The 144,179-nt window shown below is 37.8% G+C and overlaps 4 protein-coding genes across 7 annotated transcripts in view; 2 read left to right on the top strand and 2 right to left on the bottom strand.

Annotated features, from left to right (window-relative positions):
* Nucleotides 1-47,528, bottom strand: part of rmdn3 (regulator of microtubule dynamics 3) — a 61,127-nt gene extending 13,599 nt beyond the window's left edge. The window contains exons 1-7 of the mRNA XM_041266646.1: nucleotides 47,331-47,528; nucleotides 46,918-47,179; nucleotides 45,031-45,211; nucleotides 43,772-43,918; nucleotides 39,942-40,224; nucleotides 38,086-38,188; nucleotides 27,375-27,435 (exon numbers count right to left, since the gene is read on the bottom strand). Coding sequence (XP_041122580.1) covers nucleotides 27,375-27,435; nucleotides 38,086-38,188; nucleotides 39,942-40,224; nucleotides 43,772-43,918; nucleotides 45,031-45,211; nucleotides 46,918-47,125 — 983 coding nt within the window. The 5' untranslated portion in view covers nucleotides 47,126-47,179; nucleotides 47,331-47,528. The remainder of the gene's footprint in view (nucleotides 1-27,374; nucleotides 27,436-38,085; nucleotides 38,189-39,941; nucleotides 40,225-43,771; nucleotides 43,919-45,030; nucleotides 45,212-46,917; nucleotides 47,180-47,330) is intronic.
* A 2,241-nt stretch (nucleotides 47,529-49,769) lies between these two features.
* Nucleotides 49,770-52,182, top strand: LOC121324329 (GTP cyclohydrolase 1 feedback regulatory protein). Of its 2 annotated transcripts, none has more exons than XM_041266055.1 (3): nucleotides 49,770-49,905; nucleotides 50,949-51,043; nucleotides 51,485-52,182. In XM_041266055.1, exons 1-3 carry the CDS (start codon nucleotides 49,840-49,842, stop codon nucleotides 51,612-51,614), a joined length of 291 nt encoding a protein of 96 aa, XP_041121989.1. In that variant the 5' UTR covers nucleotides 49,770-49,839; the 3' UTR covers nucleotides 51,615-52,182. The 2 variants fall into 2 exon arrangements, with proteins under 2 accessions (XP_041121989.1, XP_041121990.1); XM_041266056.1 differs by having other exon boundaries at nucleotides 49,781-49,961.
* An 8,665-nt stretch (nucleotides 52,183-60,847) lies between these two features.
* Nucleotides 60,848-139,906, bottom strand: LOC121324615 (dnaJ homolog subfamily C member 17-like). Its single transcript, XM_041266697.1, has 11 exons — nucleotides 139,714-139,906; nucleotides 125,055-125,124; nucleotides 120,998-121,056; nucleotides 120,000-120,087; nucleotides 119,549-119,631; nucleotides 118,259-118,373; nucleotides 116,437-116,486; nucleotides 107,735-107,809; nucleotides 102,349-102,429; nucleotides 101,976-102,095; nucleotides 60,848-61,261 (listed from the first exon to the last, which is right to left on the bottom strand). Exons 1-11 carry the CDS (start codon nucleotides 139,789-139,791, stop codon nucleotides 61,139-61,141), a joined length of 942 nt encoding a protein of 313 aa, XP_041122631.1. The 5' UTR covers nucleotides 139,792-139,906; the 3' UTR covers nucleotides 60,848-61,138.
* LOC121324616 (cdc42 effector protein 3-like) lies at nucleotides 81,793-84,670 on the top strand. 3 transcript variants are annotated; one of them, XM_041266699.1, is made up of 2 exons: nucleotides 81,793-82,010; nucleotides 83,587-84,670. In XM_041266699.1, the coding sequence occupies exon 2, from the start codon at nucleotides 83,693-83,695 to the stop codon at nucleotides 84,311-84,313; it is 621 nt and encodes a 206-aa protein (XP_041122633.1). In that variant the 5' UTR covers nucleotides 81,793-82,010; nucleotides 83,587-83,692; the 3' UTR covers nucleotides 84,314-84,670. The 3 variants fall into 3 exon arrangements, with proteins under 3 accessions (XP_041122633.1, XP_041122632.1, XP_041122635.1); XM_041266698.1 differs by having other exon boundaries at nucleotides 81,793-82,106; XM_041266701.1 differs by lacking the exon at nucleotides 81,793-82,010 and adding an exon at nucleotides 82,289-82,310.
* Nucleotides 139,907-144,179: the final 4,273 nt, after the last annotated feature.

The raw sequence follows: 144,179 nt of genomic DNA, 5'->3' as shown, positions 1-144,179 counted from the left end.
AGGGGGGGGGGGGGGGAGACACTGGTTTAATGGATCATTTCCTGATATGTTAACATAATGGGAGATACTGAGGTAAAAACTCATGTTTCCAAGCAGAAACCACGGTAAGCGAAGGACATAAAGCACAATATTGAAATAGATTTTTGTCAAGATGCTATCATCTCAAGCAAAGATGATGAAGCTGTTCTCTCACACACTGCTTCTGTTGTAAAACGCTCTGTCCCTGTGAGGGAAGGTGCAAGTAGATCCAATAGTATTGAGCATAATGTTCTCTTAAAGAGTTTATACCCAAATTGTCAAATACATTTTTGTTTTTTACATGATAAAAATACAGAAATACAGTGGTGTTTGAGAGGGAAATTAAGAGGTATTGGGTGGAGAATTAATGAAACTCCACCCAGTTGTTAGAAATGATTGAAAAAAAAAAAAAAAAAAAAAAAAAAAAACGACTATCCCAAACATAGCGAGTTGTGCTTTTGTAGATAATTTACACTTGGTTAATAGAACCCTGTATCGAAGAAAATTTGTTTTTTTTGTTTTGCTTTTTAAATAAAACAGGCATATTCATTTAGATCTAAGAACTCCCATCATTTCAAATAATTCAAATTTACCCCTGCTGCTAATCTGCCCTGCATGTTTTTTTTTTTTTTTTTTAATTTCCCAGCAGAATGTATTAATTCCCACAACCTTGTTTTTCTATTCAAAAGTAGACCACATGAATTACATCAGAACTTTACATCTTTAACTCTAATGTATGTGCACATAGCCTACCAACTGTACTGAGGGGTGGAGCTGTAGTTATACAAGTTAGATTCAATAAACAGTACTGTTTTTCCAGGGGTGACAGACTGTGGGCTCAGTTGTTTGTTAGTGCTCCTGTAATTGCAAAAGTTAAAGCAACAAACCGCAAGATGTGATATCTTTGATGAACAAATACAAAGCCTTTTTTTGAATGTGTTTTGAGCGAAGTCTCATTTCAACTCTGAAGCCCATTTAATTTGCACTACTCTACCATATCTTATCTCTACTGTCCACTTTATTCAAACAACCAGGAGTAGTGACAGGCTGTTATAAACAGTGTGCACTTAACTAAAGGCAAGATTAATTCCAAATCTGGGTTGACTTCTCAGGGAATCTGAGAACTGGCAAGCACACAAGGTCAAGACAATCCATGAAGCATCACAGTTAAGACCCATTGATCTGTCTCCTGGAGGGCCACTCCACTCTATGTTCAGCAGTTAAAATGACATAATTAAACTACTTCAGGGTCTTGATGGATGTTTAATTGGTTCAATTTTACGATTTAGAACAGACCAGGAGTGGAAAAAGGACCAACTTTGGCCACTCCTGCATTAAAGAAACAAGGTCATTTAAAGGGTCTCTAAACCTGAGCTTGACTCACAATCAATATTCAACTACTGCACAGTGTACGGCCTTATGAACAGAGAAGGATATTACAGAATTCTGTTAAAAATAAAATAAAGCGACGTGCTGAGAGGCACAGTGCTCGCTCAGTGTGTACCAGGAGGTTTATGACCCTGGTCAAACCACAAGATTCCAGATGGCCACAGTTTGGTAACAATAACTTCCCCACAGTGGTGAAGGAGTTGCTTTTCTCTATGTAATTACACAGTACAACAGAGTGTAGTGAAAGCAGGAGTCGGTGAGTCTGCCTTAATTCTCATTGCAGGGATCACATAGCACCACAGAACCCATTAGATTGAGGTCTGTACTTTGGCTGACTCTGCATCAGAGCAGCCCCCCCCCCCCGGGCTGCTAGGAGGTAAGACATATGGCTCGCAGTGGCCCAGCATCTCCAAGGTAGCAGTTGTCCATACTGCCAATGAAAACAACCCCCCCTTCTTTTCCTGGGCAAAGTCTTTCTGAATCACAGAAGTCAGAGATCTGCCACTGTGGAGTGCCAACAATTACAATGATTGGAAAAAAAAAAAAAAGAGAGATGACTTTTACATAAATAAACGTACGTGCGCAGCATGCCACCTGCAATGTTCCTTCAAGGACACGCACGCCGAAATGGAATACATGCATCAATTTACATTATTTATTACATAGTATGTACAATTCTACAAAGGGGATCAGAAGGCATAGCTAAATGCTAGCGTAATACAAAAGGTATTATGCCTACTAGTCTCTATTTACTGCATTTTGTCTTTTTTTTAAATTTAAGTCGCCGCCCATTTAAATTTTTTTTATTGCCCAATTTGAAATGCCCAATTATTAGTCAGGCTCGGCTCACCGCTACCACCCCTGCGCTGACTCTGGAGCGACAAAGATCAACACACGCAGTCCCCCGAATCGTGTGCCGTCAGCCGACCGCTTCTTTACACACTGCAGATTCACCATGCACCCACCCAGGAGCTACAGCATCAGAGGACAACGCAGCTCCCAGGCAGCTAACAAGCAAGCCCGCAGGCGCCCAGACAGACTACAGGGGTCGCTGGTGCGCGGTGAACTGAGGACACCCTGGCTGACCTAAGCCCTCCCTATTCTATTTAAAAGCACAAACTCAAGGGGCTCTTGAGTGGCACATCAAGCAAAGGCGTTCCACGTGGATGTGCCCTATAGCCTGGGGATCGCAGGTTCGAGTCCAGGCTATGTCACAGCCGACTGTGACCGGGAGTTCCTAGGGGACAGCGCACAATTGGCAGAGCGCTGCCTGTGTAGGGAGGGCTTAGGACCCCTGTAGTGTATAGGGCGCCCATGGTTCTGCAGTGGAGCCTCCAGATCTGTGTTGTCCTCTGGCACTATAGGTCTGACAGCCTCGCTGTGGATCCACAGCCCGAGTGGGCGGGAGGGTTTGCGAGTGGTGAGCCGAGGATACAGATAATAATTGGGCATACCAAACTGGGGAGAAAAACCAGGGTAAAAAATTGGTGAGGACTAAATTTAAAAAAAAAAAAAAAAAAAAAAAAAAAAAAAAAAGCATAAACTAATTTAAAGTTACACATTGTGCTTCCATATTTAAAAATGTACTTTGTTCCAGGTTATAACAGAACAGAAGCTCATACGTTGACCCTGTCCTGCAATACATTTTTATAAGAAGCTCCAAATCAGATATTCAACAGAAGCATAAAGGAAATGCTGTCAATTATGTTTAAGGAAACCTTTTGGCATGGTTTAATCTAATGCAGTTTCCTGTAACTCTTTTTCTTTTTTTTTAATTTTGTGTGTTTTAAAACTAAAAGTCAAAGGATAAAACATATGTCCAGCTCACAAATGCAATACAATTAATTACCTACAACAAATGAACCCTTTTTTATATTTAAAAAAAAAAAACAAATCAGGCCACTATGTTGCGGCAGTGGGCCTCAAAGCTAGATCATCTTTTATTTTCATTCACACATTTTATGTTGCTATTAAAATAAAGTTAATACATCCAATGACAAATGTTACAAATTACATTTTAAGTATGCCCACTGAAAAAACAAAAAAAGGTACAAGATGATATTTGGGTTTAAAACATAAAAAAGGCCTGAAACAGAACAATGGTTAACTGGTGTTGATGTATCAGTCAAATGCAATAGGCTACGTGATGCATTTTGAAATACATAATTAATCACAATCAAACGGCTGCGTTCCAAACCCCCAAATGCATGGGAAAGTTTGCCATATCTGTAACTGCAAAAACAAAACCGAACTGAAACAAGTTAACAAATCGCTTCAGAACCTATATCAGTACATATAACTTCATTGGATTTTAGTGCAGGGTAGAAGTACAGAAAACGCAATTTCACGGTGCAGAATGAATTTCATGGTCCAGAATGAATTTCATGGTCCGTGTCACGTTTTTCATGGTTGTAAAATGGGTAGGGCCCTACTTATAACTTTAAAGTCTGTTTCAAAGCTCTATTCATAATGTCCGCTCTAGTGTTCTGGGGTTTGAGATCAGTCCTCTAATTAGTGGTTCCCAACCCTGGTCCCGAGGACCCCCTGAGTCTGCTGGTTTTCAGCCGAGCTCTCAATTAACTTGACCCTTAACTGAATATGCTTAAATTAGACCTTTTTAAATAGTTTTCAGGTCTTAAACAGTTGCATAGTTCAAGTTACTTATAAAATATTATAGCTAACTTGAAATCTGCATTTGTTTAGGAACAGAAAACAATTACAAAAGTCTAATTAAACAAAACCAGTTCAATTAAGGGTCTAATTAAGTAATTGAGAGCACAGCTGGAATGAAAACTAGCAAACACAGGAGATCCCCAGGACCAGGGTTGGGAACCACTGCAGGAAGAGCAATTTAAAAACACAAACAGAAAAGATGACATGCTCTGTCTGGCTATTCTTTTCTGTATCACATCACGGACCGTTACTGCTTGTTACCTGTTGCTTAAACAGTTGTAGCAACACGTGGGAACATGTAATGCTACACTGTTCGGAACCCTGTTACTTACTCTAAGTGTTGGCAGCTGTTTAGTTTTGTGGTAAAAGCTCATTTTCTGTTATACATGTAAAATTCTACTTGGCAAATTCCATCTTCCCCTCACATTGATGAAGTGTTTAAACTAGGGTGCTAAACTGTCCACTGGTTTACATTGTAGTGGCCTTTGTTTAATTTTGTTGTTGCGTTCTTTACTTAATTCTGTACTGTACTGAATCATGTGAACAATCCCAAAACAAACCAACCGATACACATTTTCTGATAATTCTATTTGTAATTACCTGCAGTTTAATGTCTTTTTTTTTTATTGTTTTTAAAAATAATAAATTTGCTACTGACATTTTTATATGACTTTCCTAATCAAGAGACTATTACACACCCTTTCACTTTAATACATTTAAAAACATACAGTACTGTAAATTACTGGAGAGAGAGGCTGACTATAAACAGAAAACACCATAAATGTTCAGATTCCCGTAGTTGCTCCACAAATGACAGCTAAACTGTTTACAGCTATCCTGAAGAGTGAAATCAGCAAAATACGCAATGAACTTTCATGGAGTATTCAGTTTATATAACAAGTACAACATTTAGGAACAGTGTGTTTAAACCGATATTTAACGGGTGATATCAGGGAATTACTTCCCTTTAAATCAAGCTCTGCTAAAGAACTTGCCGTAATCTGGAGCTGTGACATTCTCCTAGTCCTTCTGTTGTTGGATTTGAATAAATGCAAGATACAGCTATGGCTAAACATTTTGCATCCCCCTACATAATTAAAGTCATAGGAAACCTGCTGCATAATGTTACATTAAGATAGTACCATAAAAATTATTTTATAGGCCACACTAGCGTACAAGTCGCTCCCCCCTTTTTGAGACTTCAATTTTAGGAAAACACCTTTTTTGTATTTAAAATACTTTTTTTACAATATTTTTTTTTTCCTACATGCTCAACACTGATAAAGAAATATACACAGGTTTAGTTTCAAAATAACCCTTGCCTGCAACATTTCATTCAATTATAATTTTAGTGTTGTTTTTTGCTTTTAGCTAAAGTGCTAGAAACTACTTGTTTTTCAAAATTTAAACAGTAATAATTAAGAGCGTAAAATCAAGTTATACATCGTACATCACATCTGTGTTAAACTACCTGTATTTTATTTGAGCTAATCAAGTACCCACAAGTTCAAGAACAAATCTTCTTTGTTTTAATGAACATTTCTTTCCAAAACCATACTTAGACAATAGTTCCTGGAGCATTGGCTTTTAAAAATGTGTTGTATTAATTCAAATTTAAAAAGTATTAAAACAGTGCTGCTTGCATCAATTAAAAAAATAAATAAGCATGCACCATCTAATAACCAAAAAACAAAACATTTTAGTGTTGCATACGGTGCAGTACAATTGCATTCAATTTCCAGCTGTACAATTTTGTTTTGTTAATCAGAACCATAACCATATACATACTTAACAAGTGCACCTCTGCATTGCACTGGCATTTAGAACATGACACAGTATGTATTAAAGCCATTCAAAGCACTCCACTGAAACAAAATCGGGCCACAAACACTCTCCTCGATCAGCTCGTTTTTCTTTGGCCATTTTAAGTTTGTCTTTGTTTTGTCTCCAGTCACGTACAGTTTCTCCAGCACTGCGATTAAGATATATTTTGGCAAATTTAACAACGCGCAACTCCAAACCTGTCGAGTAGCATTTTGAAAAGTTTACTACTCAGCTTTCTAACCAATAGCTGTTTGGTACAGATCCCAGGCGCGAGTTCAGTTTGAATGTTAACAAATCAATGGCTCGGGAGGGTGGGAATAAGGAAATTCATAAAGACTGACAGCTATTGTGTTAACACTAAAGGAAGCAGTATATTTGTGACATTTGGAGGAGGTCAGTCAAGAGTCTGAAAGCTTGCATTTAACATTCAAAACAAATAAGGGTATGAGAGTAAAAAATTAAAACCTTTTAATTAAAACAGTGGTTTTGTGTTTCTACATTGCAAAACGACCCGAATGCCGTAGATCTTGAACAAATAAATCGTGTTGTTGACAACTAAGTTTGTGCGAGACATAACCATGGCTTTGGTACTGGTATAGTAGTTTAATATTAGACACACAGGTGCATACGTCGCACCGCTGTACTAGCCGCTCCCCCCTTTTAAGGACCCCACAAAAATGCCTAGAAAATCGACTTATACAACGCTTTACGGTAAATCAACATAAAGCAAAACAACTTGCAGTGTCATATACTTAAAAAAACTGACAAATGGAAAAATGTGACATTTCGAAATCTAATATGAACTACTATACTACTATGGTTTCTTTTGCAAAATCATTTTGTTGTTTCTTTGATTACATAATGTTAAATAAAAGATCTAAATTATGTTCAAATAGTTTTTAGGTGTTTTATTATTGTCTCAATTCAAAAATTCTAGGTGATGCAAAAAACTTTTGGACATAGCTGAATATTCCAAAATGAGATCCAGTCAAGCAAAATTTAAATCATGACTACCACATAAATATATATAAGTTGCTAGATATCTTGACACTTGTTGTACAACACATACACTATGACAACAAGACTAGCGAGCACTGCAACAAGACAGGTTACCAAGGGGCTGTTTGGATAACCAAACTTTGACTGGACTTCATTGTTAGCTGTTTAATAAAACGTAGTAAGAAACGTCATGGGAATAGCTAAACAGAACACCTGTGGTGAAGGTCCTTGGGCAAAGGCTCCGAGCCTTACTACTACGTTTTTATGCAACCATGTCAACAAAAGAAATACCCTGCCACTCCTCATTGCTTTGATGTGGCACAGGTTCCCCCACATCTTCCTTTCCCCTCTTGTCAGACTAAAGCGCAAAATGAACTCAGAAAGCAACTTAGTGTTTCATTTCATGCTATTGAACAATCAAGAGTTACTTTCCACTAAACTATGCGTCAGCGCCATTAACATTCAAGCTGCCAGCCTACTTGCATTACAGTAGAATACTTACTATACAGTATTACTGTCTAATTAACAGAAGATGCATAAATAGAAAAAATTACCTTAACATTAGCAAAACTGCACAAGTAGGCCTACATGGACAGCATATAAGAATGTGGCAATAGACAAGTTAATTTCTGCAAGTATTCCATATGGTAGTTCCATCAAAAGTAAAAAGCACTTCCTAATAATTCATTTTTGGCAAAAATCCCAATGTATAGACTTGTCCTTTCCCAGACTCAGTCAAGCCCTAAAGGGACCCCATATCAAGAGGTGAGGAGGTTTTCCAGTCTCCACGCCAGCCTTTAGTCCTACTATATGCCTTTGATGCATCATTATATTCTGTCATGATTTGCACCTGTCCACTATGAATTACATCAACGAACAGGGTTGGGGTCAATTCCTACTTTTCAATTCCAATTCCATTACTAATTCCTTTGTCAAATCAATTCCTACACATCATTGATCAAAACTGCAATTTGCAGCATTCTGTTAAAATAAGTTTCTCAGAGTGGAAACAAATTACTTCATTTAAAGTCACCGTTAGTCAATTAAAATGGCTTCAAATTAAAGCAACTGAAAAATCACAACAATTGTCTCTAAAATATCCTTTGAATTGGAACTGGAATTGATTTTAAAAAAAGAATTGGAGTTGAAAAACAGGAATTGATCCCAACCAAGACCAGAACTGATTTCAAGCAGCCAGCCCATGGTCAGCAATAATATAGCTTCTGATCTATTTTGACCCAAACTACATTTAAACCCCACGGTACAGTTTAAAGCTTTTACCCCTCTGCCAATAAACTGAGCCAAAAAGTCAAACCTAGAGAAAAGTATCTGTGTCTCGGCTTCTGCTAATAAAAACCACATAAATACAGTAATCTTTTGCAGGGATTCAAAACGACTGCTTCATAAATGCAAATGAGCACATGCTCTTTTCACAATGGGAGCTGTGTGCGTATTTGCCCACTATAGTTCTTGTGGACAACCCTTCCCCCCATGCTGAGACCACAGCACTACAAAACAGACTGCCTTGCTGAAACCCAAACAAGGGATGCTAGTTCTCTCATAGCTCCTCCAGCTGAGAATACTTAGAAAATTGTGTAAGGAGACAAGCATTTGCAAACACTGATGTTTGAGATCCGATGACAGAAATTTACACTTGCTGCTTGCCACAATGGACATCAGAGCCTTGTTCTGCTATTTCTGAACAAACCAATTAAACAGGATCCAAAAAAAAAAAAAAACAGTTGAGAAAACAGGAGCGACTAATCTTTTCCCAGAGAAACTTGATCTGAACAGCATCTCCAAAGGAACAGGAACATTAGATATTGTTTTCTTTTTATCACCGATATTTTTTCAGTCATTTGTGTCTTCAACCAAAATTTCACTAATGCCATCACAAAAATACAACAGCCACAGTTATACAGATACGCAATCATTGGTTAAGATCACCAGCAAGGTGTGTTACTAGGCAGACAAATGGTTGTTTTGCAGTTACAAGTCACTTGTAATCTAACTTCAATGTACTCTACATTCTTAATCATTTAATAGGAAACATCATATAGACCTGTCGCTGGAGTAATGTATTTGCAGAAGTCAGCTTGGTGATGGTAAGTGGTTGACTTTAGTGGGAATTCACCAATATCTTCCAAAATAAACATTAAAAAACAAAAGTAGGGGGGCTCCCGAGTGGCGCATCCAGTAAAAACGCTCCATGTGGAGTGCAGGATGTGCCCTATAGTCTGGGGGTTCGAGTCCAGGCTATGACACAGCCGACCGTGACCGGGAGTTCCTAGGGGGTGGGGAGGGCTTAGGTCGGCAGGGGAATCCACAGCTCGCCACGCATCAACGACCTCTGTGGCCGACAGGGCGCCAGTGGAGCTGCCAGATATGTGTTGTCCTCTGGCGCTATAGTTCTAGTGGCTTCGCTGTGGATTCAGTGTGAAAAATGGTAGATTGACAGGAGCATGTTTTGGAGGACGCGTGCTCCAGCCTCCATTCCCCAAGTTGCCGGGGGGTTTGCGAACGGTGAGCTGAGGATACAGGTAATAATTGGGGACACTAAATTGGGTTTGAAAACCGGAGTAAAAAATTGGAGACTGCTAAATTTATAAAAAAAATAAAATTAAAAAAAACTAAAAGTAGATGGACTTTGAGATAGAATGTCTAGCTTAAAAAAAGCAGCAAAATAGAAGGAAAGCAAAACACTGAAAAGTTAAATAAAACAAACAAATTAGAGATTAAACAATTACAAGTTTATAATCAAAATAAAACCCAGATAAGATAGTTGACCTTGTCTGTACAGTAGCAACTGCTCTACCAACCTGACGCAGTCATCTTACTAACTTGGGTTTTATTGCTTAATAATCATTTATTTTCTTACTGCAACTATAAATTTAGCTTTGAGATTAACCACTGTATATACAGATGCCTGTTTTTTGTCTCATGTTTAAGTTCCCTTGTGTAAAAAAAACAACTTGCATAGTTAGTTGTTAATTTTGCTTATAACAATAGTGTAAACAGTATTTATATTTCTCAGACTAGTTCTGCATCTAAAAGGAAATGTTTATAAAGCAGCAAACTAAATAAAACATAGCAGCACATCTTTGTCAAGCAGATCCTCGAATGTCAGAACACACCCTCCTATATATAGCAGATCCTATTCAGAGTATCATTTTTAAAAAAAATAACAAAATACTGTAATACTTGTTAAATGAATAAATCTTGAAATAAGCAATCAAACAATGAAGAGCCTCCTTGCTGTGATGTATTCAAATTATATAGCGATGTTTATGAAAAAATCATAAGGAAAACATGTCACAAATGAAAACAGAATACCTAATGTTTTAACAGTAAATTGAGTAAATCCTCAAAGAAGTGTACTTGCTGCTTCAACTAATCCAACATGAATATGAAAGACAGCAACCTCTGGGGAAGCTGGGGGCTCTCAAAACAATCTTTACAAAAACAGATGAGCGGACACCTGCAACGCTGCACAGCTCCACAAGGATACGCAGAAAAACAATTACACTAACCTCAAGAATCAACAGCTAATTATCCAAATATTGGGGAATGCTGCCAAGTTAAACAGCTTAGGATGCTAAGGGGAACCCTGAATCGCTAACCATGCAACCATGCTGGTTCACTGAAGGGAGTACTTAAGTAGAAAAAAAAAAAAAGCGTGAGGATGACTCAAAAGGGATTACAAGGGAAGTAGGAAAACAAAAAAATGTCAGAGGTAATAATTCTACTCAAGTTACACACTCAAGACATAGAACCACCGGTGAAATCTCCTTGGCCAGCCAAAGCAGTCACCAAAGATGCTCCTTTGCTCCTTATGAAACTACCTCCCTGGTTTTGCAAATTAAAAACTGCTGCTGAGGCACAGCTTGTGTAAGCAGGAGGCCCGGGAGCTCTGCAGAGAGCCAGTTGTGTTCTGGAGCTACCAGTGGAAGTGGATACAAGTGGAGCCACAGGGGGAACGCAGACAGGGTTTACTGTTCTCTTACTGCATACGTCCTCCATTTTGCACATGTTGGGAGGGAGGTTTAGGCAAATAATAAAATAAAAAATGAAGCACTATGTTATGGGAATTCTGCTACCCCCAGATATATCTGTGATATGAAGTCCTTTTTATTTATTTATTTATTTTTTGAGCGGGGGGGAGAATTTTTTTTATTATTTTAGTGGACCTATAGGGAACTGGTATCTGAAAGAAACAAAGCTCTACCATAATGTCTCAATTCTGCCCTTCTAAGAAATGAGAGCTATATAGTCAATGGTAGGGCATGGCAAGTAAGATTCCTGAAGCCAGTCTTTTGTTAGCTACTATTTCTTAATAACAATTCTGTATTGGTTAATGAAGGAGTCAGATGAACGAGTTGCTTTCTCCAGTGTGAAGAGGAACAAATTGTATTCCTCCTGATCCATCCCCCCACTGTGTGGTTCTTTCAAAACCAAGACACTGTAAAAATCACTACATCCATGTAGCAGCCTTTACAGCAGGGGCCTCCAACCCTGGTCCAAGAGAGCTACTGTGGCTGCTGGTTTTCATTTCAACCAATCTCTCAGTTACTTAACTGAACCAATTATTGGCTTAATTAGTCGAGATGAACATGTGTTCCAGATTTAGCCACTGATGATGTAAAGACACATATAACACCTGATGGATAGGGGCTCTCCAGTACCAGGGTTGGAGACCCCTGCTTTACAGTATCTTTTAAAATCTTAACATCTTGTGAAAGACTTGTAATTAAATACAAATAAGTCCTGGGTACTTCCCCTCTTAATCCATTAAAGGAAAAGTTTCTCTTAACAAAATCCCCTTTTGATAGAGGAGCAGTACTCGTGTGTGTGGGGGGCTGCAGTGAATGCAGTTCCAGTAGTTGGGCACTCCCCAGCCAGAATGCTAACTGTAACTGTCCACCAGAGGGGATACAAGAGAAGCACCATGCACTCTGTATGCAGGCGACAGCACAGGAACCAGCCAGAGACAACTCTCATCGCTCCTCAGATCTAAATACCATGAAATTAGTCACTGACAAACATGTTTAAATAGTGCTAAACATGACACAGTGGGTGACAGAAAATGAATTACCAAGGCACAGTATACCCTGAATTACATCCCACATCACAGCAAAAGACAGAAATAAAGTATTATAAAATGAAGTCCCCCTAGCTTTTCATCAGTGCATGTTCAACAACTTAATCAAAATCCACATGTTAAATTTTTACAAAAACTCCCCCCCCTCCCCCCACAGCTAGCACATAGAGGAGTTTGTTTGATATGCTTAAGTAACTAGGCTTCACCAGCAACATTAACAGTATTCAAACAACAGTAAGGAATATAAAGCTATAAAGTTTCTTCCTGCACATATAGTAGGAATTTCTTCACCATTACAAATGTGAGTTCATTTTGTGCAAGAGGGCTAGCATGTGTGTGTCTTTGAACTGTGGGTTACAGGGGGGCAGAATCTGAAACTGCAGTGCATCCCTAAACACTCCTTTATTATTTTCAGTTATTGGTACTTGGGGCAGGACAATTAAATTTTCCACTTGAAAATAGCCAAATCTTTTCTCTACCAGCGCTGAAAATTATTTTCTCACCATATGTTCGAGGAAATGATTCATTAACTGCGGCCAAACAAGGGGGAAAGGGTGATCGGGTAGCCATTATCCAAAATTAAAACCAGCTTCTTAACCGAGACCAGAACAAGATAAACTGTGAAAGCTCCAACCAAAGCCGAAGGGGCTGCGGGTGCTGTGAGTCAATCCTAGGACAGATCTCTGAAGGCAGGCTTAAAATACTGGCTTCCTGTTGTAACCCTTGACGTAAAGGCTGTTAAAGGATCTTTCCTTTTGTGACTAGCTAGGTAAAAACCTGATAGAGTGACAATGTAGGCAATTGCAGTCATATGAAGGTCCCAGTTCAACCCATGTGAATTAGAATACTAGAAAAGTAAGACATCAAAAATACTTTTTTAGAGAGCTAATTTAATGCTCCACTGACACAGACACAACCATGTGGTGTGCAGGCCGATGTTCTCTAGGCATTACATAGACCTCTTCTTGCTGGGACTACTGCTCCCGCAGGTTACGATGGCAGCAATATCAGGGACCAAATTTGCAGAGTGAGTTTAAGTAGATATCTGAAGGGCTGGCCTTTGCCATCAAGGAGCCGGTAGCTCGCCGACATTTCTTGTCAACAGCATAACAGGCTTGGTGGTGGGATGCTTCCTGACCTTCAGTTGTGGGGAGTTACTTTTCTGATTTGGTAACTTTAATAGGTGCTTTTTTATTTTCTGTAAGAAAGTGTGCGAATGACGACAAGGTGTTTTAATGCGAGTGATACAGTATTTCCACTGGCCGTTCCAGTTTGCCAGCAGGACACTGCTTTAGAAAAACATTTTTAAGATGGGCGCAAAAGAAAAAAGACAGGGAGTAGGAGAATGTTTCAATTCTGTTTTTTGCTGGCAACTCACTGAAAATGGGCAGTAAAACAAGCAAAACTAACAAAAAACTAACAGAAATAAAACATCCCTTTAAAAAGGCTAAATACCTGACTAGAAAGGCACCTCAATCCAACATTTTTATGTCAACAGTGAAAGTCCAGTGGTTTTTAACTACCGATCTTTAGAAGAGGAATGCAATTACTACCTAAATCCCAATAGACAGGTCACAAGGATTCCACATCATTCACGGGCCTCTAGAGCAGTGTAGTGTTCAGGGGCATGTGTGGGAGCAAGAGGTTATGAGAACCTAGGGAGGATGGGAACAGGAGATTCATTGTGTTTATTTCTATTTCCTTCATTTGCACTCAAGAACACATGTTCAGATTAATGACTTGTTTGAGTGCAGCTCGTAATCTACATCTTATTAACATGCATGTCAGCAACATTCATCTTGTGCTGCGGATGTAAATTCATAGAGAAATCAGTAACATGAAGTTGTTCATCGTGACCTATATATACCATTACAAAAAAAAAAAAAAAAAAAAAAAAACATTTGCCTCGATACACTCAGAGATACTCAATAAATTGTGCTTAAAAAGTGCTTATTTAAATGTTTTATAAAGCTTGGTAGCGAAAGCTCCTTATTTAGGGTTGCATTCTCTGCACAGTATCATCGACTTTCTGCTTCATCTCCTTACAATAACACTAATTCGAGCATGCAAAATAACTACAACCATATGAACTATTAAAAGCACCACTCAATTACAATTATGTTTCATGTCCATCAGCATCTCAATAAGAAGCAATTCCCTACAGCTTAAAATGTACCAATATGGGTGCCAAGTGCACCGATAACTCAGCTAGAGGCTTCTTGGTATTTCTAGTGCAGTGAGAGTGAATGGCTGATGATTACAATCATGCAGTCATTCTTACCAGTCATGTGATCGAGTACAACAATCCAAGAGGTTAGTTTGTCCAAACCATTACATAACAACTTGCTTTCATGTGTTTAGTCAAATGAATAAACCATTTCAACATTTTTTAAAATGTTTCTATATTTCGAGATCTTCACTGTATATATTGAATATTCAGATGCATTTTTTGCTGATGTCGTAGAACGAGGTAACTTGATAGCCTTTGTATGAGGATTACCTAGTTGCATACAACTGGCCACATGTTATCAATCATAAAGAACAAGTCTGCGAGAACTGTTTAAGAGAACAATGGAGCTTGTTGGTGGATCAAGGGTAAATTCAATCCAAACTAAAGACAAATAGTAGCCAGCAAGAACAAAGCTCCCAAAAACATGGAAATGGGTCACATAGCATTTACCAGTGGGGACCCTCCTCGAAGGTGCAGCTCATTATTTTTGAGCAAACTGGAATTTTTAATAAGTAAAAGCAAAGAAACCATTTGCAATACATTAGGCGAATATGCACCTTAACATAATAGCATGATCTCATGGGTGCGTAACATGGTGGAGGCTGGGTACGAACTCACAACCTTGCATACCTTAAGCGTTTTCACCACTGGTACAGTTCATATTCATGCACAAGTATTTCTACCAAACATATGCATCTTTAATCGCTTTAAAAGAGCAATAAATTGATCGTTCACACATTGTGTCCGCTCTCACCAACCCCATGGTGGGAAAATAAGCACTCTCACATCTGCTTTCAGTGAAAGAGGATAGTGCCTGTCTGTTTACTTCCTTCCAAACAAAATAAAGCAAAACAAAAACCTAACTCCTCTCCGGACCTCTAACTAAACTTATGACCGACCTAACAGTTAGTCCATTTGCAGGTCTCCAGACCAAACAACTCTCTCTGGTTTTACCTCAGTTTTCTTTTGTTCACACTCCACACAAACTCAACCCAACCAACAGAACACACAAACTTTGGCCTTTTTCTTCATCAAACTAACCAGTCTCATTATCCTCAATAACACAACACATTATCCAATTTAGGAGGCCTTTACTAAGATGTCGTCCTGGTAACTTCAGCTTTACTAAGATGGAGTGTCCTCTCCCAACCCCCCAGGCTCCTAAAGCCACCATATTCTTGATATGAGAGTCCACTCCGTCACAGCATATAAAATGAGTCTATGTAACAAGTGTATGTCTATTAAAAGGAATGGCTGCATGCATTGTCACGCAAGTCATGCAAATCTGGTTTACTTACAGTGAGAATGTACTGTAGGGCCCAAATACAGGATACTACAATTTATAGACACTTAAGGTTTCTTGGCTTATTTTATTGTGTGACATAGGCAACATAAAAACACCCAGTGGGCATAGCAAACCTGTTCCACGTAAAGTACGTTGCCTACTCATTAAAACATAGTGAGCTTTTTCTTTTTATCATCTGCCAATTTAGAATGTCAAATTATGATCACTCACTGCAGCAACTCCCCACAACAGTTTAGCAGAATGGAAAGTCAGTGGGTGTCCCGTGATCCCACGACCAAGCCAATTGCCTCTTTACATCGAGGAGGGCAATGGCAAGCCCTACAGGTGTCTGCTAAACCTCGCCAGGTTCCAGGTCAGTAGGAGTCACTGTAGTGCGGCAAGGTGATGGCAATTTCACTTCTGTAACCCATGGGAGTTAGGGGCAAGGCAATGTACTCTCAACTGAGTCTTAACTACATCGTTTGGTACAATTGTACAGAGGCAACCTCTGTATTCTCTCCTGGTGAAGGCCAGAAAAGAGAAAATACTATAGTGCTTAATATCTTTAACAACTTTTTTTTTCATTACTTCACAGGATACAAAAATGAGAATACATTTTTTTTTTTACATTTAATGAGTAATAAAAGGCTGAACTTGTAAAACTGTTTGTAGAACATCTTTGAGCAGCTGGGTGTACTGTTGGGCTGCTCCCAGACAGGCAGAATCATTAACAGCATCATCACAGGGGCTACGGCTCTCCTCTCCCAGCTCTCTATAGCTAGCCTCCGCAATTAGCGAGGGGGCTCAGCAGCCCCCAGCGCCTGAACGTTTGCTCTGAAAAATGAATGTCTGCAAGTTTAAAGATTAACTTTAACACAGATTGCAAAAAGGTAATTAATATAAAAGGGTTTGTCCATTTATTTATTTTTTACTTGCGTTGAGCGATGTCTGGACAACTAATAAGCGAGTTGTGCAAAGTCATCCAGAAAGTCAAGCAAATATGCAATTAGTTTTTCCAATTAGAAACCAAATAACCTGAGGGCTATTTTGTTAGTGATGGAAAAGTTAAGCTGGTTTGAATCCAGAGAGATTGGCAGCACACACCTCATGAGAGCCAATCACATGTTCCTGTACTTACAGCACAGACAAGGGACAAATCACTGCCAGTATATACAGGGCAAGTATTCCCAGCATATACAGGGTTTTTCAAATTCACTTGACCAAAGGTATACTACTGGAAAAACATATGCTGTAGAGCAATGGAACTTGCAACTGTATACAACAATGGTACTGTACATCTAGCATAATAGGACACGTTCTTTCCAGTATGTATAATTATTACTAGCATGCTCAGAGGTTAAGGATGGCAAAAACGTATACTCAAATCCAGTTACTGAACATGCCATATTTATTTTTTTTATATATATATATATATATATATATATATATATATATACACACACACACACACACACACACACACAGTACTGTCCAAAAGTTTTCAATTCAATATGTAGGTTGAAACACAATCATTAATTGAAACAGAAACAGCTGTGTAGGAGGAATAAAACTGGGTGAGGAACAGCCAAACTCATCTAACAAGGTGAGGTTGCTGAAGACAGTTTACTGTCAAAAGTCATACACCATGGCAAGACTGAACACAGCAACAAGACACAAGGTAGTTATACTGCATCAGCAAGGTCTCTCCCAGGCAGAAATTTCAAGGCAGATGGGGGTTTCCAGATGTGCTGTCCAAGCTCTTTTGAAGCAGCACAAAGAAACGGGCAACAGAGGTGGTCGGCCAAGGAAACTTACTGCAGCAGATGAAAGACACATCATGCTTACTACCCTTCGCAATTGAAAGATGTCAGCTCAGAATTGGAAAAAAACAGTGGGACCCTGGTACACCCATCTACTGTCCGGAGAAGTCTGGTCAGAAGTGGCCTTCATGGAAGACTTGCGGCCAAAAAGCCATACCTCCGACGTGGAAACAAGGCCAAGCGACTCAACTATGCACGAAAACACAGGAACTGGGGTGCAGAAAAATGGCAGCAGGTGCTCTGAACTGATGAGTCAAAATTTGAAATATTTGGCTGTAGCAGAAGGCAGTTTGTTCACCGAAGGGCTGGAGAGCGGTACACGAAGGAGTGTCTGCAGGCAACAGTGAAGCACGGTGGAGGTTCCTTGCAAGTTTGGGGCTGCATTTCTGCAAATGGAGTTGGGGATTTGGTCAGAATTAATGGTCTCCTCAATGCTGAGAAGTACAGGCAGATACTTATCCATCATGCAGTACCATCAGGGAGGCATCTGCATGGCCCCAAATTTATTCTGCAGCATGACAACGACCCCAAACATACAGCGAAGTCATTAAGAACTATCTTCAGCGTAAAGAACAACAAGGAGTCCTGGCAGTGATGGTATGGCCCCCACAGAGTCTGTCTGGGATTACATGACGAGAGAGAGAAGCAACTGATGCTGCCTAAATCCACAGAAGAACTGTGGTTAGTTCTCCAAGATGTTTGGTCCAACCTACCTGCCGAGTTACTTCAAAAACTGTGTGCAAGTGTACCTAGAAGAATTTATGCCGTTTTGAAGGCAAAGGGTGGTCACACCAAATATTGATTTGATGTAGATTTTTCTTCTGTTCACTCACTTTACATTTTGTTAATTGATAAATATAAACTATTAACACTTCTATTTTTGAAAGCATTCTTACTTATTTTTTCATACCTGCCTAAAACTTCTGCATAGTGCTGTGTATATGTGTGTGTGTGTATATATATATATATATATATATATATATATATATATATATATATATATATATATATATATATATATATATATATTTCTTTCTTTTCTGTCAACTAACTAGTTCTATGGTTTATACCTTTTTTTCCCCCATAAGCAATTCTTACTTTTCACTATTTATTGTGTAAAGGCAAAATATCTTTAATGGTAAAACAATGAATGAGAAAATATAAGATGCCAATATTATTAGAATCAATTTAAAAGTTCTTAATCATGTCAAGACATACACCTATGAAATAAATATTCCAGGGCTTGCCTCGCAATGTAAGGAAAAGGTTTGGGTCCAGATTACTCTATTGTAAATAAATGCAAACATGGAAGGTCTCCTAATAAGTAACAAAATACTGTACTAAAGCACGGTGTTTCTAAAAGCCTACATTTTTACACTACTGTATACCCATATGAATAAAACCCAGAAAAGTATAATAGGCTGGCGTTGCACTTATACTTTCACATTCAACTATAAAACTCTTTTCAAAGTTTCTAAATTACTGTACTGTGTTACATATTTAATACCAAGCAACAGAAATTATAACTGCACGCACATGCTTACTTTTCCAAGCAGCGTCATTCTGCTCTTCCGAATCAAACTAATCTTGACTAACAAACTTTCAGCCACCTCAGCTTGAGCCGTGCCAAACCACTAGAACACATCAAGAACGCTGTAGATTAGACGCCTAAACACAGCGAGTTGCCAGATTAACCACAGGAGCATTTAATGCATGTTATCAGCTGATATTACAACTAAACAGTGCAGTAGCTGGCATAACTAGTGTAGCTTGAGGTTGTAAGTTGAACTTCCAGCCAAAGTTGATTCAGTCTGGAATCTAATGTTATAACGGCACTGAAGCAGGCTTTTTTTTTTTTTCACCCTCTCTGGGTTGTATTTTCAAACAAGCACAAAAAGCTCATTTTCAGAAGAAGTTTTAAATGTATGTAAATAACAAATACAACAGTAGTGCAGTTAAATTGTTATTGTTGCTCCCTGGAAATACACAACTGAATCGATTAATAAGACAAAAACTATTGAACAGATACATTTTTTTCACAGGTTTATATGTGTAACTTGTCTGTGAAGTTACTGGCCTAAGTGATTGATTTGCTGTTTCTGAGTACAGCAACCAACAAGGGAATCTAAGTCAAGAGAACATTTTATATATGAAAGCCTTTACATGATGAAGCACAGAAAACAATATTACTGCTTTGGCAATTACGGTGTCTGACGACTGATTGGGTATCTTTCTTAATTGGTGACAAATTTTGTCAGAAACAGTTTCGTGGATAACTGAATGTTGCAACACAGTTGCTACAACATAAAAACAAATATTAATCAAAACGCCACTCATAAAAGCTTCCATGAATAATTTGGTCCACTTCAAAACCAGCTCAATTTTAAGGCTCGAGAGAGTCTCTTAAACACTCTGGTGTAGTACAGGATGCTTCTTCAACAACGATATGCTGTACAGCCGTGCTTGTCTCCACAGGTAAGAGTTAACACAGAATGGCTTTGCGTTCAATAAGACTGGATACTTCGACCTTTGTTTAGTTTGAATTACTTAACATTTTTGTGTCTAGTTATTTTTTCGGCATTGAAATCATCATTGTTAAGGATCTGGTTAGACAAGAACATAAAGTGTACACAAATTTGGATTTATGAAAATGTAAGCATACAAGTGTCTCATCATTTTTGTAAAATGACTAGCCTTTCTTGAGCCAAGTGTGCCAGTGATGGTTCAATTTTTCGTAGGAACTTTGGAAGCCTGTTGCTTACAACACATTTTTAGACAGAACTAACATAACTTAAGTAATTTTTTCTTAAATAATCTAAGTAATTCTTTTTTTTTTCCTACTGCAATATAAACCCACTACTACAATAGCTTTCAGTAGTTTAAAAATAAACTTAGACCTTTACTTGGTTTCACAGATCCCAATTAGCACTGATTAGTGTTAATCAGAATCTAAGAAACCAGACTTATTTATTTTCTGTTAGATGATTACATCACTTGCTTTATAAAGTATTTGAATCAAATTGTTATTGCATTTTAAAAAGAACTATTGTGGTGTAGGAGGAAAAAGGAATGTTTTCAATTAACAGGTTCAGAAAGAACATTTGTCAGCAACCAAAATGAAGCATGCAACACATGGAGTTGATCAAAACACAGTAGTGCAATGACGTCCCGTCACATAATTTTCTTTTTTGGAACGCATTAGGGACCAGACTTGTCTGAAGTGGTATTGAGTGTCATTTATTTTTTTGGTTTTTTTTTCCCCCCAGTTTCAGAGGACTAGCACGCCATTCATCACATCCTACAGCTCGAGGAGTGACTTTTCCCCAAACGTTTCACGTTTCAATGACTGTATACTACTTTTTATATATGTATATATATATATGTATATATATATATATATATATATATATATATATATATATAATATAGAATATATATAATAATATATATATATATATATATATATATTATATATATAACACATTGTTTCCTAAGCAGGACTGTATGGATTCATAATAGAACACATCATTAGAACTTGAAGACCCAGTAAAGTGAGAAAGCTCTGGGGGAAAGTCTGTAATGGTGTTGATAAATGTACAGTGTTCTGCATTGTGTGCCTGTATTAGCAGAATACTGATGTGAGTAGACATTAATCATTTATTACATATACTGTAGTGTCATTTTCTGAATTCTTCTGAGTAGATTATATTGCAATTACTCCAATATTGTGTGTGAATGTGCTTTGACTGCAAGTTCAAGAGGTGATCTTCAGTTATAGTTTTTGCCATAGACATGTGCAATGTTGTGCACACCAGCCAAAGTGTCTTTATATTAGCAGGCACCATCACTATTTAGAGCATCGGTCTATTGAGCCAACAAAACTGAAGGTAAAGTGTTCCAAAGTTACATCACTAGAGGCATTGGCTCTTATGTAAGACTAATCTAGCCTTACGTTATCTATGAAGAGCAGATCCTGCGCTCAGGGTTAATACCCTTAACATAGACTTAAACATTTACAACACAGCAATGGAAATAACTGTGGTTGCTGGCTGGTAAACAAAACTACTCTAAATTAGAATCTTTAAGCAACTTCTTCCACAGCAGTGACTTCTTATCTAAGCAAAACACCCAATACATGAAAGTGGATTTTAATAAATAGATCATTTTGACTGAAACTGCAGGGGCGATCGGTACATGCTCTCAGATGCATTCTGAGCCATTTTAGACCACTTTCAGAAACAAACTTGAACTTAGCTTTACAGAAAAAGAAATTCAGGAATGACTTCCTACAGGTTCTCATTTTTTTACCAGATGGATCAACCTGATAAATTACACAGGCTAGTTTTTGAAATGTTACTCAAACCGTTTACATGTATGCCTATTTCACATTATTGATAAACTCTGGAGCAGTAACCTTTCTTATTCAGTAACACAGATTCAAGTTTTGGTATCTACAGGAGAGCATTTTATTCTAAAAGCAGTACAACAATTCAGTGTGTTAATGTCAGAACCAATTGTCCAAGAATTGTGTGTCTCAATCATAGCTGCCTAACTTTGTGCATAAAAAGTGGGGGGCAAACTGAAGAATTAAGTGGATTTTACAATTAAGAAGCTCTATGAAACCAAGCAAACCTTGCTGTTGTGAAGTTATGGCTTTATGGTTATTTTTCTTCAGATAAACTAATAGCTGTGATAAACTAAAATACCTTATATAGCTATCACACATACGCAACAGATAACATTAAATCTTAAATATGAATACTCCAATGTCTATTTTTTTTCTTAAACTGCAGGATAAAATACACTTCTTCTATAATACATTTAACACAGAAATAAAAAGGGGTCAGCAAATTAGAGATTTATTCTGCCTCTAAGGCAGCTTATTTAGAAGAATGGAAGGTAAAATGAAATGAGGATGCGATTATTTTTTTGTAATTGTAAGAAATTAAATTGGCACCTGGAGACCTGAAACTACTGTATATAATTATTGTTAAAAACAACATAAAATGTATACTTAAGAAATTTAAAAATTAAATTATGAAACTTGTCATATTTTTACAACAATTTCACAAATGTTGAAAACTATTTCATAAATTATTTTTTATTATTCAACATACATTTCTTAGAGGGTACCTATGGTGAACTGAAGTGAATGGACTTATTTCAACAGAAAATGTGTTTCCAAATACTTTATATTTTACATCCCTTCCTATTGTTGTAATGCTAATGGTCTATTTTGATCCACAGTGTTCAAACCGCAAGCTTTAGTGTACTGCGTTATAATCATCGCACTGTGACGTGACATGTCAGTGTTAATTTCCGCAGTTCTTGCCTATAACTACGCACAAAGCAAAACTGTTTTCAGATATACAAATATCATGGATGAAGTGAATAATTCCAACACAATACAATAGTACCTGTATGAACAGTTATTGTTAGACTACAGTAGTCTACCCTCTTCAGGTAGGGAGAGTGATGATTCAGATGAGGATAGCAGTCAGTTCGTTTTAGTAACCTGGATAAACCCATCTGCAATTCTCTGTGATTGGTTGCAAATATGAACATTAACCGTTCAGTAGTTTTTAGTCCAGATTTGCACGACACTGTACAGCCGGTCGTTCAACCTTCCCTTTAGTCACATCAAGTGTTACTGTACTATAATAAGTAAAACAGCAACCTGCACAAAAATACAATATTCTGTTACCAAAGTGACGATGCTCCAGGGCGAAAAAAAATGGGATGAAATGAGTCCCAGCAAAGGTTCTGGGGTACACTGGCACCAGTATTCCAAAAGTGGGACTGTCCTGTCAAAAACGGGACACTATTTATAAATGAAATTTGAAGCCAGTTTAGCCCTAATAGCATTTCATTTAATCTTGAACTTGGAACTTTTTTTATACCTTTTTTTTCACAGCATTTCTTTTTTCGTAGCTTACTCAACAAGGATGTTTTTTGTTGTCAGATATTTCATATCATGAGAACGGTATCCATAGCAACAGGTTGCAGGATGAGGTCAAATAGCTCATTTGCACTGGCCCAGCTGAGGTTGAGTGTCTGTCTCCATCTGCCAACTACCTCTCTCAGCTAGGACTTCCGCAAACGCCAGAGCTTAATTCCAAATAGTAGCCAGCAGCGCAAAATAAATCACAGCTGGCATGCAAACCAAAGATAACCTAAAGTTTGGATATAGAGCAGGTCATGCTCTGAATATACATAAACAGGAGAGTTAACCCTTTGCGGTCCCATGTGGGGCCAGGTCCGACATTACAATTTTTCCTTTCCAGTCCGATGTCGGACCCTGTCCGACGTCATCAAAATGACGTAAAGCACAGGTCCCTTGTCATCTTTTTTCTCCGGAAAAAGTAGAGAAAACCTTTCAATGGCAGAGTGAGACCGATAAGAGCCGAATGAAGCTGAAAAAATAAAAAGTGGGCGTATCTGATAGCCCCATGCACCACATAGATAACACGGACATAAACAAAAGAGGGTAGCTGTTTCTGCATCTGCGCTCAAAGAATTACATTTGCAGAGCTATTTGGAGATGTTATAGTAATAAAATAATGACTTGGATTGCATTATGGAGGAGTTTGGTGATAAAACTAATGATCAGGAGAGGATTTACCAGTATGCACTTCCATAAAGAGGTATGTGAAAAATACAGCGAACAAGGGGTGGGGCTTGGCTGGAGATGCAGTACTGAGTGTCCTTTTGCGATCCAATGCCTTCTAAACCTGTTTTACTCTGAAAAAAAAATAAAAAATTTTAAACAGCGCGTGTAAAATAAAATGGCGCACGTGAAAATAAATTGGACCTGTCACGCCTGACAAAAGCTGAATAAATGAACTGCAAAAGGGTTAACTTGCATCCTGTTTTATCAGAAATGTGTTGTGCTGCTAGACACAAGTTTAGTTCCTGTAACAAATTACATTTTGTTATGTATTTAGACTATTTTTCACCTGGGAGTGTAGTTTTTTTAATGACTACTATTGCAGGTCTGAAGCTGACTTAGGGAAACCTATTTAATAATCAAGTTTCATATTAAAAACTGGGTGGTACACACTGCAGTCAATTAAAAATGTGATGCTGTTGGAAAGGTATTTTGGAAGGTAAAACAAAAAAAAAAAACTGGAAGCATCAAAAGTATCTGTTCCACAAAAGCAGAACCTTAAATGATATCCTAAAACAAATCTGAAGCCAAAGTAAAGAATCAGTGTAATACGTTCATACTTTATGGTTCTGGTTAGGATTCTAGCTGCATCATTTTGACTTGAATTGTAACCACAAGGCAAAGTAAGCAGATTAAGCATGGGGAGTTCCAGGGCATCCAAATACCAACAAATGGATTGCAAGATCCTGTACCGAGATAACCAAGACACGGTCTAGCAAAACAAACATGGAAACACAAGAGGGATGCATCTCGTTTCCTGAATGTTTCTGTGATGAGCTCACTGCTCCAAGCTGCTGCAGCTGTGGCCTGCTTTAAACCCATGATAGGACTGGAAAGTGGGAAGAGAAAGCAGGTGATGATTTCCTCTTCAGCCTGACAAACTGGAGTTGACTAAAGTAAACAGTATGGGAAGCAACAAACACAATCCCAGGGATTAGTTACAAGCGTTGTAACATTCGCCCTCCATGGTATGTGCTTCATATAAAATTCTTAGCCGCTTAAGGATCAACGGCAAATATACTCTGCAAACCTTGAATTTTATTAGCGCTAGGCTTTCTGTACAATGGGGAAAAAAATTTAATACATAATTACCGCTATTAGTTTTTTAAAACATGTACATTATTAGTATCGTTCATAATGCAGGAAACCACTGCTAATAGAGCTTCCCCATTTGTAGATGATTTGTACCGCCTCATGTAGATACACGCGAGGCCCACAATGCAAATTGTATTGGACCATGTGACACGATGGCTTGTGTGGTGACGTCAGACCTGGAAGAAACTCAGACAGCACTGGGGTATGAATGCGCTGTTGCGTGGTTTATTATTAATAAAAGGTTTAAACAAAACACTTCAAAAACAAAAGAAAATGACATGCTGGTCAATACAGACAGACAAACAGATCCACCAACATGGGTAGCAATTATTTTTAGATATTAGCTTCATTTTCCCGCTACTCACATCTCTCGTACCGCCACTGAACACACTAACCTCGACCAGCCAAAGTGGTTTATTATTAATAAAAGGTTTAAACAAAACACTTCAAAAACAAAAGAAAATGACATGCTGGTCAATACAGACAGACAAACAGATCCACCAACATGGGTAGCAATTATTTTTAGATATTAGCTTCATTTTCCCGCTACTCACATCTCTCGTACCGCCACTGAACACACTAACCTCGACCAGCCAAAGTTGCAGGTTTATATGCATGTGACCATCTCTAAATTAGTAATCAATCAACCAATCAATCAATCTGGAGAAGGTCACATTCTGCACCAGTTTAGCATGGATGGGGAAGTTTAATCCCATCCATACTGTAAAATAATCAACAATAAAACAATGTGTTTTTACACACATAAACAATACATTTTAAATAATAATACAACAAATAATATGTAATACACAGGGCAGGGGTACACCCTGTCACAGACCAGAACAACGTGGACACAATTTCAAGGTATGAAGTTTATTTTATAGACCAAAAGTAAAATTAAATAACTTAAAAACATTACGATTTTTTATAACATAACAGGCAATGACCTAACATATTAAGTTTATTCAGTCTATATAATGTTCATTTAATCTGTCTTTTTGTTATAATGTTAACCCTGGCTTCACCCATGCTAAAAATGAACACATACTAGGTAGATAATTATTATTGTATCAAAATTCTGACTACGAAAAAAATACACAGGCGCAAATAGCTATAACTTTACCATGATCAGGTAACGGCTTACTTGTTTTATCAGTAAGAACAGACTAAATACAATCTTGAGGTGCATTAAGGAATCTTTTTTATACAACAGATTAAGATTATCACTACCTTGCGTACTTCTGTTTAACTACATGTGCTTTAACAAAAAATAAACATACTCTGTGTGTGTGTGTGTGTATATATATATATATATATTATACTGTCAAACTATAACTTACACACACAGCTAACGGTTACTGTTTAATAGAACTAATCCAGAATTTTTTTTTTTTTTTTTTTTTTTTTTTTTTTAATAATTTGGGTTGACATCCCTTATTCTGTTATTACTTCTTAGTTAATGTATTAAAAATGGTGCGAGCAAGCATATTTATGAACAAACCATTAGTAGAACAAGCTGCATGAAACTTTTAAATGCAGTGGTACTGTGCTGGAATTAGCTTTTATTTTCACAACAGCTCAGTTGTTATAACTTATATTTTATACAATGCAAGATTCAACGATAATGTGGCACACATTACTTTATGTATCTTTTTTTTTTTTTTTTTTTTTTTTTTTTTTTTTAAACAACTGAAGACAGATAACAGGATAATTTCGTACCATTTAATTTACACCGATGAAACTTGGTTAACCGCACTGGTGTTATATCAAATGCTTAGATGGCAGATGTGGTTGTGTTCTTGTAGAACTTAAGCATAAAACAAAATACATTTCGGCAAAGAATTACATTAGTTCCATTACTTAGTTGAACACAAGGTGGTTTCAATAAATACTTTCTGATTTAAATGTGATAGTTTGATATATTCCGTCTATTTAAAACAGTAGGTAGGTGTTTCTTTTTAAAATTATTTTGATATATAATTATTAGTGGAATAAACCGCTACCGAATAAGACCATTTTGCTACCTACTTTCCAGGCAAGTAGCAAATCCTCACTACTGCCTTAAAGTTAACTTCTAGCCCTGTATATTTTATATTATATATAAAAAACTAGCATCTTCTCAATATTTAGAACTAAGAATTGTGGTCCGATAACTACTTATTTTGTATGCCGTAAATCCGTTTATCCTTGCCACGAGCCAAAAGGGTGGAGATTAAATTAAATTCTGTAAATGCTAAACTGTGAAGAAAACAGAGGCATGAAAAAGGACTACCTACCACTTGTGGCACTCGGCACACTGGTCATCTCTCTGGAGAGCTGCTTCTGCCTCTTCTCTCCCTGCAGAAACAAGTCGAAAGTCAGAGACACATTGTTCAGTTGAGCCATTGCATTGTGGGCTGGATCAATCCACTATCAGGTCCCTTTGTGAAGTCAGACATATTCCTGCTTTCCCACATTGTTGCCGAATAGTTGCACACATCTCCGTTTATTTCGGTCTAATGGATTACAACATATTTTCTATTTTTACTTCCCTTCTCCAGACACTTGGTATATGCTCAGAAGCAATCAAACTTAAGCACAGAATGGGTTTTTTATGAACAAGGAAAGTTGACGAATATGGCGGTTAGCTCACAGCTTTAAGAAGTTAATGATACAGGTTTTTTCACTTATGAATAGTTTGATAGGCTTACGCACCAAGACCGAGTGGTGTGGAGATGCTGGTATGCAGAGTCAACAGGACAGTGTCAGATATGATTGACACCTTTTCATTTGTGAGATAGCTAACCTGGAAATCATGTCTTGAAAGGTGCATGTTAATGTAAAAATACAGACCTGTATTCAATGCCGTTACTTTTTGAATACTGAAAGGTGACATACTTATGTACATTTATTCTGGCGAGTGCATCCACAATGCTTTGGTTCATCAATGACTAGGTTGACCGCAGCCACGGCAATTTCAAAACAGAATGAATAAGGCCTCTTTATTGTTCAAATATAAGTGAACCAATTGTTAAGTTAGGTCAGCCCCTAAATTAAATGAAATCACCATGGCTCTTGCATACACACCAAAAGTAAACAGAATATAAACAGAACATTAAATTACATCCTAAAACAAATCTGAAGCCAATGTAAAGAATCAGTGTAATATGTTCATAGGTTATGGTCAGGATTTTAGCTGCATTATTTTAACTTAATTGTAACCATAAGGCAAAGTAAGTAAATTAATTAAGCATGGGGAGCATTGGGAATGCATCATACACAATCCCAACGATCAGTAGCGAGCGTTGTAACACTGGCAACCCATGGCATGTGCGTCACACAAACAACATACATACAGGTTCACTATTTTAAAATAATTGTAACCTAACCGTACCCCTTTAAGGATCCATGATAAACATATACCACAAATCTTGAATTTTGTTAGCTGTTGGCTGCTATAAAACTTGCTAAAGAAATAAAATAAAAGTGATGTCAGAATGAAGGCTACAAAGCCTCATCCCTAAATGTCTAACATTCTGTAAAAGTGTTTCTGTCCCAAAGTCATATGTTACCATATCACCAGTAAAAACTTTTTTTTTTTTTTTTCAATATTTAAAAAACATATGGTTTGCAGAGCTGGAAAATACTTATTTTATATGCTGCGAGTTTGTTGCTCTCCCCACCAGCCAAAAGCATGGATAACAAATTGAGTGTGTAATGCTAAATTGTGAAAAAAAAAAAAATGAATGTGGCCTTGTTACTTCACCTTCTGCTTGAATTTAAGTGATCCAATTGTTAAGATAGATCAACCCCTACATTTAATTAATAACCATGGCTCTTGCATAAAAAGAATGTTTAGAATGATAACCAGAATAAAGCAGGATACACTTTTTCAAGCAGCAACAAGGCACAGAGCACTTGTGGTTAGAAACAAGACATGTGGACCTTTTCAAACAAGAGGCAGGCGGTTGTAAGGGTGAAAAAGGTAAAGTGACAGAGAAGATATGTAAACATGCACACACACACACACAGTAGCTTATAAAAACAATCCAAATGGTGCGTGACATAGCACCGAAACAAAGGAGAGACTGTAATGAAAGGAGATGTAAACTTCTAGAGGAGTTAATGAAGAGCAGCTGGACCAAGCGGCAGTCTGAAATCAATAACACAACTACAAACGAAGCAAACTCACCAGCTGACTTAACCATCTCAATCCCAAAAGCTGTACACACAAATACAATAATATTGGAGTACAAATGTACTTAACCTATGCTGCACAACACAACACATTATCTTAACTGGCTGCTGAGTGGGAAATGCAGGCCAAATTTAGTCATTATGGTTAAATTGCCAATAATGACAACATTGAGTTTTAATTAAAAGAACACCCCAGGATCTTAATGATTTTGTTTTGTTGCATTTTTCAACCATGATAACAGCACATGATGCAAATATTTTGTAGGTAACTCAATTTTACTAGTTTCTAAAATTCCACCAGTTGACTTGCCATATTTTGCTTCTCCTTATACAAACGTGAGAGAGAATTGTCTGTATTTTTACAAGGGTCCTGAAAACGCAATCTGATTTTAGAACAAGGCTTGCTCCTTTGAAATGTTTACCTTTCAGAGGCTCACAAAATACCATAATAAAATCGCTTTTTGGAGTACATATTTGACTGGGGTTCTTCATTGGAACACCATAAAACCTGTTAAATAGAACAGGTTTCGACATTTTCACTTTGAGTTGTTTCTGAGCTGGCAACATGCTGTGATTGAGTGGGGAGGAGAAACTGCTATCCAAAGTCATCAATAGGAAAGTATCAGATATGATTTGACACCCGTTTTGTTTGCTGCAATTTCCTTAGCTTGGCTATCTCCACAATAGCTACTGGTCAGAAGCAGAGAAAAATTGAAAATTAAAGTAGCCACTGCAACCCAGTGCTATCAGCAGGTTTCACAATGTCGGCTCAAAATGAAATGCTTAGTTATAAAAGGTGAGTGATTTATGACAGTATTTTGTGAGCCTCTGAAAAAATTGATCTAAAAAAGGAACAGGCCTCTTGTTAGTAACAGCTTGGTATAACTAGTTTTACTGAAAGATCCGTGGTCAAGTGGCGATTACAGTCAAAGCCAAAAAAATACTTTGCCGAAACATCTGTCTGCTTCATTTTCTTATAGTGTTATGAGTGTTTCAGGTTATGGATGAACCACCTAGAACATACTTCCATTTGTTCCCAAGACCAGATCCTGCTCCCCCAGAACTTTTAGCACAAAAAGTGAGGGGTGAAGAAAAGACACATTAGTGGTGCCAGTGCCACACATCCTAACTGAAGCAAAGGATCTGCTGGGACCTGCTATCAAGCGACTTCTGTTCAGGAACAACAGTTTTAAAAAGGAAACAAAAAGGGTTATCAAGCAATGTTGCTGGTGCTGAAACAATGGGATCAATCTCCTACCAGGAGAACACAGACAGGCCGAAAGGCCTCTACTCGTTCATAAATTGTCTTATATCGGAATGAATGTTAGAGACATTGTAGAAAAGTGTTCACTCCTTAAAGGCATTACAGAACCCACTGCAGTGTTTACAAGAAACTTACTTTACCTTTGCTGTATCCCGTGTCCTTATTTCTATTATTTATTTAGTTTTTGCATATTCCGATAGTTTTTAAATATTTATTCACATATCACAGATAATAAACCTGGGAGATAGATTGTGGTTTGGAAGAAAACAGTCTACCCATTTCATGCTCGCTCCTGCAACAATGCCATTGCTTTGTTTGAAATGAGTGGCGTATTGTGGGAACAAAACATATACTGTTGCAGAAGGGAGTGTGATCGGACACCCTGCGAACCTTTGAAAATATTTTTTTCTCCTGGAGAACATTCTTGAGTAAATGTTGAGAAATGTTTTGCCTGGCTGATTTATGATGCGTGATTAAAATTTTCAAGTCAGCAAAAAAAAAAACAGCACTGCAGTACAGAAAACACCTGACACAGCAAGGAAACAATACATTTCTTGCAAACACTGCAGGGTGTTCTGTTACACTTTAATTGATCTATTAAATGCCATGAGTTTATTGAGTTTATTGTATTGTCAACATGATCACATTAATTGGTGCCAACATATTCCTAATAAAAAGAAGTAAATACATTTACAAAAACACTTTTCTGAAGTTAACTTATTTCAAGGTACCAAATTCAATGTAATTTATTATTATCAAGACTACAAATAAAAATAAAAAGGAAATGTTTACATCTCAGAGCTGACCTATAGGCTAGCATGCAAGAGTCTGGTTTGTTTTATGAATTTCCAAGTTATTCCCTTTTCTCTTGAGGGAAATAAAAAATAATTAATTGCTGGTGTGGTGGAAGAGGCCTGCAGACTCCGGATCACATCATAAGCCCTTCAGGGTCAAAAAGCTCCATTCTGGTCTCCATAGCAATCACAAACCAGAACAACATCAAGTCTTGAAATGCTTGTTAGAGAGGCATGTTCCCTTTCTTACCCAATGAGAGCATTTCTGGGTTTCACAAAAAACAAGGTCATGATCAAAAGTATTAAAGTGTTACAGAACATCCTGCAGTGTTTACAATTTGCGATGAACCATGTTGTCCATAACGCAGAATTTTATTAACATATTAGCAATTTAACTTTTTTTTTTTTTTATCACACATCATGGTGAATACATTTCTCAACATTTACTTGGGAGCGTTCGCCAGGAGACAGAAAATATATCGTGCAAGCACCTCGGTGTATCCAGATCACACCCCCTTATGCAACAATTCTGTTCTCACAACACACCTCTTATTTCAACCACACTACCAGCATTGTTGCAGAAGGAGCATGATCTGGATACACGGCAATGTTCAGAAGAAAAATTATTGTTCTCCTAGAAAACATTTTAGAGTAAATGTAAAAAAAAAGTAATACCCTACAGGGGTGTGCAATTCGTATCACCCGACGCTCAGTACAACATTTGTGTTTTGCCGTTATACTTTGCCCGTCGAACAAATAGTTTATTTTTCCTATGTTCATTCTGTTGCTATGCGTTTCTTATGCAGGCGGTTATTTCTCCTGTGCACACGTGTCACATGTTTCCCTTTAACTAGTGAGCGAGGCTCATGCCTTGGTAATGGCTAAATAAGTTAAAAGAAGAAATACATTGCCTCATAGCTGTCAGTTTCACGCTCACCTGCAAATCATTATTCTTCATCTGCTTGTTAGTGTTCTGGAAGAGACCTGATAAATTGCATAAACCTTTGAACTCTGTTTCATAGACACTACGGAAAGTAGGCAAGTCAACAAACCACAAACTGCTGTCAACTAAAGTGTGGCTTTAACATTTTCATTTAACCCGTTTTTTGGCATGTCTTAAAAACTATAGTTAGTAGTGATTTAATGGAATGTCCAGAAACATGACTTTCGACATCAACTCATTGTTATGCAACAGGAAAGAGCTGTGACTGATTTTCTACAGCATTTTTAAAAGATGGTGAAGGTAAGGGCTAAAGAGAAAACAACCTATTAACCCATTAAGTGCCACTGTCTTCATTTGAGGACAGGCTACTTTTCAAAGCACTTTTAACTGGCCCTTGGGTTAAAAGACTAAATTGAATGGAATAGGGAGAGTAGCTCTTTATGCATACCAACTATAAAACATACTTCATTCAAGAACTATCAGGTGAACTATGAGATGTATTGTGCTTTTGGTATTGCACCGTAATACTAGCCATACTTAATTCTACTACAATACAATATTATTATTATTATTATTATTATTATTAATCTTTATTTTTATAAAGCGCCTTTTATAGTGGACCACTATCACAAAGCACTTTACACAATGCAAGATTAGGGTGTGTGAACTAACTATGCATCAGTTGCAGAGTCACTTACAACAACGTCTCACCCGAGACGATACATATCATGTAAAGAAAGTATCATGATTCATCAACACAACGAATCAGTACACCCCTATCAGTATTATTAAAAAGCTGGCCACATCCACAGTAAAGTGAGACACGTGGAGGTATGTATTTTCGTAGATTTTCTTTAAATACATGTAAAAATGTACTGTGTTTGTGTAACATACAGATAGATCCTGTGGTGGGGTCATTATTAAATGATGTCATCCAAAAAAGGAAGCGAATATAGTGCCAATGACCAATATGAAAATGTTAACAGTTAACTTGCTGAATGCTGTTAATGACATTACAGCATTAGGACCACTAAGAGTTGCCAAAGGTTGGCAGGTCTGACATTAATAAAAAAAAAATCTGGTACAGCACAGCAGAGGATTGCAACCTACAGCAACGGGCATGCAATGGCTTCCAAATGTTATTTACAGCAAAATGCATTTAATTCAGTAAAAAAAAAAACGAAAGGATCCAAATGATATCTCAGAATTATTATTTCAGACATTTGTTTATGTGCAGGTTTTGGCTTAAAGAAGACAATCTCTGTTTGATCGCAGCTATGAAGACAGGGATGATGATTTGTATTGTACTTTATTTAATGTCAGGGAAGCTGTTTCTGCCCAAGGCAGCATTTCTCATTTCCACTTCCTAAGTTACTGCCAAAAGAATACTGATAAGATTGTGTTCCTAAACCAAGTCAAAAGTGTCTTTCTTGCAATGCTTTGAACTTGAAAATGTGCACTTATTAAATCCAGCATTCGACAACCCCAACCATTTTTATGCTACCAGTTTTATGTTCACATTTTTAACCTTGAAATGATACTTAAAGACTCCTGTTGGCTGGGAAGCATTCATTCATTGCCAGAACTGGACTGATTTACAGCTCTATGCTATAATCGTAAAACCTACTAGCAGTTTTTTTTTTTCTACAGTTAAAGCCACTCAACTTTGCCTTCTAGTGTTAATCACATGTACGGTGGCTTGCGAAAGTATTGACCCCTTGGCATTTTTCCTATTTTGTTGCCTTACAACCTGGAATTAAAATGGATTTTTATTTGGATTTCATGTAATGGACATACACAAAATAGTCCAAATTGGTGAAGTGAAATGAAAAAAATAACTTGTTTAAAAAAATTCTAAAAAATAAATAACGGAAAAGTGATGCATGCATATGTATTCACCCCCTTTGCTATAAGTTCTGGTGCAACCAATTACCTTCAGAAGTCACATAATTAGTTAAAGTCCACCTGTGTGCAATCTAAGTGTCACATGATCTGTCACATGATTTCAGTATATATACACCTGTTCTGAAAGGCCCCAAAGTCTGCAACACCACTAAGCAAGGGGCACCACCAAGCAAGCGGCACCATGAAAACCAAGGAGCTCTCCAAACAGGTTAGGGACAAAATTGCAGAGAAGTACAGATCAGGGTTGGGTTATAAAAAAATATCCGAAACTTTGAACATCCCACGGAGCACCATTAAAGCCATTATTAAAAAATGGAAAGAATATGGCACCACAACAAACCTGGCAAAAGAGGGCCGCCCACCAAAACTCAAGGACCAGGCAAGGAGGGCATTAATCAGAGAGGCAACAAAGAGACCAAAGATAACCCTGAAGGAGCTGCAAAGCTCCACAGCGGAGATTGGAGTAAGCAAACATGTTTGGTGTTCGCCAAAAGGCATGTGGGAGACTCCCCAAACATATGGAAGAAGGTACTCTGCTCAGATGAGACTAAAATTGAGCTTTTTGGCCAAAGGAAAATGCTATGTCTGGCGCAAACCCAACATCTCTCATCACCCCGAGAACACCATCCCCACAGTGAAGCATGGTGGTGGCAGCATCATGCTGTGGGGATGTTTTTCATCGGCAGGGCCTGGGAAACTGGTCAGAATTGAAGGAATGACGGATGGTGCCAAATACAGGGAAATTCTTGAGGGAAACCTGTTTCAGTCTTCCAGAGATTTGAGACTGGGACGGAGGTTCACTTTCCAGCAGGACAATGATCCTAAGCATACTGATAAAGCAACACTTGAGTGGTTTAAGGGGAAACATTTAAATGTCTTGGAATGGCCTAGTCAAAGCCCAGACCTCAATCCAATTGAGAATCTGTGGTATGACTTAAAGATTACTATACACCAGCGGAACCCATCTAACTTGAAGGAGCTGGAGCAGTTTTGCCTTGAAGAAAGGGCAAAAATCCCAGTGGCTAGATGTGCCAAGCTTATAGATACATACCCCAAAAGACTTGCAGCTGTAATTGCTGCAAAAGGTGGCTTTCGCAAGCCACTGTATCTTCTTATTAATCTTTTTATGGTTGACCAAATGTTGGTCAAAACTAATCTGTTCTGTCTTTCTTTTATTGCAGTGTAAAAGGAATAAACAGAAATATAAAAACTACTGTCAAAATTTGAAATCACATTCCACACTAAATGCAAATCCCTGACTCACTGCTCTTACCCCCTTCATGAAGAGCTCTCAAACACTACCCAATGTTATATTGTAAATTAAAATAAATTGTTTACATAAAGCCTTTGCCCTGGCCGAAGGTGTATTAATTTCTTATGAACAAACTAGGCAAGTTTGCAGAATACCACACTGAAAATGTTCCCCTAAATCTATTACAGATGACTACAGCTGTTGGAAGAGTGCAGGAATTTTAATGAATAAACTTTCTTTTAGTTATTTTGATGATTAATTGAAAAATAAAATTACAAATAAAAATAAAATAAAAATTTAAAATTAACGTATTAATGTAAATCACATTTCTAGCACAGAGTATCTGTATGCATCTCTGGAGTTCTCTGCTTTCATTACACAACCAACCCAGGTTAGACACTAACTGCTGAAAAAGCCAATACATACTGGATAGCAGTTTGGTGATTTCCCAATTACATGCAAGAAATCTCCATCACCACTATGCAGTCCGCAGTTCCCAATATTTAACAGAGTTTTTAATTGATTCTGAAGTAAATAAAAAATATCCCGTTTACATTTGGACCATCCATAGACAGCTGAAGATTGACTTTCTCAACACAAGTGCAGTAATCCCATCTTGCTCGTTTGGTTGTTCCCATTATCCAAAATCTTACCCTTGAAGGATCCCATGATCAACCTCTTCAGCAACTGTGTAGTCTCCTATTTTCTGTTCTGAATGCCCCTTTATCTAAACTCCATTGTGACCCCTGGTCCTTGTTTCTTTTCAGATATTGTAGAGTCCCTTGGGTCGAACTGTCAATACCTTTTAGAATTTTGAATGCTTTTTAGGTCGTACACGTAGTGTTCAAGTATGTGCTCTTTTAGCCTGTCTGCATATGACATGCCTGCCAAGCCCGGAATAATTCTGGTCGTCTTCTTTGCACTCTTTCTAGAGCAGCAATATCTTTTTTATAGCGATGTGACCAGAACTACACAATCCTGTTACAAGTGCATTGTACCTACTTCCCTTGATTTAAATTACACTTTTCACAATGTATCCGAGTATCTTGTTAGCCTTTTTTAACCTCCATCTCGAGCTGTTCAGCGTGTTGACATGTAAATAAATCCTGTTCGCCTACAGAGCGTATCAACTTCAACCTCCATCTCGATCGCCTGCCTGTCACTCAGCAGCGAATGCACGCACCCACATGGCAGGTGGCTACTCTGTCACAAGCCTTAAAACCCTGTATCTTTCTAAATAAGGGATTTAGGACAGCTCCCTAATAAAAGCTGAATATTAAAACAATAATTGTGTGAATATAGTAATTGGTACAGCTGTGAATGGTATTTAAAACAGGATTCATTCATGAGATTTTTTATATAGCCACCCTTACTATGGTCCCACCGCAGTCGGATACGCAATGGATTACTGTATTACACTTAACACATGGTGTTGGTGTCAGCGCGGCCTACAAATATCTTGCAGCTACTTTGCCATTTTCCCACAGGCGCACATGGATCTCCACCTGACTGGATTTTTGACTTATGGTTCAGACTCTCACCATATAACACAAACTGATCTGCTTTGCCAATATGCTCCAATAACATGGACTTGAAATAGAGAGCAATATCATAACAAAGGTAAGCACGTTTTCGTTCTCCACAAGAAAACGATGTAGCTATTTCACTGCCTGGGAACATCGGCTGAAACAGCTTGTTAACTACTTTACATGATTTGTACGAGTAGTGGTTTTTAATTACGTTTAATGCCCACGTTATTTCCAACTTTAAGCAAGCGGTTTTGGTTACACAAGATGGCACTGTCCCAGAGGCACTTGAACTTGAATTTTTGAAGACTTGAACACAGCAATTTAACTAACTAGTAATCTTTAATGTTCATTGCACTAGCTGACTTAAATCACAATGACTATTTATTCACAATGCATGTGACTTTTGCTGATGTCGAAGCTTTTCGTACAATACTGACATTCTGCTTCATATCGATTGCTTTGGTCTTCCTGCAGCCAGTCACTCAAGAACTAAACACACAGCTAACTGAACAGTTATTAAGCAGCAACCACAATCTCACCCAGCTCTGGCAAGCACAGAACTCACACGACAATACACTTGACTGACAAGGCGGTGAGCCAATCCAAAAGCACAGAACGGTGCACCAAATCACATTAGGTCATATCTGAATGGTTGTTTGAAATATATTTGTGGGGCTTAAATGTGGAATTTAACAAGTATATTAAAAAAAAAAAAATAAGTACCCAAAAAAAAAATATCCATGACTTTTCCATGACCCTATAATAACACCAATTTTCCAGGGTATTCCAGGACTGGATTTTGTTAAGGCAGTTTTCCAGGATTTTCCAGGTTTTCAAGCATCGGTATGAACCCTGCCAGCACTGGAGGTACTGTGTCCTCGTGAGCGCAACAGGGGCCAGACCAGCAGAGTCCGCTGTAACACAACCTGCAATAACTGTTCCTGCCCATTTTGCCTCCCCAATACACGGCAGCGCCGGTACCAGGTACAGCCAGGACGCAAACCTGCATTTCCCTGACAGTATGACTCACCCTGAACGTCATGCAGAAGTGCCTTGACCAGTTGAGGCTGCTGGAGATCACACTATAATGTGACTCTTAATATTCTGAAGCAGGCGAATCTCACCTTGTTCCGCGTAGGACTGCTTCTCATCTTTGTCTTCAGTGATCTCATACATGTCTTTGTAGGAACGGGCCAGCCGCCAGAGAAATTCTTTCTTCTCCTTGTACTATTATTGAGAAACACAGAAAGACAACTGCATGAAACTCCTGTATATTTATTTAACCAGCTAGTGGCTAGTGAGGCATTCTGTGGTTTTACAGTGGTGTCAATATAATTGTTTTTACTGACAAACTCCTCTTACATTATGTATAATCATTTAGTTTCAGGTGCCCCTTAAGGGAGATTTTAAACATGTTTTTGTGTTAACTAGAACATGGAATATCACAGGGCATGATTACAAAATGTAATCTGCTATGATTTCTTGGCCTTCTGTTTTTAAAAACAACTCAATTTTACAATAGTAGAGTATTAAATTGATGGTGACATACAAATGTTGTGATGCTTATTAGTAAAACTCTAGCCCGACGACTGTCTCCATTTCTTCTGTACATTGTTACACGTCTGAAATATCACAGATCGCAATTAATATATTCTTTTGGTTTAGAATCGCTCTGTGTAACATGTTAGGTTTCAGTCACCACACCCTGATGACTTTAAAAAAAAAAAAAAAAAAAAAAAAAAATTAAAATCAGAGAACTCTCACTCATGTCTTCTTGAGATGTAAGGCTGGTACACCCGAGTGTAACCATTGACCAGCCCCCCTGCAATGCTGCCTGCCCCAGTGGTGCTTAAAAATATCACACTTGTCTATGTGGTAATTCTTCCTGATGTACTATATCTACTAGTGGCCGGTGTTGCAGAGGTACAGGTCAATGGTTACACTGGGGTGTACCAGCTATACTTGAGAGAAGACAGGTTTGACAGCTCAGTTAGCCACGGATGCTTTAACAGTCTGTCTAAACAGTCATCAGGATGTGATGACTGTCTGAAACAGAAAATGATACTCAAAAGGGAATTGAAACAAGAAGAATACTTTAGTCAAGACAACTGTGATATTTCATACAAGTACCAAGTTATTCTTTAAGGAGATTGAGGTCACACTACATGGATTTGCAAATCCACAGTTAATGGATGCATTAGATAAAAAATTAAAGTCTAGTGACTTTAAAAATCCAAATAAAATTAGCCCCTTGCTAATATGAGGCGACCGGCCAGGTCAACTCCGCTTTACAGGATGCGGTCAGCTGTCAGATCTAATTACAGCAGCATGTCCTTTTTCAGCATCAACATTCTGGCATTTCCTTCCTCTTCAAGTGTGAAATATTGTTTCCTTTAAAGCCTTTTAAACTGCTTAATGTACTTGTTTTTAAAATGTTGAAGTTATTCATTGTTGTATGACTGTTCCGTTTTACTGTAACCTCGCTGTTGTAGCCAAATTGGCACCAATAAGGATGGAAAAAACATACTGAAAAAAGCAGTTCTGCATTTTTAGCTTTTTAAATTAATAACCCTTGATCAACACAACAGTTTCTACCAGATTACTCTTCCACATGGTCACAGTGGCCAGGAACTAATTTGTCGCAGCACAAACAATTTCCCCTTTAATATTTAATTAACGTTTACTTGCAATGGGAATAAAATAAAAAGGCAAAAACTGTAATGTGCTTTCTTTTAATAGGATTTTCACTTGCAATAAAATGCCATCCAGGGGACAACTTCTGTAAGGCTCTCTCAATATAACTACTGCACAGTATCCTTGACAAATATTAAAACAATCTGGATTATGTTTAAATATATTGTATATATCGCTGAGATATGGACAACTCAGGAAACAGGAAAGGTGAAGAACCACAATTCTGGAAAACAATGGCGGGTGTTCTTAAGTACAACATATCAAAGAGTGCCATGGGCACACTGACCATGGGCTTGTTGCTTAGCAACAGCTGGAACCCCTCAACATGGTCCTGGTTGGTCCCCGAGTGGAGTCTGTCACTTGTCTCCAGTAGGAGGTTGAACTCATCATCAGGCAGCTCCATGGTCAGCTGGGCATTGGGGTCCTCATCATCCAGGCTGAGGGAATCCCGTCGGAGCGCCTTCACCGTGGCGCAACTCACTTCCTCATCATCATCATCCTCAGTATCCCTGTCAGTCTCTTTGTCCGTGTCTCCATTGTAATCAGACTCTGCATTTGCAGTCGTGTATCTGAAACACAGCAAGAAAACAGACTGTGTTACTGACGCACGCAGCTTTCCTCAAAATCAATTATTTAAAATAGGCCATTACACAATAGGAAGCCTTCATTTTCCACATGGAAGGGTGCAGCATAGGGGAATGCTGGAATTAATTGAACATACAAATGATAATACTGCTCTATGCCTGGCAGTAATCAACGCTGAGTACAAACGGACAGTCGAAGCAATAACTTTCCCTTACCTTGGGCCCAGACTATCTTTGATTTCCACATTTAAGAAAAGCATGTGATCTTTTAACTTTATTAGCGTCATCTGCCGAGGAGTAGGTCACGAAGCTTCTGTCTACGGTGACAGACAGAAAACATCTCTATTATCCACATTGCCAGTGAGATGCTACTCACTGGAAATATTTGTGTTTTGCTTTTACTGCTGTTCCCTGTAATGCTGCCTGAAACCTTTTTTTTTTTTTTTTCTTTTTTTTAAATTAATTTGTTGATCATTGCTTATTCAAATTATTCTGAAAACAAATAAATGCCAATTTTTCAAAATAATTTTAGAGCACCCAATAATGTCCCCTCACCATGGTAGTAACCATCTTAAAAAAATAATTTAAAAAAGCACTAAATAATAGTGCTGGGACAAACATCCAAAGATTTGAATATCTTTTTTATCTATTTCGATACAAAACTCGGATGTTTTGTATTCGCTAGAAATGATAAATATACCTTGCACTTATTTACGCATTTATTGGATATTACTCTACTTTAACGTATTATATATTGTAACATACTATGAAATAGACACATACACACAGGCCCCTCCCCCTGCTGCTATGCTGTCTCTGCCTGCATGCTGAGCAATATAATGGCTTTTATTACTTTTTAAAAACAAACAATTATGAGCAAATATCTGAACATGAAAATCCTGTGTTCGACCCAGCACTACTGAATAATGCATCAAGGAACCAAAAACACGTGTCAGAAGCGGGAGAGTTTAGAAAAAAAATGCAAAGGGTACAAGAGAACACATGAAAAATACCAATTAAACACACAAACACACAAAGCTGACAATAATGTTTAACGTCATGTGTGTTTTGCTCCTCAGTAAGACTGCTGGAGAGGTTTTTGGAAGGAAAGACACACATGGACAATTTTGTTTTCTGGTCACGCTGCACTAAGAGGATCTGGAAAAACTATTTTTCAGAACAAAAAACAGCAAAAAATCTACTGGTTCCAGCTAATGATAAAAAGCTAGTGCACAACGGAGATTGCCCATTTATCTGAGTGACCTGTTAAGAACACCACTCCAGCTGTTCACCCCGTCACTAGGCACTGACACAACACCTGGTTTAAGCAGTGCCAACAACACGTCCAAACCAATTCTTGACAATTTCACTCTACAGTACTATAAATCTGAAACAGGTTCTTAATTTACTGAACTCTTGGGACACAGAAGATATTTGATTAAAACCAGGAAACAAAAAAAAAAAGGTTTACATTTGCCAGGCTGCTGAGGCAATACAAGGCTGCTATAAGAATACTTTCACAAAATACAAATTAGATAATATGTAACATTAAATGTCCAATGCAGTGGTCATTTCAGCTAGATAATTCAATGTGCAGAATGTTAGATGTCCCGAGACAGCACTTAACAAAAGATAATGTTAATTATCTAGAAGACCGCTGCCTAGGACATCAATGCCTAATGACTATGAAATCCCTATCTCAAACGGTTTCTGAGATACGAGGGCTGGATACTGGCAGCAGCTTTGTACAATAACTGGCACAAAATGGTAAGATTGTGTCCGAAGAGTTCCTATAACCCTAATAACATGAGGATGCAAGCTAAAATGGTTTATCACGGATTTGCTAATTCATACACGCTCATGGGAATGCTTAATGACTGTTGTTGCTGCAGGATAATGAATGTTCATGCTGCCAAGAAAATTATTCCACTACATCTAACCTAATATATACTGAGATCATTTTGTAGGTCTCAAATTTTCCTACACACATTATAGTATAGGTGAATTGGATTTTTTTTTATTTTTTAAGTCAATTTATTTGAAGGGGTTAGTGAAGAAAAATTATTCAATGCTCCTTGCAGATACTTCAATGCTACACTTTCGGTCAACTTTATAAGACGGCATCAAGGAATTAAGTTGACTCTGAAAACATGTCAGTCATAGGAAAAGCAGTGATTGGTACTCAAATGTCTGGCTTCTGAATTCTTAAAGATAAATTTGGTTTGTTTTTAATTCTTGTGAGATAGATATTTTTACAAGATGCACTCAGGAAGAGTGTCAAAAAAAAAAAAGAACCTTTTTGAATTGTTTTTAATACAAAGACTCAAACTTCCAGATGCGTACCTTAATGGAAAATACAGCATGGAAAAAAAAAAACAAAATGATGATCATACATATTAAATAAGACTTACTGGAATTATTTTGTTAGGTATACATACTTTAACAATAATTCTGGTAAAGTATACTTGAAACCTGAAAACACAATCTTGGGTCTCAACAGTTTATTTTCAAGTTGGCTCTTCGAGTACAACAGTTGCAATATTTATGGTCACAAATGGACTTTAATAGGTTAATATTCAGAAAATGCAACCTGGTATAAAAGATTCACCCCAACGACTCTGTTGGGAATCAGCTTTTTTCCATCATTGTTTTTCCTCAAAGTCAGGAAGAAGGGAAGTTTTTAACACCTTAATTACCCTCTGGGGGCAAAAAACAAGTGCTAGGACAAGAAAGCAAAGGTGGCTATGTTGAAAAACAAAGGTTTACCCATGCCAAGGGTGGGCTTCCTCTCCCTGGTACATCAGAACAAACTGGGTCACTCTGAATCAACACATAACGAACTATAAATGTCTGGCTGGATATTAATAAAAGGCGATTCAGGAGGTAAAACAGGAATTCCCACCGTGGCCAGCGGAAGACAAATGGTGCTCAAAAAATGGGGTTCTAACAGTATGTTTTGCCAGAGCAATTCTTTACATATTTTCCCTAATTCACACACAGCTCTTTGGTTTCCTGTTTTCTTTCCTGAACAGGGTCTATTCAATTCATTTGAAAATATTGTAGTTAAAAAGGTGCATCATGAGAATTATTCTTTGAATCAACAATAACTTTAAGCATTTCTCTTACAAGCAACAACCTCATAATGTACTGCAATCGTACTGCGAGGGAAGGAAGCCACAAGGATGCTGGTTCATCTGTGACTAACCTGTCATAGGATGATTTGTGTACACAGAGGACATAATTACATAATACTTAGAGCCTTGCTTTAAAGATCAGGTGGAAGCGTAAATACTTTAAATACCAGGCAATTGAATAGGATTCTATGCAATCTATAGATGGCAGAATAGAAAGATGGCACGTTTCAAACATATGAGATTAAAGGTCAGTTTTACAAACACTGATTAGCAATGATCTTGTACTACCTTTTAAACTGACATAAGGTAGTCCAAGATTAATGATAAGCAGGGTCTGTGAAAGTCTGTGGACTCTGATTAAATATAGTAATTTAAAGAGAAAGCACGTGGTAACCTACCCTCCCTCACTCTCCCCATCGTACACACTGGCTGCGCCTGCGCTTGCACTGAAGTAAATGGAGCTTGAGCTCATGGAGTCCGAGCGCTCCCTCATGAAGAAATGTCTCCGTTTCCGCCCTGCCTTCTGACTCTCCTCCACACTGGATCTGTGAAAAGGTAATCAAATTAATTCAGATGAGAATGGCAATGTACACAGAGAGACGCATTTCATGCATAGTTTCACACCCGCCGTAACGCGTCAATAGGGTGCACAGCCAACTTGGACAACCAGGAAAGTACCAATTTGAAGCCAGGTCCAATGTGTTTCAATTGCTTCCGCCACCAATTCCTTAATGAAGAATTGGGGTAGATAAGTGCAGCAAGTTCTTCAAAATATCCCTTCAAGTTATCCTTGCAAACCATTTTCCGTCATGGACACAGAAAAGTCTGACCGATCTGCTGTTTTGCTAATCGTGAATGAAACTGGCTTGCAGCAGGGAGACGCACCTTTATGGATATTAAATGAATCAGTCACATGAGAGAAATGCAATTTACACAACTTGTTAATTGTGTGCAATTTACCATATGTGTTTCCAATTTTGTATCCAACCCCTGTAAATACAGTATTCCAAATAAAAGCTGAACAAGGTAAATGACATACATTTATGGATGTAGATTTATCTTATGCAAGAAATGTCCAAACCAGGTTTCATCTTATCTGGAGTTCTAAAGATGGCCTTTATAAACCTGACAAAGAAACTCTTCGCCATAACTCATGCAAACTTAGATCACCATGATCTAGATCTGACACTGTCATGCACCTTGTATTAAGGAATGCAATAACAAGTTTCATCACAAAGAGCAAGAGTTAAAAAGCTAAGTATGACAAACTCACATATGGACATATGTACAATAGTGGTAAAACAACACAATAATGTAATGGTATAATACGTACTGCAATATGTATCACGATACATTGGATGGTCTTGATGATGCATAAAACCATCAAATGCTCATTTAATGATGTACCATTTTGTTAAAAGAAATGTTAAATGAAACAGCAAGAGTATGCATTCATACCAACTACAAAATACATTTCTTCATTCAAAGAACAATAAGCTTTTGGTCTTGTATCTATTACGATATGATAGATCATGTTAAGAAAGTATCACGATTCATGATGAATTGCTGCACCTCCAATGTACAAGCACTATTATTTAATAATCTCAGTGAACATACATCCTCCATCAGGCTTAGCCTAAATAAATTATGTTCTTACTTTACTTCTTTGACTATCTGCACAACGATACCCTCAAGCCCCTTCCTCAGGTCAGCCACCTCACTCTTGAGCTCCGTCACACACTGCAGCATTGTGTCCAGCTGGTTCCACAACTCCACCTGCTGCTCCGGCATCAAGCCACGGCCATCCGTCTCCCTCAGGACAGCGCAGACTCGAGAAGCTGAACACAGGCACAAAAATGGAACTATCAATTACTTCTTGATTACAATACAATGACAAAATCAGACAGTTAGCTGATCACTACAGAAAAGCAAAGTACGGTGCAAGGAAGATGTAATGTAAAGGTGGCTAAGTTAACCATGACAACTGGGGCAAACTTAGATCCCACTTTTTCCACACATTACTACTTTGTAGCTAGTTTGTACTGCAATAAAATGCAGGGCAAAGTTTGCCCATTTTGTAGATATCACAGCTTAGTATTTTATTATTGTCATAATAAAAGTAGACCACCATGTGATCTCCACAAATGTAAGTGTTGCTGCACATATGGACCACAGGGGATAATAGTCTCTGCTCAATTTAAGTAAAAGAAAATCCCAAAAGTGTAATTGTTTATAAGCATTAGGCCTATCTACAAACTAATTATATTTTACAATTGTTCTTGTATTTAGTTTGTAAGATGAACATGTAAGGGGCTTAATGTACAGTAGCACAGCCATACTGTCTTCTTCACTGAGAATATTATATACATGTAGCCACCAGACTGATAAAATTAAGACTGCCTTGTTTAATTTGGAGCTAGGCAAGGATAACAGTATACATTTATTATATATATATATATATATCACACACATACACTGTATACAGGCAGAGAATGCCATATTGCTGACTAGGGTGGATTTCATAATAATGATGGTTCAATTTTGTTTGTTGTAGTACACACTATAAAAGTTGATAATGAATAAATGATCAGTAGCGATGGGTGTATTTGTTCTTGCCCAAGAATCGACTAGGCTCGTTTTGCAGCGTTTGCTACTGAGGTACTATTGGGCACACCCTAAATCGAACTTAACTGAGAGAAACATACAATTAAGCTGTAGCCAAAATCTCAATGTGCTTGTTCAATATTATATGGAAACCAAAAAAGTGACATGAATGCAATATGGAAGTCATAAAACACAAGAGCTCTAAGAGAAAGTTACCCCCACATTTACTGTGAGGAGTTTCCTTGTAATTTTATCTGATTTGAAATTGCAGTGTCATCTTTACGCAAACTTAAGCACCCCCTCAAAGTGATGTTTTACTACAATGTCCCTTCTGAGCTCCCAGGTTAAGACTAAACCCAAATATTAACTCATCCTGCAATTTCTCAGCCATTGTTTTGCCCTGAAGATATTCTGGTTGATAAACAAACAGTTGATGTACTCTATTCAATACATTTGCCATTTTTACTGACACTAAGGCAGTTGATTCCACAGCTGCCAGTAGTAGCACAAAACAAATTACTAATATAACCACATTTCGCTCTCTCACGTCACTAAGAAAAAAATCTTTAGCCTCGATTAGCTACTAGCAACAATCTTAGGGGCTTCCACAGGCAGTAGAATTTGTATTTGTAATATAAGCCCAGAATTAGACTTTCTATTGGTTCTAATCACTTAGATAACATGTATGCACCACAGTACATTCAAACTGCTAGCACATGTTGCGAAAATTGACAGTGCCAGAATGCTCCATTATCCAAACAGCCCAATACTGTGCCAATTAACATACCTTATTATATGAACAGAAATAGTTATGGGAACATTTGATGTGAGGTCCAGTAACTTACTAGTTGGAACTTGTAAGAAGCCAAAACGTTTAAAGAGAATCGACCAACACCCGCCGCATGGACTACAAGTGTTTGGAAATGAAAACAACACGTACCTTGGCTCTCCACGTCTCTCGCACTGCTAGTGATGTTTCCATGTGGTCCAACAGTACTGTATAACACAGACGGGGAGCTATTTTCATTCTCAAGTCGTCGGCCTTTTCTTTTTTTTCTGTCTTTGTAAATCAAATAAATTACCCAACCGACTCCTGCCGTGGCTCCTAATGTGAGCCCCACCACGGCGTTCGATCCCAGTTTAACCATGGAGTACCGTAGTTCGTAAATATGACCTCAGTGCCGATCCCTTTTCACAAATAGCTTAATATAAATATAAAAAAAAAAAAACACTATAAGAAAATAAACACGTTGTTATCAAATATACAATTAAAAATATATATATATATATATTCCTTCAGATAAATGTAGCCTATCGTAAACAATTTAAACACAATTTGAAAGCAGTACCAACGTTTTATCACCGGCACATGTGTTTTATTTTGTAGGTACCCAGGCAGCACCGTGTCGCATTTGTCTGTCTAGTTTACCAGTTGTATGTTTTAATTCTTAATATTCTTTTTTTTTTTTCTTAATGAATTCTATCAGTACACACCGCTACAATTTCACTTTCTACAATGCAACGCGGGAATGTAAAAGCAGACGAACTCAACTTGTGCAACACAAAAAAGGTTCGTCGGGAAACTGCGCTGCATTTTTGCTAAGTGGTTTTAAGTTAAAAGAGGTCATGTATGCAAATAGGAGTATATTGGTGTCAAATCTGAATTAAATTACAGTAATGGTGTATGTAACTACCGATATACTTTCATATATATACTGCCGACTATTCAATTCATATTATTTTATTTTATGCAAGATAGGATTGATTACAGATGACTTCATTATCAACATTTTAATACATTTACACCCAATTATCACATTATCCGTGTTACCAAAACGTAAGCCTATACAACAATATTACAAAAACCCTCCCACTTATTGTCCAATTTACATTTTAAATTCAAAATATCAATTTCCACAAATCAAAATGACTCGAGAATCTCGTGTAACATGTTCTCACCTTTTAGGGTTTAGCATGAGCACTCCCTGTTATTGTGTTGAAGATCAGTAAAGGTACTAGGATTCAGCTTTATATTTGATTTGTTTAATATCCTGACGAAAAAGTGGCCCAGTAATAATATTTTTGTTTTTGTTTGTTTGTTTGTTTGTTTTTTCACAAAGCAATTTATTGCCAGTATGATGCTTTACAATGTATAACAGATAAGGAACAGTTGACTCATATGTAGGTCATACAATTCAGGATTATTTGGAAAGACAAATATGGTAAGGATTACTGGAGCACGGTGATACATTAATCATGACCGCTTAGGAAATTGAACACAGAATAGTTTTGTCCAGCTGCTTTTCATAAATTATTCTAATGAAACCGCAGAAAAGCCTTAATACGTAAATTACATAATGCCATAAACCTCACGTAGCGTGCACTGCGATTCATTGGGTTATTTGTCACATGTAAAGTTTTTAAAGGGGCATAGGATATAGAAAACATAAATAATATCTGGTACCATACTAAAGTAAGCTTAACATTTGGATACCTTATTTCTAAGCATAATGTTGAAATAGGTTATTCCTAGTAAAATTAATTAAGAAAGGATTACATTCGGTTTTTTTTGTGTTTTTATTTTATTTATTTTATTTTTTTTATCCAGCCTCCTAATGCAGTAGGTTAATAATTAATAATGAATGACTTGTAGACTGTTGCACCATAACCTCTCTGGTAAGCTCTCATGTGCATCAATCTCTTTATTAATCTTTTACTAAAATTAGATTAAAATGAAAGCTTTAAAATTCTTTAAACTACATGTCAATAATAATAATAATAATAATAATAATAATAATAATAATAATAATACCATATTTCTTACCACACATGTACAGCACACATGTGGTGCTTTTGGTATAAATTTCCAATCGGAATCTTTAAAAAATACATATTTTTCTAACAAGATAATTCGACAGACATTTCACAGAAGTTGGGTACATGTGTTTGCAGACCAACCACCTCTTACAAATGATAGAAATTTGTGATCATGTGAAATGAAAAGCACCCTGTGGATATTAAAGATGTTATCTCCCAGCACTTTGTCACTTGAAACGGATATGAAGATGATCTCTATCTGCAGGTTTCCATTTTCAGATGCTCCCCTATGTATCGAATCTATTCAAGAGGCATTTCAGAGCCTATCCGCTGTGCCATCGCCTTCTGTGCCTTTATTTCTTTGTTGTTGTACTTAAGGAAATTATATTTTCTTTGTCTTCTCTGTGCTGATTATATAATATAAACCAGTGCATTTCACTCTGTTTGATGTCAGTGCTCCTGTTATGCAAAGGATCTGTTTTTTTATTTTGTTTTCAGTAGTCCCATATAAAAAGGAAAAATGTATCAAAATGATACATTTCATTATCTGAACAACCACAGATTACAAATTAATTTACACAAACTTTCCTGTTGTGGGGAGTGGCACTTGAATGTAGCAATAAAACAAAACACCTTACGCCTTGATAAGATATGCAAGTATAAGTTAATAATAAGCATGCAAACCATGACCTAAGATGAGGCAGCAATTCAGAAATCATAGAGAATACACATACAGTAATAGAAAAAAATGTGATTCGAATACACTATACTATCCGTTTAATTTAATAAATTCCCATTATGACAAATGCTATAGTATTGCCAAATTAGCAAATAAAGTACTGTCGTGTGTAACTGTCGTATATTTCCACTTTTATCAGTATCACGCCGGTCATGTGCGTTTGTCTTTAATAATTGTGAATGGGAGAGGCCGGTTTTTAATTTGGGCTCTCCGATTGGCTCCTCGGAGTGGGTGTTTCCGCATGCCACTGTCAGAGTGGCAGTGAGGAACAATCTCAGGTTCAGGACGGGAACCTGTATTTTGTATATGGCTGTGGATCGGAACTATTTCCAAACGAAAACCTCTGGGGACAAGAAGAACCAACACAAAGGGGTACAAAGTGAAGTTCAGGAATGCCTTACGTACTCATCAGCACACAAATCCGACTGGTTTGTAACATACATTGCTTTGATTAATATACAATTATTTTTCTGTTCAAAGGCAGCCATTACAGATTGCCAGCCATCCTAATCCATGCTAATACGATTTATTAAACAGGATATAATTTCTTTGCCATAACATAACGCGCTTTGATTTGTGAATACACGAGTGTTTATCGTTCTATTTCTTTCCATTTTAAAGAAATGCGATGTCTTCCGTAATAAAAACACACACAGTGACAGTTGAAATAGAGTTTGTTCTGTACTTTTTTTTTTTTTTTTTTTTTACATGAAATAGTCGTCTTTAAAAACTGATATTCGCCATTTAAGGTTTCGCGAGTGTTTGTTTTGGTGTGTTGTTTGGATTTAGACCTTTTAGGGGAGGGATTGGGTTTTGTTAAAACCTGGAAGCGATTATAGTAAATTACTACACTAAGCAGCACGGTCAGTTTGAAGCGAACTACTTGCATTGTTATTTGCACAACCAAACTGGTTATCTTGCAATTACCGGTGTTACGAAGACTTATGTAGGATGAAATCAGTTTCAGTTGCCAGCAATTTACCGCGTTTTGTCTAGATTTTTTTTTTTTTTTTTTTTTTTCGCATAATCCGGCGAATATAGACTAACCGTCACCTTAACCTAACAACTTTAGAAAAAAAATGTGACTTCGGGATTCGGACAAAACAAACCGTGGCTAAAGTGCGGACCTGATAAGCAGGGGAAACTGGTAAACATGGGGCAATGAATTCTACGTGCACACGTGTACTTGCTATATCCCTGTCTGTCGTAGCCTTTCACGTACGCAGAACAGTGCCTTATCACAAGTGTCAGTACCAAAGATATCAAGCTAATTAGTGGCGGTGCTTGTGGAGATCTCAAAACTAAGGATCATGCCATTCTGAACACATAATTATTCTTTTCAAAATGACGGAGCTTTTGATTTTACTGCATGTTGTTTAAACACAGTAACACTTGCATTTCCTTCTCTTTTGTAGGAGACAGGTCCCACAATGGTTGGGGATGAATATTCAGATTCAGCACTAATGAACTATTTAGGAGCCAGAAAGACCACAATGCTAGGGAACAACTTGTGAGTACAAACCTGTGCCATTGTTTCTTACGACACAAAAGTAATAGACATGACAATGTTTTTAAAAGGGTTTCTCGACTCCCTTACTGTAGACATGTCAGACCGACTCTGCATGAGACTCACTCATTGCCTATTATATAGGCATTAATGGAGACATTGGCCAGGTTTCTATGGAAAAAGAAAGTCTCACCTTTTTCTCACCAGTTACTGAATCTAAACGGTCATGTACTTTTTCACGCATGGATTTTGAATGTTGAATCGTGTGGATAAATAAATGTTGAAAAAGCATCATGTTTTTTTATTTGTGTCATTTGTTTAATCAGGTTATCTTTATCTGTTATTATGACTTAGATTAAGATCGAATAACATTTTAGGTTTGAAATATGTGAAAATCCTAAGGGGTTCACTTGTCTAACTGAGGGTGTTTTGTTTGTATTGCAGTTCTGAATACCATGTGGACGAGCCACCTCGAGTGATTCTAGACAAGCTAGAGCAGGCTGGCTATCGGGTGGTGAGCATGACAGGGGTGGGCCAGACACTGGTGTGGTGTCTACACAAGGACACACTATGAACAACATGGGGCACCCTCCCAGCCAACAAACGCAAGGAACACGGATTCTAACTAGGATGTCCTTTTACGTACCTTCATCTCAATGTCCCATAATAGTGAAGTGCCAAAAGCATGTCTTCAAATATAAATGCTTTTTAAAAGGTAGTACAGTCATGCTTTCGAACACTTCCCATGCAGCAAATAGGTCCAAAGAGTTTGAGATGTTGTAAAATCAGTACCATTTTAATCTGCTCCCTTTGACTATGTTCATCCCTTTGAACTATTAAGCGCTATATATATCTATCTATATCTATCTATCTATCTATCTATCTATCTATCTATCTATCTATCTATCTATCTATCTATCTATATATATATATATCTCCATATTCCTTTGAACTTAAGATGCACTTTTTAACTTAAATTCTTAAATTCAAGTACTCGAACAGCAACATGACTTGCTGCCGAAAAAAAGATGACCCAAAATGTTACTGCCTGATCTTGAATCATCTATGACATACAGGCAGCCATTTTCAAGAAGCTTTTACAATTTCAGTGTTTCTAGCAAACAGTACTAGCTTGGACAGATCAGAAATGTTGATCAGACCCCTGTATTCTTCGACATGCCAAGCAATACCAGGTCCCAAATTGGGAGAAAAACAGATGAGAAGCAGCACATAACTACAGTACTCTGTGTGAGAGCAGACGGGCACAAACTGCCTCCATGTGCGTAATTGGGGTTGTATCTTTCTAGATGGGTATTTATTTTATGTTTAATTTTTTCTTCAAATTGAGGGTGGGAAATTCGGTCTGTCTTAAATTCAAAGGAATATGATCTGTCTATATCTATATCTACAGTGTATATATATATATATATATATATATTAGTTATACATACACACACATACAGTATGTCCCGGAATGAATACTCAAAGCTGCAGGCCACATCAGTCATGTATGAAAGATCACTTTACTCAAAACAGCAGCCCAGTAAACTAATGAAATATATTAGAATGCCTTAGGCCATTCTTATTTGTTTCATTGCTTATCTTTGCTATTCTGTATAAAGAGCTAGACTTTGTAGAAGCCAACTCCTTTGTGCTGCGCATGTGTAATATGTGAGTTGTTATACGGGCAGGTTTCTGAGTGTAACACTGCCATGTAGTATTGTAATAGCTATTTATTTGCTACTTTTCTGGGACCCAATACTGATTTTTATAGTAAGGAAACATGGGAATACTGTTATGTAGACTTTATATTCAGTATGTTTATTTTGAAAAGTAATTTAAAAAAAAAAAAAAGAAAAAAAAAATGTGCAAAAATGGTGCTTTGATTTAAGATTAGAGAGAGAGAGAGAGAGAGATTATAACAGTACTAATATTGAAATATCTGTGCTCTACACTTCAAATGAGATGGCAGGTTACAATATACTGGGCAGAGATTTCTGCTACCTCTTTTTTTCCACCCAAGAAGATTTTTAGTTTATCTTCAATGCCAGTATCCTTTAAAAACAATCTAAGTAAAATAGTTATATAGATTCAAACAGGAAACCAAAAATGTGTAGCATCTGTAGTTTCAGAAATAACACTGTCAAATCCTGAACATGTACACTTGTACATAACAAATTACATTATAAGAAAGATTATTTCCAATAAGTGTTTTATACATTTAAAGTGTTATACTAACTGTTTAAGGTATTTATTAAGTAAATCACATTTCAAAAATCCTCAGATAGGTGACTAAAATCATGGTTCCATCAAACTCAGCTGGCTATGGCATCTCACAAAATTTAAACTTCTCAACAAAATCAAAACAGGACTCCATCTGGCCAAGTAGAGGCAATGTATATTTTTAAAGAGACCACACTTATTTTTTTATAAGCTTTATGTGAAACAATGTATTTATGACCAGCGCTGGTCTTTGGCACATTTGAAGAGACAATCTACTGTCTATTTTACACCTGGGGACATCATTACCGATGCACAAGGCAATGACATCATGCAGAATATTCTGTAAAAAGCAATCGACCAGATTACTAAGAGTGGGTTCCATTGGATTCCATGTTTGCTTATTTGCCGTGGCAGCTGCCCCAGTGGTTGGAGGACGAAAAGCAGATCAAAAGATGTACTGTGCTGGTGAAGCCAATGCCAACCATCTGCTTTGGTTGGTACAATTGGAAACCGATCTTCAGCTGGTTAATTGCCAGTGTGCAATTCAAACGGGATCTGACATGAACGGCTTTGGCCAGGCACTGTGTTTCATGAGGTACCGTGACTTGGCTAAATTGTGGCTCTAATTGCACCTATTACAGCATTAAGAAAACATTTAAAAAAAAATTAAAAAAGCTTATGAGACACAAATTGCAAGAATAAACAGGCATTACAATGCATTACCTATTTATGCACCTGACAAAACATGACAATAGAAAAAGATGTGCATTTGTGATAAACAGAAACTACTGTAATTGTTACTGAGAATCTGTCTAGTTGTGTACCAACTAAGAAAACACTATAGCGTGTCAAAGCACGTGGTCAGTATCATAATACCAAGGTCGGGCCAAAAAAACGTGGCACAGAAACTGACCTAATTGTGGCAGGTAACGGACAGCAACACATTTAAGGTTTATATGCCCTGAAGGCAGTACCTCAAATGTTGAAAAGGTTTGATATAGAGAGAACATAAGAAAATTTACGAACAAAACGAGGACATTCGGCCCACCTATGTTCGTCTGGTTTCGACCAGCTGATTAATCTCAGAACTTTATTCAGTTGGGTCTTAAAAGATCCAAGTGATTCACCACCAACAATATGATAAGGTAACCTATTCCATACCATAACCCCCGTTTGAAGCAGTGTCCACTACCCACTATCTAATCTTCGACTCATTTTCAACTGTCTTCTGGTCCTGGTTTCTGTGCTTAAAGTATTGGTAAGGGTTAAGTTTGTCATTTTAAGATTCTAAAGGCTTCAATCAAGTTCACCCTAATTATTTCATTGGGGCCAAATAGATTTAATTCAGATTCAGATGGATGATGCAAAGCCTGGTGTCCAGCCTATTCTGAACAGTTTCCTGAGCTCTGTGTGTATTATATTAATTGACATGTCTCAACACTGCCAAAGTCAATAACACCTGTCTGCTTACCAATTTTAAACAAGATTGAGATGCTTCCTTTGTTCATATACTCCTAGAGTCAGATCAGACCTGCACATTCTACTGCCATCTGTTGAAAATTTCAGAAAGCATTTACACATAGGGATGACCTTTAGTTCCCTGGTACAATCTGAAATTTCAAATTTTATTTTAACACATAACAAAAACGCAACTTTATGGCAGGCTTGACTTGTTTGGACAATCCTTTGAGTATTTAGAATCCATCTGTTTTCCATTAGATATATTGTATTTCTTAATATAAATCCCAAAACAATTAATGGTGTATGCCTGGACTTAACTGACTAGTTATCCCCCAGAAAGTGTTATCACAATATCTACAGCACACTAGAAACAAGACTACTGTTTAAAGTAATGATTTATATGCAAATGTTGATCTTTTTGTTGGTCAAATATCTCTAAGAATAAAGAATAAAAATGTTGAAACAGTTTTGTGATGCTTGCTATTTTCTCCTTAAAATGTTTGTGATGGACATTTTTTTTGCACAAGAAACACATTACGTTACCTTTGCTGTCCCTTCTTGTCCGTTATATTTTTAAACATATTGCTGACTCTTCATTTTTATTACACATTGTGCATTATAAATCAACTGGGGCCCACATTTCTCAACATTTACTCTCCACAGGGAGAAAAAAAAAGCAAAGGCTCTCAGTGTATCCAGATCACACTCCCTGCTGCAACAATGCTGGTGAAGCAACTACTTTTAATTGCTAACAGGATTGTTGCAGGAGGGAGCATGACCTGGATACACTGCAATGTTTAGAAAAAATATTCTGGCGAACGTTTAATTTTTTAATTTTTTAAAATTATTTATTATTTATTTGGTTGGGACCAAGTACAATTAAAAACATTCATAACTGAACATGCGATGCATTGTATGTTCAATTTAGCCAAAGCTAATTTACATCGATAGTCTCAGTGATGAGTGAATAAAAAAATACATAAAATATATATAGAAGATAAAAAGTGACAGCAATATGGACAACACAGAATGCAGTAAAGACATGTGTTTCTTGTAAACACTGGGTCTATGTAACACTTAACACACACCCCGGCAGTCAGCCAATGAACTTGCATATAACAGTGCTGTTATCCAACGACACTACTGCAGTGACACTGGAACAATTTAAGTGGGGCTGAAAGCCATTGAACAAAACTAATCCCTGCATATGATGGAAGCCATGCAAAGCCAGGGGGTGCAGCCGCACCCACAGCACCCCTAGTTCGAGCGCCCTTGCATTACTGTAACATTTAACATTACAAAATGGTTCATAATATGCATCGTTTCTGCAGTGTTGCTCTTCTGTTTTAAAAACACCCATAATGGACCTCCTTAGTTAAATTATCCAAAATAAATATTAAAAAAAAATAATACAACTTTACCAACTGATCATTGTACAATTAAGAGTATTTGGCAGTTTCTATTTATTTCTTGGCAATGAGATTCTCAATTGCTTCTTGTTCTGATTAAATAATGAAGAACATAATTTCATTTACAGCAGAGGTTTCAATTCCCTGTTACCATGCTGAAAAAAAAGAAACAAGAAATGAGTCCAGTTCACAGCTGTCAAGAACACAAAACTGCTGCCCAGGAATGCAAGCACAACTCATTCCGTGCCTAGCTTTCACTCAGTGCCATTAGTCCCTGAAATCACACGTATCAACTGATTTTGTTTGGTTGAACTGAGCAGATTGCATGCCTTTTTTCTTTTTTTTTTTTTTTAATTAAGTGCGCCCAATTATTTTACCCTTATCTTCCAGAATGTCCAATTACATTCTATCACTGCAGCAATTCACCACAACAGCTCAGGAGGTCAGTGGCCGTCCTCCAATACCACGACTAACCCAATTGCCTCTTTACACCCAGGAACTAGCAGATGTCAGCTGCTGGCCTCCAGAAAACAAAGGCCAACTTTGCAGGTGCCTGGCCAGTAGGATCCACTGTAGCGTGACGAGGAGAAACATGCCTGCTGGTTTTGTCTCCTTAATCCACAGTTGCACCAGAGCCAATGCAATGCTATCCTGGAATCCCCAGCAAAGACCGTCAATGTCGCACAGCAAGAATGCGAACATGCCCTCCCCTGACTGTATGACTCACCCTGCACACCACGCAGATGTGCACTTCATCACACAGGTAGTGGCGAGGGTATGGAATGGGCTACCTTGTCATGTTGCTGAGGCAGAATCATTTGGATCCAACTTGGCAAAGTTCTTAGACCAATCACTAGGAATCTGGCGAGCTTAGATGAGCTGAATGGCCTCCTCTCGCTCGTGAATGTCCTTAAGTCCCTCTAACACAGCTCTCTTTAAAAAAATTTGACCTTTTTTTTAAACAGGCAGCTCTGTATACTGAATCCACCTCTAAAAGCTTAATAGCTAAATATGTTCACAATTGGATAAATAGTTCAAATTATAAGTGTGAAATAGATCCAGTAGGTATTGTAAATGGGCTACAGTCACGGACAACACAAAGGCAGTTAAATCCATATATTGTTTACACAGTTTGAATAAAAATCATGGTTTTGGATCCAAGTATAACATAATTTGAAAGCCGTACCATGTGTTTCAAAATAATGGGAACTAAATGCTGAACTTGTTTGCATAGCTCATTAAATACCTATATTTTGCTTCTTAACTTTAAATGTTTGACTGTATTTTGCTACAGTAGGTGCTTAAAAGTTAGATAAGGTGTGATTGATGTTTATTTAAAAAATGGCTTAAAATGGACAAAAAGGCGTAAAAAAACACCACAATCAATGACAAATGAACACCCCAGCTGTGCCACTTACTCACTTATTAGAGTAGCAGCCTATTATTCGTACTCTTTGCTCTTTTCCTTTTTAAATGAACAAAATAGTTTTTCCATCCATCCACCTATACACTTCAGAATGCTGAATTCTGAATATGTTATCCTGAACGCCTGTGTTCCAAACTAAATCTTTAAAAAGGGCTTTCATATAAAATTGGTCTCCCTTGTACTTATTTTCATATTGATATCTAGTTATAATACCTGGGCCTGCTCTTCATGTAAGAACATAAGAACATAAGAAAGTTTACAAACGAGAGGAGGCCATTCGGCCCATCTTGCTCGTTTGGTTGTTAGTAGCTTATTGATCCCAAAATCTCATCAAGCAGCTTCTTGAAGGATCCCAGGGTGTTAGCTTCAACAACATTACTGGGGAGTTGATTCCAGACCTTCACAATTCTCTGTGTAAAAAAGTGTCTCCTATTTTCTGTTCTGAATGCCCCTTTTTCTAAACTCCATTTGTGACCCCTGGTCCTTGTTTCTTTTTTCAGGCTGAAAAAGTCCCTTGCGTCCACACTGTCAATACCTTTTAGAATTTTGAATGCTTGAATTAGGTCGCCACGTAGTCTTCTTTGTTCAAGACTGAACAGATTCAATTCTTTTAGCCTGTCTGCATATGACATGCCTTTTAAGCCCGGAATAATTCTGGTCGCTCTTCTTTGCACTCTTTCTAGAGCAGCAATATCTTTTTTTATAGCGAGGTGACCAGAACTGCACACAATATTCAAGATGAGGTCTTACAAGTGCATTGTACAGTTTTAACATTACTTCCCTTGATTTAAATTCAACACTTTTCACAATGTATCCGAGTATCTTGTTAGCCTTTTTTATAGCTTCCCCACATTGCCTAGATGAAGACATTTCTGAGTCAACAAAAACTCCTAGGTCTTTTTCATAGATTCCTTCTCCAATTTCAATATCTCCCATATGATATTTATAATGTACATTTTTATTTCCTGCGTGCAGTACCTTACACTTTTCTCTATTAAATGTCATTTGCCATGTATCTGCCCAGTTCTGAATCTTGTCTAGATCATTTTGAATGACCTTTGCTGCTGCAACAGTGTTTGCCACTCCTCCTACTTTTGTGTGTCTGCAAATTTAACAAGTTTGCTTACTATACCAGAATCTAAATCATTAATGTAGATTAGGAATAGCAGAGGACCTAATACTGATCCCTGTGGTACACCGCTGGTTACCACACTCCATTCTGAGGTTTTTCCTCTAATCAGTACTTTCTGTTTTCTACATGTTAACCACTCCCTAATCCATGTACATGTGTTTCCTTGAATCCCAACTGCGTTCAGTTTGAGAATTAATCTTTTGTGCGGGACTTTGTCAAAAGCTTTCTGGAAATCTAAATAAACCATATCATATGCTTTGCAATTATCCATTATCGATGTTGCATCCTCAAAAAAATCAAGCAAGTTAGTTAGGCACGATCTCCCTTTCCTAAAACCATGTTGACTGTCTCCCAGTACTCTGTTACCATATAGGTAATTTTCCATTTTGGCTCTTATTATAGTTTCCATAAGTTTGCATATAATAGAAGTCAGGCTTACTGGTCTGTAGTTACCTGGTTCAGTTTTGTTTCCCTTTTTGTGTTTCACTATGAAGCTTGTGCCACTACTAACTGGGGCGGTCAACGTCGTCTTTTCAGTACGCGCACAGAAGGCTGGTCTACAAAAGAACGTAGTTAACAGATGGACGTGATTTCTAACTTATAATAGAACAATGTTTACGATTGTAGGGCACTGCAGTTTTAACTGCACTGGTTTACATGAACGGAAGAAAGCCGTTTTTAAAAAACACAAGAAATGCAATAAATAATTTCTTCTTGGCTCTAAGATGAAAAATGGAATACACATTAATAAAACTGAACTTCTTGACTAGGATTCAAGGACTCTCTACTGGAGTAAATCCAAACAACAATTTCACTTATTTCAAAAACCCAAGAATTCTTCTGACAGATTCTAATTGAGTGATAGCAGTAAAGTGGGACTGTGTAAAACAATACCACTGTTCCAGTGCTGATACAGATTCTAATTGAGTGATAGCAGTACAGTGGGACTGTGTAAAGCAATATCACTCCAGAGCTGATACAGACAGGGCTGTAATGGATTCTGTAGTAGCTGCAACAAAGAAATGAACAATTTCCCCAAGTCATAAGAAAGCACTTGTCCAGGTGTTCAGTGGAGGTATAGAGTATATTGAACTGATCTAGCCAGTAGCACTGAGTATGGCCACTGAAAGAGTGCATGGGAGTCCTGTTCAATGGATTTAAACAGCTGCAGTATTTAGATCAATACCTAATCTAGCTACCCAAAAATGGTTAATTGAATTGGAAACAATGTTTTGTTTACCAGATTAGCCACCAGTTTTGTAGAGAACTGGGCAGCTGCTCTGGAGATGTGACTGTGGTGGGGAACACCGGCATCTTCAATGCAATCAGACCAGACAATACAACAAACAAGCAATTACTGGACACTTAAGTAAATTCACATAATTTTAAAACTAAGTAAGAGTAAGTAGCTTTGAATTAAAAAAAAAAAAACACCATCCCCTTAACCTTTTTAAGATTTGTTTCAGTCATTCTTATTACATTTATTGAAATACTGTTTTTTTTTATTTCCTTTTTTTGTATTCACTGTGTTAAGGTGGTTTAAGGCAACTTCAGGAGTTGCCTGCCATAGTTATAAGCAGCCCAGGCTAGATCAGCCAAATTGTCTCTATAGAAATAAAAAAAACATTGCCATCTAGTGAACAGTTGTGTATTGCCAGTTTAAAAAAAAAAAGAAAAAAAAGAAACTGGATTCTTCAGACCTGTCCACTAGGTGGCACTGTTTTTTTTTTTGTTGTTTAATATAAAGGCACTTCAGTTAATCTAGCCTGGGTTATATATGCCTATTGCCTGTAAGTAGAACACAGCAGCAGCTCCTGAAACAAGCTAAATTGCCTTAACATAGAATATATCACACATTAAAAAACGGCATGTGATACATTGTAATGAGAATCACTCAAAGTTATAAGGGGGCAGTAACAAAAACTCTGAAAGATTTGAGTTTCCTGTTCTTTAAGGTGTTTAAGGGTTTAATGGTGCTAACATGTCTGGATTTAAATTTACCTCAAGCAGGTTTATATCATCAATTCAATAACATTTTTCAATTTACCTAAATATAAATTATATATATATATATATATATATAATATATATAATATATATATATATATATAAATCCTGAAAATCAATGCAAAAAAATAGCTACATTTAGATTCTAAAATGAATCCAGAAGTGATAAAAAAAAAAAATAATAATCACAAATAATGCATTATGAAAAGTAAATTCATAATTCACACCACTAACTAAAACAGGTTTCACAATGATACTGACAGTAAAAACTTTGTTAGCATTCCCTGAGCATTTGAGCAGGTTTTTAACCCTAGACCTACATTTCACTTTCGTTGGGTTTTTAATAATTTCTACAAAAAGAAAATATAACATTTTTGTAAAATATAAAAAAAGGGTTTTATTAAAATTAAAGTAGTGTGAATGCCCGGGTTCTCTCTGTGCTATGTCCGTGCGTCCTCTTCATCCTCTTTCTGCATCTCCTCAATGAGTCGCTGTCTCTCCGCCGCCTGTCTCATCCTCATCATCACCACACTCTCGTAGTCCCTGGCCATGGACACAGAACCCTGCAGGGGGCAGCAAGGAGCACACGTGAGCGAAAAGCACACATTTCAACATGGTCAAGCTTTATCCACTCACTTCTACGAATTAACTGACCGTGTGGAAATTAGAATCAGGGATTCAGAACAGGGGGTCTGGTATTCTTTTTAGAAGCTCACAATGGTAACTAGCAGTACTAGGGGGAGGGGGAATTTGAGAATATGATCTCTCACAGGATGTCTGTTCAAGTGGTTGTAGTTAACAAAATAATTTGCATATTTTTTTTTTTTATTATGTTACACACTTACATTCAGCCTTACACAAGGGTCTGCAGTATGAAGTCAGCAGTTACTAGTACATTTATATGTAATGAAACATGAATTAAGCAGCCATTATGGACTGAACCTTTTCCAATAGCAGGCAAACAACAACATGCTTCCCTGACCGGCCTTTTCACCCACTTTAAACCACTCTGAACTTGACTGGGATGAGTTAAGACAGAGACGTCATCAAACCATAGACCTCAACACAATATTCAACAAACATTTGAACAAATATCGTTTGTTGTCAAGGACATGTGTGCTGCTGTATGTGAAAGGCAAGACATACACAATAGGGATGGGATGGTATAAAATTTGAACGTTATGATAACCGTTAAAGAAAATACCATGGTAACCTTAATATCACAGTATACGGTACGTCATGGAAGTTATCAAATAAAGGCTCAAAAGAAGAAAGACTAATGTAAATCACTTAAATTACCGTAATTCATAAAAATAAAACCAACAAAGCACACTTCCATTCATGGAATTATTTAAACATTTTGTATTTCGTATTTAACTTGGTATATTTCTTTTTTATAAATACAATCAGAATAATAATTCCAAAAAAACCCCCCAAAAAACCTCAAGTTGTACACTAAAGTTATACTACAACAGTATAAAAAAATATATATTTAAATACTAAAACGTGTTATTGGATTTACAATTATGACATTGCAAAGGGTAAGCTTCCAATGATTATTAAACATGTGGAGTTTGTTTAAAATAAAAATAAAAAACCACTTACCTAAGAAAATTGGAATACTGTTACAACTAGTTTAAACAAAACTATGTTGATAATAAGTAGGCTATCCTTTTGCAGTCGCAGGTCTGTGCTAGTTTTATTTGAGACATTGGTCATGTTCTTATAGCGCAGATTTCTGCAGTTCTGCACAGTGCTGGAGATGCGCTGTAGACGTCACTCAACAGTCAGAAATATGTACAGATTCTGCATAGCCCACCGCAGCTTTGAAAGGTTATTGCTGGAGGCTGGCTGCGGCTGTGAACCAAAGGGATGATGCAAAGATCACGAGTGACCCGTAAAGCAAATAACCACTAAAACTACTGCTGCCACCTTGTTAGCGGAGGCGAGCGGCATTGTATCATTATACAATATACAAGCCGTGAACAGCCTTGTCAACGGTATATTAAATAAATAAATCGATTATTAAAAAAAAAAAAAAACACCATAATGTAGTAAATCTGTGATAAGTGATGTATAATTTTACAATAAAGTTAATGTTTATCTATTACATTAAACTGACTGTTGATAATCCAGACAAATGTAAATATAGCACGTTGAAAATGTGTGCTACGCTGCAAGGTTTGGAGAAGGCTTTTCTCTAAAAGCTGCGTGTAACGTCAGAAAGACAGCAGCCAACAGCAGCCGGTGCAGCAAGCTCTGGGTAACAGAACGCAGCAATTGAAACATGTATTCTGTGTCGTTGACCGTTTCCTTCAAAATCATTATCAAAACACAGTATCAGTTCACAAAAGTATCTTCCTCAGACACTTTGCTAAGTCTGCAAGTGCCATCGCTTGATTTAGAAGAAGCGTGTTTGCAGCTGAAAAAATGAGTTAACCGGTGTATAAAGGAATGACAATAATTGCGGTTTAGAAATAAAGCAACAGTATTAATACCGTAATGTACCTAAACCGCGGTAAACCGAAAAACCGGTATACCGACCCATCCCTAATACACAATGCGTACACACCAGCTTTAGCGTGGCCGTTCTGTTGACACAGATACAATACAAATACATTTATAAGAGGAAGCTTCAAACTATGTTTTTTATAGGTTTTTATTTTAATGGTTTTCTTACTGAAATTTCTCAACTTTTTTGGTCTCTGCTTTGGTCTGTAAGCTTTTCAGCTCTCGTTTCCAGTCACAATCATACTTAACACAGGCCAGACCAACCAAACTATGTTAGTAAACGTAAACAAAGACACTTCGACTTACCTAGCCTGTGTTTCTGTCTATGTATGGCAATACGAACCACTAGTTAAGAAACGCTAAAGCGACTTGCTCTTTCAGAGAAAGTATAATTTCCTCTTGTGTATTAAAGATATAATCAGAATCCGTGTGTTACTTCTCCTTCTTTTAACATACACTATGGAAAAATATATACGAAAGAATATTCTATTTTCAGATTTATTTGGTCCTACTGGCTTACTGCTCAAGCTAAACTATTTCTTGTCTGCATATCCTCTATTGCTTTATAACTAATTTGACTATTTTTAAGCTTAACTTCTTTATCAGTATTTATTATAAAGTTCACATTTGATGATCTTGACTCACAGCCACTTCCGAGGGAGCCTGAGAAGTATAAGCTTACAAATGGATAAATATGCAGTTTTAAAACTGTATCAAACTCAATTAGGAATGAATAATAATAATAATAATAATAATAATAATAATAATAATAATAATAATAATAATAATAATATATTTTTAATTGTCAAATGAAATAGAATGAACTGTTTCATTTCAGTTATAGATGAGAACATATTTCTGGGCTTTTTTGTGAATAGGTTTTACTAGAAGGAAGTTAATTCAAATAGATCAAAACTGTCTAAATACACTCCCTGCTTAAACCATTAAATAGCTCAGATATCTCGGCCACAGCTAGATATTCTACATACTGTAGGTGTTAAAATGGCTCTACAGGTGGATTTAAAGTAGAAAGATTAGCTGTATGCTTTGTAGATCATCAGATAGCAGCTTAATCCCTATTCTAACTAATTTGACATGAGTACAAATCCCTCCACTTCTTTCCCAATGAAAAGCATGTGTATGGTGTCTGATCTCCCAAGGAGGAGACGGCAAGTCAGAAGTTGGGAACTATTCCCATGTGCAGGAATGGACACAAGTAAAACACATCCTTAAAAAAAAAAAAAAAAAAAAGCAAAGTAACCGATCACAGTTCTGCTTAACTTCCCATTTTAGCTGTCAAACATTAAAAAAAAAAAAAAAAAAAAAAAAGCCGCTATTGCTCTTTGTGTTCCAGCTGGCGCTGGTGGAAGGGTCTGTGTTGCCTCATGTTAATCTCCCTGGTAAAGAGCTGGAGATTTAGGAATCAGCAGAACACGACCGAGCTGGGGCTCAGAGTTCAAGTTCAATCCTCAACAAGCCCGCCGCTGCTTCTGGTACAGGCTGACTTACTCCGATACTTAAGTTTAATGGAGTATTGGAGTATTTTCTTTTACTTTTTCATCCTCCATTTCGGTTTGGTAATTTCCAAATTCATTGTCACTATTTTTGCTTAGAAAATAATCATTATTTTTTTAGCTGTCATTTTAAAGTTTCAGCCTCAAGAAGTGCTTAAAACGGCAAACCCACCCCTTCACCTCTCTGATTGGTTAAATGTAGTGTTAAGACATAACACAGCTGTCGTGTGTTTCCAAGTTTTTTTGTTTTTGTTTTTGTTTTAATCGCGCATGCAAGTGGTCTAGTCTGCTAGCAGCGCAATCAATCCTTAGCGTTAAAAGGCATAGTAGCATCTGCAAGCTCGGCGGATCAAGGTTGTTCAGCTGGGCGGCGACAGCCACTTCGCCGGGCGACCCACCCAGCTGAAACGACCTGGGAAGAAGCTGACACCCTAGTATCCTTCAAGAAGCTGCTTGATGAGATTCTGGAATCAATAAGCTACTAACAACCAAACGAGCAAGATGGGCCGCAGGTCCTCCTCTCGTTTGGAAACTTTCTTATGTTCTTAAGTTCTAACCCTGGTGGTAATGGCTATAGAGGGATCCCTGCCCTGTCTATGCTGATCTGGAGGCCACAGGGGTGGTCTCGACTGTCTTAGAATACTTAAATAAGGACTGGAGAATGGAAGCACAAATTGGCTTTGTTGAACAGGAGCCGCACAGGGAGTCACATGCCAGAGGAAAGTGTGTGCGTGCGTGTGTGTGTGTGTGTGTGTGTGCATTTGCATGTGTGCGGGAGGGTCAGCATCTGGAAGAGATAGAAGATTCAAAGCAAGAATGGAGTTGAAGCCACAAGAGTGTTGGAACAGGATTGGAAGAGCCTGGAAAAATAAGACTTCAAAAAGGACATTCTCATTCTCAGAACTGAAACAGACTTGAGTTGAGACTGGTGACAGGCTGAAGTATGGTCCTGTAGGTGCTACAGTTGCAACATAGAACTTCCAGATTTACCACGATTGTTTGTTTTATAGTTATAGACAGAGTTGGGGTCAATTTCAGTTTTTCAACTGTTTCATATTCCAATTTCATTTCTAATCCCAATTCCTATTCCAATCATTTTACAACAAAGGCTTTGTTGATCAAACAAATACTATATACAACTTAATGAACTTGTCAGGCAACCTGATAAAGCTTATGGCATAACCCCCAGTAAAGACTGTGCTGTAAAGCAGACTAGGAATTGGAATTCTATAAAAGGGAACTGGGACTGGAAATAGAATTGGAATTGAAAAAATGGAACTGACCCCAACTCTGATGAAACACATGTGAAACCCATTGTAATATACTAGAACCAATTGTCTATTACCTAAAGATCGTTACAGCACTCGCCACAGATTAAAGCAATCGCTGTGAAATTATTATTTTTACTGGACAACCCGCATAAGCAATCATGGAATGTGCACTGAAAGTGAAGCCAATATCTTCATCTTCCAAAAGACCACATCATCAAAGCCACATTACATCAGGTCAAAGGGTTAGATGAGAAAACTGAAAGAACATTCAGAAAAGTACATTTAAATAAAATAAATAATGAGAGCCAGAAAATGACAGAAGCTAAGCCTGTTCAGTTTTTACTTGTTTTTTTTTTAAGAATATAATTATTAAACACAATTTTGCCCAGTCAATATCAAGACTTCTGAAAATGACCACAAACCAATGTAATTTTCATTATTATGGCTTTACTTTAGTACTGGACAGCAGCACATACCGTATAGGCTGTGCTAAAGTAAGAAAATAAAGACAGTCCAGTGGACAATCTTATGCATAAACAGAAGCTTCTCTCTATCCTCGTCACATCTTTGCTCTACCCTGACCTCTGCTGGAGACAATTTGAACTGAACATAGCACTAACAACAAACAAACCTTAAACTTGTCTCACCAGTTTTCAAATACATTTTAGGCTATGTTGTACAACTCATTGCTTTTAATGTCTGATGCCTGACTTAGAATATATGTTATTATCACTAAGCTGTGGACATCGTCGAAGCGCTAAAAAATATTTTACAGTAAAGCAACAGCAGCTGCTGAAGTCCACACAATGCATTACACTAATACACACCATTACTCTATCAGGTTATTGCTAATAACCAATTACCAAAGCAAAGACTGCAGTGTTCTGATACAGGTGCCCAATAAATTCACATAACCCTAGACTGCCAACTATCCGTTCATCAAAGAGCTTGGCCCTGTGTCTGGAAGCTGTCCGCTCTGGGACATCTGATCATGTCTCAATGATCCTGCTGACCTTTCCATTGGGGTGAGGGGATGCATATCCCTGCTCAGAAATATTCCTCAGCCTGTCTGACATTATCAAGATCGGATCTTGGTTTGCCCTTCACCAAAGATGACATCTTATTTTCTTAATTTGAGCGGTCAGACAGGAGTGTAACTACAACACTCCCCAAATTAATTTATCCTATCATCACGCTTTTCCTTCCTTGGGCACATGACCGCCACGTCTACTGAGAGAGCCTATACACCACTGTTACTATTTTTAAGGTCTATAGCACATTAGACCTGCAAACTGCCTCCGACCAGCATGGTCCACTGGTATGATCAATCCTACTGCCACTTTAACAGTTTATATACAGAGAAAGAATAATGTTAATCTGTAACAGGAAATTATATTGTCACCTGGTCAAATTGGGTAGGCTGAGGAGAACAACTCTTAAAACCTATAAATATTATTAGACACCTCCAGGCTTCAAGTCCAACTACCTCTGCAGGTCAGTGAGTAAATGCCACCCATCTCAGTCTTCAACACACCGTATATTTGAGGTTCACTTGGTATATTTGAGGTTATTTCCCTAGTGTGGTTCATTTTCAATAGGATCAAAGTCTGATTGGCATCACAGATTTCAAAAGGACAAATATTTGCCATTCGACCAAGATCTCCCATAGGGTGCAAGTTCCAACCACTTTACCTAGCTACTTTATTACTCAAGTCAATGAATAAAGACTGTTGTTAGCCTACTTACAAAAGTCTGAAACAACTCAATCCCAGAAATAAATGCTGGTACAGTCACCACCTATTTAATTTAAATCAAGGGAATGGCAAACGCTATTTGCCCAATATAAACGTCTGCCCGCATTAAGCCTAGACGGTATAAGTGGTGCAGGGCTTTACGTTTAGATTTTTAACTACTGGCCCCTCGGGCCACTGAGATATTGTTTTTACTAGCCCAGATACAATTTTATCTGGCCTAATATATTTATATATTTTTTCACGATGGTTTTTATTTTCAGTATGTTTCTAACTGTGTATGGTAACCAAAGAGAGCCCACGTCTCAAAATAAATTAAACAAAGCCTTTCAATATATGTTGCTTCAGTCATTAAACATGTATATGGCAAGTGCTAAAAGAGGTACGGTAATCCAAACTTGGGTAACATTGAAATTAGAAAGGTAATTTAACGTTATGATGAAACTAAAGACTAAATGTTAAGCACAACAACGCAGTGACTATAAGAAAAGGCTTTGAGTTGGAAAGGAGTTGTTTTTTTTAACTCTGGACTGCAATTCAATGTAAAACATCTACTGTTGACTTTCTGTGAATGGATGGAGCAACGGCAACATTTGCACTGACCATTAAAAGTACAACCTGGGATCCTTGTTTTGAATTATTTACAGGTTTTTGAATAAACAAAGTAACTTGACTTAGATTCATGCTGAGTGATACCAGCGAGTCCTGGAAAGTTTGTGAATAGCATTTATGACCTGAACACATCGGATCCCAAATAAAAGTTCTACAATTCGTATCTGGGTATCCATCAGGACATCTTACTGTGAGACTGGATGTGATGTAAACAAAATGTTGAATTCACAACAAATAAAGCTACTGTTTGATCTGCAAGTCTGGGAAACTGACACCAAACAAGGCTAAACGTTTGGCGTCAGTTCTCTCTGTCACAATGAAGCCCCCACTCTAAATGTTTGTCTTCATTTTTTTTCAAAATTACATTCTTTATGATTTATTGATTTCAGCTCTTTCCTTTTGGCTTATTGGTTGCTTAGTTGTAGAAAACCCGATTTGTAAAAGATTTGCCGTGGGAACAAGAACCAACACAGCACTTCGGTACGCAGTCTCAGATTCTGACTGTACAACAAATATGACGCGCGGCGGTAAAGTTAGGATTAGTTCGTAGTTATGTTTAAAAAAAATGGTTTGTAAATTAATTTTATATATATATAAATATTATACTAGTTAAATGTAACCGACCCAGTCGGGCCTGTGGTTCTTCATAACCACCGGCCAAACTGCGTTCTCTACCGGCCCCGGGCCACCGGGCCATGGTTAATGTCGAACCCAGTGGTGGATATTGTAAATGTTTTGTGGAATTATTTTGTTAGCTATAATTACTTCAAGACCATGTTATTTATCCCTTTTTTGCAAATCGTTTTTTATTTGAGTAATTATACATACTCACATTACTCCACCAATAAGAAGCATCTAATGTGTTTCAGATGCAGTGAATATTATCCATATTGCAGAATCGTGCCTCTTCAAATTTTGTGTTGTGGTTTTGGGAATGTAATGGCAACACCCTAACATGGATTTTTCTTTTATTCTATTGCACGCAAGTACTTATACCTTGTAAAAAAAAAAAAAATAGGGCGCAAACTTCACAGTGGGTCCAATGAGACTAAATTCCATAGTCCATGGCATAGATACCATCATGGCAAAACAATTCTCAGAAAATAAAATTAACAAGTCGCCCAATTTGGAGATTAAGTAGTTATGCTCCTTAAGCTTTTCCCTTTCTTGTGGAACAAAACAGAAGAAAATGCTTTGTACACTCTCAATAAAGCACCCTGGCTTGTTGATTTACAGAAAGGTCTGATCACTGGACACAAGTTCATGCAAGTTACCACAGGCTGTTCTGGACCAAGAGAAAGCGTGTGATTGGGTCAAGTAGCAGCATCTCTTTAAAGAAACACAGGAAGCCACCACTTTCTAAGACATGCTTTTAAAATAAAATATAGAAAATTATGTCATTTAAGAAGTAAGGGAGTAGCCCTTCATACAATTCTATTTGGAAATTGTGGATAAACCTTATTTTCACAAGGGTCCAGAATGACAGCAAATATAGCTACAAGAAAGTAATGTTTTTTAATATGTAAAAAACAACATTGTACCAGGAGTGTGAAGAATAAACTGGGATCGCCTTTTGAAAATAATTTTAGAAATCACTTTGCGTTTCAACAAAAAGCAATTCAGAATCCACAGACTGCTCTCTGCATGATCCGCTCGTTTCAATTCACGGATATTGTCCACATTACCTAAAAGAAACCACGTTTTCCAGGACTGCCTACATTTTAAGCTGAAAGGCGCTCGAAACATGGAGCAAAAAGGTAAAACCAGGTTTTACATATAAAAAAAAGGAAAAAGCTTTTTCTAATACTGACAGACAAAGCCTCTTGCCAGGTAGATGACTTTAACTTCCATTAGCACTCACATCCTTGGCTTGGGACGCATTATTGACGTTACAGCCTCCATTATTGAATAAGTATACACTTAAATAACAGAACAAATCAATTGGGTTTCTACTAAACTGAAAGAAATATCGGTTTGGAAGTCATGCTTTCAGTTAGTGAAGCACTTCCTTGGTCAGTTCACCTGGAAGTGCAAGTGTAACATGACCTGAATAAAAAGGAATAGAAAATGAGTACTTTAACCTAAAGTAGAACCACGTATCATTTTTTTAACAGAAAATACACATTTGCTATAACTGAACATGTTAGATTAATGAAGCTAACAGAAGTGCAAAACAGGTCAGATTTATGGAATTACTTTGTTAGTTGGCTGCAACTCATCTGACCTATTAATCTGTTAAACTCATACAAGTCAGTAGTTACAGTGAAGGACGGTGCACACAAATAACAAACTGTGCTCCGTACCCTGTAAACAGAAGTACATTCCAGACTGTGTGGAGAATGACAGGAAGTGACTCTTCATCACAGGGTTATTACTAAAGAGGATTACTGGAGGCTATTCTGTGGTAGCTTCGTCTGGTAAAACCTGTAAACGTGTCATGTGCCTGACAGCAACCAGACTACAGGAGGTAGTTATTTAGATAGAAGACTACTGTCTTCTGCCATAGCATTGTCAACACGATTACATCACTCATCATGATAACTACGTTTTTAAAGTATAAGTCTTAAAACTATAGCTTTGGTGTTGCAAAGCAACTACATCAGTATGCAATTATGGCTTCTGCTGGGGCTAAGAAGCCCATATTATCTCTGCAGTCAAAACAAAAACATTTCAGTGCATTGCCTCATTCTTTCAGGATTGAATTCCTCACTTAAATACATGATCTCTGATAAAAACAACAACGAAGCGTATGTATTTTACACTTCACAGATAGACAACCACGTATCCAATGGCAATGAACCTTGTATTAACATTAGTTAGCATAAGTTATTGATATCAGAGTCTGGGGATGTAGGGGGCATCTATCTGTCCGCACATCTTTACATCACACTTACATTTTTGCCCATATCTGGAGAACTGCTTATCCATTGTCATGAAACTTAGTATTAACATTATTTAGTTTAAATTAGTGTCATGAAACTTGGTCATTCTTATTTTATTCTGTACATACTGTTGGTAAAAGTCATGGTCGCTTTTTCGTCATAACGATAGCTAGTGGGGGATGTGTGTTACCGTCATACCTGTTTTCAACAGGATAGCCTGGGTTAAGTTGTTGCGTATACCAGAAACGGTTATGATGAACATGTATGTTTATGCAAACCTAAAGCTAATGTGCTGGAGTTGATCATTATACTGATTCTGTTACCAAGAAAAATCCCAACATTTTTGGGTATTTTCCCCACCGAGAGCAAAAATAATAATACAAAAACATTATAATAATAATCCCTGACAAGATAAAAATATATGATCTGTTTTTCTTTATTAATCAGCAAGCATCAACAGAATTCCTTAATGATCAGTCATTCACACAAAGGCTCAGTTTTCCAGAAAAGACCCCAGTCATCACAATTGACTGTTCCGTGTGAAACACTTTAGACGTTTAAGCAAATCATTTTTCTAATAAAAAGTATCAGATTATGTTTAGCTTCTTGTGCTTGGTTCAAATTCCTCCCAGTCAGATGCAGATAATTGCACTCTGTTCTAGAATTCGTGTGTGTGCTGGAGGTAGAGGAATGACCCCTGTGTGCCAAACAGTCATTTCAACAGTAATATGTGCACACTGTGTAAGTATTTTGGGAAGTAAAATAAACATATTCAAGCAAAAAGCACATGCCAGAACACAACACTAATGTCAAGAGCAAATGATGAAAACTGAACATGCAAGTGTTCAAGGGTTATGGACTGATGCTGGGGACTGAGGTTTCTTTGTTATGGCAACCTGACATCACATCATAACATACAAAGAGCGAAAAAAATGACCATCAGATTGGTAGCATTAAAAGAATACCAGTCAACTTTTTACAAATATACAGGGTTGTTCCACATGCAAAACTGAAGCTTTCTTAGCAATTAAAAAATACAAGGAACTCTAAGGTAATAAACTCTATTTTAAAAATCTAAATGTAACAGACAGTCTGCCGTTACAGATTGTGACCCCTGTTAGCGAGGTACTAGTTACAGAACCGCTAATGCAGCTCACTGCTTTCTGTCACAATAAGAAGCTCATTACTTTGTTATAAACCTTACAGTTCGTCTTAGTCCACCTGGTTCCAAGTAGGGTGATCAAATAACAAAAAATTTGTTCGGTTTGTACTATTATTAATATCTTCTTCAGCGGTCACTACCTGTAGACCAGGTATTTTGCTTGCCTTCGGTTCGGGACACCTAACTTGTACTGTGGTCAATTATCTAGCTGGAAATGATTACTGTGTTGGACCTCAATGCTGAATAAAATTTCACCTAATTCTGCTGTAGTTCCATTACAAAGAATGACATTGCATGTGAATGAAAGCCCCAATCCATTAACTTAGGAACAGGAGATTACTTTTGAAAGTGTCACCCCCACACCACACTCAACAGCTCTCTGATTTATATGGAGGGGGGAAACTGGACAGAACCTCTTGAAATCAGGGTTTTGGAAATCCAGATGTTGGCTCGCAGCTGGCCTCCTAAAAAACCTGGAGCAGGCAGTTGAACTTTGGCCACTGCACCTTCCACTCTAATGTAGCCAGGGCTTTCGGATAATGGAAGTGCTGCAATTTCACTGGTGAGCGTGGGCTTCCTCCTTCCTTACAGAGATACACATCTCATGAGTTTTAATATCCTCTTCTATAGCGCAGCTCTAGTTTTATTGCTAGCTTGAGTTTCTCTACCTCCTCCGAGGAGCCTGCTGAGATTATAAATATTTTGCAATGAGAATGCAAATACCACACAAATGGATCAACTACTGCATTTATCATTTATATGTAGAAAGACTAAAAACTTAAAGTTCCTTGAAAACTTTTGTCAAATAATTTGACCAGTTTATTTGAGTTTTTCAAGTCCTATTTGCACTCTTCAAGGATGGAACTTGTGAGAAATCCTGGGAAAGCGATCACTTATAAAATGTGCAGTTTGGTTGTAGGGACCATCCGTCATGATAACTGGGTGTGGCAGTGGCTTGGGCACAGTAATATAAATGTGTGTTGCATAGATGAAGCACCCACTTTAGCAGCCATTGTTTGACAGCTGGGATGTGGTGGAATGTGGCTGCTGGTCAATTGAACGCAATACTGTCTGGAGTATGAGCTTTATTTCTCCATCCCGGCACGCACACAGGCACACACACCACTATACATTCACACACCACACTTTCAAATGAGTGCCTCTCATGATGAATTAACATGCCGTGTGGATTAAATATGAATTAGTGTGGAAAATTCAATATACTAAGGAACTCCATGTACCACGCTTGTATTGTGAGATCATGACAAAACCCTATATAACATATACTGTTAACTTTTTTTTGCGCACCTGTAAAAAGCAAATACATAGGTTTACAAATAGATTAAAAAATAACCAAAAGCCAGCATTCCCTTTCTGGAATTCATAACCAGAACAAAAAAATAACTGTACTGTTTAATATTCTACAACTATAAAAACTGTAGTATTGCATGGGAGGATTGAAAATAAATACATTTTATGTTTCATAAAAACTGCCATGCACAACTTAATTGAAAGGGACAATGACATTTTAACAGCTAAAAAGCTCCCCATGTTGTAGCTTTGAGCAGCCCCTGCAAGCACGTACCAGTAAACTGAAGGTAAGTCACTTTGAAAATTTGTTTAGGAACATCAAATGTCCTTACATTTATGTGAGTAATTTCCAAAAAAAGATCCTTTCATCAGGCTAACCAAATACCAGCAACACCAGAACAAGAGCCAAGAAATGTCAATTCTAATTTTCATCACATCTGGTTCTGTCCGCATTCCTTGCAGTCCCTAAAGCCACAAATATGGCTGTGTAACTTTTTTCTACATAAGGAGAAAAAAAATATATATATATATAGATAATGTATATACAGTTGGGATGAACAACATTTTCAGTAGATTACTGGCTAATGATGATTACCTTAAATCTTCAACCCCCCCACTGCCTCTCACTTTCTCCAAGTGTCTCTTTCATTCACACACCTGGAAATGCTCTCTTGCGCATTACAGCAGAGAATGAACGCATGCAAATAATACAATTGCAGGAATCAACTACTACTGCCAAGACTCATACACTTAATGTAAGCATGTCCATGACAAGGCAGGCCTGTCTTTTGAGGTTGTTCATCTATTGTCTGGGCAGATTTGGCAGGATAATTGATCCCATTCATTCCATGTGAACATTGGTAAATGTTCCCTAAAGAACAGGGTTAAAAAATGAAAGCAATGGATACATTGTGAATTTGCACGAATACAGCATGAAACAAACCAATGACATCTAAAACTGCGGTTTACAACTTTGAAAGGCTGACTTCAAAGGAAAATAGACTTGCATGGCAGGATCAATTCACCTCCAAGTCTACAATAAAGAATCACAACAGTGGCTTCAAATAAAAAGCATCAGGAAGAGGAATGAGCTTTGTTGCATTTTTAAAAAAAGAGCAAAACTGAAAGTATAGGACAGGGGTACTCAATAGGCGGACCGCGGTCCGAATCCGGATCGCAAGTATATTCTGACCGGACTGCCAAGTCATATGCCAATCTATGTTTTGCTTGCATTCACACTGGAAATGTTGTGAATTTTTCAGACAACACAGTTCTTATGAGAGTGTGGTGCGTGAGGGTACAGTAGGTGTCGCTGTGATAGTAAGTGTCAGATACTCAGTGCAAGATATGAATGAAACAAAATGTACAAGTCAACAGTATTAGCCCATCAAATGAAGTGAAACTCAGTACATTGGCTACTGTGCCGTCAACATATCCCTTTTCTATGACAAATAAACCTATCGTCATTTGTAATTTTTTTGAAAGTACACAAGATACATACAATTTTCATACCTTAGGATACGAGTTCAGAAAATCGCACTTCACAAAAGCCCAAGAAAACAATAACAAGTACCGGTACTACAAAGCCCATTTTTTTAAAATGGCTTTTCCAAGCTGATAATAAAATATTACCAGTAAAACATACAAAATAATGCTCTTTTGAAAAACACATACAAGTCAATGCGTACTTGTGTTACTGTTGGTACCCCTGACTCAGGGAAAGCACACAATATAGTACCGTACTTTACTACTCAAGTGTACAAAACTTCACTTTCCAAGCAATGGTAGCACAACGGACAGAACCCGGCCACGACTGATATTGCATCATTCCACCATCCATCAAAATGTGCTGTATGTGCAAAACTTAGCAACGAGTATGCTGATTGGATTGGCGATTAAAATTGTCAAATTCTGCAATCCAGGTCAGGCTTGCAACTCATGCACAAATGTTCCCTGTCTTAAGTATCTGCAGATCACACAATGTGTGCAGATATTTGTTCTCCAAGACAAACATTATTAATATTAATATCAATATCAACCTGTAACTCAAGGCCCATGAGGACCTGCCACTTCTCCCACTCACAGCGAGTATTAGCTGATTTATAAATTTATTTGTAAAATTACTGTATTTTCTCATTATTTGTAAGGTGTTTTTATTTTTAAATTTACTTGAAAGAGAAAGCACAGTGATTTTTCAGTTCAGTTTTGTCTTGTGCTTCAGTTTTGTTTGCTACAATTTGTTTTTGCAATGTTGAAACACAATATTTGGCTCTGCTAACACAGACAGATAAGAATACAATAGTTATACAATTCTATGGTTATGGCAGGGAAAGAACTCCTGCAGTAACAAATCAGTTAAGGCGGCTGACTGGTAAAAACGAGATTCCCCCCAAAAACTTTTGTTGACTTAACCCTAGTGAAGAACTCTCAAACCAACAACATGCGTAAAACTACATTTGTTTGTCAGTATGCTCAGGACCTTGACCTTGCTGTAGCCAGGAATTTTGACTGTCACTAAAATAACTGAGTACCCCTGGTATAGGAAAACTCTTGCCCAACTTCTAGATATGATATGAAAAATGCAAAAAGAGATACAGAATCAGAGTGACACAGACATCAAACAAAACCGGAAAACATTGTTTCCAATACCACAACTGTAAAATAATATTAAAGATTTGAAATGTCCAAGGGGCAGAAGCAGTAGAGGCAGACACAGTAATAATGAATGAATGCTATATACAGGTTTTCACTTGTAATGATGCCACTAACAAGCCCCTAGTTACAGACAGTCCACAGGAAAAAGCCCCAAAATGTTACCAAAGCATCTGGGTACAGTTCAATTTCTAATTTAACTTAGGGGCATTGAATTCGTGGTGAAATCTGTGGGTTTTTCTTCTCCCCAGAGTGCGTCAGTAGTTCAGCTGATGCTATTTGGAAAAACTTCCATTTCATGACAACAAAAGAAAATGTGCAGTTTTCAGAACAATAATATCAAAACATACCGCAAACCAGGGACTGCTTGAAGCTGGTAGAGATCAGAAGAAAAAATGCACCCTTTTATGAGAACCAAAGCCAAGTCATAAATCTACCTCCAACTGGACGACATATTGAAAAAATTAGAGAGTAACCAATTTTTTTTGCATCCTGGGTAAAGAGAATGTCTTTAGTGGTATCCCTTGTATCCCAAAAGAAAATATTCTATTGTTTTAGGTTCTATCGAATAGCGTAACAAAACCACGGTCTTTAATTGCTCACTCACTGAAAAAAATATACATTTAAAAAACTCGCTGAGTTGTTCATACGGTGTTAAGAAAATGTTATCATTAGGAAGCTATTTAATTTGCTTGAATAATTACATCTTTCAGAAACAAGTCTCTCATTCATTTAATTTTTAAAAATATCTTTACCAGAATAGCCATGACATTAATTACCTTTTGATTACTCACGCAAAGGCCAGCCCTGCAGCTTGCGAACACCAGATGCCTGGCCAGTAGGGTAGCACAATGAAGAGAAACAGTCCCCCGACGGTTTTGCCTAACCTGCAGAAACATCACCATCAACTTACCACAGCCAGATCACAATCCTGCTCTCCCCTGACTGGAGACTCACTCTCACACCAGTAGCAGATGAGCCACTCACAGACCTAGACTGGATTATTAATTCTGTTCAACCTTCAGCAAGTTGACTAGCTTAGTCAAGATACCTGTCCAGGCCCAGGCACTGCACTTGTACATTCTACACACAGTTCAACCAAGATAGTATGAAATGTCATTTTAACAGTAAGTGCACTGTGCCAGGCTAATCCTGTATTACGGACAGATAACAGATCAAAAAGACTAGTCATTACAAGGTTACAAAACCTCAGGATTGTCTACGTTGCTACAGCACTGCTTCACTGCAGCATCAGCAAAATTATCAGCTCTGCTACAGACTTGACCACCTGCCATCCCTCGCATGATTATTATTTGAATTTGTAAATAACGGAAGTGTACAGTAAGCAGAGGCTCTTAGAAGGTACACTGACAAACACTAAGGGTTGTAAAGTATTCTGAAACCGAAAGTCTTCTATATTAATCAGGAGCTCATGGAAGATGTGTTTGGGTTTATACACTGACAGGTAGGCTTGACAACCCCAAACTTTGCTAAATTATTTCAAAGCTACTAAGAATGGTTATTATTGAGTTTTTTTTTTTTTACATTATGTTTCTTTCTGTATCTATTCTGTCTTACTTTGTCTTCTTTACAGATAACAATCTTTGAAATTGGCAAACAGGATAAACGTTTTCAACTTTTGAAACTTTTGTTTAACGTGGTTTACACAAGTCACAGCACAATCACGTACTCACTGCTCTGTGCTACGCAAACCTGTCTTGCTCTGAAAAGGGATCTCTGTTCATCACTGAAAATACTGTATCCCAATTACGTGACGTCCCAATTAAATGAGATAAATAGCACTGAGAAAAACCGTCTCCCAGAGTTGCATCCCATTTAAACAGAAAACCTGATTATTAGGACCCAGATTGGGCGGCACCGACTGCACTAAACAAAAATGAATAAATTCAATGACAAACTTGTCAGTTAGAAGTCTTTTTCAAGGTCTTCAAAACATCCGCCTCCATTAAATTGGCGAGAAAGACCTATTTATAGAACATGACAAACTTCTGTAGAGTCTGCAGGGCAATGCCTATTTGTAAAGCATTATCAAAAGGTAGACTGTGACTGTTTCTTTGCTGTAGTCTTATTCAACTTCCTTACATATGCCATACTGAGCCATCTCATAACACAGCACAAGGACAAAAAGTACAAGAACACTGCTCAGGGCTAACAAAGGGTCCACAACATAAACTCTAAAGGTGGAATTTTGCAACAACTCTGAGATGTATTACTGCACACGATCATGAGTTAATATATATTTTTAAAGTCAAGCACCATTAAATGATATAGCACTATTACCTAGAAATGACCCATTCATCTTTAGATGCTGTAATCAGTCTCTGCCTGACAGTGTTAAATGAATAGAGAAACATTTACTGGGTTACAGGTCAACTACACACTAACTAAATCTAAATCCATCACCACCAGCCATCAGCGCCTCCTATAACTCTCCGTGGGAATGTTATTATGCAATACAAAAAGATGTTTAACATGTGTCTAGCACATACTTTTACCATATACTATAAACCCTGCACGTACAGTAGTGGCAGGAAGCTATTTGTACACACTGTGACATAGAAGCAGGAATGTAAATTAAATAACTTTAGCATAACAGAGGCAGAAGTGTTAAAGGGACTAAGAGCTCTTAAAATAAACAAATCCCCTGGGCCAGATGAGATCCTCCCAACAGTACTGAAAGAATTGAAAGAAGTTACTTACAAACCGCTAACCAAGATCATGCAGCAGTTTCTTGACACAGGGGTGGTACCGACAGACTGGAAAATTGCAAACGTAATACCGATCCACAAAAAGGGAAACAAAACTGAACCAGGTAACTACAGACCAGTAAGCCTGACTTCTATGATATGCAAACTTATAGAAACTATAATATGATCCGAAATGGAAAATTACCTATATGGTAACAGGGTCCTGGGAGACAGTCAACATGGTTTTAAGAAAGGGAGATCGTGTCTAACTAACTTGCCTGATTTTTTTGAGGATGCAACATCGATAATGGATAATTGCAAAGCATATGACATGGTTTATTTAGATTTTCAGAAAGCTTTTGACAAAGTCCCGCACAAAAGATTAATTCTCAAACTGAACGCAGTAGGGATTCAAGGAAACATGTATATGGATTAGGGAGTGGTTAACATATAGAAAACAGAAAGTACTGATTAGAGGAAAAACCTCAGAATGGAGTGTGGTAACCAGCGGTGTACCACAGGGATCAGTATTAGGTCCTCTACTATTCCTAATCTGCATTAATGATTTAGATTCTGATATAGTAAGCAAACTTGTTAAATTTGCAGACGACACAAAAATAGGAGGAGTGGCAAACACTGTTGCAGCAGCAAAGGTCATTCAAAATGATCTAGACAAGATTCAGAACTGGGCAGACACATGGCAAATGACATTTAATAGAGAAAAGTGTAAGGTACTGCACGCAGGAAATAAAAATGTACATTATAAATATCATATGGGAGATATTGAAATTGGAGAAGGAATCTGAAAAAGACCTAGGAGTTTTTGTTGACTCAGAAATGTCTTCATCTAGACAATGTGGGGAAGCTATAAAAAAGGCTAACAAGATGCTCGGATACATTGTGAAAAGTGTTGAATTTAAATCAAGGGAAGTAACGTTAAAACTGTACAATTCACTAGTAAGACCTCATCTTGAATACTGTGTTCAGTTCTGGTCACATCGCTATAAAAAAGATATTGCTGCTCTCGAAAGAGTGCAAAGAAGGGCGACCAGAATTATTCGAGGCTTAAAAGGCATGTCATATGCAGACAGGCTAAAATAATTGAATCTGTTCAGTCTTGAACAAAGAAGACTACGCGGCGACCTAATTCAAGCATTCAAAATTCTAAAAGGTATTGACAATGTCGGCCCAAGGGACTTTTTCGACCTGAAAAAAGAAACTAGGACCAGGGGTCACACATGCAGATTAGACAAAGGGGCATTCAGAACAGAAAATAGGAGGCACTTTTTTACACAGAGAATCGTGAGGGTCTGGAATCAACTCCCCAGTAATGTTGTTGAAGCTGACACCCTAGGATCCTTCAAGAAGCTGCTTGATGAGATTATGGGATCAATAAGCTACTAACAACCAAACGAGCAAGATGGGCCGAATGGCCTCCTCTCGTTTATAAACTTTCTTATGTTCTTATGTTTCAAAACTGCTTTTTGGGAGAAATGTACAAAATCTGTCATCAGGTATACAAAACCAGACTGTCAAGTGGACAACCTGCATTATGATATTGCTTGACCACAACATTATACTTCAGCAGTCCTGGGGGCACTAACTGGGTTGGGTAGTTTTTCTGTGCTAGTCCCTACACTTTGGTTCGTAATTAGTCAAATTTAGTACTAAACCAAAACTGAATACCTAGGTTTTGAGATTTCCTTGGGCGACATCACTAGGGTAAAAGCTTCTATAGGCCTGACCCAAGAAAAGCCAGGGCCTGAATCTAATGGACTGGAGTCATTCATTCTTCCCATTTGCTCGGGCTCAGAAACACTGGTGCTGATGTTTAATCTTTTGAAAACTTATCCTCAGCCCTCCTCGGCACAATCTATCAAGATAGCAAGCAAATACCAGAGGAGAGCAGAGCAGAGCAGAGCGCAGGGAGATTGATGGCTGGGTTTGGGGGGATTGCTGTGCTTGTGGGACTGAACATCTGCAGAGTCCGTGCCCAGGGAAAGTGTAGAGAAGTAGGCCTGTCGCTCCGGTTTCCTGTATGAGGCTCGATAATGTGGCCCACAGCAGGAAGCTTGGGACTGGGTTTTTCAGTAACATATTGTATACGGCCTTTTTTATATATTATTTTGGAAGATTACATTTTTGCTAGCAGTAAGTACTTGCATAGCATCCGTAAGTATTAAAAACTCAAAGGTGATGAATTTAGAAATAGTAAAAGAAACGTCAATGACAGACATTTCGAATAGGAATCTTAGTAATCCTAAAAATTTACTTAACATACTTCGCCCTCATCCTGGAAGAAAAAAAAACATGACAAATGCAGGGGGTGTGTACAAAAAAATAAGGAAAATTAGGAGTGCCTTTAATTTGAGGATTATTTTAATCTAGTTGTGTTTACTACCTTTGTAAGAATGCACAGCAGTGTGTGTGGTTGTGTGTGTGTGTGCAAATAAGCAAGAACTGTGCCTGGGGGCTTGTCAATGTTACCTTGGAATAGATAAACAATCATAATCACGACTCTATATGATCATCCCACAGTTTCAGTTGAAGCCACTCACACAAAATGCACCATTCCTGGTAGATGAAAAAAGTACAAAAGAATGAAGTGGGCATGCAAAGCAGCTGCCCTTGTGATGCATTAATCTCTGAGCCGTATAGTCCTTCCTTGTAAAAACTCACAAAAGAATGCCTCCACTCCTTGTTAGCTGGCTCTAGGGCATGTGACTTGTCCACAATCCCCTTCCGCCTACGACAAGCAATCAGAAAAACAAACCTGCTTTTCACTTTTGTACTCCTGTACACCTTTGCGATACGTTTGTCACAGGAGGTAGAAGAGGTTTTCACAGAAAACAATACAGATGGCTGGCTAAATAGAAGTTAAATGGAACAATAACTGCTATTGAGCAAAACAAACTTAAAACACAGCGATGAGAAAAAGGTGAGGGGAGAGGGAGGTTAAGGAACCATAAATGTCACATAGGAATGCTCTGGGTTTTCAGTTTGGACGGTCTTTTTTTTTGTTTTATCCTCTCAGGTAAGTTAAACTATTTTTATACCTTGTTTAGAATTAATACCACTTTGGACACAGACGTATAAACCTGAGAGTTGCTTTCCCTGACTTTCTGGCTTCTTGTGCGGTTAAAACATGCCCGGTCACATCTCTCCATGTTTAAATGGATGTGTAATGTAATTACTTCTGAGGGAGAGACAGGCAAGCAATCCAGATAGCTTTTGTCAGGTAAGTTTTATAGGAATTGCTTGAATTTAATTATTAAAAAAATGTACATTATATAATAATATTGTTGTATGCACTATATAGCACATTCTTGAAATTACAGTTACCCATGTTGTGGGTTACTATTGTAGTTTGAGTAACCATGTAATAAAGTAATGGGCCTTTCCAGACCATGGTACAGTTTTTGTTCCAACCACGTTTTTCATTGTTTAATTGCACCATATAAACCAGCAGGTAAATCTTTCATTATACCTAAACCTGGAGTTGAATATCACTTTCACCTCGATCGGACAGGCCACCCCTAAACTAATAATTCACTTTTTTATTATTATTAGTTTTTTTTTACTTTCCAAAACAATATGTATACTAAATGTATACAATATACAGAAAACTTCTTTATTGAATACGTAAAGGGAATTTTGGAAAAATCAATGTGTTCTGCATTTAGTTGTTTTCCCATGATGTACTCTAGTAATACATTACACGTTTGTAAGGTTAAATGCAGTCTATTCATAAAAAAAAAAAGTTTGTCTGTTGTAGGGTTGGTTATTTGGTTAAGACAAGATGTCTCAATAAGATTTTAATTGTGTAAATTGTTTAGAACCAGCTACTAGGACACAATAGTTTTTAGACTTTGTTAGTTCTATTCAATAGCCTAGTATGTTAAAATAACTTATTTCATAGCGTGTGCTGGTATTTGAAAAATTAAGGAAGTTTTACTCATTGAAAAGTAAATAAAGCAGGATTACCAATTTGCAGAAGTGACCAGCTGTTAATGCATGGGCTCACAGTTGACTCATGGGACATTATATGCACCAAAGTTACAGGTTTTTTTTACGTTGTTAGTCATGGTTTGTTTGTTTTGCATTCTGCATCTTCTCTAAAGCCTTCTTAACTGAAATTCATAACATTAAACGTAATCAACAATAAAATTCCTTTACATGTTGGCTCCCACAGCATTCAACTAGGCACATAACCAAAAGCCTAAAAAACCCTGTACCATGTGTTGTCATTTCTCTATTGATCAAGAAGGAAAATGTGGCTACACCAGTCAGTAAAATAAAGTAAGGCGTTCAGAACGCTCTTTAATTTAAATTATAAGGTTGCAACTTGTTGCGCAGTGGTATAATTTTGAAATGATCTGGATTATGTTTAACCAATTGGTTCATGCAGCATTAACAACAACATAATCATCATAGATAGACTTAGATCTTCCGCCAACCATTTTCAGAATAGAAGTTGTAAAATGAATAACGGGTTACTTCTGTTTTAAATACAGGTCTGCCTCCAGAAGAGAATCTCCAGGTCTAGCAGCTTTAACCAAATATTTTACTGATCAAGCTGCAAAAAAAATCACACAAAAGCTGTAAGATACAAAGCAAAAGATGCCGAGAAAGTCCTCCTTGTTCATGAAATCCTCGGTTGTCAAAAGGAGCAGAAAGCAGAAAATAAAGGAGGTGCTACATGCAGACATGATCAGCATGCCACTGGGGGATTTCAGGCACCTGTCCCACATCGGGAAGGACGAAGACCCGTTTGGGGACCTCTCCTTCCTGCAGGGGGATCACGGACTCCTGAAGAGCTCCCAGAGTGAGCACAACCTCCTCATGGCCTGCAACCCCCCTCCTAAACCACCCCGGATCCACACAGACGGGCCGGAGTCCCCTCACAGCGGCCAGCAGGCAGAGCTGTCATTCCGCACAAAGAAATACTCCGTCTCCATGCCAACGCTGGACAATCCAGACTCGGAGGAGTCCTGGCAGGAGGTTGCAGAGGACCAGGAAGAGAGCAGGGGACCGGCGCTGACTGACAGGGCAATAAAGCAAGAATCCAGCTTGGAGAAAGACACTAAGAGCAAGAGTCCTCACACCTCTGAGCCGGATCTCTATCCCCATCCAGCATTCCTGGATCTAGGACCTTCCATCTTGGATGATGTTCTTCAAGTCATGAACAAACATGAATGTAAATATTTGCTTCCCTCTGATTGTGGGGGAAATCTGAAATAAAGTCCTCCTGTTTCTGCTATCTGGGGTCAGCCTACTGAAGATTTTTACAGTAAGGTTAAGTGAAGCTGTATTGGTATTGATCGCGGACACAGTGGAGGATGATGTTATCTAAGTGGTGCAGCTAAAGTTGTGGTGGTCTCAATTATTGTACCCCTTTATAAATTTAGCACAATGTATGCTGAAAACACTGAACCATTCTCTTATGCGCTTGACTCTGATATAAAATATAAAGGCTATCATTGTATAAAGAAAACTTTTGCAATACATGTGCAAGCCTTCTTTAAATTTAGACACATAACGGGATGTCTTGCTGTGTTCTTTCTGTCTATATTCTTTCCAATAAATCAATTTTAGGAATGTTTGTTTTACTGTTGAGTGGAAGTTTTAGAGTGGAGGGTTGAGTAGCACATACACCGCCTCACTGGGTATTCAATAGAGAATATCAGCACTGTTTTTAGTTCTGAATGAAGTGCTTAGTAACTTCAGAACGTAGAAGTATGTGTCAAACTAGGTGTGGTACTAAAGAAAATAAATAACAATAATACGATACGTGCCAAGTGTGTACTACCCACACAGACACAGAAAGGGGCAGTACAAATACACACATAAAAACCTGTTTTATCTAAAAATGTCATCAAAATGATTATATGTGCCTATCAGCTGCCCGCCCCCGCCCCCCCAAACACTACTTCTACACAAATATTTGTACAAAAAATTTTAAAAAGAAAGAAAAAAGGATCAAATATTTAGATCCTTTAGTGATACTTTTCTATTTCTAGAAATCTAAACCACTTCTATGGCACAGAAGCACACGCTGATATAACATTGTGTTATATTAGTTCAGTCAACCTGTTTTCTAGGAATGTAGCACACATTACAGTACACTTAATGCACAGTGTTAAGTGTTACATTTTTATCAAGCCGGTAAAACCGGTTTTGGTACGAGGCGTTGTTTGCTAGGCATATCTGTGAAAAAGTTCACTCACTCCAAATTCGCTTTACAAGAACCAGTTCTCCTAATAAAGGCTACCTGCATAAAACAACCATGGTGACCACGGTGAATGAATCACGGTAAAACCAGCTGTCTTTTGTTAAGAACAAATCTGCCTGAATTGTCTTCACCGCATTACAACACTACCACACATTTGGATTTGTGTGTGTCTGTTAAAACGACAGTAAGACTCCTGTGTTGAGAAGTTGTACTCAAACCTTGGAAATGAGTAATAAATTAAAAAAACATTATGCCTGGTCAAATCTGGTAAATATTTAACTCATTTCAGTACCCTCGAGGTAAAATACAGTTTGCAAATTACACTCTGAAGATAGATTTTTATAAGTGCTGTGGTATCTGAAGTTTCTACACAATGGCGTCTGTGGTCCTGACTATCCAGTGGTGAAAGAAGCAATTCTTTCAACCAGAACACCACGCAGACCCCTCTACCACGCAACACTCTCCTGACGTCCTTATGCCAGCGTGCAGGATAAATAAACAGAGCGCTCTGCTTTCCAAAACCCAAAGGAGAAAAGGGGGCAACTTGATCCAGCTTGTTTGTTTAAAATAAAACACTGTTGTTTTAGCTGTAAGTTTTAGCTCTTACTACGGTTTCTGATCCAAAATAAGAACAAAACAAAAGAAATGTGATACTTCTACATGTGCTCTCGCCGTTTTGTTTTGCAGTAGCTATTCGTTATTAACACTGATGAGCGTTTAAATGCTACCTGCTGAACAAATACTTATAGCACCCAGACAGACCAGCAAAACATACTGGCATTAACCGATTGGATTTGTATTATTTTTAGTCTTCTTTCAAAACGTGGACAGAAATGCAAGGATTGTGTTTATCTGTTAAACTACATGGGGAACACGGTAAGAATCACATCACTGGCAGCAATCAGGCAATCAAAAAGGCAAACCAGAATGCTTGGGTATATAACCAAAAGTGCAGAGTACAAATGATGAGGTTGTATAATGCACTGGTGAGACCGCACGTAAGAGTACTGTGTCCAATTTGGCTCACCAAAGTTAGAAAAGAACCCATTGTTACAGCTGGGACTCAAGGATACGAGACATTTTCTACAGCGTTTAAAAAAGAAAATTGGAATCTCGACCGCCAGAAATCAATGGAAAGGGGTTGAAATGAGCTGCAAACCATAGAGTTCAAAGATGAACGTCTTACTATTCAGCTAAAGAGCAAGCTCTCTGTGTCATGCTGCTGACGTCAGAACTATTACTTCATCAGCCGCTAGGAGGAGAGCCATTACAGCCTGTATAGAGAAACTACCTGTTTGTACTAAAACTCTGCTTACTTTATTGAAAAAAACACCCATAATAGTGGTCAGCTGGTCAGTGTCTGTAACAACAAATGCAACAAGATAACCTCAGGAAACGTCTTAAAAAAAGGCAAGTTCAATGCTGCACACTGCAGTATTTACTTCTATATAGAGAAGTAATTCACAAATCCACAATGACAGTTGTTCCTGTTTCAGCTTAATTGAATATATTTAATTGTAGTAAAATTAAACAAAATGCCACACTAGATACTTCACTGAACACTGATGTATGTTACACTTTTGATTCATTACGCAGTATTGACATATGATCATTACCTCATTTGTGGTTTATTTAAAGAATTGTTCATTCTTTGTAAAAAGCAGGATGTTTCAGACATTGCCAATCATCATATCCACTCTCCCATTTTAGCCATGTCTACTAATTGATGAGTTGTGGCTTCCTAACAAAATTACATTATTTGCCTGTAAATTCCTCCCCCCCCCCCCCAAGGACCTAATTAAAGCCTTGGCTACTTAGAATGACCTAGGGTGTTCCAGCTGCCAAAATGGAACTGAAAAAATGTCATGTTTACTCAAGATGCCTGCAAAAAAATAAAATAATAAAATTGCCATACAGACGGACATACTTAAATTTACAGACTTCTTCCCCTGAAAAGCTTTTGACAGAAACAGGACCTAAACTGCCATCTCCTCCCTCCGGGTTCCTCCCTCAACACCTTAAACTTCAAACAAATCTCATAAATGCCCAGGGTCCTCACCCTGTCAGTCACAAGTGCATTTCAGTGTCAATGTAAAGGACTGTCGGTGAGGTCAATGCACCTAGTAATAGTCACAGCTCAGGGATTCTATGGGACAGTAACTTCTCATAAATACATTATTGGCTCACTGCTTTCTCACACAACATAACTATGAACCTGATGGCTTTTTACTGTGTTGCTTGGATAAACATACCATGGCAGTTTACAGAATGATGCAATTGGTCTGTACTGCGTGACTCCAACTACACATCTGCTGATCTTCTGCTAATTATTTTTAAACTTTGCTTTTATTGCACTTTGAGGATAAACACTTAAGGTGCTACTTGATATAACACAAACCAACAGACAAGAAATTATAAATATCACACAGCTGATAATAAAAAGAGAGAGAAATCAGTTTAACTCTCAATATCATTTAAAAGAAAAATTAATGACATTTATATTACAATTGGGCATGGGCTTAGATCCCAGGGGGAATGGGGGGGTTATATATCCCCCACTTTTTGGTCAGGGGGATGACATATGCAATCACACACCCCAGTTTTCAAGCTTAATTTTACTGTAATCATATGCAATATTTCGTTTTGTGTCTCATCTTGTACAAGTAAAAAAGAGTGATCTGCTAATTTTGTAGAGTGGGAAAAAACCACAACATACAAAAAAAAGTTACACACGATCTGTACTCGCAAAGCTCAGCACGCCGTTTAGCAAACAAAATTCTGCATTGCACTGCATGATCTAATAATCTCGCGCTCCCGCGGCAACAATGTACACGAACTGAGTTTGCGAAACGTGTTTCAACAGCTTTAAGCTTGAACAGCTGACGAAGCCAGCAGGCGTTCGTCATGTCTCATCTGAAGGAAAAAAAGAATGAAACATAAGACGACCGCGTCATTCTTTTCAACCGCCACACCCACGGTAACTGATGAGTCAGGTCAAATTTTGTTTACTTTATTTGTTTATTTATGTATGTATTCCTTTTTTTCCTCTGTTCATTATTTATTTGTTGTAGCCGGTTACTTCGTTTGGATTTTATAGTTTTCATTTCTGCATGCTTTCACTTCATATGTAGCGTAAATAGTAGTGTTTGTACAGTGCTTGAATTTAAATTAATAAAATTCAAGTATTGGAGAATCATTTATTTATTTATTTATTTATTTTAAAGAAAAGTCCTTAAAACTGCTTGATTCCCCCAGATAGTGGTTAAAGTGGGGCGTTACAATACGTCAGTGTGCACACCGGTAAGAAAAAAAACTGACAATATGGCATATCTGCAAAATAAAATAAAAAAAATCTAGGGGAAAAAAAAAAAAAAAAAAAGATATATGTTTGACTTTACTGTCTCTGCATAGCGCCAGTATGTTTCACCTCAGGTCATGCCCTTGTTCTCCAGAAGCTGTAGGTCAATGTAGAACCCTGTAGAACCCTGTAGGTCAATGAACCCACACATTTTGTGAAGCACTTGTGTGTTGGAAATCGTCCCAGTCAAAATCATACTGATAAGTTATGTGTTGAATTCCGTCTGTTTTATTTTTGTGTACATATTTCAAAATGGAAAATATATGGGAATATATTATGAATATTTAGTGTACATACATTTGGTTAGCCTGCCCTTTCGAGTGTGTAAAACAGTCTTTCTTTACTGCATGTCTTCACTGTTGAAAGTAAGTGCCTTCCCATTGGACACACAGACACATGCACAACAATGACTTGATTTTAAAACAAATTATGAAACTGTTTTAACACTTGTTTTCTACCTGCTAATCGGCAAAATGAAAAGAGCCATCTAGACCAGCCAAAGCAATCTAAGATTGAGCAATCAGAGTGATGATTCAGACAGTTTGGACAAAAACACCAGACCTACAAAAAGAAGATACCAAGCCTGAACTGGACAAGACCAAAGAAAATCCCTCTGCAAATAGTAATTCTATTGATTGCAATAATAGCTGGAATACAAAGAGAAATATAAATCAGCTGTTTGAGAGGGTCCCTCTGATGCAAATAAATAAAATACAGTCTATTCAAGATGTTACATGAGCCCCTCAGTGGGTAGCATAGTATATTCCCATTTGGAAGCACCCCAAAACTTCAACAGCAGTCACACACACACAAAAAAAGATTTTTAAATATTTAATTTATATAGACCCTTTATAATGTGCAATCTAAAAATAATTGACAGTAAAACAATGTTATTATTTCATTGTATAACATTAAAAGACAAACAAGTACTTCAAAAAAGCTTAATATATTGTAGATGGCATTTAAAAACAGTAAATGTGGAAAATTATCCAACCAAATGTATTGCAATTTATATATATATATTATATATATATATATATATATATATATATAAAGGAAAAATCACCAATTGTTTTTTTACCCCATTTTCTCCCCAATTTGAAATGCCCAATTTTAAGCCTGGCTCACTGTTGTAACCCCAGCACTGACTCACTCTGCAGGCCTGCCAGGCAGCTACCTCAAAACTACAGCATCAGAGGACTACGCAGCTCTGGGCCACTTGCAGGCAGACCCACAGGTGCCCGGCCAGTCTACAGGAGTCCCTGGTGTGCGGTGACCCGAGGACACTCTGGCCGACCTAAGGCCTCCCCACCATGAGCAGCCCTTGGACAATTGCGTGCCGCTCCCTGGGAACCCCAGTCCACGGCCAGCAGTGGAATAGCCTGGACCAAAACCAGCGACCTCCAGGCTATAGAGTGCATCCTGCACTCCCCGTGGACTGCCTTTACTGGATGCGCCACTTGGGAGCCCCATGTATTGCAATTTATTGACATGATAATACCAATACCAGTCCCTTCCACCCCCAGTTTGATTCTTGTGATCATAACTAGCTTAAATCGGGACCACAACCACAAACAAATCAAGCGGAAAAAATGTAGGTTAAATACACCCCCCCCCCCAGGTTTTCAGACAGATCTGGTCCACTGCAAGTCTGACATAAGTATGTAAAACTAAAATAATGGCATTCTCTGCTTAGAGGTACCAAAAGACAGACCAAATGAAAATATTTAGCCTATTTTTGTTTGTTACATTGGGCAGATCAATAACATCGAATGACCCATGTCCTCCTAAACTAGTTTCTACACTATATCTGTGTAGCCAGACAGGGATAAAGTCTCATCCAAGCATGTAGTTCATTGACATGCGAGGTACAATTTATTACCCAGTTAAATGTTAAAGAACAGCGACCTAATTGGTCTTTAAAACACACTTAAACCATTTGCCCAACTGGCTTCCCTTGGTAACGTATTCCATATGTGTATTACCCCATGTGTGACAAGCTTTGTGTGCAGATTAAAAAAAAAAAAGGCAGTTGGATATCAGTCCAAAACAAATGGAGTGTACCAGGGGGTCCCGAGTGGCGGATCCAGTAAAAGCACTCACGTAGAGTGCAGGATGTCACTGGCTAGAGTCCAGGCTATTCCTTTGCCGACCGAGGGCGGCAGCTCCCAGGGGGTGGCGCACAACTGGCCGAGCGCCACCCGGGGGGAGGGAGGGGTTAGGTCGGCCAGGATGTCCTCAGCTCACTGCGCACCAGCGACCCCTGTGGTCTGGCCAAAGCCAAAGCTCTCACTCAGCTTGCCTGCCAGGAAATGTGTCCCAGTTGCACTCACTGCAGCAAGACATTTTAAGATGGTCAATTGCAAGATGTAATTCAAGAGATTTGGTGTTTACGCTTTGGAATTTGCATTGCAATTGTTTTCCATTTATCACATTTTGGCTCCTTAAAGATAAGGCAGCTGGATAGCAGACCGAAAGAAATGGAGTGTACCAAAACAGACTGTAAATAAACTGTAGTAGTCAGACATTAAGAGTCTGTATAGACATTAAGAGTCTGGATGTATTGTAAATTGAAGCACTCTGAATAGATATTTCAAACACGAGCCAGGACAGCTTTTTAAAACAGTTTCAGTGCCTTCAGTAAAGGTATTGAACTGTAGCGCTTATTACAGAACAGTACAGTACAGGTCAAATATTCCATCTCTGTAATGTTATGGGTATCCGCTGGTAGATGTTATGAGAGAGATAGTGTTATCTTGCTATTCCTTACTGTTTCTAATGTAACTTTCAGTCCACGAATGTGACAATCCAGACCAGTCTCCGTGGTACGAGAACAAAACTATGTTTTACTCAATTTTTTCATTTAACCCAGCTTTAAAAACCAGGCGCCACTGAATGGTGCTGAGAATTTCCCAATCAGAGGACACCATTCCCCCAACACGACATATATGACTGTGAGCGCTGTGACTCCAGACCTACACCTGTCTCAATACACGTTAAATCAACATGATCAAAGTCAAGCACCCAAAACGCTGCAAAAAAGACAGCAATAATGTATAGCACTTACTAATTAAGGACAACCCATTTGGTATAAAGGAAACACCATTGTAACATACATCATTTCCCAAGTATCTCTCCAGCAGTACATTGCTCTTCTTTCTTTTCATTTTCCAACTCGTAATCTCTCTTACCTCCCAAATTTACTAGATTCTACTATTCTCGGACTGTATAACTTCCAAGTTTAACTTTATGTCACTTGTGCTTCAAAGTGATTTCCCTTGGATAACTTGGCCTTGACTCTCTTCTTGTGCATATTTTCATGTCCCATGTTAAAAGTCAACCGGGACCAAAGGACCCCAACCAGTGTTAATGACATTAAACTGCGGGTGCACCCAACCATCTTGGGTCAGAATCCAGCTTTAAACAACCAAGAGAACCTTCCTCAATCCAGAGCCATTTAAAAAAAAAAAAAAAAACACTCACGAAACAACTGACTGTTACTGTAAGTGTAACAAAAGAAAGCTGGATGAAAGCCTCTCCAAAACACTGCTAACGAACATCTATCACCATCACAGGCACCCTCCAACATAATTTGAATGGAGAACATCTTCTTGCCTGTCTTCGGTTGGGATTCATTGGGTTTAGTCTGGAGTTGAACTGATTAAAAGTTTTCCGTAATGAGTTGGCAGAATGCAGAGAAAATCAGGTTTCTCCAACACAGGACTACTACACTGCAGCTTTCAAGCCAGGGCAGAACACAAACCACCAGGGAAGGGTGTCCCAACAGATTTACAACAGGATATAAAGCCTTCTATCTTTAGGTAGCTACTATCTGACTCACAAAGTTTGGAGAGACTGAAGCTTGATTCTGTCCTGTGGCTGCTTTGTAGCAGACAAAACAGTTTCATAAATCTTACCTCTTGTGCACTTCCAATAGTTACTATACACAGTAGGTCTCAAATATGAAAACGGTTTCATAAAGTTTATGAAGCCACACCCAATTACACACCATACAGTTTCCATCAAATTGTCCGCCCCCATGGTAAGTTATTCACAATCAGAAAAATAATGAATGCATGTGTAATTTATGTTTTTCATTATAAACTCACAGAAAATACAAGCCTAGCCACAACTGTGTTATTAACAGGGAAGTTAGTTTCTACCGATTTACCAGCCCTTTATGCCTCCCAGATTTCATTCAGGGGCTAGCACAAACCTTTAAAAATCACAGCACTGGAAAGATTGCAATACATAATTCAAGAGATTTGGCATTTATGCTTTGGAATTTGCATTGCAATTGTTTTGTGTTTATCACAGTTTGGCTCCTTATTGCCAGTCATAACCTGGAATGGTTGATATTTATTTTTCATTTTTATTTTTATATAGCGCCTTTCATAGTGGAACACCTTCACAAAGCGCTTTACAAGATACGAGACTAGGGTGTGTGAACAATGCATCAGCTGCAGAGTCATTTACAACACTAGGCCAACAACAACATCTCACCCAAAAGACGGAGCACAAGGAGGTTAAGTGACACAGTGAGTCAGTGGCTGAGGACCTCCTGGTTATAATCCTGTTTCTTTAATCACTGGACCACACAGCCTCCTATGTGTTTAAGTGACTTTTTTCATGCACAGTATGTAAATATAAATTGTCACAGTAGTTTATTTGTAATTATTTAGTTTTAATGTCTGTGGTCTTGTCCCACAATGGTTTCTGCAATCATCACATTGTACCTTCTGTGTTGCTTAGTTATTTAGTTTTAATGTCTTCTTCAGTAAATCAATGTAATTCTTTAAAACAAACATCATTTTAACAGAATCACACTTTATCTAAATTGCCCCCTCTACTTTCAGCCCATCCTCAAAATATAAAGTTGGCCTAAAAATGTTTTGTTTTTTTTACATTTCTTTTGGTGAGAAATTCAGCCCCAGACAGTGATGAAGATTCCAAATCAACTAAAGCTAAAGAAGCTGTTTGGCACAGACCATGACATACAGTGACTCCTAATTCTCAGTGCAGGAGTCCTAATCACACACTGGTTATTCACTGTTAAGCATACTAGTAAAGTTATTCTTAACAAGCGCAGAACAAAGGGTCTTGCCAGACATTTTAAATTACAATGTGTCTGCATATCTGCCCCCACTCTCTGAATGAACCTAGTAATAAAACGCTAGGGCATGTGGAATGGCCTTTTTTTTTTTTGTTTATTTGTTTGTTTTGTAGAATTTTTGACATCTCAAATATTTCAATTCCACTTCTGAAAGTATGGAACCAAAACAGGTTCTCTTCAGAGGATGGGTTGGGGGGGGAGGTGAGGTGGGGTTAAAAGGTTTTCAGGAATACTTTAAAAGGAATTTTTCAGGCTGTATGTTCCAGTGGTTAAAGAAACAGGTTTAAAGCCAGGAGATCCCTGGTTCAAATCCCAGCTCAGCCATTGACTCACTGTGTGACCCTGAGCAAGTCACTTAACCTCCCTGTGTTCCTTTTTTCGGGCGAGACGTTGCTGTAAGTGACTCTGCAGCTAGTCTAGAGACCCTAGTCTCGTATCTTGTAAAGCACCTTGTGATTGTGGTCCACTATGAAAGGCGCTATATAAAAAAAAAAAATTAAACATATAAAAGGAGAAGTCTAATTGGGGCTTTGTAACATGAAGTATAGTAGAAACGTACAATTCATGTGCGCTTGCCTTGACTTGTTACAGTTATAGTATCCATGTGTGCTGTCTGCTGTGCTGCAGGTCCCCATCATGCTGGGCTGCTGGGCTCTCACATCACATGCAAAATTATATTGCAGTGCAACAGAAACACGGAAGGCTTAATTGAAAAGCTCCTGCATGCGTAAACTATGATCAAAATACCTTTGTTACATCTAAACTGAGGCCCCGTCTCGTGAAACCAGTCAAGACCCAATTTTTACATTATTATTCTGAATGTTTTCACTGTAACTATGGAGAGAGGTGAGACCACACTTCGAGTACTGAATCCAAAGGGACATTGTGGTCCTGGAGAGAGTCCAACGAAAAACAACTAGACTAATCACAGGTCTTAAAAGAATGGACTACGAAGATAGGTTGAAAGGACTCTATTTAGCCTAGAACAGAAGTAGAATTAAAGGGACTTGGTCTTTAAAATCTTAATAGGAGTTGGCAAAGTTAAGCCTAAATCAACACACAAAGTGCCGCACAGAACCAGAGGGCACAGTTGGAAATTAAGTGGAAATTAAGTGGAAATAGACCTTATGACAACGGAAAGGAGACACAGAGAGTGGTGAGGGTACGGAATAACCCTTGTCACACTGATGATGCTGAATCACTGGGTTACTTTAATAATCAAAATTAAGATTGAGATCAATCAGTTACTAGGAACCAGACAAGCACAGCTGGGCCAAATGGTGTCCCCTTGTACGTAATTGTCCTTATGTTACAATTTTACAAGTAAAAGGAAACTGACATCTCAGGTGTCTTTGAAGAAAAGAACAATGTATTGCAGCTCTTACTCAATCATCCACTTTAGTGTACTGTAATTCACCTTCTCCTCCAAAAACCAAAAGTACTATATCTATACATCTGGGGCGGTAATAAGAAGCTTCACTGTTCCGCTTCAATTCACCCTATAGCAGAGGTACTTCAATATGGTACATTTTAAAGAACTTTTTAAAAATTTTAAATCGAAATCCAAGTATAATAGAGACACTCTGGCGTCAAAGAAATACCAGAAGGACATGTCTTACTGCAAAACCAGTCACGTGGCGGGTCAGTAATCTCTCATGCAAGTGTCTCTGAACTTGCTCCAATTCCTCTCTCACCCTGCTGAGAGCATTCCTGATTCCCACAGTTCAAACTCCTGAAACAATATTTGCTCTCCGTGTGGATTCATTTTGAAACCATTTTGTCTTTTGCCAAGGAATCCGTGTTGAATGAACAGATAAATCAACACCCCAAAACAGATGTCTTCCCCCAGTTCTAGAGAGTGTGTTTCATCGCCGCAGTTTGCCATTACTCTTTCAAATTGTTAATTTGAATCTCATTTATTCTTTATCTCCGTCTGAAGATGTGATATGTAACAGTACAAAAATAGGACTGCGCTCTGAAGTAGTATGTTAGTAACAGCCATCTCCCACCACAGCTATGAATTCAATACTAGAGCCATCAGTATGATTACAATGTTGCTAGATGAACAGACACCCACTATATGCACAGATTCTGATATTTTCAGTGACTCAAGTTAAATAAAGGTAATATCAAGTTTCATGATAATTGGATACATGATTCTCTAGATATATGGAAAAATGTGATGCGTATATTTATAACCGCCTCCACTACACTCCAGTCACAGGGCATTTCATCCCCAGTAGCAGATTAAAAATCTCCCTCATCTCCACGGGCCAGTCTGATGTTTATTTTATTTTTTTTGTTAAATTGTTTAAACTCTATTCATAATTAAATAATTTTTTCCAGGGTTTATTTTTTTTTTTTTTGGTGTTTTTCTTCAGCTGAAATGGACAGGAATTCCTGGGATGGCGAGGTCTGTATTTGGTGTGTCTGATGAATATTTTTTTTTTTTTTTTTTTAATAACTTGTATTAGATAAATATTTTACTCAAAGTAGGCACCAAATACTGTTTTTTGTTAATACAGCAAAGTTTGAGAGTTGACATGGAGGTCACCAAAAGTTAACACTGCTAATTGAAGACCTTTACATAGGCATATTGGTTCATAAATAAGTTACCTATTCCAGAGCTGTTCTCTGGTTTATCATGGAAGCATGTATCCTGCTATTGCAATATGCAAGCAGTCTTAATAACAGTGTGTGCAAACAGTAGATAATGAGGCATACTGTTTTTTGTTCTTAATAGACTTAATTGCTAATTTCAGTACATGCAAGTACTCTAAAGACTTTCGGGAGTCCTGGTGGACCATTCCCCTTTCACTCTCTCTCTCTCTCTCTCACTGTTAGTCCATGTGTTGAGTTTTCATGTAGCTCAGCTCCCAACAACAGAATCAGTGAATTTGGGACAGCTCAATTGACTTCAGCCAAGTGAGAATGGATGATGACAATGTTATAATTGAATAAGGACACGTGGGTTAATAAGATCTGTGGTACAAATGGATATGGATATTTTTTGAGAACAAGTAAGTTGGACGAATATATTTACAATGCAAGTACAATATTGCAGTAAAATCACATGTTGAGTGGTTAAAGTAAATCCACGGTGAAAGAAAGAAAGAGTAACATTTTAGCATGTTCCATTGAAACTTACAATTTGAAAAAAAAGAACAATATTAAACTAAGTGGTAAAGTATCTGGATATTTTAAGCAGCAAAAAAATAAATAACAAAAAACCCTTAATCAAATGGGCACGTTACCATTGTGAAAATGAGCCATTGTACTCCTTATGAAGCCAAAACTAAGCCACAGCAATGAGTTGCTGAGGATTTAAAACCTCAGGAACAGAAGCCATGTGTCTTTAGTCTGGTTGTACACAGTACAGGGGTTTGGTGATGAAGTCACTGCAGGGCTGCACACTTTTTCAAAGGTGTTCCAGGCATCATTTTATGGTCAATTTGCTTAAATTAAATTAAGTACTTTTCTATTAAACAAATATTTCTATGTATTCACTTTAACACTTTGGCCTTTAAATCCATTTAATTTAAATCCATTTCAGCTGTGAAGACTTCTTGCATAAAACCACAGAGCAGAACTCAAATATTTTACAGGTAAATGGGTTGCAGGTGATCAAGCCAAACCCACAAGTTAAATTAGGCCCAGATCATATCCTGAGATGAGGGCAGTCATGCAACAGCCAGGTTAAATAGTTTTTATATCACTGTACATTCTGTGTCTGACAAAATATTTATACAGGCAGTCCTTGCACTTGACACAATTAGTTCCTGAAAGTTGCGTTGTAAGTTGAAGCACATTTTTCCATAGGAACAGTTTTATAAATTGGGGTTACGTTCCTGACTCTGGCCAGATAACATATTTTTACAAAAATTACCAGTTATATTGTACTCATGCAAATATTTATTTAACTCTTTACACTCAGCCCGGTGGGTACGCGCATATTACTCAGGCATTGTATGGCTTGTTTAAAAGTACAGACTCAGGGCTTTCCAATGACGGATTCAGTGTGTGTAAGCGGTACTCTTATAATCGGAAATACAATCGCCTGAAGTTAAGCCCCTCATCATGCGACAGAGTTCACAGCTTAGGCTTCGTTTTGAGTCCATTGCTCTTATCAGACATTGTTAAGGGCAAATAAATTCTAAAAAACAAACAGTTACACGCATTAAAAAAAACCCCACAGGTACTGTGGTTCGGACACCGAGCATGCGCACATGACACATGGCTCATGTCTCTCCGTGTCGTAAATGCCGTATCGATGTGGTAAAGTCGAAGCAGGGTAATAATGTACCATATGTCGTAAGTCGAGGATCGCCTGTACAGTAAAATGACATGATAAATGAGAGCAACAGCCTACGATCAGAGTACATTCTGTCTAGGAAAACCACCGGCATAATCATGACTGAACAGCATTCCGATTTTTAAACTTTTTTTTTCTCCTCCAGCAGTTTACCTTTAAAAGTTACTGGAAAAATAACAAATATGCTATGCTAGGGCTCATTGGTGAGGTTATGCATTTGTTGCTGTGGGACACTGTCCACAGATACACCCAAAAGCCATTCCTTGTCTAAAGGCAGCTCTTGTATTTCAGATTTTGGATACTTTTCATTGTTTCTTAAATGAAGGCTATTGCAGGATACATGCATGCATTACACAGCAAAACCTCAGTAAAAAGGCCAACTAAAGTCACAATTAAAGCTCTTATTTTTTTACACTGCTGATTTGCTTTTATTGATGGCATTTAAAATAAACACCTTCAAAATAAAGGCCACCCCAGCACTCAGTACTAAGAGCAATATAAAACAGTCCCAGATGTATCAAATCACTGTTAAATGACCTCTCTAAAAAGACCAAATGAATCCAAGTTTTTGGTTTGGTAGTTTACAACATGACATGCTGTAACTCATCTGCACATTTGATTTAGATTGAAATAAAGAACTATAATAACTGTAAATTAGAACAGATTGCATTGAAGAAACAATGTACCTTCAGTAGTAAGGCCACCTCCTATGGAGGTCATTTTGTTGGCCCCTCAACGGGCCTGAATAGCAAAGTTTCACTGTCTATTTATACCATTTATTTTTTGTTTATTTAACCTGAATATTTACTCTTTGAGACCGAGGCCACACTTACAAGGGAGTCCTGGAAAACAATACAAAATACAAACACCATAAAAATATGTGTGGTTCAAAACTTCAAATCAGCAGCATACAGAAATCAAAGAACATAATAAATAGAACATATCTGTTTGTTAAAGTGGACTGAAGCAGAAGCATTGGCAGGAGGTCTGAAGCAATTCCCAAATACAATCTTTATAACCAGACAGAGAAACAGGACACATTTTCAAATTCCATCTTCATGCCGTGATGGAAACAATTTGATGTTTTCGGGAGTTGATATGTAACAGATCATTCTCCCAACCGTGTTCAAACTGTTTAAGAAAACCGACGTGAACAATAGGAAGGACCTAAACAGCCAGTTCATCTGGAAGAGCACCTGGCCGCTAACTGGGATATACTTTAAATCCCACGCTAGACCACAGCTCTATCCATAGAGGGACTAGAATGATCAGGGGCTATCCTGTAACATGTACTCCACACAGAATTCGAACTTGAGATCCGTAAATCAAATACCTGTCAAACTGTAGCCTTAACTGCAGCTGTTTATCCCCAGGTCCCATCATTTGTGATACATTCTGGCAGGGAGCTAAATCCATATTAAAATCTGAGCTCTTTAAGCTCCCTCTGTTCCAATTTTTGATTTAATATCGCAATTGCTCTCTTGGATTAATGATCTTAGATACATGTATTTATTTAATCTGCAGCTGTTGTATACTGTTCAAGGTGTTTCAGAAAAGTAATTTTAATATTCCACAGGGTTCCTCCAAGTTTAAAAGATCAGTTGTCAAGATCCGCTCCATCAGCAATATAGTAATGAACAGGATTTAACGCTAAGAAATACATCAACTAGCAGAAAAACAAGCAAGTCAGTGACATTTCTGGCTGTAAATTCAAAATACAAACCATTAGCAGCATAAACTACACATACACTATGACCTGCATCCACTCCACACCCATTTTAGAAATGTAAGTTTGACATGAATAGACCTCATTATACCCCTATATGCTCTCAAATTAATGAATGAGTGCTTCTCTAGATGTACATAAAAACAGACTGACAGAAATCTCTTGGCTTCTGACATGATACAGGATTGATTTGAAAGTTACATTACTGACCTACAAGGATTCGCATGGTCTTGTTCCTGCTGTACTTTTCCGTATGTCCCTAATCGTGCCCCAGATTCTCTACCCAGAGAGCACATGTGTTTTCAAACTATGCAGCTAAACTGTGGAACTCAAATTCCAAAACGTATCAGGGAGTTTAAAGTTAGGGTCAATCCTGCAAAATTAACTTGAAGACTTATTCTTAAAGTTTGGCCTTTGCAAATGTTAAAACCTGTATATTTTAATTCTATAAGTGGAGCTTTGTTTTTATTTTATTGTAGATTGCTATGTTTACCATTACTTGGTCTGTGCAACTATTTATTTTTGTGCAGAATAGTATTTTATCTGTCTGTCTCACACTTATTCTGCATATATCGAAATAACCACTTAACCAATTGTGATTAAACTTGAAAAGGACAGGTCAGAATCTTGGAGTTATTGGTGCAGTTTACCTTTTTGCCTCTTCTTCGATATGTTTTTACTTGTATCAAGAGAAGTGCCTATTCAATTGTAAAGAAACTTGATCTGGGCACACTAAAACATGCTATTGAGAGTATTGGAATATGGACATATATAAAAGTATGCCAAATTTACATTTTAAACATGTGAATATAGTGAATCCTCAATGGCACTGGATGAATGTTATGGGCATGTTTTTTTCCTATCTGCAATACATAGTGCAGCAATAGAAAGAGAAACATAAGGAATGAAAGTGTCAAACCCTGCCTGATTAAATTGCAAACATGGTTGAAATGCATTATAAATCTTAAAATAACCAATTAAATTAGCTTGTTCAGTAGTCTATGGTTTTAATTGTTTTGGAATTAAATACCAATCCTGTGTCACAAAACAGAACAGGCAGAGTGGAAAGCTTCAGGATATAAATTGCTCAAAAATGTTCTCCCCCTTATTCTTTGTATTTATTTAAGTATTCAATTTTTCTTCAGTCTCATGTGTGGGTTTGCTATGAAATCCAGAAATTGCAGTGCGGCCCCAAAGGAACCCTGAAGAACGCTGGGGTTTGTGAAGCACAGCAAGACGAAGGGAAAGGCCGTTGCCCTGGGACATCTACAGTGGCTCACCTCGCCACCCTGTCAATTCCACCTGCTCTTCCTCTCTGGTTACAATTGAAAAGGTACATTCCTTCCATCTCTGTGGCTGCCACTGTGCCCAATTTTAATTCTTGATGACAAGTAGGAAGGGGTTTAGCAAAACAATGGAAGGATGGATCCCTCCCACACAAACTAAATTCAAGCCAGTTTAGCAAAATAATACACGTGGGTCTGGTGGAGTAAAAGTCGAAGACTGGGACAATATTTGTGCACAGAAACAAAAATAAAACATGCCCAATACATGTTTCTGTTATTGAGAACGTGCATACAATATTATTTAGTATATTCATATTATCCAATATCGATCTAGTGGAAAAATTATGACACATCACATGTCTTCGAACACAAGCGCACATTTATTTGATACTTGACCTATCTGTTAACTCAGGTCCGCCAAAACTAGGTCAACTAGACAAACATAGAAAGTTCACCAGAAGAAAAAGATGCATTGCAGCGTATCCAGTTCATGCTCTCTCCTGCAACAATGCTGGTGCTGTGACTGAAACGAATGAAAACAGAAAACCAGCATTGTTGCAGGAGGGAGAGAAGGCTCCCAAGTAAATGTTGAGACCTGTATTACCCAAATTATGTTATGTGTGATTTACATTTTCAAAAGAGCCGCAATAAGTTAAAGAATATAATACTGCAATACAGGCAACACGGGACACAGCAAAGGTGTGTCTATTGTCAACACTGCAGAGTGTTCTGTAACACTAAATTCTCACAGAATTTTTACCTTTGCATTGACTGAAACCAGCCATGCTTTGCCACATTTCTCTGTGCTTTCACGACACTACTTTAACAAGAGCACGTTATCCTCGAGAGGTATAGTTTCCATTCCCAGTCTCTTACCTGTGTGCTGGTGTCAGAAAGATGGCTGAGAGTGACAGGTGGTGGTGCAGGCTGTCCTTCCAGCCAGGAGATCTTCAGAGGGTTACTTGTTAATCCACGCTCATTTTTAAAAGCTAACTCCTGTTAAAGACAAAAGTAGTGAATGTTGTGAAGAAATGAATCCAATAGGTGGAGACAGCTCGTACTTCTATAAAGACAATCCATCTGATCTAGCCGGTGTTACATATCTATGGGAGGAAACTAGACTGAAGAGCAGCACCTTAACAGAGACAGACACAGTATTTGAGTATATGTAATAAGAATCATTTGGAATTATTCCAAACATCCTTAAAAGAAACTAAATAAATAAACACATTTAAAAAGAACTACTTACTGCTGCTTTGACTGTAGCAAACTCTACAACTGCACTGCCAGTCTTCTTAGTAGATACGAGGACATTTAACACATCACCATACTGAATGAAAAAAAAATACATCAGATTTGTAAGGAGTGGTAAATTCAGTGCAAAAAATAACCTCCACGATCCTGTTCTTTCTACCTGCAAACAATTTATTCATCCAGGTACTATAATAATAAATTATAGTAAATATAACACACACACACACCTGTGCACCTCGAGACAATTCGTGGGTTTTAGGCACTTTTAACAAATCTGTATCTGTGATGATTTACAAACATTCTCCATCAATTGGAGACTCCAATATTAACAGTATTTAATGTAATGTTTTTGTTTGAATCGTCACCCGCCTCCTTGAATTGACTCCACATCCATGTTGTGATGCAAGCGTATACACTGGTTCATGCTGTGACCTGCGCGTCTTTGCTTGCTTGTATCCAATGTTTATATGATTGTATTAACAGTACTTCTTTTATGCATATAAAGTATTTTTGATCAAAAATCATCTGTTGATTCATTCTTCCTACAAAATAGTGTATATATATATATATATATATATATATATATATATATATATATATATATATATATATATATATATATACACACACACACACACACACACACATTATATATATATATATATATATATATATATATATATATATATATATATATATTAATGTGTGTGTGTGTGTGTGTGTGTGTGTGTGTGTGTGTGTATATATATATATGAGCTCATAGCAGGGGGTTATGAATATTATTAACAGATGGTTATGAATATTTATGTATTCATTAAAGAGTAAGTAGCAGGGTTCCGAAAAATATGGCATTGCATGTCCCCACATGTTGCTACAATTGTTTAAAAGTCCCAAAGAGTTAGGACCAGGTCCCCTGACCTCTGTGTCTGCTGGTTTTCAATTTCAGTTTTCAATTATTTATTCAAACCCTTAATTCAACTAACAATTTGCTTAATTAGACTTTTTATTTGTTCTCGGCTCCTAAAAAAGTGTGCATTTCTTTAAGTTTCTTTAAAATCGGCTCCTAAAAAAGTTGCAGATTTCAAGTTACTTTTAAAATTGTATCGTTAACTTGAAATCTCCAACTGTTTAAAAGCTGAAAACAATTCAAAAGGTCTAATTAAGATGATGAATAGTTCAATCAAGGGTTAAATTAAGTAATTGAGAACTCAGTTGGAATGAAAACCAGCAGACACAGGGGTCCCCCAGGACCAGGATTGGGAAACCGTGACTTAAATAACCTACACCTGTAATTTTCATTGTTAAAAGGGGAACCCAAACACCTCAACCTAACTTTATGCCAAACTACTCTTTAATATAAAACAGAACAGACAAGTAGTTTTCAAATTCAGGATTAAGAAATGGTTAATTTTGAGGTTAAAAGTACATTTTTTACACTCAGTTATTTCCGTGACCAATCGGCTCGATGACATCAAGGAGTGAACTGATTTTCATACTTCTGACTGTTAGTTTCGCAGTGTAGAGCGTGTGAGAGACAGCTAATTAAATTGATCATTATGCTCTGTCGATGTGTTGCATGTGGTTTTAGCAACACAAACGAAGGCAGATTTAAACTTCAAAAGTGGCCAAAGGTTGCCAGGGTTTGGACAGCATTTGTCCAGAAAATGGCTATATACACCAACAACGAGCCCACTGTCATCAAGAAAACTGCCCTCCCCATTACACTCATCACTTTCGTTAACTTCTTAAGTACAGTCAGTGAAATCACAGCTTCACTCCAACGTGTTTTCAATAATATTCGCCATCTTTTTCGCCATCGAGTTCACTCCGTGACGTCACAAGTAGGAATTCATCCTCTATTTCCTTGTTGGAAAGAGACCTATTGTAACGCTGTTTGTAAAGGAAAGTCATACAAAATATATTTTAAAATCAAATCAGAATAGGAAGAGCATTTTATTTAATTTTTTATAGAATAAAAACATGCGTTTGGGTTCCCCTTTAACATCCTGACAACTTTTTACAATTATAATTTTAAAGTCTGTTTCAAAGCTCTTATAAAAATGTCCACTCTAGTGCACCAATAGTGTAAGGATTACTGCCCACACTGTGACAGAGTAATAACAATCCCTGATGTGGTACTCCACAGAAAAGGCAATTGCAATTGTTATGTTTTGAACTACTATTTATGTATTTAAAATCACTCTTCCTGCATGATTCAGAGGACAGATCTCAAACCCCAGTGCACTAGAGCGGACATTTTGAAAAGCACTTTGATACAATGTTTAACGTTAGAAGTGTAAAAAGTTGTCACAATGTTAACAATGAAAAGAAAAATTACAGCTACTTTATTTAAAACAGTTGTGAATCCCCAATGCACTGGATGAACACACAAAATAAGTGTTTAAACATATACACAATCGCAGTAACATACTTTACCAAAAGTACTGGTGCTAAATAGTCACAATAATATCACAATATGTATATCCTGGAGAATTATTGAGGAATCACATATTCCATTTTGTGTAAGCACAATATAGAGGTGTCCATTATACTTAAAAGGGATTATTACAAGAGCAAATAACCTAAAAAGGAATTAAAAGGACTGAAATCAGTGAGAATGCTGGGGACACTTTTTTATATGGATGAATACAGTCTGCAGAGGAAATGTTTCTATAATCAGTTCCTTACAGTGCATATTTATAATCACATTAAGAAAACTATAACATAAACAATGAAATATAGGAAACACAGGAATATTTGTATAGTATTACTATAAAAATATGAAACCAGAAGAAATATCGCAGGCCTGTGAGACATGAGTATTAGGCAGCACAACACATGCTTTGGATTATGAGAATTGATTGTAATGAAGATCATTTTGAAAGTCAATCTTGAAGTTTGGCTGCAGCTGTAGTACACCATGCATCAACTACAGATGAGTTTATCATAACTGGTGTGTTCCGAAAGATGTGCATGTAGGATGCATGACTGGAAGAGCATGTTTTCTTCATTATCACAGTATTCCCTCGCTAGACTGGAAATAACGTTCAAAATAACGAGCTGTCCGGTTTAGAAAAATACATACAAATTGCAAACACACCCACACATTTATAGTACTCAATTTATTTAAAATGTATAAATCATTGCGCTGAAATAACATTACTGTGTTCTCTGTATACATTACCCTATCTAGAAATAGAAATATGTACAGTACTATATACAGCACCGTAGTAAAATCTAATGAATACCTAGCACACTTTCTTTATACTTTAGCCTGTAGACTACCGGTAACACAAAATAAATCATGCTGCTGCATTCACTGTACACATTACTGCACAATGTGGAAATAATAAAAGATTATTCAAAACTGAAACCAAATGATTTGAGTGCATTTTTCTTTTTTTTAACCATAGCTCACACAATTACGACAAAATCAATCATGAGGCCCCATTAACACTTTGACAGTACAGAGTACCTTACATATACTGTGCACAGTTTACCAAATAAAATCAGTTTTAAATGTACAATGTACACGTGGCTGCAAGTAAAACAAAGCCCAACTGCGAAACTGATTTTTTGTTTTATGTATTAATGGTAATTTATTTGAAGCTGTTGAAGAAGAATATTTATTAAACACTCCTTGTTGAAGCTTAATGCTGTACTATACTTCCAGCCAACTTTCTTTAGATCTGCAAAGTGACGGCAATACATATAAGATCAGATTTACTGGAATTATTTTGTTAGCTCTGTGTTATTGAACTGCCTGCCTAGTTAATAAAGTTAGGTAGGTGTACAGCAAGGTAAAACAATTGTGTGCAGATGGACCTGGATCATTTTAACAACCTATATGATGATCCCCTCGAAGAAAGCATTTTAGAGCACCAGAGCACTTGCAATACAAACTGTAAAAGGGGTATTTTAAATACAAAATGCAACTTAGATTCAGTTGAGGTTATAAAAGCTGAGCCTCTTCAGCTGCGGAGCTAGTAAACTTGACAAGTCATTTACTATACATTGCTGTTTTCACATTTTCTTTACTGTTTTATGTGTTTCTGTAACCACTCTGAGTGTTTCAGTTGCTCCAAATTTCAGTTGTAATATTTTTTCTCTGCCTTTACCTGGTTTTGAGCTACTTGTCTGGGAAATCCTAAGTGCTGAACGGCTTTCCTCATTCCATTCAAATCATGTGACAGTATGACCTTTCAACTATGCCAAGCCACATATTGTACAGTTCACAGAGTAGGCGTTAAAGTCTTGCGTTTCTTGTAAACACTGCAGGGGGGTTTATATGTTGCATATATGTTGCACTGCAGTATATTCTAGAAGTTATCAGTTGGCAATATCATGGGGATGCTTGGAGTTCTGTGCCCAACAAGGATGCCCAACATTCGCTAAAGCCAAGGATTTTCAAACCTAATCCTTGGGAAAGCGGCAGAGCTGGAATGCAAGTGTTCACTAAGGAATTTAAAACTTGCCAAGTGACGCAGGACTCCACCGACTACTATTTCAGAAATTCTAAGTCCACATTTTTTCCTGTATTGGGCTATTTTTTGTTTTGCAGAGTTTGCGTGCAAGTCCAAAGTACACAATGTCTTTCCCACTAGTGAAGTCATGATTTTTATTTCTGCGTACCTGCCATTTTTCTTGGCTAAAACCTTGTGCATTAAAAACATGGCTTTTTTAAAATGTTCCCTCCCTTTATACTAAACAGTAAACCCAGTGTGTTTTTCCCACACCCTCAACCCAGTTTTCCATGTGTCAGTATCTTTATAAAATGCACACGAGGGGGGATTGTAACTGTGCCCTTTTTAATAAGAATGCTAGACGATCTTGGACTACTTCATTCCTACAAACTCTCACTGCGCAAATCTAGCTTGAATTTACTTAGTGTTGAAGTGCTCATCAGGATTGCATGAGAAGAGAAAATTTCCCACTTGCTCCCAAGTCACTTATTAAAATACTGAACAAAACAAATGGGCACAAACAGTGGACTGCCCAGGTTTATGAGAGGGCAGTGCTGTAACTGTTCCTGTGTGCAATTAGCACTGCCTGCTACTGTGAACTGCGAAGGCTGCTCTTCGAATCCCCAGTCACCACTGAAATCAAGAGGTAGGCGAAATAATTCCAACACACTGCCAGCTAGGATGTGATTAAAGGGGGTTTAACCACAGTACTGTCATAAGCCCAGTAACGTTATTCTTTTACAAAAGCCTATTCTTTTATGGAGGACACAGACATGGAATTTTGCTTTCAAAATCACGTGCAGCAATGTTTGTTGTAATATTCTCTGCAGTGTCAGTGCCGGGGTACAGCTATGACCTTCAGGCTGCTACAAACACAACCACTGCTAGTGCGGTGCTTGAGGTTGTGTGTAAACTCACCTTGTGGAGAAGCCCAAGGAGAAAATCATGGGAATAGCCACCGTTGGTCTCATCTTTCTTACTCTTCCATTTTAACTGAGAAGAAAGAAGCAGCAAGAAGATTATTGAATGATCCAGCAGGTTATGGAGAGCTTCTTATTTCAAGGGACATGAAAGACATGAAGCTTTTTACTTCTCTTGATTAAACTTCAGTCATGAGTTTTATTGGTCTTAGTACAGTTCCCAGTTAACTGAGACCCCATTCCATTGTAGTTACTATGTTTGAAATTATTCAGGACAGGGAGAGACCGTTAGACCCTTTCGTAATACCAGAGAAAGAAGACAGAAATCTGAAAACTTTGTCACCCACACATGCTTATTGAAATGACTCTGATTGCTGTTCTACTGTGGTTTAATCTCCATGGACAAAAGGTTTAAAACTATTAAACAACACATTCAGATCAGATTTAGGCTAACTGTTCCTAAGATATAGCCTTCGCAGAACCCATTACACTATAGAAATCCTGCAGAAGTAGGTCACCAGAACCTACAACAATCTGTGGTAAAGAAAAGTCTCCATCAAGTTTGAAATTAATTTGATGAGCGATTCTCAACATATTACTAAAAAAAGATGTACCGTGACAAGATGAACTGTACACACAATACAACCTTCTCTTGCCCAAGCTATGACAAGGCAGAACTAGGTAACCATGATTTAGAATATGATTAGACTCGCACTTGCGTCAATGTTTATTTTTCTGGGGCTCAACATACCGTAAAAAATCACTTATCTTTGAGTGTCTACTGGACTGAGGTTCTTCATTGGAACACCATGAAAACGGTTATTTAGACATCAGCTTTTGCTATTTTCAGTTTAGTAATTTCTGACCAGCTGAGCCAACGACACATCGTGATTGAGGAAAGAGTCAGATATGACTGACACCGGTTTCGTTTGCTGTGTAGCTTGGATATATATCTCTACCCCTGCTGCATTTGCTCATCTGCTGGTCAGAAGCAAGGAAAAAATTGAAAATGGTCACACTATTAGTAACAAGTCAGCTCCAAAATGAATATGCTAATCTAAAAGGTGTGTGATTTGCTACGATATTATGTGAGCTCCAGAAGAATATAGTTAAAAAGGAGCAAATCTAATTATGATACTCTCAAGAACAGGTGCTACATCACAATTGAATCTATAAATGTGAGATACTGTACATTATATCTGTCCACCACAAAATAAAAAACAGCTGAAAATTTACTGAAAGATAAAGCCAGTGAGACCCAGTCCCCATTCACATATCAGGGGTCTGGATATTTGTACAAGAATCAGACATGTTTTAAAAAAGAAATGTAATGTTTGGAATAATAGCGCTGCAAAGCTATACAATAAATCTTGCATTTCATCAAAATTATTATATTTTTTTTTATGGAAACTTAATTGTTGAATGCCAGAACCATTCTTGGACCGTTTCAACGCCTGAAGATATACGTACAATAAATACAAATGAATGGGTGACAGTTGCGTAATGCACATTATTAATATTCCAGCCTGGTTCCAGCTCCTTCCAATAAACAGTCCCCAGACTCCTTTGAAATATTGCGCACATTAACAAATTCTGGTCAAAATTAAATTAAACAAAAAGCAGTTTAGTTGCCAGGAAAATGTAAACACAAAAGAAAAAGGCTTACTTGCCTTTTTTTTCTTTTTACATGGAATAATTATTTTAGGAGTTGCATGTTTTAAGCCTTAGGGATTACATTCAGTCACATTACCTTACATTGACTGACATCACTAACCACTCAGTCCTAATCCAACTGGCTACAAAAAAAAAATAAAAATCAGCAATAACACAAACGTTTAAAGTACTGTAAAATATTACTTAATCTACAGTGAAATAGCACATCAGCAACTGTATTACAAGATGGAAAAAAAGTACTCACTTTTGCTTTAGTCTAACTGCAGAGAACATTACTGTTCCTTGCTTTTTCTACTTTCATTTAGGAAATGCAGTTATTTTTAAAAAACAACAATACAGATGAAACACTTCTGCTTTCTGTGACCTAACGTGTTGTCGATTACTAACTGCCCAACATGTATTTTGAATTCAAGCTCTCTCCACTTCCCAGAAAAGGGTGAAACATGCAGTAGTTTACTTATAGCACTGTATTTGAAGTATTTGAAAATCCTGAAAAATACAGCGAATTGGAGAAAAACCAAAATAAAATTAATTAAAAAAAAGGGGAGGACATTAAATGTGTGAAGCAAATAAGAGGCAATTAAACCTCAATTAAACTTCCATTGGTCTATTAAATTGCCCCGACGTCCTTTTTAGAGCCTCATTTACCAAAGCTAACTACACAGTAAACTGACAGATTTGTCTGACTAAAGGGTTTGTATTTGTTTTGTGGTAAGAATTGGCACAATCTTTTTAATAAGGTTGTCTCAATTCGTATATTATATTGCTATGTATAACAATATGCACATATACATAAACCGGGTGGATTTGAAGGCTGTTGTGAAAAATCTACATGGTTTTTGCTCTTGCTTGGTGTTGCCAATTACTACCTGCCCAATATGTGATTAGGAATGTGGTTGCTGAATAAACCTGACTAACTAAAACTGAAAATGCTACGGTACAAATATCTAGTATGTCTTGTACAAATCAGGTTGTCAAAATGTAGCATTCACACCAAATTCTCAAGTTGCCAAGGGGTAATGTTTCACATCTGGACATACGTACTATAGCTACTAAAGCCAAAAGGAAACTTAATATCTAAAGTCTAGCTGTCAATCAGAAAGACTGGCAAGCATCCTCGTTGTTAAGAACAAGTAGGAGACTAATTAAGCACAGATGAAAAATAACAAGATGTTACATATTATCTGATTCAAACTGGTTATATATATATATATATATATATATATATATTATATATATATATATATAAAAAGGTACAAGCTCTATTTAAGCTGGTACTTCCTGGAGTCGGTATGTATTGGTGCACAGGGTATAATGGGAGCTATGTGGTATCAATGATTTAAAATGTATATTTGTATTAGGCACAGGGATTGCACAAATTAGTTCATGTGCTGGGATTCAAGTGAATGATTAATTAGTAATTGAATCCCGGCACAGCTGTATATATAGACGCATGAATCACTCACTCAGGGTAGGTGTGTTCAGGGCGAAAGAATGAGAAAGAGGACAGCAAATTAAAACTAAAAAGCAATTGCTACTCGTTTTGGCACAGATCAGCATGATACTTGTGTGTTTAGTGTTCATCGTATTTTGTCTATTTGCTTTGGTCAACGTGCCGTTTTGTTTTGTGTGCAGTGTTTTGTTTGTTTATTAAGTAAGTAAAAAGCGCAAGCAGCGCATTCATTTCACTCACAGTGCTGTGTGTTTCTTCAGGGTCTGATGTCACCGCACAAGCCAGCATGCCAGAGCCATATTCTTCTTATAAGATTTATTTTGAGAAGACTGGGTTATTCATTCAAACATTGCGAATACTGTTAATACTGCAACATTTAGTGTGATAACAGGCAGTTCCTGGGCTGTATATTCAAGTTTTGTTTTCAGCGTTTTCTTTGATATGACCGGTTTCATTTAAGAGATAATCGCACTGCTGTGACATGTTACTAGGTAATAATGGAACTCCTGGGTCAATATTTGAGTGAGGAGTTCTATTCTTTAAGAAGAACATGCCACAGAACGGCTGACCTCCATATAAAACAAAAACAAAGCAGGTGTTGGATGACATTGACATCCTTTGACATGCCCACGTTCCTTAGACTGTTGATGCAGTCAAAGCAGAGCTTCGGCCCCATTCAATTAAAGAATCTACGTTCCAAGCATCAGTGTCATTATGACAGCCAGCGTTTAGATATTCCAAAGTGGTTCTCACATACCTGGCTTGCACTGTGAAAAGCTGTATCTCTTTGCTTTTCAAATCAAAAACCTTCACAGATGTTATTGCAACACAAAGCATGTTTAATACAACACGTTTTAATTGTCAAGGGCAAAGCCTGATTTTCACTTCAGCAATCACTTAGTTCCTCTGTGCTCCAATTTCTGACCACATAAATCTTCTGGCTAAGCATTTTGGGAGATAACCAAACTCTACTCTGTAAATAACAGATTTTTTGGAAGTCAAAAAAAAAAAAACATTTCGGGGAAAAGCTCTAGTGCAATGTTTCTCAAACTGGGGACCCGACCCAAAAGAGAGGGTGGGGGGGGGGGGTGCAAGACTATTGTAGGGGGGTCACGTGATCACAAAAAATGCAGGCATAACCTTAAGATTAGGGCTTCTGATTTTATAACCAATAAAACACCCGTTACAAAAAAGCAAACACTGGAAATGATTACTCAATTCATGTGGACTTCACCCTTTTCCCATAAAATAAAGAAAACCGGCTACTGTACAAATAAATCTGAAACAAAACTACCTTTCCCATTGCAGCTGGGCAATGCCCATCCTTCCTGACTCGTATCTAGCATTGACTTGTTCTGAATACTTTAAACCCACCCAACTGCTGAGTGGCAGCAAATTCTACATTTCTATTGGAGACTCCACTTGCGAGATTTAAAACGAGATTACAATTACGGTAGAAGGCTTGTTCGTGGTATTTAAAGCTGTATTACAGTTAGATAAGCGATAATTTCAAACAGAATTGCAAACTGTGGCGAAATATAAAAAAATGCCTAGACACACAAAAACACCAGAAGAATGTGCCTGTGACCGTAAGGATTTTGTAGTGGAAGACAGGACAGGAAAGAAGGTACAACTAAATGTGCATACTGTCTGTTGAGTTATGACTATTTTAACAGAAAAAAAACGGCCAAGCATTTTGGAAAGTAGAAAACAATAATTTCATACAGTATATACAAAGCGAAACGATTACATAAATCTCGAAAATAGATCAAAGTAAGCACCGAAAAAAAGAAGCCTTATTTTACAGTGCACACTTAATTCTTAACAGTAAATGGTGTAATATGAAGCCAGACACTGAAAGTGGAACTTAAAGAAGCAGGCATTATTATCGAATCAGAGGAGTCTACAAGTAGACGGTACTGATACTATGTGCAAGTTTTCGATGCTTCGTTCCTTTTGGCGAAATGAAATCTTAATTAACATATCTTAACATAACATAACATTGATGCAGAACCACAAGTGACAGGCTTGCTGTTGATTCATTATTTGACTATTATAATAAAAAAACGGTGAAGCATTTTGAAATGTTACCCAATATTTTCATAGTGTCGGTTGTATATTAAGAAAGCGAAACGATTACGCTGTCGCGAAAATAGTTGGCTCAAATACAGCAACAACCAAAATTAGCATAATACACGTCACACTTAATTCTTAACAGTAAATGGTGTAATATGAAGAATTTACACTGATAGAAAGAGTTTGTGGCAATGTTGAACAGCGGGGGTGGGGTCTTGGGCGGTTCGGGGGACTGGTCACTCAAGAAGTTTGGTGAAGTCGGAGACACCCAGGTACCGATTATAATACGTCCGGATTACTAATCCACCCCAGAGCCAACGTATCATTAGACCAATGCTCTCTGCTTTGTTTTATACGATAGGACTTATCGAGCAAAAGTGCATGGGAGTAACCCCTTTGATTCACCAAACACTGTACCACGAGCCCTGATCTTCTCACAATACAAAGACATGCCTACCCACTGTGAACCTGACTGTATCTGGTTCTATAACTCTTAAATATCCCTTATTTTGCTACGTTTACTCAACTATAATTTTAGTTGAACAGTACGGTGTCGTGATTCGTGTGTCGCCCTTAAAGCAAGGATCGTAAAATGACGTGACCGCTTTAGTAGGTTCCTTGACGTAGGTGAGTGTATTAGTCACTGGGATAGAACCTATGGAGCGGTAAGTTATGTCTGCGTGGGGTTAAGTCCACCTTTGCTACCCCCCCCCCCCCCCCCCCCCCCCCCCCCCCCCCCCCCCCCCCCCCCCCCCCCCCCCCCCTACCCCCCCCCCCCCCCCCCCCCCCCCAACCCCCCCCCCCCTGACCCATGGATCTTGCCCCACACCACACGCACACTTTTCGAAAGACATGGGCACTGTCGACTGCAGGCATAATGATTAGGTGGGAGGAGTCGTCATAGCCTGAAACATTTCCAAAGGGGGGCCCATCAAAAAAAAGTTTGAGAAGCCCTGCGCTAGTGTGCTGAGGCACAGTTTCACAGCTAGACTGTTTTACTGTACCTCATTGGGAAAATTAATTAAGACATGGTCACGCACTAGAAAGATTATGTTTCAAATACAGGTTTTACATTGCAACAAATCAATCTTTATTGTAATAGAGGGTAAGGTAAAAGCTGCAAATGAGTTGATATAAAATCAACTTCATGCCACCAGCATAAGACACAGCTGGATTTTCGTTATAGCATTTTACTGCACTGGCAAATCACCACGGACTGCATCCACCACCTATCAGTGACCATCCTTGGATTACCTCTATAAATAAGACGCAATTCAGGTGGATTCCTTAGTGCTCTAAATTATCTAAAAATCCATCTGTAACTTATCCCAGCAGAGTACAGGTTGGTTAAGCCAAGCCCTTAGTAAAGTAGACAACTGTTTGGTTAGGTTCCTTCATCACAGGGCATATACGAAACATTTGTCTACTTTCTTTTGAGTGCTTTTGAAGTTCTGAAAGATATGAAAGACTTAAGACTTGAGTTTGAGATGTGTGTCTGACAGCAATGCATTTGTAATACAGTGCTCCCTCGTTATACTGTCAACTATGGGACAGGTACCAAACTGCTGTTATAACGAGGGTAAAAAAAGAAGTCCAATAAAAATAACAATGTTGGCAATTTGAAGGTTTATTTTTTTCAGTAAAATGACAATAGTGTGTTCTGTGCTGTAAACAACATAAAAAGCCAACTTGTCAAAGTTTAAGCAGTTATTTTCTGCATTTTTAATTGGTTAGGAGTAGAGTGTTGCTGGTGTTGTTAAAGTGAGGAAGACCAATACATGTGTCTACATTGGCTTGGCTTGGCTTGATGCACTGGGAGACTGCTGACAGCGAGTGTGGCGGTATAACGGGATATTGGGTTATATTGGTTCAGAAGGGATATTTGGAGGATCATGTGAGCGGCACTATAACAACGAAGGAAAAGATTCTACACCAAAGATAACATATAATTAAAGGCATTTGCAAGGGCTACATTTGTAAGGGAATTTTCCATGCACTTTCCATTTGTTTACCTGAATATACCTGCTTGTCAATGCAAAACTGACAATCAACAGGTTTCACAACGATGAGCCAGCTCAAAACAAATACAATGTCAATGATTTATTAGTATTCTGTGAACTCCTCAAACAAACACTGAGGAGTAGAACCCTAACTCAGTTAATGGCGTTGTAAAATCAGGACTGGAAATCCCACTGCAGTCTCATGTTTTACTATAAGCCTTATTAGCCAAGGAATACAGGTTACAAGTTCAGTTGTGTCAAAATAAAACCTGGAATCTGCAATGGGAGTCTTAAAGGGTACATAAGAACCTTTTAATTTTATTGTGTTACATATTCCCATGTTTTGCTACAACTGCTGCGTAAGGTGTATGTACTGTTTTAATTTAATTTAATTTAAATTTGTTTTACATTTTCACCACTTTTTTAAACTGCATTCCCTGCCTCAAGATGGCTTCACATGTACCTGCATGGACCTCTCAGAACTACATTTCCCATCATCATCCTGCTGACTGGTAAATTCATCTCAGTTATATATGTGAGCAGGGGGGTGATGGGAAATGTAGTTCTGAGATGTCCATGCGGGTACATATGAAGCAATCTTGAGGCAGGGAATGTAAATTAAAAGTTTTTTAAAAAAGTGGTCAAAATGTAAAAAAAAAAAAAAGAATGTGACAAAAAAAATTAAAATTAAAACACACACACCTTACGTAAACAGTTGTAGCAACACATGGGAATATGTAACACAATAAAATAAAAAAGGTCCTTATGTACTAATACGCACAGTTACGCAATTCAACATCCATTCAGTATTACAGAAGAGGCGGCAAGCGCCACTAGTACAACTATGCTTAGCTTCTTACAGGAGATCTTATACTGGTATGGTAAATAAAGTATCTAATTTTGAACAGTCAGAAAAAAAAAACTGGTTGGTGAATAATTCTGGGTGAAGTGCAATGGTGCCCTGCAAAAAAATGAAATTTACTCGTTCACTTTAACCCTTCAATCGTTTCCCATACTTGTTTTTCCAAAACCAACGAACAGCAGAAAAATGTCAGCTGTCTGCAAATCCCTGTCGACAATGTTATAAATAATAAAACACATTTATTACACCAGTGTCACACAGGGCTTGTCTATTTACAATCCAAAATGTGAGGAAATTGTTTTTTCTGATATAATTACAAATATGTTGGCAAATAGACAAAATCTGGAAATTGGGGTTACGTGAAGTATACTTATTCTTTGCTTAGTCTGTTTCAAAAATCATATTATAAAAAGAAAAGAGATATGTTGTGTTCTAAATCCTACGAGTGCCAACTCAAATACCTGAATGCTTTTCTAAAATGTTTTCTTTTGCTCTCAATGTCCCTCGTCCGAACGACTCTGTGGGAAATAAATGTACTGTGCAATATAAAAAGGGAACTGTCCATCTGTGTTTATCACGCTATCCCCTCTTCTCCCAAACACACACCATCTAAAGGCAATATTTGAATGTCTTACTTTTAATTTGGGGGTCACATTGCTGTCGGATTTCATTCCATGCTGTGTACCTGAGGGAGACAAGGAGAATGAAACAGGAGGAGAGAGAACATTTTTATTTTCCCAAAATCAAATACAGGAACATAAATAACGTGGACATGTCATTACACAGTCAGCGGCCAAGTGTGAGTGAGAGGGTAACCACACCAGTGCGCTGGGAACCAAGAGCTGGACTGCTGTCAACCATGTCCTAATAAAGTTACAATACTCTCGTTCTGGCTCCTGGTGCAGGACAGCTGACCTAACCAGCTTCTCTGGAATCGACTGCGATCGTCCTTCCAAAAAGCAGGGAACAGCAACGCCTCTTTAGCGTGCGAATGGAGCAGATTTAAATAGCTGTCCTTGTGTCTTTAAGACCGCACAGAGGGTTTCGCACAATTCACATTCTGTATTAAAACCAACAAGCAGCTTTATTTGTATTCAGGTGCTGTGCTGTTTCCAACCTAGTTTCACAGCTGCACATGACTGAGGAAAAACAAGGTCAAATGACCTGGAAAGGGTTGCAGTGTTTTATTGATTAAGCATAAATCAGTCTCAAAATACTTGACCGCATTCAAAAGTACAGTGTGTTTTGAGGGACATCATTCAAGATGATTTATTCAGTCTAAAAACCAATATATTTTGAGTAGGTGTAGGAAGACATTTTATAAATGTGTTTATTAAGGTTATATTTTGGACTGCATTGCTTAGGATAAAAATGATGTTTAAAGCAAGTTTCAAGAATCTGAAGACCTGTTAGCTTGTTGAGGACATCTAACTGTGTCTGAGACAATCCGCAAGGTTTACAATTATTTGTATGAGTTTTATTTTAAATGAATGTGGTCTGACTAATATACGTTAAATAAAAACATCCATTTCTAGTGTGTTTAGGATGTTATTAAAAAATATCAGCATATCAAAAGGATAGATTACAATTGACAATCATGTCTAAACCATGTATGAAGGAACTACAATCTTAATACCGTAGAGCACCTCTTCACTTGGAATGGGTATTTAAGAAAGAACATAACAAAAGTTTACAAACAAGAGGAGGCCATTCAGCCTATCTTGCTCGTTTGGTTGTTAGTAGCTTATTGATCCCAGAATCTCATCAAGCAGATTCTTGAAGGATCCCAAGGTGTCAGCTTCAACAGCATTACTGGGGAGTTGGTTCCTGACCCTCACAATTCTCTGTGTAAAAAAGTGCCTCCTATTTTCTGTTCTGAATACCCCTTTGTCTAATCTCCATTTGTGACCCCTGGTCCTTGTTTCCTTTTTCAGGTCGAAAAAATCACTTTGTCTTCTCATCCATGCAGTAGAATGTTATGCTGTGGCAAAGGTAAATAAGTAACTATCTCACAAGCTCTCACAGCTGTTGGCTGAACATCAAGCTGCCCCATACAGGTGTGTTCATGTGTGTGTGTGCTTCAAACCCAGGACTTCAAACTGTGTACACTGTTTAAGAGCTCCTGACTATACTACAGGTCTAGTGAGCAGTAATCATACACCTGTGTGTTGTGTTACCTGTGTTATACATTGTATAATCTAGCTATTGAGATGTATTTTATCATTGTCCTTTTAAAATGCCGTTTTACATATTTTTACTTTCAGAAATGGCTTTAAAAGACTCACAATGGACACAGCTTTGAGACGCACATGCACTGTTAGATGTTTGATTTTCAGAACCTTGGCCCACAAACTTTAATGATGCCAGTGGTGCTATTTAGATGAACTGTTTGGAGCTCACTGTCTTGTGTTGAGGTGGATAACAGAAGCATGAGCAAGAGTTTGTGTTCCTGTGTACCTGGTGGTCTGTGCCCTCTGTCTGCCCCAACATCCCTCTCTCTTTGGATCTGTTCCTTTATCAGCCTCTGTTCTTCTTGGAGCTGCCTGGAGCCTTCCTCTCGCAAACGGATTATCTGCAAGACAATGTTTCAAATGAACCAATACCAGATTTTGTAGTTTGACCAGAAAAAGAAAATGTACCGACAATATTTCATTCTACCAAGAGCATTGCTAGTAGCACTCTTCAGCAAAATTCTAATTATTTAACTAGAAATCAGGTTTTCTTTTTGTGAATTAGACTGCAGGAAAATTAGCTATGCCAGAGTTGTATTGACCGAAGCTGTCATTTATCAATGACACTATCTGTGTCACCAACTCCCCTTTTTGCAGCACATGACTTTCCACCATCCAAATACTTACCAGACCCAACCTGGTGCGGTTAGCAGACAATCTGGTTAACAGACGAATAATCAACTCTGTACTGTACCTACAAAAAATGCACCTATGCTGTTTTTATGTCAGCACCATACAGCAAGTTCCTTTAGGCACAGTTGAGGACCCCATTGTAACCATTGGCTACATTACCTTCTAAAGAAAAAAAAAAGTTATGAAAGACAACAACAGATTGTCAGCAACCATCTAGTGCCTATATGAATCATTATTTAAGCACTGCCACCTCCTGGTACTGTTTGGATACGCATGACCTTGGGGACTGACATTAGCACTATAAGAACATTAGAAAACATACAAACAAGAGAAGACTATTCAGCCTTCAGTGCTCACCCAGTTCCTAGTAGCCAACTGATCTGAAAACAAGTTGGATCTTAAATGATCTCAATGATTCAGCATCAACATGCCATTCCATACCCTCCCCACTCTCTGTGTAAAGATGTGTTTTCTATGCTCTGTCCCAAATGATCTGCACTTAATTTACAATTGTGTCCTCTGGTCCTGGTACTAGCAGGGGTGCACAGCAAGGGCTATTGTAGCCCAGATTCGGTCATGTGGGCTCAAAGCGTGTTGACTGCACATTATTGAGGTAGTGTGGATGGGGTGTAACAAGCTTCAGAAACACTCCAGGGTTCTTTTTGAACAGTGGTGGAAGATCAAGAATCTTCCTTATAATGCTCCCTGTCTTTTTCCACAGCAGAAATGACCAACTGAGATCACCCTATTCACAAAACAATATAGGGGCACACTAAACTAAATAATGATTCAGGGAAAAAAAAAAAAAGTCTATAGCATAACTTGAATTGATAATGAAGTTATTACTGCCATCTAAGCTGATGAGCAATAACACGTCATTCACCTCTTCTTCTAAGGTCCGTGTTATTTTTATTTCCTCCTCTTCGAGATTTTGGGCTTGTGCCTGCCTTTCCCGGGCCTCTAAATCTGTAACAGCACAAAGTTAACAAGTCAGCTCAGAGTGAGTGGGGGGCTGTTTTGTTACCACCCTCATGTCTCCAACAGAATATGCCAACAGCTCGGCCCTTGAATGCTGGTCTAGTTTCTAGCAGCTGATGAACCCAGAACTGTCCAGTCTGCTTTTTAAGGATTCCATTGACTCAGATACACAGGTGTCTCAGTAACCAGTTCATTCTGTTTAGAACATTCAACTAGCGGAGGCCTAAAATCATTAGCTAAACATATATTCTGGTATCTCTAGGCTGCAGTGGTTGGCCATGGAAATGCTTCTTTTTTGTATTAATTATGAAAAGTTGGGTTTACATGTACTATATTAACTTGTTAACAAACATTACCTAGTTTAATCTTTTTCCTCTTGTCGTCAAGTTTCCTGGTTCTCTCCTCCGCTAGCTTTTTGGCTTTTCTTACTTGATCATAGGCTGCCTGTAAGAGAAGAGAAACTCGGTCACATCACAGTGATGAAGGCTCAGAACATACCCAGAGAATAATAAAAACTGAAGAGTTGAACAGATGTACTTAATACTGCGGAACTGTATTACTGGGATTAATGCTGATTTCCTAAACATTTAACAAAAAATATATGTAGACTTTAGACTAATACCTCCCATTGGTTTTAATGTCAGCACACATTCTTGAAATCTTGCACACCAAGTGTACAAAGGTGCAAATAAGTAATACTATTAATATATCAATTCTAGTAATAATACTACACATTCTTGTAGGTATCAACTGTGCAGTGAAAGAAACACATCTTTTCATAATTGTATTTGTATTTCAAAGCATGATATCTAATATTACACTAGGTTAAATAATTCTCTGCTTGCAAGCCCTGCTTTTAGAAAGTGTTGCACTTCCTTGGCCATTTCACCTGGAGGGTGAATTACTCCCCACCCCTTTTCCTGTCATTAGCCAATCAGCTGCCTCCCCTATTGAATGACATTTTCAGCCAGCAACATGTCCTTGGCAGAGTAAACCATGGAAACTGAGAACTTTCCTTAACCTACAAGTAGAACCAAATATATATGGCTCTACTTAATAAGGGGGATTGCATGTTTGTGTTTGTTTGCAAATACAAGTACAATACAGTAACTTAATTAAATGCAGATTGAATTAATTGCCAATAAATGCACATTAGGCATTTTAAATTGGGGTCTTTAATAGTAAATCTTCAGTGGCAGATAATATTTCTTGATTGAAGTTTACATTTCTAATAATATAATATCTCTGTAGTGCCCATGTAATGTGCTCTTTAGCTGGGACGGATTACCTGGCCAGAGGAGTCTCATTGTTTGTTGATTCGTAAAAGCAGAGTAGATCTTTGATGTAACCTTACCCTGGCAGCTGTGTCAGTCAGGACCTCTAGAGCCTGGGAGAGCTGGTGGAAGAGTTCAGCTAGAGGAAGACAAAAAGGCAGAGTGGAGGGTCAGGGACCACACAGCTCTCAAAACACTGATGAGTGTGCTTATTCATTCAGGGTCAATAATAAAAAAAAAAACAACCTTAAAACCGCTGAAGGAGAAGCCTCTATTTTAGTGGTCACTCCAAGAGGGTTATGGGATGTGTGTGTTTTTTTTTAATCAGGCCTTAAAAATTCCATAACTACCAACAGCAACAGTATTGGAGTTTTTATTTATTTATTTCAAACTTTTACTCTCAATCTAGAACCATCTTGTATCCTGGGGTACAACAGTTACACCGCATAGAATAACCATTACCAATACATTTACACCCACAGTATAAAAGCAGCACTCAGTCACACTTTGATATCACATAACAGTTTGTTTTTAAATAAATTCAATAAAGAGCTTTTGGGTTTCTGTTGGTTGTGCTCTCTTTTATCCTTTCTGCTAGACCGTTCGTTTATTAGGCGTCCCATATGCAAATGACTGCTGCCACTTTTCTTTCTTATTTTTTGTGACAAGTTCTGTAAATTACCATAATTCCTCCTAAGCGATCCCTCTGTTCAATAAAAAGCCATGAAAGCTACATTACCTTATAAAGAAATTATAAAACACAACATATAGCTTTTACCACTCTATTCTAAGTCTCCAATCAATTTCCAACACAGTCCTCCGCTCCTGGTTTCTGTGCTATGCATAAAGTATGTTAGGGTTAACTATGCCAACCCCCTTTAAGAATTTAAAAGACTTAATCAAAAGCCCCCTAATTCTTCTTTAATCTTTAGCTAAATAAAATTCAGTTCCTTCAGCCTGTCTTTGTAGCTCATTCCTTTAAGCCCTGGGATTAGTTTGGCTGCCCACTGATGGACTCTCTCCAAGGCTACAATGTCCTTTTGGTAAAGTTCTGACCAGAATGGAACACCGTACTCCAAGTGCGGTCTCACCAGTGTATTATACAGCCTCACTTTAGACTATATACCCAAGCACTCTGCTTGCTTTTGTAATTGCTTTTCCACACTGTCTGGTTGCTGACTGCAGTGAGTCTCTAAACATCAATGGCTTTCTCTTGGTGGGCCTGTTCTAGTTCTATACCACCCATATGGTAGCTGGATCCTACACATTTGAGACCAGGGTGTAGCACTTTATATGTGTGTTAACATTACATTTAATTTGCCAGGTTTCTGCCCTGTTCGGTAACGTAGAGAAAGGAAAGAAATTTAAAAAAAAGAAAAATGCAGAAGAGGCACAGAAACGAAAGAAAGAAAAAACTGCCACAAGAAAAATAAAAAATACAAAATGGCACTGTTCGTCTCTTAACAAATGCCAAACTGTGCTCAAATTAATTGAGACATCTCCTACATAAAATAGGCACGGAATCTCATGGAGGGCAGTTTCCTCTAATGATATGCTGCATATTTTCTCACATAAATTTCCCATTTTTCTCTGTCAAATACCAGGGCTCTCTCAGGGACAATTTGTACCAGTCAGAGCTAACCCAGAAACAGATCTCTCCCCTCAGCGTCGCCTGGGTTTAATGACGCAATTAAACATGCTTTATTTTAACAAGCTGCTCAGATCAGGAGCACTCCAGAGTTTTCACAGGTTTCTCGGCTCTCTTGGCTCAAGCAAATCCAGATTAAACACTGGAAGTGTTAGTGCGCAGAGCTGGGGAACAGTTACAGGCACTGCGGCCCCTGGAAAGAGTCACACTCTTAAAATAAGCCCAGGATCTTGATGGGGAACAACACAAGAGCCCAGTAAGATTCAAATGTTTAGTGCACAATAACAAATACACAGTGCAGAACACCTACAGGGATTACACACACACACACACACACACACACAGGAATAGAAAGACACACAGATACGCACACAAACACTTTGTGGAAACTGTGTTTTGCCAATCACATGTAACAACAATAGCCCCAATTTTGTCTGGTTTGCCTTTTTGTGTAATGGAATATGGCACATAAAAGGTTTACTTTACATCTTCAACAGTCTTCTGTATGACTCTATATTGTTGTTTCTGCATAGATTATTTCCCAAGCTTTACTAGCCAGTACAGAGACTGCTTCTCAAGGGTCAGTTAACAGAGTGGGGAAGTTGTGCTGAGTGCTAAAGTAGTCGTTTTCCACATTAGAACAGACTTATAATTAATAACTAAACCAGTATTTTAAACAGAAATACTAAAGAGCAGGCAAAGATGAACATTGACGACCCCTCACAAGATTGTTTCTCACATAACACATTGTAATGGATCGCCTCCTAGAGGCTGATCAGTTAATAACAGTGACATCACCAGCAGAGCTTTCTCTTTATTTGAATGGAAAGAAAAATGTGGTTTGTTGTTCATATCCAACCCTTGCCTTTCCATGGCTGAGATGAAAATTTATTGCAAGTAAACCTATACAGGATAATAGTTGAGATGCCAAATAGGTTAAAATAGGAAGGGGGGCAAGATCTGAATTTACTGCTGCGTTCTACAAAAATGTAGAAGGAAAAAAAGAAAATATTTCAGGCCACGACAGTATTGAACCAATCCCGCTCCCTGACCAGTCTCTTGTCTTGTGTTCCCTGGTGTGTGCACTGTGGGTGAAACTGTATTCAGATGCAGTTGCTTTTACATTTATTTTCTTGTACCTCAAGTCCCTGCTTCACCATTAGCTGACCCAATCTGGAAATTAAAAGGGACATCCAGGAACCACAAACCTCAATGAACAACACTTTGCTTAATGTCAAGGCGCATTTTTAGCACTTTAATTACATTTGAGTTGATCTATTTGTTGGCTCTCCGCTTCTGAAGGATTTCAAAGTCGGACAAACATTTTTCACCTCCGACAGCCCAGGTAGATTATTACTTCCCAGTGTTTCTGATTTGCGGTCCCTGAGGGAAGAGGCCTGTGTCAGAGACTTGCTGCGATTGGTTCAACAGAAAAACGTGAAGAATTCACTAAAACCTCAGTGAGATTTCAAAGGTTTGGATTTAGATTCAGATCATTGCAACACTACAAAAGCATGTTGTATTGAGGTGGGTTGTTTTTTTGTTTTTTTTTCCTTTGTAAATTTAAACTGTGATTTTGCAGTTTTCTTATAATAATCTTTAATAATAATCTTTATTTTTATATAGCGCCTTTCATAGTGGACCACCATCACAAAGCACTTTACAAGATACAAGACTAGGGTGTGTGAACTGTGCATCAGCTGCAGAGTCACTTACAACAACATCTCACGAAAAGACGAAGCACAAGGAAGTTAAATGACTTGCTCAGGGTCACACAATGAGTCAGTGGCTCAGCTGGGATTTGAACCGGGGACCTCCTAGTTTCTTTAACCACTGGACCACACAGCCACATACCACTCTAGGTATGCTTTCTCCATGCTTCTACACTTCTACTACGGTAACCTTTATCAGGGTTTACTCAAAATGCAGCTTTTAAATGTGATAAAACCCCTGCTCACAAATAACTTACCTAAATGTTGCTCAGCAAAAAATGCCTTATTTTGTTTGCAGGTTGCCATATATATAAATTAACATCCCTGTCAAATCAAAATACTATTACTTTAATATGATTTATGACCAGATTTAGAAATCCTTTTCCAAACGCACAACCTGCATTATTTTAGGTAAACAGAATAAAATGCAGGCACTACTAAACAGAAATACACCAAAGGACCACGAAGAATGTGACAGAGATGGGTTTCTCAATAGAACTCCAATTGTTCTGAATAGATTCTTGCTTGTTTTATACAGTTAACATTGTATTTCTCTCAGAAAATGTGCACTTGCAAAACAGGGCCCATGATGCAAATGTCATTTACTGAAGTGCATTGCAGGTAAATGAAGAAAAACATCTTAATAATCCAGGCCCGCTGCCCTTAACAAAAAGCAAAAGACAACAAAATATACTGCAGTAAATAGCAAGTGCAATTGTTTTCTCTTTTCTTATAACATGACGTTTTACCACGTGTTAGACATGGTAACCTGCTCACCTGCTTTGGGATTGTCTGGGTTCTTGTCTGGGTGGCACGTCAGCGCCTTCTGTCTGTAGGCTTTCTTAATCTTGAGGGGGCGTAAGAAAAACAACACATGGTTACGATATGTCTGGATGATACATGTCTTCCGACAAGTATGACACCACAGGAGGAGCCAGAATCACCGCAGCCTCTAGAACAGGATCTCATCAAAAACACCCAATGGAAAATGTCATCAAATGAATACATTCTACATCTTGCATAACAAAGGCTTGAATTATGCACATATGACATGATTATACAAATTCTGATTTAAAATGAAAGCAGGTTGCTAAAAGGATTAACACTGAACTGCTGAACCCTGCTGTTGGCTGCATGCTGTCTTCTCTGGTTTTTACGGTTAGAAATGTACTGCTCATGAAAAGGAACTCTTGATAGTACTGGAAAGTACAAAAACAAGATAAATCTCAAGTAACCACATAACTGGGCGTCCTTAAGTAAAATCATAACACAGCTTTCAATAGCTTTTTTTAAAATTATTATTCAGTTTTAGCTTAATGGATTAAAGGGGGCAACATTCGAGTAAAAACATTTAACTTTATTTTGGAGTATTTTTAAAGTACAACAATAAAGGCGATTTATTCCTGACTATTAGGATGACTACAGAGATTGTGGATGCTTAAGTACTGATCTAGTAGTCAGGGTTTTATATATGTACTGTAATGTAAAGATGCGCGAGAAAATGTTTGTGTGCTAGAATTTATCTTTCAATTAATCTGAAGAAACAGTGTCGCACAGTCAGGCGATGTTTTACAGTGGGATTTCTGAATATCTGGCACTAAACTTGTAAATAAATCTCGGTTTGCAAGCCACACTTTCAGATAGTGTTATACTTCCTTGGTCATTTCGCCTAAATTGTCACCATTCCTCCAACAGCTTCTTTCCTGTCATTAACCAACCAGCTGCTTACCTTACTGACTGACGCTTTTAGCCAGTAACAAGCTTTGACCCAGAAGATCTTGCTGAGGTGAAACAAACTAGGAAGTGCAGGCATAACAGATTTCCTGAGACTAAGGCATAGTAACGGATATCAGGCTTTAAAATAAAAATACATATTTGCTGCAAACGTGTTTCTTTCGAAACTGCACATTTGAGACCTATATACTGAATGGAAATGCAAAACAATGACCTTAACCCTCTGTGCTATATATAGTAGCACCTTGTTGGCTTTCCAGATTGTTTACATTCCCTTACAGCAACAAATTCCTCCTCCATTGGACCCTCTCACGTTCTGTGCTAACTTACATTTTGAAACTAACTGCAAAGTAACTGCAATATTACCACTGGACTCTTTCTTATGGTTGGAGATCTTAGGGTTCTTTACTTCTAAAACGACCAACCCCTCAACTAGGATTTACAAGATGTACATTAGACGAGTTTATTGAAGCTGGATGTCATGTAATCCTTGAGTATTTTAGTTCCATAAAACAAGTGGACCAGTGATCTAGAAAAATAGGTCAAGGATATCTTGCTAACGATTACCTGAACACTATAATAATAAGTCAACGTCACTCATATGTGAACTTGTTTAGCTGCAATGCAATCCTGTGCCAAGCACATCAACCTAGCTTGAATAATTTAAGAAACACACCGCTAAAAAAGATTCCTTAACCAACGAGAAAAACCTTTCAGCCTACTGTACTTAGTGGTTTCAATAAAAAAAAAAATATATATATATATGTGTTATTTCACTCTTATATGGCGTCATTAATAGAGTATAGTGAATGATCGTTTGTGGTATACTGTGCTTTATCTAAGCAAGAAATATCCTGATAAATCATTATAACAATAACATACAGTACACTCTTTATAAACGGGCAGCACTTCAACTGTGAAGTCATACACTTTATTTTCAATGGCTCTCATTTCTAATTTGTAACAAAAATACAAAAATAATAATATAACAAAAAAAGCCTTTTTAAACTACTAACTGTTTCAAATGGATTCATCCGAAGCTCGTGGTATTAACAAATAATGAAATTTTGCCACCAAAGAATGAAATGATGGTTGTAGGCAAGGCTGGCTGTAATTGTGGTTTTGGTCTGTGGAAACCGGAGCTCTCAAACAGTGCGGTCACTCAGATTAGAATTCTCCTCCCGGCTTGTTTTCAACCACACTCGAACCAAAGAACATGCCGCCAGGCTGCTGGCAGTAGCTTTCAATGGTATTCAATATCAACAATTTATTTTTTGTACAGCCTTTTGGTAACAGGAACTCAGATGTTTTTTTTTTTTTTAACCATAAACTTCTAAAAAGTGAACCCAGATTTCAGAAAATTCCCCTTTTGTCTTGTCTTGTCTTGTCTTGCCGTGATAAATTTTGGACCACATGGCAACAATATTATCCCCTGTAAAATGTAGTGAATTGTCTGGGTCTAATTCCTGCTTACATGTATGGAAGTCTGACAATCAGGAGTAACTTCCAGCAATGGACAAGGCAAATTTTGCTAATCACAGCTAAAAATATGCAGAACTCTCTGCTTTACAAATGTAAAGTATTTGGGACTGGCAGAGTTGAAAGGTCACATTGGCTATGTTTACAATGACTTCCTGCACCCAGAATGGAACGTTCTTTTTCTAGAATTTTGATGTCACCATACCATCATCGCACTGCAGTTTATGGGAAATGTGGAGAGTTCCAAATGTGGAGGGGGTAGGCCAGTGCCAGTTTGATATGACTAATATCATTCCATAGGTCAAAATGCATCAGATTCAAGGGATACATTGAAGAATCATCATCTTACTGAGATAGAAATACATCACCTCCTCTAATCCCGTTGAAAATCCTGAGTTAAAAAATGCATTGAGTTTCAAAACATTCGTCTCTAGATGTACAGTATACAAATGTAGAATATTTAGGTTGCTATTTGATGCGTTATTTTATTTTGAATGCAGCAAAAACGATGGTACGCTGTTGTACTCTAATGGTACTCTAATATGGTGCTGTAGCTTTAAGACCGACGCGCACTGTGATGCTGTTGCTCACTGCTTGAGTGTTTTCGGATGATCTTCCTTAGATGGGATACAGGGTCAGTGAATCTTATGCATCGCGATGGGATCATTCACAAGACAAACCCCACTGAATACGAAAAGTTCTAAAAATGTTAATTAACCCCAACCCGATGGTTCGACCCAATCTAGATGGGGTGTATTTCGGGTTGGGGCTCTCTCTCTCTCTCTCTCTCTCTCTCTCTCTCTCTCTCTCTCTCTCTCTCTCTCTCTCTCTCTCTCTCTCTCTCTCTCTCTCTCTCACACACACACACACACACACACACACACACACACACATATATACACACACATACACACCACACACATACATATATATATGATATAGATATACACACACACTGTGGCTGATAAGCTGACCTCGCTGACCTCTCTGATAACATCAATCAAGAAACCCTTAGCTTTTACAGGTCATAGCTTCAAATCTCACTGTTGAAAAATAGTTTAATGCAAAAACTTCTTACAATAATTCAGTAGTTAAAGACTATTTTCTTTTTTTTTTTGCAGGCATGAGTTCTAGCTTTAATTTTTTGCTGACATAAATCTAGGTGACACTTTAAATTAGAAGCTGCAACACATCTCAGTCACTTTGAGCCAACATGCTGATTAAATAAAGTCAATTTAAAAAAAACAGAAGCTGCAGTTCTACTCAGACGTAAGAACATAAGAAAGTTTCATTTGCCACGTGCAACTAATCGCGCAACATTGGGGGGCACTGGGAAAATCATTAATAAAAAATGTAATGTCTCGATACATTACTTTATTCTTTCTACACTGTGTAATACATTGGTACAAGTGATGCAATCACACTGTATTGAGTTTATCTGTCAGTGTAAAGAAAAACAAAAAAACACCTATGTGTAATAATGGTATGTCCCATTCCCTTGGCTGCGCAAACAGACCATAACCAATTTGCGTCCCTAATGTGCATGTGTAACACGGAGGAAGCCGTGGGCAAAGCAGCGACGACGCACAGCGCAAGCACCTTAACCAATACACAAGAGAGCCATTCACGGTTATTTAACTTTAAATCTCATCTTACCGACGGGGGAAGAATCTGTAATGGCAGCACATCACACAATACTGCCCGTTAGATAACAGGGGTCAGTCAGAATCATGCAAAGGTACGTTCAATCCACAGCATGACATTCCTAATAGGAAATACTAAATTACATTAGGTGACGGTTTCTCAAAATAAACCTAAAGGCACCCGTGCTTTAACATTTGCGTACAAAAAACAAAACAAAACCAAAAAACACACAAAAAAAGCACACATTAGCTGCCACAAAACCTTTCTAAACTGTGTTTACTGTAGGGAGCTATCTTGGCAGGGTGCGTTTATTGTCTGGTTGGTCTGCTAAGCGGCTCTGCAAGCCAGCACGGCAGACCGATGCACTTCAGTATGGTTAATACCTCGTTTACACATACTAGCCGAAGCTCAAACTGCCTGTCAAGATTTTATCAGCTCATTCTCCTGTTCAGAGTCACTGCCTGGGCATCTGCAGCTCATTAAAACAGCCACTCTGCCCACAGAATCAAATTGGTTTCATTCTGCAACACCCGGAATTAGTCAGAAGCGCTGGTGAACCTTATAGACTGTTCATGATTCATAAAACAACTTTTCATTATAACTTCCTCCATTTGTCCAACCACTCCACAGTTTAACCAATGAAGGACTTAATGATAAAACTTCTGAATAGTCTTCCCCCTGTGTAGAAGCTTTGTATATTCTTTGTCTTTTCAGCCCGATTTATCAAATGTACATTTTCCTTAAGGCAAGAGATACTGGGCTGTAGTCACACTCTTTAATACAAAAGTTACTTTGAGACTACTTTAAGTCTGCATTGACTGCAATTATTTCAGACTGTTTAAGAAACTGTTAACAGTCTAGAATAAAATGCTTTCATTATGAACAAGCATACCAGTGAAATTCATCCCCCTCCTCTGCTGTACATTCAAAATGAAAGATAGAAAGATGCTTTCACATACCCCCAGACGCTCTAAATAAATGATGCTAAAGCACGTCCAGACCATTTTGCTTGTACATGTACAGTATGTAATAACCTATAGCCATACGGACAGAGATAGACAGGCTGCTTCCACAGGTTAACCTGAGCTAAAGAATGTCTTCAGCAAGTTTCATAACACTTGAACAAGTCATTCTTCAGATATACGTTAAAATGAAAGAGTGAAATAAAGACAGACTCAGAGTACCCTGAGAATATAAAGCATTCAGTGCACAGACACTACCCATGTAAGTTCAAAGAGGACAACTTATTGGTGTTTGGTTGATAATTCACATATAAGGATTGCCAAAAGAGAGATTTATTGCATCAAAAAAACTAAAAAACCTGCAATGAAGTTGTATTGGTGGCGCTTCACCAAACCAATGCCCTAACATTCAATTACAGATCACTGTACTGTTCCAGAGGTCTTTCAAAGCAGATCAGTGCAACTGTCAATTTGGCCTGGCTAGATTCCCCTTTCAAAGCATAATTAAATCCCCTAACCTGTATAACCTGGGACATGGTATTCCTGGAAAGGAGCATCCCAGAGGTTCTCCCTTCATGTAAAACCATATTTACCTTACTGGGCTGGAGAAGTGCCTGCCACTTCTGTTATAAATATTTCTCATAGTAAAAGCACAGCAAAGTCTAAAAAGGAATTTTGAAAGCGTGATAAAGCATAAAGTAAGCATTATAAAACACAGAGAGGTATGGTAAATCTTATTTAAAAACAAAACATTGAAAACCATATTAAAACTATGAATTAAAGCATGGGAAAACTACAAAATTACCTTGTAAAATTACTACAGTAAGCTTTTATAAAAGGTTAATATCTGCTATGGAAGACCTGTTATTTTGCTGAAAGGAGATGCAGTAGGCCTGGTTTTTGTTATAAAGCCTGCACAAGTAATTTCCATGTCAAAACGTCTACATTCCTGGAAGCTGTGGTAGGTTTCTAAAACACATACGTGTGTATTATTATATGCTATTGTATCTGTGGAATGTATAACACTCAGCCCACAGTAGGGATAATCTCATCCCCTGGTACAGCAAAATACTTTTTTTTTTTTTTTTTTTTTCAATAAAGAAGCCCTGTCGTGCAATCAGCAGAGGCTGTGTGGATTTTTAAGTGACTGGAGGGTGGATTTTGGTGGGGTATGCTAACGGTTAACAGCAACGTGTGCCTTTATCCTTCTAATCAGTTTCGATACAGTTCAGTTCCAGGGCTTGCTGAAATAAAAACATTGTTAAAGCTCCCCAGAACCACAGACTAGCACTCAGGCACTTCCTCCAGAGGCTGAGCTGACACGCAGAGGGCTGGAGCCTGGCCAGGGAACCAACACGCAAGACCCTGTTGCTCTGGACTGTAAAACTGTCTGGACAGCCACGCACACCTTCCAATAAGGCCTGGAAGCTGATGGTTTTCAGGGTCAGCTACAATACAAGTGAACCAACAACTTCTCAGTTAGCTGCATTTTTTCGTTAGACGGATAGTGGGTATCAAGTTCATCTATCCCTTTCAGTAACTAATCCTGCCCCTCGATGTAGTTTTGCTACCGAATTATTCAGCCATGTAGTCGATATAAAAAACAAATACAAAAATGTATTTTAAAATATCATAGCGATTGCTTATTTGAACCTCGGCTAACAACTTACAACACGTTGAAGCACAGCAAGAGTTTAACATATATTCAGTAGAGTTTTGCAATTGTTCAAATGCATGAAAGGGCTTACGTTAAGTACATAAAGCTAGTTTTTAAACTTACTTTCCAACGTTGGATGCAGGTAATTAAATAACTTAAATGTATTGACTGTACATAACGGTCGCTTAGTTTTACCTGGGTTAGGCCCTGTATGTGATGCAGGAAGGCATTCATAGTGCAGCACCAAATACTGGTTTCATTCTTTAGACAACAGCAGTACAACTGTCTTAAATGGGAGAAATGAGGAGTATAGGCATTGTTTCTGAAGAACTGTTTTGTGCAACAGAGGAAAGCTGGGACTCATCATTATCAATCTCTGGAAACTTTAAACTTTGCACTGGATAACTGGAAGTGGGAGGCTTCCCCTGTTGTCAAAACAAAGACAGTTCAAGCTGTTCTTTTTTACTTGACCCTAAAACTATGAGAGCCGTACAACGGAAAAAAAATAATAACAATTCAATAGGATCATATACAACATGTTGTCATTCATTTTTTATTTTGCTAAAGCTTCAAATTTAACCTGCTTCACAATTACGGACTGCAACCTTTACTGTAGAAGTGCTTTGAAAGTACAGCCAAAATGTTTTAAATGATGTCATGTATTTTTCTGACCAGGAGTTGACCTGGAAGTTGCAGCTTTATAATTACGTCTTTTCGGGCATGGATGCAAAGTTGGGCTTGAGCCAGGTTGATAACCATCGTTCTGTACCAGTGACTGGGACCAATAAAGGAGGAATGAAACTGCAGGCAACCCCACACAAATATTTATTTGTGGTACAGAGTCTTGCTGTGCTATTTGCTCTAATTGTCCAAGCACACAACCTGCTGGGAATTCTCAGACACAACCCCAACGAGGGGCTACAGTAAATTACCTCAGCGGCCGTGCCGAGCAGCGTGCTTACTAAATGTGATTTAGTTGATCCAGGTTACGTGCTAGTACATAATGAAACCACTGTTATAGAACCTGACTCAGTGCTTAAACTAACAGTTATGAAATGCTATCATAGAATCTTATAAGCAACAATGTATTCCTGCAAGCACCACTATTCTCAGTTTTGTTTTATATACAATTCAACTAATTATAATAATTAGCCGAAGATAAAGCCAAAGGAAAATAACCATACAGTTTTACCTGCCATGCATCATGTAATACCATATTTTTAAGTTCTATCCAGCTACTATAGGAACTTTGTTGACAACAGCAACAAACATAGAAATAAGGAAATAACAAGATTGAAAACATGTGCGGAGAGGTTGAAGGTGGTGTTTTCTCAAGATAGAAAGGAATCAATATTTTCGACTTGATTCCAAGAATGTGACAGCAAAAACGTCACAAATCACTGCTTCACAATTAGAGCTAATTTTTAGTACATCTCTTATTGTAGACTGGAATTCCAATGAGGTAAAAGGCAAAAGCATAATAACCGTGACCAACTTCTAAAGCAAAACTGCATGAATGGACACATATTTTGGTACTTGATTAACTGTCTTCACAGTACGCTAGTTATCTGCAGCAACTCACAACAGAATCACTAGAGAGGTCTTTTCTCCGATAGCATTATGTTACACAAAAGAACGCAGATATTCTTGACAACTACAAGCATCATTTTGAAAGTATGGTGTGGGCAAGTTCACACCAGATTCATTCAGACACACAGCATATTAACTACCAAAAGGGTAACCCTTCCATGACCGGGCGTGTTGCCGCTAGTTTGTATCCAATGCCAGGAAAAGTGTTGCTTTTATTTTTATGTTGAAATATATTTTAAAAAGCATTTTTACACCTAAAAAGATACTGTATATTACATTCCCCTTTTCACATGAAGCATGTACTTTAAAACACCAATTAAATTATAATCTACCCATCATTAAACCATCATTTAGCAGAATGCATGTCGCTGCAGTGTGATTGGAACTGTAAAACCAATTTCACAATATAAAAACGACCACAACTGATAAACACATGTCCAGATACCAATGCTTTGTAGGTCATGATTTGTGGCAAACCGTGTGAAACACTCATCTATCTATGAAAAATAGATATCGTTATATAAATGGCAGTTCTATCGTGGACCAGAAGAATTTAAATGTATTAAAATATATGAGCATTCCTATAATAATTATTTTTAATATGTAGACTATATAGATGGACAAGGCTAATTGTGCGATACACATTGATGGTTATCTCACTGTAAGGAATGCCCATTTCAAAACTGCCTTAAAAACATATAATTTTACCCATCCAAATATATTTAGAGCTAAAAGTTAAGCACATTTATTTTTCATCGTTTCAATCAAAAAAGCAATGGGTACAGCTAGCTTCTCCCAGTAGTTTTCAACGCAAAAATAGAAGACTTCCAACGAGTTTTGGGAGATTGAATACTATAGGGTTACTACAGGAATGGAGCGAGGCTACAAGACAAGGTCGGTTTATGTGTGGAGAGTTTCAATATAACAGTGCTGGTATTCCAATAACCATCACCTGCTGCTTATTTGTTAACACACAAATATAAAATACAGCTATATTGGTGGTCTGAACTGATTTTGAACTGACTTTGCAGTTGAAGGGAATCCTGAGAGTTGACCGGTTTGACTTTTAATAGCAGGCAACATCAACTGTACCAATACTGAAAATGCAGCACGGTAAAGTCAATATGGTGAACCTGATGTTGCTCAGTATGCAGCTGATGTTACTCAGCTCAGTGGAATACAGCAGCCGAAAATATCCTAAGCAGTCTGAAACGTAAAGTATAGGGGGCCTCGTCTAGGGAAAAGGCGGCTTCAACTTATGACCACTCCACCATAACCCATCCCTGCAAGGTTCCCCAAGCATTAAAATCTGACTTCACCGACTGTTCCTTCAGAAGGTCAATAACTTACTGTAGCTGTTCTGCTTAACAGAATGTGAAATTCTTGGCCACAGGCCACAGGACATACTTTATTGCTTTTCTACATCTTATTCTAATTACAACAGTCTGCTTCCATTATTACTGCTGACTACTTAGTGAAAATTACCCACGCGGGTGGCTCGGTGGCCCTCAGGGAGCCCATCTTCTGCAATTAGCCAGCTTTTTGCTTTTATAGAAAAAAAACAACAAATCATAGCCAGATCACAATCTGAACTAATGGGTCTGACAAAAACAATATGTACACAGTCAGGACAGTGATATGGGGCGGCAGGACAAGGGATTATAAATGATTATCATTGGTGTTTAACATGGAGAAATACGTCATTCAGCAGTCATTAACGAGCCAAGCTGTGAACACTGCAAACACACGGTGAGGCAGGAGATCATTTTCTCCAAAATGATTGAGGCTTTCAGTTTCAAACAGCCAGTCTTGAAACCTTGATGAAGACTGACATAAAATCCTGCTCAGCAAATTTTGTACAGATTTCTGTCAATGGAAACTGATGTGCCAAATTCAAGACAACAAGCTTTATTTTTAACTGACAGCCAACAAATGTATTACATTAACTCCCAAAAGAGGCCTGCAGCACTTCTGGTAACATATTTGTTTTATTGTTTGTTCTTTGTTTTGTTTTGTTTTTTAATTTAGGAGTGCCCGTTTTAGAATGTCCAATTATTTTTTCCCCTCATCGCAGCAATTCCTCACACAGCTCTGGAGAACTGCAGGCTCAATAGGCCAATCCCACGACCAAGCCTGTTTCCTGTTTTATACTCAGTAACGCAAAAGCTGACGTCATCAAGCCACAGGCCTCTGGAGGACAAAGGTCAGCCCTGCAGGTGTCCGCCCGAGCTCACTAGGTGCCTGGCCAGTAGGGATCGTTGTAGCATGATGAGGAAAAACAGTGCTTGTCGTTTTTGCCTCCGTAAACCTGCAGGATCGTCACAGCCACTGCAACGCTCCCTCTGGAATCCCCAGAGATGACCACTGGCTTCGCACAGCCAGAACGAGAACCTGCGCTCCCCATTTGGCTGTGCTTTTACCAGGGAAGCCACTCGGGGAACCCCTTGGTAACTTTAATGTACATTTGTTGCTAAGTATACATGTTTAAGTTCATATTGAAACGATCACTTTACAAGGCCTCAAAACATTAATGCACTACAGTATTTTAACAGCGTGCCTAACATCAAACGCCTGTATTGAAAAACATGTATTTGTGTACACTAACAATAAATATGTCCATTGAAAAACTGTATCTGTGTTTTAAATCATGCATCACAATACAGCACCAAAATACATAAAGTAACACATTTGGCCCATCAATGCACTTCCAGTTCATAGTAGCTGATTTATCTTAAAACACTGTCAAGTTGGGTGAATGATTCAACATCAACAACAAGGCTAGGTAACCTATTCCATAACCTCACCATTCTCTGTGCACAGTGTCTGCTACCATCTCAGTCTATCTCCACTTAATAATTCAAGTATAAAAGTATTAAACCAAGTAAAGAACCACTGTCTCCAGCATAAGAACAATAAGGGAGCAAAGAAGCAAAATAAAAAATAAATAGATTTTAAAACCGGCACACATTGAAACACACATATCCCCGTGCAGGGGACTTTACCCCCATAAAACGAGTCTAATTTGTCCATATACAGTTTGACAAAGTTCAGATGTTTGGTGTGTTTAGATGTTAGGATTTTCAATTTATAAGAACAACCATTAACTTGGAGCAAGAACCAAGGACATTCATAAAAAAGACTGTTTCGGAATTCCCAGTTCCTCTTCAACTGGGTATTTCTTGTTACTGAATAGGCAAGTTCTTACTGTAAGTATTTGAATTATTGCCCAACACTTGACCTTGATGATCGTCAATGATCTCACAGATCTTGGCATATTCTGCACATTTCCAGTTCTTTTCCCTGTCCATGGACCACACAATGTATGTCTTTAAAGTAAAAGGAATTACTCTCCTTCCTTAACTTTACCACAATTTGAAGCAGACCCTGGCTTCAGCTCTTTCAGCGGGACTAGTCTGTTAGCTCTGGAGATATGCAGCACACCCCTGTTTAGCATTCAACCCTCAAACCACACTGAGCTTCCATGTGGTCTGTCTGAAAGACAGGAGATCCTGTAAAGGCCCCAGTAATGGGAAATACCTTCCAGTAACAAATTTCCCATTTCCAAGTTACATTTAATTGAGGGCGAGTGGTTCCCAGCATGGGATACCTACAGCATTACTGCTCGACTTGCATACTTTGAACTGCAATGACAGAACTTTCTGTTTAGTCAACAGTGCGGCTGCTGTTTATAACGCTAAAAGAAAATGAACAGAAATATACAGTATTAGGTTTACTACCAGGATGAATTTCTTTAATGTTTGTTTCTGTTTGATAGAAACAAAGGTTGTCCAAAACCACCTACATTTGTTACTGTTTATGAGCCCAGCAGGCCCTTGAACTTTAAAGTTTGAAGCTTGAACTTTTTGTAACTTAATAGACCAATAGATAACAGCCAGTCACTTAAAATTCTGCAAGAAGCATAATGCCACACAGGATCTCTATGTTACAATATACTCGCCTAACGTTTTGTAGTATTTACTATTTTTATTTTTTTGCTTTTGTTTTTTGTAGAATCCTGATTTTTTATATATATATATATTTTATATATATATATATATATATATATATTCTATATAATATATATATATATATATATATATATATATAGACACACACACATATTTTGTATATGTACTTAGCTACTTGTAAATCTGCCAGGCAGTTGAACTCTCTTTATAGATTTCAAATGTGCGGTTTTGAAAGAAAACACGTCATTTTATTTTTAAACATGAAATCTACTACATTGCCACTTTGGGGGCACGTACATAACAAACCCTTAGGCCAAAAAAGTTTAAAGTTGTGGGTTTTTCCCATTTCTCACGACCCTTATTCAGAATACATTTTTCGAGTTGCCACACTTGTTGCCTCACTTGAATGACCTGTATATTTCCCCCCCCATATCACAGTTAGATCTGCGACAGTGGAAGCAGAGGTCACAGATTTATATCTTTTCGATTTTAACAGTGAAATTTGTGCTGATTCAGCTGCCATCTGTATATTTTCGTCTCATGCTGTGTCTGAACTCTCAGCTCCTATGATGCAATTTGTGTAACACAATCCCACAACGGGAAGTCTAACAAGAAAAAAAATATATATCACAATCTCAACATTCAAGACTGTAATGCAGGGACAATCTGCTTTTTTTTTTTTTATTAATGACAATTATTGTAAAAATATTATTCAATAATAGCATGTGAGTGCAGTACCATTTAAAAGTTTTTTTAGTACAAAAACAGAGCAATGACCAAAAAAAAAAAAAATACAACATGTCAGCGAAAAGGTTAATTTCTACTGGATACTACCTGTAATGGAACTTTATTGAGATAAAACAGCTTGTAACAAAGTTGTCTGAAATGAAGTGGTCAATAACAATAATACAGTTAAAGGCAACACCACATGTAATTGAACTTTACTGAGAGAATGTAACTGTGTGCCTACAGACCCTATGTAAAAGCATGTGGTCTGTATCATTGGTATTGCCAGACGCTAAGTTTTAAATGGACACCACTAGTAAAACAGTGCATTTGCAAACACATACAAGCTCATCTTACATGCTTGGGACTACCACTACACTTCCCTCCCGTCTCCACCCTCCCCTTCACTTCCCTAGCCCCTCTATGGTGGAACCAGCTACCGGAGAACTTCAGGACTGCTCCATCTCTCACTGCCTTCCGCTGCCTCCTCAAGACCCCTTGTTTAGACTGCTTGCAGATCTCTTGACTATGCACTGGACTTGCCTGACCTAAGCACCACAGAACTGGATCCTCAGCTAATGCACTGTCCTTGCACTACTGCACTACTAATATGTAGATAAACCTTAGATAAAGGCACCTGCCAAATAAATCAATAAATAAATCAATAAATAATAACAATAATAATAATATAGCAGCGCACTGCCGCAACTACAGTATTGTCAAAAGACAAATCACATGAAATGACCCAGTGATGATAATAACAATGCAAGATTAAAAGCATTAGGCAGACAGAGAGACAGAAGAGTTTGTGAGGTAGATCACACTACGATCACCTGTCCTTTCTGTTAAAGCGAGATTGTAGGGCAGAGATCACTGTAAAGGGACAACAGCAACATGCATGTACGCTTTGTATCTGAAGTGCAATAGTGCCATCTGGTAGAATCTAAAAGGTACTAAACTGAGTTGTTCCAGTAACCTGCTTTCAAATAAAGATAAACATCTTCAATAATGATTTTCAGTAGAAGACAGTGTATTTTTTGTAGTGTTCTTGGAATATAAAGCTAGAGTGTTGGTACCCCCTGCTGGTCAAGATGTAATACTGCAGCTGTTAATGGAAACGTGATCTTCAGCATCACATTCGAACTGAAAGGTTTCATTTGGCTCTCGCTATGTAATTGACGTGTGTTTTTGCTTCAATTTCCTTCGCTGCCTCTCCTACAGCACTAAAGACGACGCACGTTGATACAAAAGGCAGCATAACAAGGTTTGCGGCGGGTTGTAGTTACAATGGCAGTAGGATATTATTAGTTTATGTGCTTTTGTACAAAAAAAAAACAAGGACAGCAGTGAATTCAGAAAAGCCTTTTGAAGGAATTTGGGTGGTTTAAGACTATCATCAACCGACAGGAGCTGTCTCTTATATATCTGCATAACACTGTCGACAACATGTGCATCTATGAGTATGCACTTGCCACTGCAAATTCTGAGGTTAGCAGATCTGTGTAGGGCGTAGCAAAGAGGTGGAGCTGGCTGAAGAAAGCTCTACCGCTCAACCACGTGAATGTACACGTATAATGACGGTTAAAAGGGCCTTAATTCACTTGAGTATATCGAGGCAGTAAAGTTGCTGTATACCCATTCTGTAAAGAAACGTGCGTTATCCTTTGTTACCGTGCCTTTTTCGGAGCTGCTCCGTCTTCCACCCCGAGCAGAGCATACAGATCGAGCTGCAGCACTTCTTTAGAAGCAGACATAGTCGCTCGCCGATTCTTCTTTATTTTAAAAATGAATTATAAATAGCTGTTCCGTGCTCTCCCGGTTTAGAACGTCAACGCACAACCTTTCAACTACAACCTCTGAGGAAAGCTCGAAAGCAGTGCAAACTGGATGCTGTAGTTTTTAATAACAGAGATCATGAGTTAGGCCAGACTGCTTGGGGCCGCGTTGGACTTCAAATCCCAGAATGTACTTTGGGCAGCACAGGCGCACACGCTAAGCATTGCATTCTGGGACTAGTAGTGTTTTGTCTGAAATGACAGTATAAAGCGAAGGTATATTCAACCACATTAATAGTTTTCTGTTAACTAAAAAAAAAAAAAAAGCTCAGTTCAGCAACCACACAACTGAAACAAGTGTTGGCATGTGGTATAACATGAATTCCTTAAATTAAGGGACATAATATAAGAGGACAATGTATAATAACTATTCCAAAACATACCGTATTTGATAACTTTTTTACGTAAAAAGGTGCCTATTGATACACTCTTGTAATAACAAAAGCGTTGATATCAAACATGTTTATACAAATCTTGTTTAAAGATTAATAGATCAAATAAAAACCCTGACCATCTTTGCCTTTTGGGCGTAGCGTAAATATTTTTCATGTCTTCCCTAACAAAACATGCCGCGCCACATCTAGGGGTCTGTTCATTATCTAAACAGTGTCGGATCTGTACCGCCGCCGCTGGAAACATTAAATACAGTCTAATCGTGCGAGTATCCAGTGTATTAATTCCTGTACAATTTATAAACACACACACTTTTTTTCTGATCAAATGTTCTATAATAATCTCGATTTTCGTAGAGCGCCTTTCATAGCAGACCACCTTCACAAAACGCTTTAAAAGATACGAGACTAGGGTGTGTGAACTATGCATCAGCTGCAGAGTCACTTACAACAACGTCTCACCCGAGAGACAGAGCACAAGGAGGTTAAGTTAGTGGCTGAGCTGCGATTTTGCCTGATTACTAGGCCAATTTCTTAAACCACTGGACCACAGAGCCTCCTTGAACAGTGTGCTGTGCGCATGACGCAATAGTTGTGTTGCTGCCGCTTGATACTTAAAAATAAAAATAAAAATCCTTGATATTTTTGACGATTACCACAAGGTGGCAGCACTCTCCTAAAATTCTGCAGAAAAAACATAACATGTCTTGAGGTACTGTAGTTTGTAAAGTTGCTTTGCTGGTAGTTTATTCTCTCACATATTCTTTGTCACACACACTGCTTTTGATGTCATAATTATTAATTTATATTACACTTTTTAAAGCAAACAAAACTCTGCCTTTTTTTTTTTTAGAACCTATTATATGGTAAAAGAAACACAATATAAACGACCTAGTAGTTGTCTGGTGAATTCAATTAAAATCACAGTGTCTTTCTCTGCTTTTTGAAAACCACCGTTTCGTTCATGTCTCGTTTCCGATAATTTTAAAACAATAGGGTTGAGCTCATTTAAGAGCCAATTTAGATGTGATACACAGAAAAGCGTGATTTATTTGATCGTTGTATTGCTGAGAATGGTAAGATTATTATAAGCTTCCTTACTCATTGACTCATTCTTAAATTGTGCTGAAAACAAACCTTGATTTGGCTATGGGCAGTACAAGTGCTTTTACCATGGCAGAGATACAAGAGTTGAGAGTAATTGTAGCTAACAACATAATTCCATATATATATATATATATATATATATATATATATATATATATAATATATATATATATATATATATATATATTCTATATATATATATATATAGACATACTACATACTAACAAAACAATGTTTTTTTCCAAAAAGGTTAAGGGCTTAATGTGCTTTCAGATATTAAAACAGATTTCCGCTACAATACCCAATACAAAGTACAAGATTCAGAACTGGGCAGATACATGGCAAATGACATTTAATAGAGAAAAGTGTAAGGTACTGCACGCAGGAAATAAAAATGTACATTATAAATATCATATGGGAGATATTGAAATTGGAGAAGGAATCTATGAAAAAGACCTAGGAGTTTTTGTTGACTCAGAAATGTCTTCATCTAGGCAATGTGGGGAAGCTATAAAAAAGGCTAACAAGATGCTCGGATACATTGTGAAAAGTGTTGAATTTAAATCAAGGGAAGTAATGTTAAAACTGTACAATGCACTTGTAAGACCTCATCTTGAATATTGTGTGCAGTTCTGGTCACCTCGCTATAAAAAAGATATTGCTGCTCTAGAAAGAGTGCAAAGAAGAGCGACCAGAATTATTCCGGGCTTAAAAGGCATGTCATATGCAGACAGGCTAAAAGAATTGAATCTGTTCAGTCTTGAACAAAGAAGACTACGTGGCGACCTAATTCAAGCATTCAAAATTCTAAAAGGTATTGACAGTGTCGACGCAAGGGACTTTTTCAGCCTGAAAAAAGAAACAAGGACCAGGGGTCACAAATGGAGTTTAGAAAAAGGGGCATTCAGAACAGAAAATAGGAGACACTTTTTTACACAGAGAATTGTGAGGGTCTGGAATCAACTCCCCAGTAATGTTGTTGAAGCTGACACCCTGGGATCCTTCAAGAAGCTGCTTGATGAGATTTTGGGATCAATAAGCTACTAACAACCAAACGAGCAAGATGGGCCGAATGGCCTCCTCTCGTTTGTAAACTTTCTTATGTTCTTATGTTCTTATGTTCTTATCATTCATGTATTGTCACTCCATAGAATGTTTACCAATCCCAGAAAGGCATGCCATCCCAGCATGTTCAAAGAAGGTGAGTGATACTCAAAATAGGCCATTGGGTGCTTGTAAAAATAAAGTTGTAATTGTATTGTATTGTATTAAAAATATAGACAAACCATGGTAAACTATGACAAATACATAGTTTAATTAGTTTAGCTCAGTTTAACAATGGGAAATACATGGAAAAACTGCAAACATGTATGTGGTTAATATTTAGAAGGACTGGCAATAGAATATAGTAACCAAGGCTTTGAACTAAAGCCAAGAATAACAATAAGATTCCTAAATATAGTTTAGAAACTTATTTGTCAATTTCCATCTGTAGCTTTATCCAATGGCAACTCAAACTACTGTATCAGACAGACATCAAAACACTTGAACCTCTCCAGCTCTGCTGACGGTGGCAGTTACCTGAAGAAAAAATATATGAAGGCTGAACATGAAGACTGAATATATTATACTGTCAAGGAAATACTGGAGGTCGGTGAAATCATTTATAATTAATCATACAAAAGGTGACACACATAAAGGTGATCTTTGACATTTGTGTACTGACTGCACACCCAGTTATACTGGAATGAAATTGATATTCTGTGTAGGGGGGGGGGGGGGGGGGGGGGGAATGAAGTGCATATCTAGAATCTTAATAAACTATAATCCTATTTGTCTTTGAAATTTAAATAATTTTCCATTGCTCCAGCTCCAGTTACTTCACTATAAACTTCAGGTACCACAGGACTCGCTACGTGCTTCATAATTTACAACTCTATGCCTGTCTGAACTTTCATGACATTTCTCCAGAACTTAGTCATATACTCCTAACCTGCAATTATCTTGATCACTTCAAAGCTATTTTCATAATAAAGCCTGTCAAATGGGCTTATGGGTGTTTTCAGAACTCTGCAGCTTGTATTTTAATTAGCACAGAATGATTATCTTAAAGGGTAGGTTTGTTAAGATATTGTATTATTGTATTCTGGGCTTAGGAAACTGCCTGTGTGTTATATCAGTAGTTTTGTGTTCTATGTGTATAGGCGACACAACAAGCGATTTAAGTCACAATTTGTGGGTGAGACACACAACGAATATGAGGTAAAACTCAGAAACCATGTCAAGTAAACACTTTGTTCTGACATTTATCTGCTTGACCTCATTTATAAGTTTTACTCTGATGGTTTAATCTGAGTGCAGTCGAAGTTATGGATACTCACAATACCTCTGACATGCAGTATTGTGTCCACTTTGAGCTCACAGGTTGCCTAGCCAGTAGGGTGAGTTGTAGCACAAAGACGAGGAACAGCCCCAGAAGATTTTGCATCCCTAATCCATGGGAACGCCAAACACAGGGCTCCCTGTGGGGCACCAGTGAAGACTAGCAATTTCACACAGCCAGGATGGGAGCATGGTCTTCCCTGACTGTAAGTCTCCCCCTGAACACCACACAGCCAGGACGGGAGCATGCGCTCCCCTGACTGTAAGACTGCCCCTGAACCCCACACAGCCAGGCCTTAACCAGGTGGGCCCGCATGCAGGATTCTTAACTATTTGCAAGGAAAGCAATGTCATTTTAAAATGGATTAGAGGGTTAGAGGAAACAACAAGTTCCTTCTGCCCATGAAATATCTCATTAAGACAAAA

Source organism: Polyodon spathula, chromosome 12, assembly GCF_017654505.1.
Source record: "Polyodon spathula isolate WHYD16114869_AA chromosome 12, ASM1765450v1, whole genome shotgun sequence".
In the NCBI taxonomy this organism is placed as follows: Eukaryota; Metazoa; Chordata; class Actinopteri; order Acipenseriformes; family Polyodontidae; genus Polyodon; species Polyodon spathula.
This window is presented reverse-complemented; position numbering and strand designations above follow the sequence as displayed.

Bases quoted from the DNA above. Each gene is read 5' to 3' on its own strand.
- LOC121324329 (XM_041266055.1), top strand. From the start codon at position 49,840: ATGGCTGTGGATCGGAACTATTTCCAAACGAAAACCTCTGGGGACAAG. The intron at 49,906-50,948 runs GTACAAAGTGAA...TCTCTTTTGTAG, and splicing joins AGAAGAACCAACACAAAGGG to GAGACAGGTCCCACAATGGT. The intron at 51,044-51,484 runs GTGAGTACAAAC...TTTGTATTGCAG, and splicing joins ACAATGCTAGGGAACAACTT to TTCTGAATACCATGTGGACG.
- LOC121324616 (XM_041266699.1), top strand. From the start codon at position 83,693: ATGCCGAGAAAGTCCTCCTTGTTCATGAAATCCTCGGTTGTCAAAAGG.
- LOC121324615 (XM_041266697.1), bottom strand. From the start codon at position 139,791: ATGTCTGCTTCTAAAGAAGTGCTGCAGCTCGATCTGTATGCTCTGCTC. The intron at 118,374-119,548 runs GTGAATGACGTG...ATTGTCTTGCAG, and splicing joins CACGGACCTTAGAAGAAGAG to ATAATCCGTTTGCGAGAGGA. The intron at 61,262-101,975 runs GTAAGAGACTGG...TGCCCCCTGCAG, and splicing joins TTTCTGACACCAGCACACAG to GGTTCTGTGTCCATGGCCAG.